The sequence below is a fragment of the Microcebus murinus genome, chromosome 14 (genome assembly GCF_040939455.1).
Source record: "Microcebus murinus isolate Inina chromosome 14, M.murinus_Inina_mat1.0, whole genome shotgun sequence".
Lineage (NCBI taxonomy): Eukaryota > Metazoa > Chordata > Mammalia > Primates > Cheirogaleidae > Microcebus > Microcebus murinus.
The window spans coordinates 80,935,337-81,057,047 of record NC_134117.1 but is presented as its reverse complement, the minus strand read 5'-3'; the positions used below and the strand labels follow the sequence as shown (position 1 = coordinate 81,057,047).

Genomic DNA, 121,711 nt, shown 5'->3' with positions numbered 1-121,711 from the left:
ACTCACTCACACAAGATGCGCCTCCACGGCTGGACTCGCCAAGGTGGAGCCCTCCCAGCCCCCCTCGTCTCCTCGCCAGGCCTCCTTCACCTACCCGCTGCCCACCCCCAGCGCGTTGCTGCCGCTGACTGCGCACGCGCGGGACGCTCGCCCTTTGACCCCAGCCAGGGGCCGCCCTCCCCCACAACCCCTTTCAGCTGCGCCCCCCCCCTCGCCCTGTGGGTGGGCTGCCGCCTATTCCCCCGGGCCAGGGCTGGGGCACAGCCAGTGTATGGGGCGTCTCTCTCTGGGGATGTGTCCCATGGGTGGGGTGGGGTGGCGTGGTTTGGGGGGCGCTGAAGAAATCAGTCCCCTCCATCTCCTACCTCTGGAAAACGCCCAAGCCCGTGGAGAACTGCCGGCACCGCTTCGTGGGGGCCGGGACCCTCCTCAGTGTCCTCCTGTGGCCCAGTCTAAGGGGCCTGGGCCTGGCCGGGGCTGCATTGGACCCCGACCACCCTGGCGTGTGGACTCGCTAAAAATCGGCCATTAGATATTGGATTCCAGCTTCCTTGAGGTCATTTCACTAATGAGTGCACCGGAAAGAGTTTCCTAATCCATCTGTGAGGGTGGCAGCTGAAAGAGAATTTGAAAGCTGACAGAATAGGCGAGGGAAGGCATAGGAGATTTCCACACCCAGCAAGGAAGACTTTCCCGAAATGGAAGAAAGAAACGAGCAAACAGAGACACCGGTAGCCCGCCCGGAAAAGAGTCTGCCCCTGAGAGAAAGCACCCTGACCAGGTTCACCCGTGGCTGGGTGGCGAGCTAGCGGCATTCAGAAGAGCGAGGCCCGCAGTCTGTGCGGAAGACACCTGCATTCGGGTGTGTGTGGCAGCGCGATTCACAAGCAGCTCTAGATGTTAAACCAAGGAGAAGCCAGGGAGTTCCCAACGCCCCAGGTGTCCTCAGCCCACGACTGGCTGCTGTGGGAATGCGAAGCCCGGCTCCTTGTCTCAGAGCGGGGTTCCCAGGAGGATCAGGCTGAAGCTGGGACTTGGCCTCAAAGTGTCCCCTCGCATGGCCACCCCCTTCCCCTTCCTGCTCCTCTACTCTTGGTGCCCCTCCATCCAGGGGCCAGACCTTAAAGAGTCACCGCAAGAGAATCCTGGTCCCAAAGGAGCCTTCTGGGGGACCGGTGCTGAGAGAGGTTGTGGGCATGGCCCGCTGGGGCTCTGCCCGACCCAGGGCTGAGAGATGCCACCTCCCAGCTCTGGGTCCCTGCAGGAAGTGTTGGCAAGCACAGGGCCGGTCCTCCAAAGACCCAGGTGCAGGGAGCCCAGGCCAAGCAGCCTGTGGAAGAAGCCACTTGCCGTGCCACCCCGGGAACAGGACTGCAGGCCCCGGCCCTTCCCACCTCCTCCTCCTCCTCCTCCTCCTCCCCCCCGCCCCGCCCCCACAGGGCACAGGGCTCAGAGACACCTCAGACTCTTGCTACCCAAAGTGCAAAGGGCATCAGTTGCTCCTCCAACCCCCCCCCCAGCAGACCACGTTGTCCAGCCACCCCCTGGCCTCCCTGGGGTGCCCAGCAGAAAAGTGCAGACACCCACCGGACCCTCAGTCTCAGTTTTCGGAGGTTTTTGCCACTCTAAGGACCCGCAGGCCAGCTGGGCCTTCGGGCAGGACAGAGAGCCCCGGAATCCGACGTGGAGAGCTGCGTGTACGTCCCCATCAGGAGGCGGTCCCCACCTCCGCGGCTCTCCCCTTGCGGGGAGCGGCAGCCCAGCCGGCAGCCGCAGGGCCTCAGGGAAGACACCAGGCTGGGCCCCCGCGGCACAGCGGGGGCACGTCCCCCGCACTCACGCGACTTAGGGACGGCTGCTGGAGACTGCTGCGGCCACCCTGCTGCCGGGTTTCTGGAGGGCTTCCTGGAAGCAGCATCCACACCAAGCCCTTGGAAGGCCCAGGCGACGGAGGAGCCGGTCAGGCAGGGGCCGAGGACGGTGAGAGGCCGGGCGGGAAGGAGCGTGTCAGGCAGGGGCAGAGGACGGTGACCGGCCGGGCGGGGAGGAGCCGGTCAGGCGGGGGCCCAGGACAGTGACGGGCCTGGCCGGGGAGGAGTGCAGTCAGGCAGGGGCAGAGGAGACGGGCTGGGTAAGGGTTAGGGTTACAGTTAGGGCACAATTCACAATCCCAAATACGTGGAAGCGACCCGAGTGCCCATCCTTCCAGGAGTGCATCAATAACACGTGGCGCGTGGACACCACGGAGTGCCATTCGGCTGTGAGGAGCAGCGGTGAGAGGGCGCCTCTCGTGTTCTCCTGGCCAGAGCTGGAACCCGTTCCAGTAAGCCAGGTATCCCAAGAATGGACACACGAGCACCACGTGAGCGCGCTCACCAGCAAATTGGTACGAACGGATGGACGCCTAAGTGGACAGAGAGGAATCACCTTCATCGGGTGGGTGTCGGGCGGGCGGGTGGGGGGAGGGGAGGGGCATACACATCCATTAGGCATGGGGTGGGTGCGCACCGACTGGGGGATGGGCGCACTTGAAGCTCTGACCCGAGGGGGGAGGCTTGGAGAGGGCAAGGCACCCGACCTTAACATTGGTACCCCCACAATACGCTGGAACAACATGAGAGGTGTATGAATAAGAACACAGGGGGGGCCGGGCGCGGTGGCTCACGCCTGTAATCCTAGCTCTCTGGGAGGCCGAGGCGGGCGGATTGCTCCAGGTCAGGAGTTCGAAACCAGCCTGAGCAAGAGCGAGACCCCGTCTCTACTAAAAATAGAAAGAAATTAATTGGCCAACTAATATATATAGAAAAACACAGCCGGGCGTGGTGGTGCATGCCTGTAGTCCCAACTACTCGGGAGGCTGAGGCAGCAGGATTGCTTGAGCCCGGAGATTGAGGTTGCTGTGAGCTAGGCTGACGCCATGGCACTCACTCTAGCCTGGGCAGCAAAACGAGACTCTGTCTCAAAAAAAAAAAAAAAAAAAGAACACAGGGGGGAGGGCGGCACGGGCAACACATGTCACCTGAATACTTGTACTCCCATCATCTGCTTGAAAAGAGAGAGAAAAGAAAATGCAATCCTAGAGGTAAGAGACACTTTTTAAAAATAATGAATCCGAAGAGAAAAGTAAAAGGAGGCCTGTGGAGCAGGTCTGGGTGTGACTCCGGATCCCCCAACATCAGGTGCCACCACCAAAGATTCCTGCGTGTAGCCCATAGAACCCCAAAAGCAACGGGACGAGTTCTGGTCACATACTCCCTCAAAATGACATCCTGGCCTTCTTCTGGAACTCCCTCCCCTCTCAGACTCTCAAGGTTTCCTCCAGCGTGTCGGTTCCCACAGAGCAGACCTTTGGTCTGAGACCTGACAGTCCAGATGCCACGCATGCTGCCGCGTGGCGGCGGTGTCGCGGCTTGGGACAAGAGGAGGCCCCACGGTGCGGGCTGGGGCGCCAGGCACCGCGCGGGCGCTGAGGGTGGGGGTGACCCCCACCCCGGGCCGCCGCCGCGCTCCCAGAAAGGGGACAGAACAAGAGGCAAAAAAAAAAAAAAAAGCAGCAGCCTGTGGCACCCGGTATTCCCAGGCGGTCTCCCATCCAAGTACTAACCAGGCCCGACCCTGCTTAGCTTCCGAGACCAGACGAGATCGGGGGCGTTCAGGGTGGTGTGGCCCTAGACGGCGGCGGAGGGCGCCCCTGCCCCGCTCGAGAAGCCGAGCCTCTCTGGGCTTCCCCGCCGCCGCCTCCCGCCCCAGGCCCCGCGCCGGGCCGGGCCGGTTGAGTTCGCCGGCCGGGTCCCGCGGGCTCCCAGGGACGGGGGTGATGGGCGGGGCGGGGCGGGGTGGGGGGCTGTCTCTCTATACACACACACACACACTCACACTCACTCACACAAGATGCGCCTCCACGGCTGGACTCGCCAAGGTGGAGCCCTCCCAGCCCCCCTCGTCTCCTCGCCAGGCCTCCTTCACCTACCCGCTGCCCACCCCCAGCGCGTTGCTGCCGCTGACTGCGCACGCGCGGGACGCTCGCCCTTTGACCCCAGCCAGGGGCCGCCCTCCCCCACAACCCCTTTCAGCTGCGCCCCCCCCTCGCCCTGTGGGTGGGCTGCCGCCTATTCCCCCGGGCCAGGGCTGGGGCACAGCCAGTGTATGGGGCGTCTCTCTCTGGGGATGTGTCCCATGGGTGGGGTGGGGTGGCGTGGTTTGGGGGGCGCTGAAGAAATCAGTCCCCTCCATCTCCTACCTCTGGAAAACGCCCAAGCCCGTGGAGAACTGCCGGCACCGCTTCGTGGGGGCCGGGACCCTCCTCAGTGTCCTCCTGTGGCCCAGTCTAAGGGGCCTGGGCCTGGCCGGGGCTGCATTGGACCCCGACCACCCTGGCGTGTGGACTCGCTAAAAATCGGCCATTAGATATTGGATTCCAGCTTCCTTGAGGTCATTTCACTAATGAGTGCACCGGAAAGAGTTTCCTAATCCATCTGTGAGGGTGGCAACTGAAAGAGAATTTGAAAGCTGACAGAATAGGCGAGGGAAGGCATAGGAGATTTCCACACCCAGCAAGGAAGACTTTCCCGAAATGGAAGAAAGAAACGAGCAAACAGAGACACCGGTAGCCCGCCCGGAAAAGAGTCTGCCCCTGAGAGAAAGCACCCTGACCAGGTTCACCCGTGGCTGGGTGGCGAGCTAGCGGCATTCAGAAGAGCGAGGCCCGCAGTCTGTGCGGAAGACACCTGCGCTCGGGTGTGTGTGGCAGCGCGATTCACAAGCAGCTCTAGATGTTAAACCAAGGAGAAGCCAGGGAGTTCCCAACGCCCCAGGTGTCCTCAGCCCACGACTGGCTGCTGTGGGAATGCGAAGCCCGGCTCCTTGTCTCAGAGCGGGGTTCCCAGGAGGATCAGGCTGAAGCTGGGACTTGGCCTCAAAGTGTCCCCTCGCATGGCCACCCCCTTCCCCTTCCTGCTCCTCTACTCTTGGTGCCCCTCCATCCAGGGGCCAGACCTTAAAGAGTCACCGCAAGAGAATCCTGGTCCCAAAGGAGCCTTCTGGGGGACCGGTGCTGAGAGAGGTTGTGGGCATGGCCCGCTGGGGCTCTGCCCGACCCAGGGCTGAGAGATGCCACCTCCCAGCTCTGGGTCCCTGCAGGAAGTGTTGGCAAGCACAGGGCCGGTCCTCCAAAGACCCAGGTGCAGGGAGCCCAGGCCAAGCAGCCTGTGGAAGAAGCCACTTGCCGTGCCACCCCGGGAACAGGACTGCAGGCCCCGGCCCTTCCCACCTCCTCCTCCTCCTCCTCCTCCTCCCCCCCGCCCCGCCCCCACAGGGCACAGGGCTCAGAGACACCTCAGACTCTTGCTACCCAAAGTGCAAAGGGCATCAGTTGCTCCTCCAACCCCCCCCCCAGCAGACCACGTTGTCCAGCCACCCCCTGGCCTCCCTGGGGTGCCCAGCAGAAAAGTGCAGACACCCACCGGACCCTCAGTCTCAGTTTTCGGAGGTTTTTGCCACTCTAAGGACCCGCAGGCCCGCTGGGCCTTCGGGCAGGACAGAGAGCCCCGGAATCCGACGTGGAGAGCTGCGTGTACGTCCCCATCAGGAGGCGGTCCCCACCTCCGCGGCTCTCCCCTTGCGGGGAGCGGCAGCCCAGCCGGCAGCCGCAGGGCCTCAGGGAAGACACCAGGCTGGGCCCCCGCGGCACAGCAGGGGCACGTCCCCCGCACTCACGCGACTTAGGGACGGCTGCTGGAGACTGCTGCGGCCACCCTGCTGCCGGGTTTCTGGAGGGCTTCCTGGAAGCAGCATCCACACCAAGCCCTTGGAAGGCCCAGGCGACGGAGGAGCCGGTCAGGCAGGGGCCGAGGACGGTGAGAGGCCGGGCGGGAAGGAGCGTGTCAGGCAGGGGCAGAGGACGGTGACCGGCCGGGCGGGGAGGAGCCGGTCAGGCGGGGGCCCAGGACAGTGACGGGCCTGGCCGGGGAGGAGTGCAGTCAGGCAGGGGCAGAGGAGACGGGCTGGGTAAGGGTTAGGGTTACAGTTAGGGCACAATTCACAATCCCAAATACGTGGAAGCGACCCGAGTGCCCATCCTTCCAGGAGTGCATCAATAACACGTGGCGCGTGGACACCACGGAGTGCCATTCGGCTGTGAGGAGCAGCGGTGAGAGGGCGCCTCTCGTGTTCTCCTGGCCAGAGCTGGAACCCGTTCCAGTAAGCCAGGTATCCCAAGAATGGACACACGAGCACCACGTGAGCGCGCTCACCAGCAAATTGGTACGAACGGATGGACGCCTAAGTGGACAGAGAGGAATCACCTTCATCGGGTGGGTGTCGGGCGGGCGGGTGGGGGGAGGGGAGGGGCATACACATCCATTAGGCATGGGGTGGGTGCGCACCGACTGGGGGATGGGCGCACTTGAAGCTCTGACCCGAGGGGGGAGGCTTGGAGAGGGCAAGGCACCCGACCTTAACATTGGTACCCCCACAATACGCTGGAACAACATGAGAGGTGTATGAATAAGAACACAGGGGGGGCCGGGCGCGGTGGCTCACGCCTGTAATCCTAGCTCTCTGGGAGGCCGAGGCGGGCGGATTGCTCCAGGTCAGGAGTTCGAAACCAGCCTGAGCAAGAGCGAGACCCCGTCTCTACTAAAAATAGAAAGAAATTAATTGGCCAACTAATATATATAGAAAAACACAGCCGGGCGTGGTGGTGCATGCCTGTAGTCCCAACTACTCGGGAGGCTGAGGCAGCAGGATTGCTTGAGCCCGGAGATTGAGGTTGCTGTGAGCTAGGCTGACGCCATGGCACTCACTCTAGCCTGGGCAGCAAAACGAGACTCTGTCTCAAAAAAAAAAAAAAAAAAAGAACACAGGGGGGAGGGCGGCACGGGCAACACATGTCACCTGAATACTTGTACTCCCATCATCTGCTTGAAAAGAGAGAGAAAAGAAAATGCAATCCTAGAGGTAAGAGACACTTTTTAAAAATAATGAATCCGAAGAGAAAAGTAAAAGGAGGCCTGTGGAGCAGGTCTGGGTGTGACTCCGGATCCCCCAACATCAGGTGCCACCACCAAAGATTCCTGCGTGTAGCCCATAGAACCCCAAAAGCAACGGGACGAGTTCTGGTCACATACTCCCTCAAAATGACATCCTGGCCTTCTTCTGGAACTCCCTCCCCTCTCAGACTCTCAAGGTTTCCTCCAGCGTGTCGGTTCCCACAGAGCAGACCTTTGGTCTGAGACCTGACAGTCCAGATGCCACGCATGCTGCCGCGTGGCGGCGGTGTCGCGGCTTGGGACAAGAGGAGGCCCCACGGTGCGGGCTGGGGCGCCAGGCACCGCGCGGGCGCTGAGGGTGGGGGTGACCCCCACCCCGGGCCGCCGCCGCGCTCCCAGAAAGGGGACAGAACAAGAGGCAAAAAAAAAAAAAAAAGCAGCAGCCTGTGGCACCCGGTATTCCCAGGCGGTCTCCCATCCAAGTACTAACCAGGCCCGACCCTGCTTAGCTTCCGAGACCAGACGAGATCGGGGGCGTTCAGGGTGGTGTGGCCCTAGACGGCGGCGGAGGGCGCCCCTGCCCCGCTCGAGAAGCCGAGCCTCTCTGGGCTTCCCCGCCGCCGCCTCCCGCCCCAGGCCCCGCGCCGGGCCGGGCCGGTTGAGTTCGCCGGCCGGGTCCCGCGGGCTCCCAGGGACGGGGGTGATGGGCGGGGCGGGGCGGGGTGGGGGGCTGTCTCTCTATACACACACACACACACTCACACTCACTCACACAAGATGCGCCTCCACGGCTGGACTCGCCAAGGTGGAGCCCTCCCAGCCCCCCTCGTCTCCTCGCCAGGCCTCCTTCACCTACCCGCTGCCCACCCCCAGCGCGTTGCTGCCGCTGACTGCGCACGCGCGGGACGCTCGCCCTTTGACCCCAGCCAGGGGCCGCCCTCCCCCACAACCCCTTTCAGCTGCGCCCCCCCCTCGCCCTGTGGGTGGGCTGCCGCCTATTCCCCCGGGCCAGGGCTGGGGCACAGCCAGTGTATGGGGCGTCTCTCTCTGGGGATGTGTCCCATGGGTGGGGTGGGGTGGCGTGGTTTGGGGGGCGCTGAAGAAATCAGTCCCCTCCATCTCCTACCTCTGGAAAACGCCCAAGCCCGTGGAGAACTGCCGGCACCGCTTCGTGGGGGCCGGGACCCTCCTCAGTGTCCTCCTGTGGCCCAGTCTAAGGGGCCTGGGCCTGGCCGGGGCTGCATTGGACCCCGACCACCCTGGCGTGTGGACTCGCTAAAAATCGGCCATTAGATATTGGATTCCAGCTTCCTTGAGGTCATTTCACTAATGAGTGCACCGGAAAGAGTTTCCTAATCCATCTGTGAGGGTGGCAACTGAAAGAGAATTTGAAAGCTGACAGAATAGGCGAGGGAAGGCATAGGAGATTTCCACACCCAGCAAGGAAGACTTTCCCGAAATGGAAGAAAGAAACGAGCAAACAGAGACACCGGTAGCCCGCCCGGAAAAGAGTCTGCCCCTGAGAGAAAGCACCCTGACCAGGTTCACCCGTGGCTGGGTGGCGAGCTAGCGGCATTCAGAAGAGAGAGGCCCGCAGTCTGTGCGGAAGACACCTGCGCTCGGGTGTGTGTGGCAGCGCGATTCACAAGCAGCTCTAGATGTTAAACCAAGGAGAAGCCAGGGAGTTCCCAACGCCCCAGGTGTCCTCAGCCCACGACTGGCTGCTGTGGGAATGCGAAGCCCGGCTCCTTGTCTCAGAGCGGGGTTCCCAGGAGGATCAGGCTGAAGCTGGGACTTGGCCTCAAAGTGTCCCCTCGCATGGCCACCCCCTTCCCCTTCCTGCTCCTCTACTCTTGGTGCCCCTCCATCCAGGGGCCAGACCTTAAAGAGTCACCGCAAGAGAATCCTGGTCCCAAAGGAGCCTTCTGGGGGACCGGTGCTGAGAGAGGTTGTGGGCATGGCCCGCTGGGGCTCTGCCCGACCCAGGGCTGAGAGATGCCACCTCCCAGCTCTGGGTCCCTGCAGGAAGTGTTGGCAAGCACAGGGCCGGTCCTCCAAAGACCCAGGTGCAGGGAGCCCAGGCCAAGCAGCCTGTGGAAGAAGCCACTTGCCGTGCCACCCCGGGAACAGGACTGCAGGCCCCGGCCCTTCCCACCTCCTCCTCCTCCTCCTCCTCCTCCCCCCCGCCCCGCCCCCACAGGGCACAGGGCTCAGAGACACCTCAGACTCTTGCTACCCAAAGTGCAAACGGCATCAGTTGCTCCTCCAACCCCCCCCCCAGCAGACCACGTTGTCCAGCCACCCCCTGGCCTCCCTGGGGTGCCCAGCAGAAAAGTGCAGACACCCACCGGACCCTCAGTCTCAGTTTTCGGAGGTTTTTGCCACTCTAAGGACCCGCAGGCCCGCTGGGCCTTCGGGCAGGACAGAGAGCCCCGGAATCCGACGTGGAGAGCTGCGTGTACGTCCCCATCAGGAGGCGGTCCCCACCTCCGCGGCTCTCCCCTTGCGGGGAGCGGCAGCCCAGCCGGCAGCCGCAGGGCCTCAGGGAAGACACCAGGCTGGGCCCCCGCGGCACAGCAGGGGCACGTCCCCCGCACTCACGCGACTTAGGGACGGCTGCTGGAGACTGCTGCGGCCACCCTGCTGCCGGGTTTCTGGAGGGCTTCCTGGAAGCAGCATCCACACCAAGCCCTTGGAAGGCCCAGGCGACGGAGGAGCCGGTCAGGCAGGGGCCGAGGACGGTGAGAGGCCGGGCGGGAAGGAGCGTGTCAGGCAGGGGCAGAGGACGGTGACCGGCCGGGCGGGGAGGAGCCGGTCAGGCGGGGGCCCAGGACAGTGACGGGCCTGGCCGGGGAGGAGTGCAGTCAGGCAGGGGCAGAGGAGACGGGCTGGGTAAGGGTTAGGGTTACAGTTAGGGCACAATTCACAATCCCAAATACGTGGAAGCGACCCGAGTGCCCATCCTTCCAGGAGTGCATCAATAACACGTGGCGCGTGGACACCACGGAGTGCCATTCGGCTGTGAGGAGCAGCGGTGAGAGGGCGCCTCTCGTGTTCTCCTGGCCAGAGCTGGAACCCGTTCCAGTAAGCCAGGTATCCCAAGAATGGACACACGAGCACCACGTGAGCGCGCTCACCAGCAAATTGGTACGAACGGATGGACGCCTAAGTGGACAGAGAGGAATCACCTTCATCGGGTGGGTGTCGGGCGGGCGGGTGGGGGGAGGGGAGGGGCATACACATCCATTAGGCATGGGGTGGGTGCGCACCGACTGGGGGATGGGCGCACTTGAAGCTCTGACCCGAGGGGGGAGGCTTGGAGAGGGCAAGGCACCCGACCTTAACATTGGTACCCCCACAATACGCTGGAACAACATGAGAGGTGTATGAATAAGAACACAGGGGGGGCCGGGCGCGGTGGCTCACGCCTGTAATCCTAGCTCTCTGGGAGGCCGAGGCGGGCGGATTGCTCCAGGTCAGGAGTTCGAAACCAGCCTGAGCAAGAGCGAGACCCCGTCTCTACTAAAAATAGAAAGAAATTAATTGGCCAACTAATATATATAGAAAAACACAGCCGGGCGTGGTGGTGCATGCCTGTAGTCCCAACTACTCGGGAGGCTGAGGCAGCAGGATTGCTTGAGCCCGGAGATTGAGGTTGCTGTGAGCTAGGCTGACGCCATGGCACTCACTCTAGCCTGGGCAGCAAAACGAGACTCTGTCTCAAAAAAAAAAAAAAAAAAAAAGAACACAGGGGGGAGGGCGGCACGGGCAACACATGTCACCTGAATACTTGTACTCCCATCATCTGCTTGAAAAGAGAGAGAAAAGAAAATGCAATCCTAGAGGTAAGAGACACTTTTTAAAAATAATGAATCCGAAGAGAAAAGTAAAAGGAGGCCTGTGGAGCAGGTCTGGGTGTGACTCCGGATCCCCCAACATCAGGTGCCACCACCAAAGATTCCTGCGTGTAGCCCATAGAACCCCAAAAGCAACGGGACGAGTTCTGGTCACATACTCCCTCAAAATGACATCCTGGCCTTCTTCTGGAACTCCCTCCCCTCTCAGACTCTCAAGGTTTCCTCCAGCGTGTCGGTTCCCACAGAGCAGACCTTTGGTCTGAGACCTGACAGTCCAGATGCCACGCATGCTGCCGCGTGGCGGCGGTGTCGCGGCTTGGGACAAGAGGAGGCCCCACGGTGCGGGCTGGGGCGCCAGGCACCGCGCGGGCGCTGAGGGTGGGGGTGACCCCCACCCCGGGCCGCCGCCACGCTCCCAGAAAGGGGACAGAACAAGAGGCAAAAAAAAAAAAAAAAGCAGCAGCCTGTGGCACCCGGTATTCCCAGGCGGTCTCCCATCCAAGTACTAACCAGGCCCGACCCTGCTTAGCTTCCGAGACCAGACGAGATCGGGGGCGTTCAGGGTGGTGTGGCCCTAGACGGCGGCGGAGGGCGCCCCTGCCCCGCTCGAGAAGCCGAGCCTCTCTGGGCTTCCCCGCCGCCGCCTCCCGCCCCAGGCCCCGCGCCGGGCCGGGCCGGTTGAGTTCGCCGGCCGGGTCCCGCGGGCTCCCAGGGACGGGGGTGATGGGCGGGGCGGGGCGGGGTGGGGGGCTGTCTCTCTATACACACACACACACACTCACACTCACTCACACAAGATGCGCCTCCACGGCTGGACTCGCCAAGGTGGAGCCCTCCCAGCCCCCCTCGTCTCCTCGCCAGGCCTCCTTCACCTACCCGCTGCCCACCCCCAGCGCGTTGCTGCCGCTGACTGCGCACGCGCGGGACGCTCGCCCTTTGACCCCAGCCAGGGGCCGCCCTCCCCCACAACCCCTTTCAGCTGCGCCCCCCCCCTCGCCCTGTGGGTGGGCTGCCGCCTATTCCCCCGGGCCAGGGCTGGGGCACAGCCAGTGTATGGGGCGTCTCTCTCTGGGGATGTGTCCCATGGGTGGGGTGGGGTGGCGTGGTTTGGGGGGCGCTGAAGAAATCAGTCCCCTCCATCTCCTACCTCTGGAAAACGCCCAAGCCCGTGGAGAACTGCCGGCACCGCTTCGTGGGGGCCGGGACCCTCCTCAGTGTCCTCCTGTGGCCCAGTCTAAGGGGCCTGGGCCTGGCCGGGGCTGCATTGGACCCCGACCACCCTGGCGTGTGGACTCGCTAAAAATCGGCCATTAGATATTGGATTCCAGCTTCCTTGAGGTCATTTCACTAATGAGTGCACCGGAAAGAGTTTCCTAATCCATCTGTGAGGGTGGCAACTGAAAGAGAATTTGAAAGCTGACAGAATAGGCGAGGGAAGGCATAGGAGATTTCCACACCCAGCAAGGAAGACTTTCCCGAAATGGAAGAAAGAAACGAGCAAACAGAGACACCGGTAGCCCGCCCGGAAAAGAGTCTGCCCCTGAGAGAAAGCACCCTGACCAGGTTCACCCGTGGGTGGGTGGCGAGCTAGCGGCATTCAGAAGAGCGAGGCCCGCAGTCTGTGCGGAAGACACCTGCGCCTGGGTGTGTGTGGCGGCGCGATTCACAAGCAGCTCTAGATGTTAAACCAAGGAGAAGCCAGGGAGTTCCCAACGCCCCAGGTGTCCTCAGCCCACGACTGGCTGCTGTGGGAATGCGAAGCCCGGCTCCTTGTCTCAGAGCGGGGTTCCCAGGAGGATCAGGCTGAAGCTGGGACTTGGCCTCAAAGTGTCCCCTCGCATGGCCACCCCCTTCCCCTTCCTGCTCCTCTACTCCTGGTGCCCCTCCATCCAGGGGCCAGACCTTAAAGAGTCACCGCAAGAGAATCCTGGTCCCAAAGGAGCCTTCTGGGGGACCGGTGCTGAGAGAGGTTGTGGGCATGGCCCGCTGGGGCTCTGCCCGACCCAGGGCTGAGAGATGCCACCTCCCAGCTCTGGGTCCCTGCAGGAAGTGTTGGCAAGCACAGGGCCGGTCCTCCAAAGGCCCAGGTGCAGGGAGCCCAGGCCAAGCAGCCTGTGGAAGAAGCCACTTGCCGTGCCACCCCGGGAACAGGACTGCAGGCCCCGGCCCTTCCCACCTCCTCCTCCTCCTCCTCCTCCTCCCCCCCGCCCCGCCCCCACAGGGCACAGGGCTCAGAGACACCTCAGACTCTTGCTACCCAAAGTGCAAAGGGCATCAGTTGCTCCTCCAACCCCCCCCCCAGCAGACCACGTTGTCCAGCCACCCCCTGGCCTCCCTGGGGTGCCCAGCAGAAAAGTGCAGACACCCACCGGACCCTCAGTCTCAGTTTTCGGAGGTTTTTGCCACTCTAAGGACCCGCAGGCCAGCTGGGCCTTCGGGCAGGACAGAGAGCCCCGGAATCCGACGTGGAGAGCTGCGTGTACGTCCCCATCAGGAGGCGGTCCCCACCTCCGCGGCTCTCCCCTTGCGGGGAGCGGCAGCCCAGCCGGCAGCCGCAGGGCCTCAGGGAAGACACCAGGCTGGGCCCCCGCGGCACAGCAGGGGCACGTCCCCCGCACTCACGCGACTTAGGGACGGCTGCTGGAGACTGCTGCGGCCACCCTGCTGCCGGGTTTCTGGAGGGCTTCCTGGAAGCAGCATCCACACCAAGCCCTTGGAAGGCCCAGGCGACGGAGGAGCCGGTCAGGCAGGGGCCGAGGACGGTGAGAGGCCGGGCGGGAAGGAGCGTGTCAGGCAGGGGCAGAGGACGGTGACCGGCCGGGCGGGGAGGAGCCGGTCAGGCGGGGGCCCAGGACAGTGACGGGCCTGGCCGGGGAGGAGTGCAGTCAGGCAGGGGCAGAGGAGACGGGCTGGGTAAGGGTTAGGGTTACAGTTAGGGCACAATTCACAATCCCAAATACGTGGAAGCGACCCGAGTGCCCATCCTTCCAGGAGTGCATCAATAACACGTGGCGCGTGGACACCACGGAGTGCCATTCGGCTGTGAGGAGCAGCGGTGAGAGGGCGCCTCTCGTGTTCTCCTGGCCAGAGCTGGAACCCGTTCCAGTAAGCCAGGTATCCCAAGAATGGACACACGAGCACCACGTGAGCGCGCTCACCAGCAAATTGGTACGAACGGATGGACGCCTAAGTGGACAGAGAGGAATCACCTTCATCGGGTGGGTGTCGGGCGGGCGGGTGGGGGGAGGGGAGGGGCATACACATCCATTAGGCATGGGGTGGGTGCGCACCGACTGGGGGATGGGCGCACTTGAAGCTCTGACCCGAGGGGGGAGGCTTGGAGAGGGCAAGGCACCCGACCTTAACATTGGTACCCCCACAATACGCTGGAACAACATGAGAGGTGTATGAATAAGAACACAGGGGGGGCCGGGCGCGGTGGCTCACGCCTGTAATCCTAGCTCTCTGGGAGGCCGAGGCGGGCGGATTGCTCCAGGTCAGGAGTTCGAAACCAGCCTGAGCAAGAGCGAGACCCCGTCTCTACTAAAAATAGAAAGAAATTAATTGGCCAACTAATATATATAGAAAAACACAGCCGGGCGTGGTGGTGCATGCCTGTAGTCCCAACTACTCGGGAGGCTGAGGCAGCAGGATTGCTTGAGCCCGGAGATTGAGGTTGCTGTGAGCTAGGCTGACGCCATGGCACTCACTCTAGCCTGGGCAGCAAAACGAGACTCTGTCTCAAAAAAAAAAAAAAAAAAGAACACAGGGGGGAGGGCGGCACGGGCAACACATGTCACCTGAATACTTGTACTCCCATCATCTGCTTGAAAAGAGAGAGAAAAGAAAATGCAATCCTAGAGGTAAGAGACACTTTTTAAAAATAATGAATCCGAAGAGAAAAGTAAAAGGAGGCCTGTGGAGCAGGTCTGGGTGTGACTCCGGATCCCCCAACATCAGGTGCCACCACCAAAGATTCCTGCGTGTAGCCCATAGAACCCCAAAAGCAACGGGACGAGTTCTGGTCACATACTCCCTCAAAATGACATCCTGGCCTTCTTCTGGAACTCCCTCCCCTCTCAGACTCTCAAGGTTTCCTCCAGCGTGTCGGTTCCCACAGAGCAGACCTTTGGTCTGAGACCTGACAGTCCAGATGCCACGCATGCTGCCGCGTGGCGGCGGTGTCGCGGCTTGGGACAAGAGGAGGCCCCACGGTGCGGGCTGGGGCGCCAGGCACCGCGCGGGCGCTGAGGGTGGGGGTGACCCCCACCCCGGGCCGCCGCCACGCTCCCAGAAAGGGGACAGAACAAGAGGCAAAAAAAAAAAAAAAAGCAGCAGCCTGTGGCACCCGGTATTCCCAGGCGGTCTCCCATCCAAGTACTAACCAGGCCCGACCCTGCTTAGCTTCCGAGACCAGACGAGATCGGGGGCGTTCAGGGTGGTGTGGCCCTAGACGGCGGCGGAGGGCGCCCCTGCCCCGCTCGAGAAGCCGAGCCTCTCTGGGCTTCCCCGCCGCCGCCTCCCGCCCCAGGCCCCGCGCCGGGCCGGGCCGGTTGAGTTCGCCGGCCGGGTCCCGCGGGCTCCCAGGGACGGGGGTGATGGGCGGGGCGGGGCGGGGTGGGGGGCTGTCTCTCTATACACACACACACACACTCACACTCACTCACACAAGATGCGCCTCCACGGCTGGACTCGCCAAGGTGGAGCCCTCCCAGCCCCCCTCGTCTCCTCGCCAGGCCTCCTTCACCTACCCGCTGCCCACCCCCAGCGCGTTGCTGCCGCTGACTGCGCACGCGCGGGACGCTCGCCCTTTGACCCCAGCCAGGGGCCGCCCTCCCCCACAACCCCTTTCAGCTGCGCCCCCCCCCTCGCCCTGTGGGTGGGCTGCCGCCTATTCCCCCGGGCCAGGGCTGGGGCACAGCCAGTGTATGGGGCGTCTCTCTCTGGGGATGTGTCCCATGGGTGGGGTGGGGTGGCGTGGTTTGGGGGGCGCTGAAGAAATCAGTCCCCTCCATCTCCTACCTCTGGAAAACGCCCAAGCCCGTGGAGAACTGCCGGCACCGCTTCGTGGGGGCCGGGACCCTCCTCAGTGTCCTCCTGTGGCCCAGTCTAAGGGGCCTGGGCCTGGCCGGGGCTGCATTGGACCCCGACCACCCTGGCGTGTGGACTCGCTAAAAATCGGCCATTAGATATTGGATTCCAGCTTCCTTGAGGTCATTTCACTAATGAGTGCACCGGAAAGAGTTTCCTAATCCATCTGTGAGGGTGGCAACTGAAAGAGAATTTGAAAGCTGACAGAATAGGCGAGGGAAGGCATAGGAGATTTCCACACCCAGCAAGGAAGACTTTCCCGAAATGGAAGAAAGAAACGAGCAAACAGAGACACCGGTAGCCCGCCCGGAAAAGAGTCTGCCCCTGAGAGAAAGCACCCTGACCAGGTTCACCCGTGGGTGGGTGGCGAGCTAGCGGCATTCAGAAGAGCGAGGCCCGCAGTCTGTGCGGAAGACACCTGCGCCTGGGTGTGTGTGGCGGCGCGATTCACAAGCAGCTCTAGATGTTAAACCAAGGAGAAGCCAGGGAGTTCCCAACGCCCCAGGTGTCCTCAGCCCACGACTGGCTGCTGTGGGAATGCGAAGCCCGGCTCCTTGTCTCAGAGCGGGGTTCCCAGGAGGATCAGGCTGAAGCTGGGACTTGGCCTCAAAGTGTCCCCTCGCATGGCCACCCCCTTCCCCTTCCTGCTCCTCTACTCCTGGTGCCCCTCCATCCAGGGGCCAGACCTTAAAGAGTCACCGCAAGAGAATCCTGGTCCCAAAGGAGCCTTCTGGGGGACCGGTGCTGAGAGAGGTTGTGGGCATGGCCCGCTGGGGCTCTGCCCGACCCAGGGCTGAGAGATGCCACCTCCCAGCTCTGGGTCCCTGCAGGAAGTGTTGGCAAGCACAGGGCCGGTCCTCCAAAGGCCCAGGTGCAGGGAGCCCAGGCCAAGCAGCCTGTGGAAGAAGCCACTTGCCGTGCCACCCCGGGAACAGGACTGCAGGCCCCGGCCCTTCCCACCTCCTCCTCCTCCTCCTCCTCCTCCCCCCCGCCCCGCCCCCACAGGGCACAGGGCTCAGAGACACCTCAGACTCTTGCTACCCAAAGTGCAAAGGGCATCAGTTGCTCCTCCAACCCCCCCCCAGGAGACCACGTTGTCCAGCCACCCCCTGGCCTCCATGGGGTGCCCAGCAGAAAAGTGCAGACACCCACCGGACCCTCAGTCTCAGTTTTCGGAGGTTTTTGCCACTCTAAGGACCCGCAGGCCAGCTGGGCCTTCGGGCAGGACAGAGAGCCCCGGAATCCGACGTGGAGAGCTGCGTGTACGTCCCCATCAGGAGGCGGTCCCCACCTCCGCGGCTCTCCCCTTGCGGGGAGCGGCAGCCCAGCCGGCAGCCGCAGGGCCTCAGGGAAGACACCAGGCTGGGCCCCCGCGGCACAGCGGGGGCACGTCCCCCGCACTCACGCGACTTAGGGACGGCTGCTGGAGACTGCTGCGGCCACCCTGCTGCCGGGTTTCTGGAGGGCTTCCTGGAAGCAGCATCCACACCAAGCCCTTGGAAGGCCCAGGCGACGGAGGAGCCGGTCAGGCAGGGGCCGAGGACGGTGAGAGGCCGGGCGGGAAGGAGCGTGTCAGGCAGGGGCAGAGGACGGTGACCGGCCGGGCGGGCAGGAGCCGGTCAGGCGGGGGCCCAGGACAGTGACGGGCCTGGCCGGGGAGGAGTGCGTCAGGCAGGGGCAGAGGAGACGGGCTGGGTAAGGGTTAGGGTTACAGTTAGGGCACAATTCACAATCCCAAATACGTGGAAGCGACCCGAGTGCCCATCCTTCCAGGAGTGCATCAATAACACGTGGCGCGTGGACACCACGGAGTGCCATTCGGCTGTGAGGAGCAGCGGTGAGAGGGCGCCTCTCGTGTTCTCCTGGCCAGAGCTGGAACCCGTTCCAGTAAGCCAGGTATCCCAAGAATGGACACACGAGCACCACGTGAGCGCGCTCACCAGCAAATTGGTACGAACGGATGGACGCCTAAGTGGACAGAGAGGAATCACCTTCATCGGGTGGGTGTCGGGCGGGCGGGTGGGGGGAGGGGAGGGGCATACACATCCATTAGGCATGGGGTGGGTGCGCACCGACTGGGGGATGGGCGCACTTGAAGCTCTGACCCGAGGGGGGAGGCTTGGAGAGGGCAAGGCACCCGACCTTAACATTGGTACCCCCACAATACGCTGGAACAACATGAGAGGTGTATGAATAAGAACACAGGGGGGGCCGGGCGCGGTGGCTCACGCCTGTAATCCTAGCTCTCTGGGAGGCCGAGGCGGGCGGATTGCTCCAGGTCAGGAGTTCGAAACCAGCCTGAGCAAGAGCGAGACCCCGTCTCTACTAAAAATAGAAAGAAATTAATTGGCCAACTAATATATATAGAAAAACACAGCCGGGCGTGGTGGTGCATGCCTGTAGTCCCAACTACTCGGGAGGCTGAGGCAGCAGGATTGCTTGAGCCCGGAGATTGAGGTTGCTGTGAGCTAGGCTGACGCCATGGCACTCACTCTAGCCTGGGCAGCAAAACGAGACTCTGTCTCAAAAAAAAAAAAAAAAAAAAGAACACAGGGGGGAGGGCGGCACGGGCAACACATGTCACCTGAATACTTGTACTCCCATCATCTGCTTGAAAAGAGAGAGAAAAGAAAATGCAATCCTAGAGGTAAGAGACACTTTTTAAAAATAATGAATCCGAAGAGAAAAGTAAAAGGAGGCCTGTGGAGCAGGTCTGGGTGTGACTCCGGATCCCCCAACATCAGGTGCCACCACCAAAGATTCCTGCGTGTAGCCCATAGAACCCCAAAAGCAACGGGACGAGTTCTGGTCACATACTCCCTCAAAATGACATCCTGGCCTTCTTCTGGAACTCCCTCCCCTCTCAGACTCTCAAGGTTTCCTCCAGCGTGTCGGTTCCCACAGAGCAGACCTTTGGTCTGAGACCTGACAGTCCAGATGCCACGCATGCTGCCGCGTGGCGGCGGTGTCGCGGCTTGGGACAAGAGGAGGCCCCACGGTGCGGGCTGGGGCGCCAGGCACCGCGCGGGCGCTGAGGGTGGGGGTGACCCCCACCCCGGGCCGCCGCCGCGCTCCCAGAAAGGGGACAGAACAAGAGGCAAAAAAAAAAAAAAAAGCAGCAGCCTGTGGCACCCGGTATTCCCAGGCGGTCTCCCATCCAAGTACTAACCAGGCCCGACCCTGCTTAGCTTCCGAGACCAGACGAGATCGGGGGCGTTCAGGGTGGTGTGGCCCTAGACGGCGGCGGAGGGCGCCCCTGCCCCGCTCGAGAAGCCGAGCCTCTCTGGGCTTCCCCGCCGCCGCCTCCCGCCCCAGGCCCCGCGCCGGGCCGGGCCGGTTGAGTTCGCCGGCCGGGTCCCGCGGGCTCCCAGGGACGGGGGTGATGGGCGGGGCGGGGCGGGGTGGGGGGCTGTCTCTCTATACACACACACACACACTCACACTCACTCACACAAGATGCGCCTCCACGGCTGGACTCGCCAAGGTGGAGCCCTCCCAGCCCCCCTCGTCTCCTCGCCAGGCCTCCTTCACCTACCCGCTGCCCACCCCCAGCGCGTTGCTGCCGCTGACTGCGCACGCGCGGGACGCTCGCCCTTTGACCCCAGCCAGGGGCCGCCCTCCCCCACAACCCCTTTCAGCTGCGCCCCCCCCCTCGCCCTGTGGGTGGGCTGCCGCCTATTCCCCCGGGCCAGGGCTGGGGCACAGCCAGTGTATGGGGCGTCTCTCTCTGGGGATGTGTCCCATGGGTGGGGTGGGGTGGCGTGGTTTGGGGGGCGCTGAAGAAATCAGTCCCCTCCATCTCCTACCTCTGGAAAACGCCCAAGCCCGTGGAGAACTGCCGGCACCGCTTCGTGGGGGCCGGGACCCTCCTCAGTGTCCTCCTGTGGCCCAGTCTAAGGGGCCTGGGCCTGGCCGGGGCTGCATTGGACCCCGACCACCCTGGCGTGTGGACTCGCTAAAAATCGGCCATTAGATATTGGATTCCAGCTTCCTTGAGGTCATTTCACTAATGAGTGCACCGGAAAGAGTTTCCTAATCCATCTGTGAGGGTGGCAACTGAAAGAGAATTTGAAAGCTGACAGAATAGGCGAGGGAAGGCATAGGAGATTTCCACACCCAGCAAGGAAGACTTTCCCGAAATGGAAGAAAGAAACGAGCAAACAGAGACACCGGTAGCCCGCCCGGAAAAGAGTCTGCCCCTGAGAGAAAGCACCCTGACCAGGTTCACCCGTGGGTGGGTGGCGAGCTAGCGGCATTCAGAAGAGCGAGGCCCGCAGTCTGTGCGGAAGACACCTGCGCCTGGGTGTGTGTGGCGGCGCGATTCACAAGCAGCTCTAGATGTTAAACCAAGGAGAAGCCAGGGAGTTCCCAACGCCCCAGGTGTCCTCAGCCCACGACTGGCTGCTGTGGGAATGCGAAGCCCGGCTCCTTGTCTCAGAGCGGGGTTCCCAGGAGGATCAGGCTGAAGCTGGGACTTGGCCTCAAAGTGTCCCCTCGCATGGCCACCCCCTTCCCCTTCCTGCTCCTCTACTCCTGGTGCCCCTCCATCCAGGGGCCAGACCTTAAAGAGTCACCGCAAGAGAATCCTGGTCCCAAAGGAGCCTTCTGGGGGACCGGTGCTGAGAGAGGTTGTGGGCATGGCCCGCTGGGGCTCTGCCCGACCCAGGGCTGAGAGATGCCACCTCCCAGCTCTGGGTCCCTGCAGGAAGTGTTGGCAAGCACAGGGCCGGTCCTCCAAAGGCCCAGGTGCAGGGAGCCCAGGCCAAGCAGCCTGTGGAAGAAGCCACTTGCCGTGCCACCCCGGGAACAGGACTGCAGGCCCCGGCCCTTCCCACCTCCTCCTCCTCCTCCTCCTCCTCCCCCCCGCCCCGCCCCCACAGGGCACAGGGCTCAGAGACACCTCAGACTCTTGCTACCCAAAGTGCAAAGGGCATCAGTTGCTCCTCCAACCCCCCCCCCAGCAGACCACGTTGTCCAGCCACCCCCTGGCCTCCCTGGGGTGCCCAGCAGAAAAGTGCAGACACCCACCGGACCCTCAGTCTCAGTTTTCGGAGGTTTTTGCCACTCTAAGGACCCGCAGGCCAGCTGGGCCTTCGGGCAGGACAGAGAGCCCCGGAATCCGACGTGGAGAGCTGCGTGTACGTCCCCATCAGGAGGCGGTCCCCACCTCCGCGGCTCTCCCCTTGCGGGGAGCGGCAGCCCAGCCGGCAGCCACAGGGCCTCAGGGAAGACACCAGGCTGGGCCCCCGCGGCACAGCAGGGGCACGTCCCCCGCACTCACGCGACTTAGGGACGGCTGCTGGAGACTGCTGCGGCCACCCTGCTGCCGGGTTTCTGGAGGGCTTCCTGGAAGCAGCATCCACACCAAGCCCTTGGAAGGCCCAGGCGACGGAGGAGCCGGTCAGGCAGGGGCCGAGGACGGTGAGAGGCCGGGCGGGAAGGAGCGTGTCAGGCAGGGGCAGAGGACGGTGACCGGCCGGGCGGGGAGGAGCCGGTCAGGCGGGGGCCCAGGACAGTGACGGGCCTGGCCGGGGAGGAGTGCAGTCAGGCAGGGGCAGAGGAGACGGGCTGGGTAAGGGTTAGGGTTACAGTTAGGGCACAATTCACAATCCCAAATACGTGGAAGCGACCCGAGTGCCCATCCTTCCAGGAGTGCATCAATAACACGTGGCGCGTGGACACCACGGAGTGCCATTCGGCTGTGAGGAGCAGCGGTGAGAGGGCGCCTCTCGTGTTCTCCTGGCCAGAGCTGGAACCCGTTCCAGTAAGCCAGGTATCCCAAGAATGGACACACGAGCACCACGTGAGCGCGCTCACCAGCAAATTGGTACGAACGGATGGACGCCTAAGTGGACAGAGAGGAATCACCTTCATCGGGTGGGTGTCGGGCGGGCGGGTGGGGGGAGGGGAGGGGCATACACATCCATTAGGCATGGGGTGGGTGCGCACCGACTGGGGGATGGGCGCACTTGAAGCTCTGACCCGAGGGGGGAGGCTTGGAGAGGGCAAGGCACCCGACCTTAACATTGGTACCCCCACAATACGCTGGAACAACATGAGAGGTGTATGAATAAGAACACAGGGGGGGCCGGGCGCGGTGGCTCACGCCTGTAATCCTAGCTCTCTGGGAGGCCGAGGCGGGCGGATTGCTCCAGGTCAGGAGTTCGAAACCAGCCTGAGCAAGAGCGAGACCCCGTCTCTACTAAAAATAGAAAGAAATTAATTGGCCAACTAATATATATAGAAAAACACAGCCGGGCGTGGTGGTGCATGCCTGTAGTCCCAACTACTCGGGAGGCTGAGGCAGCAGGATTGCTTGAGCCCGGAGATTGAGGTTGCTGTGAGCTAGGCTGACGCCATGGCACTCACTCTAGCCTGGGCAGCAAAACGAGACTCTGTCTCAAAAAAAAAAAAAAAAAAAAGAACACAGGGGGGAGGGCGGCACGGGCAACACATGTCACCTGAATACTTGTACTCCCATCATCTGCTTGAAAAGAGAGAGAAAAGAAAATGCAATCCTAGAGGTAAGAGACACTTTTTAAAAATAATGAATCCGAAGAGAAAAGTAAAAGGAGGCCTGTGGAGCAGGTCTGGGTGTGACTCCGGATCCCCCAACATCAGGTGCCACCACCAAAGATTCCTGCGTGTAGCCCATAGAACCCCAAAAGCAACGGGACGAGTTCTGGTCACATACTCCCTCAAAATGACATCCTGGCCTTCTTCTGGAACTCCCTCCCCTCTCAGACTCTCAAGGTTTCCTCCAGCGTGTCGGTTCCCACAGAGCAGACCTTTGGTCTGAGACCTGACAGTCCAGATGCCACGCATGCTGCCGCGTGGCGGCGGTGTCGCGGCTTGGGACAAGAGGAGGCCCCACGGTGCGGGCTGGGGCGCCAGGCACCGCGCGGGCGCTGAGGGTGGGGGTGACCCCCACCCCGGGCCGCCGCCACGCTCCCAGAAAGGGGACAGAACAAGAGGCAAAAAAAAAAAAAAAAGCAGCAGCCTGTGGCACCCGGTATTCCCAGGCGGTCTCCCATCCAAGTACTAACCAGGCCCGACCCTGCTTAGCTTCCGAGACCAGACGAGATCGGGGGCGTTCAGGGTGGTGTGGCCCTAGACGGCGGCGGAGGGCGCCCCTGCCCCGCTCGAGAAGCCGAGCCTCTCTGGGCTTCCCCGCCGCCGCCTCCCGCCCCAGGCCCCGCGCCGGGCCGGGCCGGTTGAGTTCGCCGGCCGGGTCCCGCGGGCTCCCAGGGACGGGGGTGATGGGCGGGGCGGGGCGGGGTGGGGGGCTGTCTCTCTATACACACACACACACACTCACACTCACTCACACAAGATGCGCCTCCACGGCTGGACTCGCCAAGGTGGAGCCCTCCCAGCCCCCCTCGTCTCCTCGCCAGGCCTCCTTCACCTACCCGCTGCCCACCCCCAGCGCGTTGCTGCCGCTGACTGCGCACGCGCGGGACGCTCGCCCTTTGACCCCAGCCAGGGGCCGCCCTCCCCCACAACCCCTTTCAGCTGCGCCCCCCCCCTCGCCCTGTGGGTGGGCTGCCGCCTATTCCCCCGGGCCAGGGCTGGGGCACAGCCAGTGTATGGGGCGTCTCTCTCTGGGGATGTGTCCCATGGGTGGGGTGGGGTGGCGTGGTTTGGGGGGCGCTGAAGAAATCAGTCCCCTCCATCTCCTACCTCTGGAAAACGCCCAAGCCCGTGGAGAACTGCCGGCACCGCTTCGTGGGGGCCGGGACCCTCCTCAGTGTCCTCCTGTGGCCCAGTCTAAGGGGCCTGGGCCTGGCCGGGGCTGCATTGGACCCCGACCACCCTGGCGTGTGGACTCGCTAAAAATCGGCCATTAGATATTGGATTCCAGCTTCCTTGAGGTCATTTCACTAATGAGTGCACCGGAAAGAGTTTCCTAATCCATCTGTGAGGGTGGCAACTGAAAGAGAATTTGAAAGCTGACAGAATAGGCGAGGGAAGGCATAGGAGATTTCCACACCCAGCAAGGAAGACTTTCCCGAAATGGAAGAAAGAAACGAGCAAACAGAGACACCGGTAGCCCGCCCGGAAAAGAGTCTGCCCCTGAGAGAAAGCACCCTGACCAGGTTCACCCGTGGGTGGGTGGCGAGCTAGCGGCATTCAGAAGAGCGAGGCCCGCAGTCTGTGCGGAAGACACCTGCGCCTGGGTGTGTGTGGCGGCGCGATTCACAAGCAGCTCTAGATGTTAAACCAAGGAGAAGCCAGGGAGTTCCCAACGCCCCAGGTGTCCTCAGCCCACGACTGGCTGCTGTGGGAATGCGAAGCCCGGCTCCTTGTCTCAGAGCGGGGTTCCCAGGAGGATCAGGCTGAAGCTGGGACTTGGCCTCAAAGTGTCCCCTCGCATGGCCACCCCCTTCCCCTTCCTGCTCCTCTACTCCTGGTGCCCCTCCATCCAGGGGCCAGACCTTAAAGAGTCACCGCAAGAGAATCCTGGTCCCAAAGGAGCCTTCTGGGGGACCGGTGCTGAGAGAGGTTGTGGGCATGGCCCGCTGGGGCTCTGCCCGACCCAGGGCTGAGAGATGCCACCTCCCAGCTCTGGGTCCCTGCAGGAAGTGTTGGCAAGCACAGGGCCGGTCCTCCAAAGGCCCAGGTGCAGGGAGCCCAGGCCAAGCAGCCTGTGGAAGAAGCCACTTGCCGTGCCACCCCGGGAACAGGACTGCAGGCCCCGGCCCTTCCCACCTCCTCCTCCTCCTCCTCCTCCTCCCCCCCGCCCCGCCCCCACAGGGCACAGGGCTCAGAGACACCTCAGACTCTTGCTACCCAAAGTGCAAAGGGCATCAGTTGCTCCTCCAACCCCCCCCCAGGAGACCACGTTGTCCAGCCACCCCCTGGCCTCCCTGGGGTGCCCAGCAGAAAAGTGCAGACACCCACCGGACCCTCAGTCTCAGTTTTCGGAGGTTTTTGCCACTCTAAGGACCCGCAGGCCAGCTGGGCCTTCGGGCAGGACAGAGAGCCCCGGAATCCGACGTGGAGAGCTGCGTGTACGTCCCCATCAGGAGGCGGTCCCCACCTCCGCGGCTCTCCCCTTGCGGGGAGCGGCAGCCCAGCCGGCAGCCGCAGGGCCTCAGGGAAGACACCAGGCTGGGCCCCCGCGGCACAGCAGGGGCACGTCCCCCGCACTCACGCGACTTAGGGACGGCTGCTGGAGACTGCTGCGGCCACCCTGCTGCCGGGTTTCTGGAGGGCTTCCTGGAAGCAGCATCCACACCAAGCCCTTGGAAGGCCCAGGCGACGGAGGAGCCGGTCAGGCAGGGGCCGAGGACGGTGAGAGGCCGGGCGGGAAGGAGCGTGTCAGGCAGGGGCAGAGGACGGTGACCGGCCGGGCGGGGAGGAGCCGGTCAGGCGGGGGCCCAGGACAGTGACGGGCCTGGCCGGGGAGGAGTGCAGTCAGGCAGGGGCAGAGGAGACGGGCTGGGTAAGGGTTAGGGTTACAGTTAGGGCACAATTCACAATCCCAAATACGTGGAAGCGACCCGAGTGCCCATCCTTCCAGGAGTGCATCAATAACACGTGGCGCGTGGACACCACGGAGTGCCATTCGGCTGTGAGGAGCAGCGGTGAGAGGGCGCCTCTCGTGTTCTCCTGGCCAGAGCTGGAACCCGTTCCAGTAAGCCAGGTATCCCAAGAATGGACACACGAGCACCACGTGAGCGCGCTCACCAGCAAATTGGTACGAACGGATGGACGCCTAAGTGGACAGAGAGGAATCACCTTCATCGGGTGGGTGTCGGGCGGGCGGGTGGGGGGAGGGGAGGGGCATACACATCCATTAGGCATGGGGTGGGTGCGCACCGACTGGGGGATGGGCGCACTTGAAGCTCTGACCCGAGGGGGGAGGCTTGGAGAGGGCAAGGCACCCGACCTTAACATTGGTACCCCCACAATACACTGGAACAACATGAGAGGTGTATGAATAAGAACACAGGGGGGGCCGGGCGCGGTGGCTCACGCCTGTAATCCTAGCTCTCTGGGAGGCCGAGGCGGGCGGATTGCTCCAGGTCAGGAGTTCGAAACCAGCCTGAGCAAGAGCGAGACCCCGTCTCTACTAAAAATAGAAAGAAATTAATTGGCCAACTAATATATATAGAAAAACACAGCCGGGCGTGGTGGTGCATGCCTGTAGTCCCAACTACTCGGGAGGCTGAGGCAGCAGGATTGCTTGAGCCCGGAGATTGAGGTTGCTGTGAGCTAGGCTGACGCCATGGCACTCACTCTAGCCTGGGCAGCAAAACGAGACTCTGTCTCAAAAAAAAAAAAAAAAAAGAACACAGGGGGGAGGGCGGCACGGGCAACACATGTCACCTGAATACTTGTACTCCCATCATCTGCTTGAAAAGAGAGAGAAAAGAAAATGCAATCCTAGAGGTAAGAGACACTTTTTAAAAATAATGAATCCGAAGAGAAAAGTAAAAGGAGGCCTGTGGAGCAGGTCTGGGTGTGACTCCGGATCCCCCAACATCAGGTGCCACCACCAAAGATTCCTGCGTGTAGCCCATAGAACCCCAAAAGCAACGGGACGAGTTCTGGTCACATACTCCCTCAAAATGACATCCTGGCCTTCTTCTGGAACTCCCTCCCCTCTCAGACTCTCAAGGTTTCCTCCAGCGTGTCGGTTCCCACAGAGCAGACCTTTGGTCTGAGACCTGACAGTCCAGATGCCACGCATGCTGCCGCGTGGCGGCGGTGTCGCGGCTTGGGACAAGAGGAGGCCCCACGGTGCGGGCTGGGGCGCCAGGCACCGCGCGGGCGCTGAGGGTGGGGGTGACCCCCACCCCGGGCCGCCGCCGCGCTCCCAGAAAGGGGACAGAACAAGAGGCAAAAAAAAAAAAAAAAGCAGCAGCCTGTGGCACCCGGTATTCCCAGGCGGTCTCCCATCCAAGTACTAACCAGGCCCGACCCTGCTTAGCTTCCGAGACCAGACGAGATCGGGGGCGTTCAGGGTGGTGTGGCCCTAGACGGCGGCGGAGGGCGCCCCTGCCCCGCTCGAGAAGCCGAGCCTCTCTGGGCTTCCCCGCCGCCGCCTCCCGCCCCAGGCCCCGCGCCGGGCCGGGCCGGTTGAGTTCGCCGGCCGGGTCCCGCGGGCTCCCAGGGACGGGGGTGATGGGCGGGGCGGGGCGGGGTGGGGGGCTGTCTCTCTATACACACACACACACACTCACACTCACTCACACAAGATGCGCCTCCACGGCTGGACTCGCCAAGGTGGAGCCCTCCCAGCCCCCCTCGTCTCCTCGCCCGGCCTCCTTCACCTACCCGCTGCCCACCCCCAGCGCGTTGCTGCCGCTGACTGCGCACGCGCGGGACGCTCGCCCTTTGACCCCAGCCAGGGGCCGCCCTCCCCCACAACCCCTTTCAGCTGCGCCCCCCCCCTCGCCCTGTGGGTGGGCTGCCGCCTATTCCCCCGGGCCAGGGCTGGGGCACAGCCAGTGTATGGGGCGTCTCTCTCTGGGGATGTGTCCCATGGGTGGGGTGGGGTGGCGTGGTTTGGGGGGCGCTGAAGAAATCAGTCCCCTCCATCTCCTACCTCTGGAAAACGCCCAAGCCCGTGGAGAACTGCCGGCACCGCTTCGTGGGGGCCGGGACCCTCCTCAGTGTCCTCCTGTGGCCCAGTCTAAGGGGCCTGGGCCTGGCCGGGGCTGCATTGGACCCCGACCACCCTGGCGTGTGGACTCGCTAAAAATCGGCCATTAGATATTGGATTCCAGCTTCCTTGAGGTCATTTCACTAATGAGTGCACCGGAAAGAGTTTCCTAATCCATCTGTGAGGGTGGCAACTGAAAGAGAATTTGAAAGCTGACAGAATAGGCGAGGGAAGGCATAGGAGATTTCCACACCCAGCAAGGAAGACTTTCCCGAAATGGAAGAAAGAAACGAGCAAACAGAGACACCGGTAGCCCGCCCGGAAAAGAGTCTGCCCCTGAGAGAAAGCACCCTGACCAGGTTCACCCGTGGGTGGGTGGCGAGCTAGCGGCATTCAGAAGAGCGAGGCCCGCAGTCTGTGCGGAAGACACCTGCGCCTGGGTGTGTGTGGCGGCGCGATTCACAAGCAGCTCTAGATGTTAAACCAAGGAGAAGCCAGGGAGTTCCCAACGCCCCAGGTGTCCTCAGCCCACGACTGGCTGCTGTGGGAATGCGAAGCCCGGCTCCTTGTCTCAGAGCGGGGTTCCCAGGAGGATCAGGCTGAAGCTGGGACTTGGCCTCAAAGTGTCCCCTCGCATGGCCACCCCCTTCCCCTTCCTGCTCCTCTACTCCTGGTGCCCCTCCATCCAGGGGCCAGACCTTAAAGAGTCACCGCAAGAGAATCCTGGTCCCAAAGGAGCCTTCTGGGGGACCGGTGCTGAGAGAGGTTGTGGGCATGGCCCGCTGGGGCTCTGCCCGACCCAGGGCTGAGAGATGCCACCTCCCAGCTCTGGGTCCCTGCAGGAAGTGTTGGCAAGCACAGGGCCGGTCCTCCAAAGGCCCAGGTGCAGGGAGCCCAGGCCAAGCAGCCTGTGGAAGAAGCCACTTGCCGTGCCACCCCGGGAACAGGACTGCAGGCCCCGGCCCTTCCCACCTCCTCCTCCTCCTCCTCCTCCTCCCCCCCGCCCCGCCCCCACAGGGCACAGGGCTCAGAGACACCTCAGACTCTTGCTACCCAAAGTGCAAAGGGCATCAGTTGCTCCTCCAACCCCCCCCCCAGCAGACCACGTTGTCCAGCCACCCCCTGGCCTCCCTGGGGTGCCCAGCAGAAAAGTGCAGACACCCACCGGACCCTCAGTCTCAGTTTTCGGAGGTTTTTGCCACTCTAAGGACCCGCAGGCCAGCTGGGCCTTCGGGCAGGACAGAGAGCCCCGGAATCCGACGTGGAGAGCTGCGTGTACGTCCCCATCAGGAGGCGGTCCCCACCTCCGCGGCTCTCCCCTTGCGGGGAGCGGCAGCCCAGCCGGCAGCCGCAGGGCCTCAGGGAAGACACCAGGCTGGGCCCCCGCGGCACAGCGGGGGCACGTCCCCCGCACTCATGCGACTTAGGGACGGCTGCTGGAGACTGCTGCGGCCACCCTGCTGCCGGGTTTCTGGAGGGCTTCCTGGAAGCAGCATCCACACCAAGCCCTTGGAAGGCCCAGGCGACGGAGGAGCCGGTCAGGCAGGGGCCGAGGACGGTGAGAGGCCGGGCGGGAAGGAGCGTGTCAGGCAGGGGCAGAGGACGGTGACCGGCCGGGCGGGGAGGAGCCGGTCAGGCGGGGGCCCAGGACAGTGACGGGCCTGGCCGGGGAGGAGTGCGTCAGGCAGGGGCAGAGGAGACGGGCTGGGTAAGGGTTAGGGTTACAGTTAGGGCACAATTCACAATCCCAAATACGTGGAAGCGACCCGAGTGCCCATCCTTCCAGGAGTGCATCAATAACACGTGGCGCGTGGACACCACGGAGTGCCATTCGGCTGTGAGGAGCAGCGGTGAGAGGGCGCCTCTCGTGTTCTCCTGGCCAGAGCTGGAACCCGTTCCAGTAAGCCAGGTATCCCAAGAATGGACACACGAGCACCACGTGAGCGCGCTCACCAGCAAATTGGTACGAACGGATGGACGCCTAAGTGGACAGAGAGGAATCACCTTCATCGGGTGGGTGTCGGGCGGGCGGGTGGGGGGAGGGGAGGGGCATACACATCCATTAGGCATGGGGTGGGTGCGCACCGACTGGGGGATGGGCGCACTTGAAGCTCTGACCCGAGGGGGGAGGCTTGGAGAGGGCAAGGCACCCGACCTTAACATTGGTACCCCCACAATACGCTGGAACAACATGAGAGGTGTATGAATAAGAACACAGGGGGGGCCGGGCGCGGTGGCTCACGCCTGTAATCCTAGCTCTCTGGGAGGCCGAGGCGGGCGGATTGCTCCAGGTCAGGAGTTCGAAACCAGCCTGAGCAAGAGCGAGACCCCGTCTCTACTAAAAATAGAAAGAAATTAATTGGCCAACTAATATATATAGAAAAACACAGCCGGGCGTGGTGGTGCATGCCTGTAGTCCCAACTACTCGGGAGGCTGAGGCAGCAGGATTGCTTGAGCCCGGAGATTGAGGTTGCTGTGAGCTAGGCTGACGCCATGGCACTCACTCTAGCCTGGGCAGCAAAACGAGACTCTGTCTCAAAAAAAAAAAAAAAAAAAAGAACACAGGGGGGAGGGCGGCACGGGCAACACATGTCACCTGAATACTTGTACTCCCATCATCTGCTTGAAAAGAGAGAGAAAAGAAAATGCAATCCTAGAGGTAAGAGACACTTTTTAAAAATAATGAATCCGAAGAGAAAAGTAAAAGGAGGCCTGTGGAGCAGGTCTGGGTGTGACTCCGGATCCCCCAACATCAGGTGCCACCACCAAAGATTCCTGCGTGTAGCCCATAGAACCCCAAAAGCAACGGGACGAGTTCTGGTCACATACTCCCTCAAAATGACATCCTGGCCTTCTTCTGGAACTCCCTCCCCTCTCAGACTCTCAAGGTTTCCTCCAGCGTGTCGGTTCCCACAGAGCAGACCTTTGGTCTGAGACCTGACAGTCCAGATGCCACGCATGCTGCCGCGTGGCGGCGGTGTCGCGGCTTGGGACAAGAGGAGGCCCCACGGTGCGGGCTGGGGCGCCAGGCACCGCGCGGGCGCTGAGGGTGGGGGTGACCCCCACCCCGGGCCGCCGCCGCGCTCCCAGAAAGGGGACAGAACAAGAGGCAAAAAAAAAAAAAAAAAGCAGCAGCCTGTGGCACCCGGTATTCCCAGGCGGTCTCCCATCCAAGTACTAACCAGGCCCGACCCTGCTTAGCTTCCGAGACCAGACGAGATCGGGGGCGTTCAGGGTGGTGTGGCCCTAGACGGCGGCGGAGGGCGCCCCTGCCCCGCTCGAGAAGCCGAGCCTCTCTGGGCTTCCCCGCCGCCGCCTCCCGCCCCAGGCCCCGCGCCGGGCCGGGCCGGTTGAGTTCGCCGGCCGGGTCCCGCGGGCTCCCAGGGACGGGGGTGATGGGCGGGGCGGGGCGGGGTGGGGGGCTGTCTCTCTATACACACACACACACACTCACACTCACTCACACAAGATGCGCCTCCACGGCTGGACTCGCCAAGGTGGAGCCCTCCCAGCCCCCCTCGTCTCCTCGCCAGGCCTCCTTCACCTACCCGCTGCCCACCCCCAGCGCGTTGCTGCCGCTGACTGCGCACGCGCGGGACGCTCGCCCTTTGACCCCAGCCAGGGGCCGCCCTCCCCCACAACCCCTTTCAGCTGCGCCCCCCCCCTCGCCCTGTGGGTGGGCTGCCGCCTATTCCCCCGGGCCAGGGCTGGGGCACAGCCAGTGTATGGGGCGTCTCTCTCTGGGGATGTGTCCCATGGGTGGGGTGGGGTGGCGTGGTTTGGGGGGCGCTGAAGAAATCAGTCCCCTCCATCTCCTACCTCTGGAAAACGCCCAAGCCCGTGGAGAACTGCCGGCACCGCTTCGTGGGGGCCGGGACCCTCCTCAGTGTCCTCCTGTGGCCCAGTCTAAGGGGCCTGGGCCTGGCCGGGGCTGCATTGGACCCCGACCACCCTGGCGTGTGGACTCGCTAAAAATCGGCCATTAGATATTGGATTCCAGCTTCCTTGAGGTCATTTCACTAATGAGTGCACCGGAAAGAGTTTCCTAATCCATCTGTGAGGGTGGCAACTGAAAGAGAATTTGAAAGCTGACAGAATAGGCGAGGGAAGGCATAGGAGATTTCCACACCCAGCAAGGAAGACTTTCCCGAAATGGAAGAAAGAAACGAGCAAACAGAGACACCGGTAGCCCGCCCGGAAAAGAGTCTGCCCCTGAGAGAAAGCACCCTGACCAGGTTCACCCGTGGGTGGGTGGCGAGCTAGCGGCATTCAGAAGAGCGAGGCCCGCAGTCTGTGCGGAAGACACCTGCGCCTGGGTGTGTGTGGCGGCGCGATTCACAAGCAGCTCTAGATGTTAAACCAAGGAGAAGCCAGGGAGTTCCCAACGCCCCAGGTGTCCTCAGCCCACGACTGGCTGCTGTGGGAATGCGAAGCCCGGCTCCTTGTCTCAGAGCGGGGTTCCCAGGAGGATCAGGCTGAAGCTGGGACTTGGCCTCAAAGTGTCCCCTCGCATGGCCACCCCCTTCCCCTTCCTGCTCCTCTACTCCTGGTGCCCCTCCATCCAGGGGCCAGACCTTAAAGAGTCACCGCAAGAGAATCCTGGTCCCAAAGGAGCCTTCTGGGGGACCGGTGCTGAGAGAGGTTGTGGGCATGGCCCGCTGGGGCTCTGCCCGACCCAGGGCTGAGAGATGCCACCTCCCAGCTCTGGGTCCCTGCAGGAAGTGTTGGCAAGCACAGGGCCGGTCCTCCAAAGGCCCAGGTGCAGGGAGCCCAGGCCAAGCAGCCTGTGGAAGAAGCCACTTGCCGTGCCACCCCGGGAACAGGACTGCAGGCCCCGGCCCTTCCCACCTCCTCCTCCTCCTCCTCCTCCTCCCCCCCGCCCCGCCCCCACAGGGCACAGGGCTCAGAGACACCTCAGACTCTTGCTACCCAAAGTGCAAAGGGCATCAGTTGCTCCTCCAACCCCCCCCCAGCAGACCACGTTGTCCAGCCACCCCCTGGCCTCCCTGGGGTGCCCAGCAGAAAAGTGCAGACACCCACCGGACCCTCAGTCTCAGTTTTCGGAGGTTTTTGCCACTCTAAGGACCCGCAGGCCAGCTGGGCCTTCGGGCAGGACAGAGAGCCCCGGAATCCGACGTGGAGAGCTGCGTGTACGTCCCCATCAGGAGGCGGTCCCCACCTCCGCGGCTCTCCCCTTGCGGGGAGCGGCAGCCCAGCCGGCAGCCGCAGGGCCTCAGGGAAGACACCAGGCTGGGCCCCCGCGGCACAGCGGGGGCACGTCCCCCGCACTCACGCGACTTAGGGACGGCTGCTGGAGACTGCTGCGGCCACCCTGCTGCCGGGTTTCTGGAGGGCTTCCTGGAAGCAGCATCCACACCAAGCCCTTGGAAGGCCCAGGCGACGGAGGAGCCGGTCAGGCAGGGGCCGAGGACGGTGAGAGGCCGGGCGGGAAGGAGCGTGTCAGGCAGGGGCAGAGGACGGTGACCGGCCGGGCGGGGAGGAGCCGGTCAGGCGGGGGCCCAGGACAGTGACGGGCCTGGCCGGGGAGGAGTGCGTCAGGCAGGGGCAGAGGAGACGGGCTGGGTAAGGGTTAGGGTTACAGTTAGGGCACAATTCACAATCCCAAATACGTGGAAGCGACCCGAGTGCCCATCCTTCCAGGAGTGCATCAATAACACGTGGCGCGTGGACACCACGGAGTGCCATTCGGCTGTGAGGAGCAGCGGTGAGAGGGCGCCTCTCGTGTTCTCCTGGCCAGAGCTGGAACCCGTTCCAGTAAGCCAGGTATCCCAAGAATGGACACACGAGCACCACGTGAGCGCGCTCACCAGCAAATTGGTACGAACGGATGGACGCCTAAGTGGACAGAGAGGAATCACCTTCATCGGGTGGGTGTCGGGCGGGCGGGTGGGGGGAGGGGAGGGGCATACACATCCATTAGGCATGGGGTGGGTGCGCACCGACTGGGGGATGGGCGCACTTGAAGCTCTGACCCGAGGGGGGAGGCTTGGAGAGGGCAAGGCACCCGACCTTAACATTGGTACCCCCACAATACGCTGGAACAACATGAGAGGTGTATGAATAAGAACACAGGGGGGGCCGGGCGCGGTGGCTCACGCCTGTAATCCTAGCTCTCTGGGAGGCCGAGGCGGGCGGATTGCTCCAGGTCAGGAGTTCGAAACCAGCCTGAGCAAGAGCGAGACCCCGTCTCTACTAAAAATAGAAAGAAATTAATTGGCCAACTAATATATATAGAAAAACACAGCCGGGCGTGGTGGTGCATGCCTGTAGTCCCAACTACTCGGGAGGCTGAGGCAGCAGGATTGCTTGAGCCCGGAGATTGAGGTTGCTGTGAGCTAGGCTGACGCCATGGCACTCACTCTAGCCTGGGCAGCAAAACGAGACTCTGTCTCAAAAAAAAAAAAAAAAAGAACACAGGGGGGAGGGCGGCACGGGCAACACATGTCACCTGAATACTTGTACTCCCATCATCTGCTTGAAAAGAGAGAGAAAAGAAAATGCAATCCTAGAGGTAAGAGACACTTTTTAAAAATAATGAATCCGAAGAGAAAAGTAAAAGGAGGCCTGTGGAGCAGGTCTGGGTGTGACTCCGGATCCCCCAACATCAGGTGCCACCACCAAAGATTCCTGCGTGTAGCCCATAGAACCCCAAAAGCAACGGGACGAGTTCTGGTCACATACTCCCTCAAAATGACATCCTGGCCTTCTTCTGGAACTCCCTCCCCTCTCAGACTCTCAAGGTTTCCTCCAGCGTGTCGGTTCCCACAGAGCAGACCTTTGGTCTGAGACCTGACAGTCCAGATGCCACGCATGCTGCCGCGTGGCGGCGGTGTCGCGGCTTGGGACAAGAGGAGGCCCCACGGTGCGGGCTGGGGCGCCAGGCACCGCGCGGGCGCTGAGGGTGGGGGTGACCCCCACCCCGGGCCGCCGCCGCGCTCCCAGAAAGGGGACAGAACAAGAGGCAAAAAAAAAAATAAAGCAGCAGCCTGTGGCACCCGGTATTCCCAGGCGGTCTCCCATCCAAGTACTAACCAGGCCCGACCCTGCTTAGCTTCCGAGACCAGACGAGATCGGGGGCGTTCAGGGTGGTGTGGCCCTAGACGGCGGCGGAGGGCGCCCCTGCCCCGCTCGAGAAGCCGAGCCTCTCTGGGCTTCCCCGCCGCCGCCTCCCGCCCCAGGCCCCGCGCCGGGCCGGGCCGGTTGAGTTCGCCGGCCGGGTCCCGCGGGCTCCCAGGGACGGGGGTTATGGGCGGGGCGGGGCGGGGTGGGGGGCTGTCTCTCTATACACACACACACACACTCACACTCACTCACACAAGATGCGCCTCCACGGCTGGACTCGCCAAGGTGGAGCCCTCCCAGCCCCCCTCGTCTCCTCGCCCGGCCTCCTTCACCTACCCGCTGCCCACCCCCAGCGCGTTGCTGCTGCTGACTGCGCACGCGCGGGATGCTCGCCCTTTGACCCCAGCCAGGGGCCGCCCTCCCCCACAACCCCTTTCAGCTGCGCCCCCCCCCTCGCCCTGTGGGTGGGCTGCCGCCTATTCCCCCGGGCCAGGGCTGGGGCACAGCCAGTGTATGGGGCGTCTCTCTCTGGGGATGTGTCCCATGGGTGGGGTGGGGTGGCGTGGTTTGGGGGGCGCTGAAGAAATCAGTCCCCTCCATCTCCTACCTCTGGAAAACGCCCAAGCCCGTGGAGAACTGCCGGCACCGCTTCGTGGGGGCCGGGACCCTCCTCAGTGTCCTCCTGTGGCCCAGTCTAAGGGGCCTGGGCCTGGCTGGGGCTGCATTGGACCCCGACCACCCTGGCGTGTGGACTCGCTAAAAATCGGCCATTAGATATTGGATTCCAGCTTCCTTGAGGTCATTTCACTAATGAGTGCACCGGAAAGAGTTTCCTAATCCATCTGTGAGGGTGGCAACTGAAAGAGAATTTGAAAGCTGACAGAATAGGCGAGGGAAGGCATAGGAGATTTCCACACCCAGCAAGGAAGACTTTCCCGAAATGGAAGAAAGAAACGAGCAAACAGAGACACCGGTAGCCCGCCCGGAAAAGAGTCTGCCCCTGAGAGAAAGCACCCTGACCAGGTTCACCCGTGGGTGGGTGGCGAGCTAGCGGCATTCAGAAGAGCGAGGCCCGCAGTCTGTGCGGAAGACACCTGCGCCTGGGTGTGTGTGGCGGCGCGATTCACAAGCAGCTCTAGATGTTAAACCAAGGAGAAGCCAGGGAGTTCCCAACGCCCCAGGTGTCCTCAGCCCACGACTGGCTGCTGTGGGAATGCGAAGCCCGGCTCCTTGTCTCAGAGCGGGGTTCCCAGGAGGATCAGGCTGAAGCTGGGACTTGGCCTCAAAGTGTCCCCTCGCATGGCCACCCCCTTCCCCTTCCTGCTCCTCTACTCCTGGTGCCCCTCCATCCAGGGGCCAGACCTTAAAGAGTCACCGCAAGAGAATCCTGGTCCCAAAGGAGCCTTCTGGGGGACCGGTGCTGAGAGAGGTTGTGGGCATGGCCCGCTGGGGCTCTGCCCGACCCAGGGCTGAGAGATGCCACCTCCCAGCTCTGGGTCCCTGCAGGAAGTGTTGGCAAGCACAGGGCCGGTCCTCCAAAGGCCCAGGTGCAGGGAGCCCAGGCCAAGCAGCCTGTGGAAGAAGCCACTTGCCGTGCCACCCCGGGAACAGGACTGCAGGCCCCGGCCCTTCCCACCTCCTCCTCCTCCTCCTCCTCCTCCCCCCCGCCCCGCCCCCACAGGGCACAGGGCTCAGAGACACCTCAGACTCTTGCTACCCAAAGTGCAAAGGGCATCAGTTGCTCCTCCAACCCCCCCCCCAGGAGACCACGTTGTCCAGCCACCCCCTGGCCTCCCTGGGGTGCCCAGCAGAAAAGTGCAGACACCCACCGGACCCTCAGTCTCAGTTTTCGGAGGTTTTTGCCACTCTAAGGACCCGCAGGCCAGCTGGGCCTTCGGGCAGGACAGAGAGCCCCGGAATCCGACGTGGAGAGCTGCGTGTACGTCCCCATCAGGAGGCGGTCCCCACCTCCGCGGCTCTCCCCTTGCGGGGAGCGGCAGCCCAGCCGGCAGCCGCAGGGCCTCAGGGAAGACACCAGGCTGGGCCCCCGCGGCACAGCGGGGGCACGTCCCCCGCACTCACGCGACTTAGGGACGGCTGCTGGAGACTGCTGCGGCCACCCTGCTGCCGGGTTTCTGGAGGGCTTCCTGGAAGCAGCATCCACACCAAGCCCTTGGAAGGCCCAGGCGACGGAGGAGCCGGTCAGGCAGGGGCCGAGGACGGTGAGAGGCCGGGCGGGAAGGAGCGTGTCAGGCAGGGGCAGAGGACGGTGACCGGCCGGGCAGGCAGGAGCCGGTCAGGCGGGGGCCCAGGACAGTGACGGGCCTGGCCGGGGACGAGTGCGTCAGGCAGGGGCAGAGGAGACGGGCTGGGTAAGGGTTAGGGTTACAGTTAGGGCACAATTCACAATCCCAAATACGTGGAAGCGACCCGAGTGCCCATCCTTCCAGGAGTGCATCAATAACACGTGGCGCGTGGACACCACGGAGTGCCATTCGGCTGTGAGGAGCAGCGGTGAGAGGGCGCCTCTCGTGTTCTCCTGGCCAGAGCTGGAACCCGTTCCAGTAAGCCAGGTATCCCAAGAATGGACACACGAGCACCACGTGAGCGCGCTCACCAGCAAATTGGTACGAACGGATGGACGCCTAAGTGGACAGAGAGGAATCACCTTCATCGGGTGGGTGTCGGGCGGGCGGGTGGGGGGAGGGGAGGGGCATACACATCCATTAGGCATGGGGTGGGTGCGCACCGACTGGGGGATGGGCGCACTTGAAGCTCTGACCCGAGGGGGGAGGCTTGGAGAGGGCAAGGCACCCGACCTTAACATTGGTACCCCCACAATACGCTGGAACAACATGAGAGGTGTATGAATAAGAACACAGGGGGGGCCGGGCGCGGTGGCTCACGCCTGTAATCCTAGCTCTCTGGGAGGCCGAGGCGGGCGGATTGCTCCAGGTCAGGAGTTCGAAACCAGCCTGAGCAAGAGCGAGACCCCGTCTCTACTAAAAATAGAAAGAAATTAATTGGCCAACTAATATATATAGAAAAACACAGCCGGGCGTGGTGGTGCATGCCTGTAGTCCCAACTACTCGGGAGGCTGAGGCAGCAGGATTGCTTGAGCCCGGAGATTGAGGTTGCTGTGAGCTAGGCTGACGCCATGGCACTCACTCTAGCCTGGGCAGCAAAACGAGACTCTGTCTCAAAAAAAAAAAAAAAAAAAGAACACAGGGGGGAGGGCGGCACGGGCAACACATGTCACCTGAATACTTGTACTCCCATCATCTGCTTGAAAAGAGAGAGAAAAGAAAATGCAATCCTAGAGGTAAGAGACACTTTTTAAAAATAATGAATCCGAAGAGAAAAGTAAAAGGAGGCCTGTGGAGCAGGTCTGGGTGTGACTCCGGATCCCCCAACATCAGGTGCCACCACCAAAGATTCCTGCGTGTAGCCCATAGAACCCCAAAAGCAACGGGACGAGTTCTGGTCACATACTCCCTCAAAATGACATCCTGGCCTTCTTCTGGAACTCCCTCCCCTCTCAGACTCTCAAGGTTTCCTCCAGCGTGTCGGTTCCCACAGAGCAGACCTTTGGTCTGAGACCTGACAGTCCAGATGCCACGCATGCTGCCGCGTGGCGGCGGTGTCGCGGCTTGGGACAAGAGGAGGCCCCACGGTGCGGGCTGGGGCGCCAGGCACCGCGCGGGCGCTGAGGGTGGGGGTGACCCCCACCCCGGGCCGCCGCCGCGCTCCCAGAAAGGGGACAGAACAAGAGGCAAAAAAAAAAAAAAAAGCAGCAGCCTGTGGCACCCGGTATTCCCAGGCGGTCTCCCATCCAAGTACTAACCAGGCCCGACCCTGCTTAGCTTCCGAGACCAGACGAGATCGGGGGCGTTCAGGGTGGTGTGGCCCTAGACGGCGGCGGAGGGCGCCCCTGCCCCGCTCGAGAAGCCGAGCCTCTCTGGGCTTCCCCGCCGCCGCCTCCCGCCCCAGGCCCCGCGCCGGGCCGGGCCGGTTGAGTTCGCCGGCCGGGTCCCGCGGGCTCCCAGGGACGGGGGTGATGGGCGGGGCGGGGCGGGGTGGGGGGCTGTCTCTCTATACACACACACACACACTCACACTCACTCACACAAGATGCGCCTCCACGGCTGGACTCGCCAAGGTGGAGCCCTCCCAGCCCCCCTCGTCTCCTCGCCAGGCCTCCTTCACCTACCCGCTGCCCACCCCCAGCGCGTTGCTGCCGCTGACTGCGCACGCGCGGGACGCTCGCCCTTTGACCCCAGCCAGGGGCCGCCCTCCCCCACAACCCCTTTCAGCTGCGCCCCCCCCCTCGCCCTGTGGGTGGGCTGCCGCCTATTCCCCCGGGCCAGGGCTGGGGCACAGCCAGTGTATGGGGCGTCTCTCTCTGGGGATGTGTCCCATGGGTGGGGTGGGGTGGCGTGGTTTGGGGGGCGCTGAAGAAATCAGTCCCCTCCATCTCCTACCTCTGGAAAACGCCCAAGCCCGTGGAGAACTGCCGGCACCGCTTCGTGGGGGCCGGGACCCTCCTCAGTGTCCTCCTGTGGCCCAGTCTAAGGGGCCTGGGCCTGGCCGGGGCTGCATTGGACCCCGACCACCCTGGCGTGTGGACTCGCTAAAAATCGGCCATTAGATATTGGATTCCAGCTTCCTTGAGGTCATTTCACTAATGAGTGCACCGGAAAGAGTTTCCTAATCCATCTGTGAGGGTGGCAACTGAAAGAGAATTTGAAAGCTGACAGAATAGGCGAGGGAAGGCATAGGAGATTTCCACACCCAGCAAGGAAGACTTTCCCGAAATGGAAGAAAGAAACGAGCAAACAGAGACACCGGTAGCCCGCCCGGAAAAGAGTCTGCCCCTGAGAGAAAGCACCCTGACCAGGTTCACCCGTGGGTGGGTGGCGAGCTAGCGGCATTCAGAAGAGCGAGGCCCGCAGTCTGTGCGGAAGACACCTGCGCCTGGGTGTGTGTGGCGGCGCGATTCACAAGCAGCTCTAGATGTTAAACCAAGGAGAAGCCAGGGAGTTCCCAACGCCCCAGGTGTCCTCAGCCCACGACTGGCTGCTGTGGGAATGCGAAGCCCGGCTCCTTGTCTCAGAGCGGGGTTCCCAGGAGGATCAGGCTGAAGCTGGGACTTGGCCTCAAAGTGTCCCCTCGCATGGCCACCCCCTTCCCCTTCCTGCTCCTCTACTCCTGGTGCCCCTCCATCCAGGGGCCAGACCTTAAAGAGTCACCGCAAGAGAATCCTGGTCCCAAAGGAGCCTTCTGGGGGACCGGTGCTGAGAGAGGTTGTGGGCATGGCCCGCTGGGGCTCTGCCCGACCCAGGGCTGAGAGATGCCACCTCCCAGCTCTGGGTCCCTGCAGGAAGTGTTGGCAAGCACAGGGCCGGTCCTCCAAAGGCCCAGGTGCAGGGAGCCCAGGCCAAGCAGCCTGTGGAAGAAGCCACTTGCCGTGCCACCCCGGGAACAGGACTGCAGGCCCCGGCCCTTCCCACCTCCTCCTCCTCCTCCTCCTCCTCCCCCCCGCCCCGCCCCCACAGGGCACAGGGCTCAGAGACACCTCAGACTCTTGCTACCCAAAGTGCAAAGGGCATCAGTTGCTCCTCCAACCCCCCCCCCAGGAGACCACGTTGTCCAGCCACCCCCTGGCCTCCCTGGGGTGCCCAGCAGAAAAGTGCAGACACCCACCGGACCCTCAGTCTCAGTTTTCGGAGGTTTTTGCCACTCTAAGGACCCGCAGGCCAGCTGGGCCTTCGGGCAGGACAGAGAGCCCCGGAATCCGACGTGGAGAGCTGCGTGTACGTCCCCATCAGGAGGCGGTCCCCACCTCCGCGGCTCTCCCCTTGCGGGGAGCGGCAGCCCAGCCGGCAGCCGCAGGGCCTCAGGGAAGACACCAGGCTGGGCCCCCGCGGCACAGCGGGGGCACGTCCCCCGCACTCACGCGACTTAGGGACGGCTGCTGGAGACTGCTGCGGCCACCCTGCTGCCGGGTTTCTGGAGGGCTTCCTGGAAGCAGCATCCACACCAAGCCCTTGGAAGGCCCAGGCGACGGAGGAGCCGGTCAGGCAGGGGCCGAGGACGGTGAGAGGCCGGGCGGGAAGGAGCGTGTCAGGCAGGGGCAGAGGACGGTGACCGGCCGGGCGGGCAGGAGCCGGTCAGGCGGGGGCCCAGGACAGTGACGGGCCTGGCCGGGGAGGAGTGCGTCAGGCAGGGGCAGAGGAGACGGGCTGGGTAAGGGTTAGGGTTACAGTTAGGGCACAATTCACAATCCCAAATACGTGGAAGCGACCCGAGTGCCCATCCTTCCAGGAGTGCATCAATAACACGTGGCGCGTGGACACCACGGAGTGCCATTCGGCTGTGAGGAGCAGCGGTGAGAGGGCGCCTCTCGTGTTCTCCTGGCCAGAGCTGGAACCCGTTCCAGTAAGCCAGGTATCCCAAGAATGGACACACGAGCACCACGTGAGCGCGCTCACCAGCAAATTGGTACGAACGGATGGACGCCTAAGTGGACAGAGAGGAATCACCTTCATCGGGTGGGTGTCGGGCGGGCGGGTGGGGGGAGGGGAGGGGCATACACATCCATTAGGCATGGGGTGGGTGCGCACCGACTGGGGGATGGGCGCACTTGAAGCTCTGACCCGAGGGGGGAGGCTTGGAGAGGGCAAGGCACCCGACCTTAACATTGGTACCCCCACAATACGCTGGAACAACATGAGAGGTGTATGAATAAGAACACAGGGGGGGCCGGGCGCGGTGGCTCACGCCTGTAATCCTAGCTCTCTGGGAGGCCAAGGCGGGCGGATTGCTCCAGGTCAGGAGTTCGAAACCAGCCTGAGCAAGAGCGAGACCCCGTCTCTACTAAAAATAGAAAGAAATTAATTGGCCAACTAATATATATAGAAAAACACAGCCGGGCGTGGTGGTGCATGCCTGTAGTCCCAACTACTCGGGAGGCTGAGGCAGCAGGATTGCTTGAGCCCGGAGATTGAGGTTGCTGTGAGCTAGGCTGACGCCATGGCACTCACTCTAGCCTGGGCAGCAAAACGAGACTCTGTCTCAAAAAAAAAAAAAAAAAAAGAACACAGGGGGGAGGGCGGCACGGGCAACACATGTCACCTGAATACTTGTACTCCCATCATCTGCTTGAAAAGAGAGAGAAAAGAAAATGCAATCCTAGAGGTAAGAGACACTTTTTAAAAATAATGAATCCGAAGAGAAAAGTAAAAGGAGGCCTGTGGAGCAGGTCTGGGTGTGACTCCGGATCCCCCAACATCAGGTGCCACCACCAAAGATTCCTGCGTGTAGCCCATAGAACCCCAAAAGCAACGGGACGAGTTCTGGTCACATACTCCCTCAAAATGACATCCTGGCCTTCTTCTGGAACTCCCTCCCCTCTCAGACTCTCAAGGTTTCCTCCAGCGTGTCGGTTCCCACAGAGCAGACCTTTGGTCTGAGACCTGACAGTCCAGATGCCACGCATGCTGCCGCGTGGCGGCGGTGTCGCGGCTTGGGACAAGAGGAGGCCCCACGGTGCGGGCTGGGGCGCCAGGCACCGCGCGGGCGCTGAGGGTGGGGGTGACCCCCACCCCGGGCCGCCGCCGCGCTCCCAGAAAGGGGACAGAACAAGAGGCAAAAAAAAAAAAAAAAGCAGCAGCCTGTGGCACCCGGTATTCCCAGGCGGTCTCCCATCCAAGTACTAACCAGGCCCGACCCTGCTTAGCTTCCGAGACCAGACGAGATCGGGGGCGTTCAGGGTGGTGTGGCCCTAGACGGCGGCGGAGGGCGCCCCTGCCCCGCTCGAGAAGCCGAGCCTCTCTGGGCTTCCCCGCCGCCGCCTCCCGCCCCAGGCCCCGCGCCGGGCCGGGCCGGTTGAGTTCGCCGGCCGGGTCCCGCGGGCTCCCAGGGACGGGGGTGATGGGCGGGGCGGGGCGGGGTGGGGGGCTGTCTCTCTATACACACACACACACACTCACACTCACTCACACAAGATGCGCCTCCACGGCTGGACTCGCCAAGGTGGAGCCCTCCCAGCCCCCCTCGTCTCCTCGCCAGGCCTCCTTCACCTACCCGCTGCCCACCCCCAGCGCGTTGCTGCCGCTGACTGCGCACGCGCGGGACGCTCGCCCTTTGACCCCAGCCAGGGGCCGCCCTCCCCCACAACCCCTTTCAGCTGCGCCCCCCCCCTCGCCCTGTGGGTGGGCTGCCGCCTATTCCCCCGGGCCAGGGCTGGGGCACAGCCAGTGTATGGGGCGTCTCTCTCTGGGGATGTGTCCCATGGGTGGGGTGGGGTGGCGTGGTTTGGGGGGCGCTGAAGAAATCAGTCCCCTCCATCTCCTACCTCTGGAAAACGCCCAAGCCCGTGGAGAACTGCCGGCACCGCTTCGTGGGGGCCGGGACCCTCCTCAGTGTCCTCCTGTGGCCCAGTCTAAGGGGCCTGGGCCTGGCCGGGGCTGCATTGGACCCCGACCACCCTGGCGTGTGGACTCGCTAAAAATCGGCCATTAGATATTGGATTCCAGCTTCCTTGAGGTCATTTCACTAATGAGTGCACCGGAAAGAGTTTCCTAATCCATCTGTGAGGGTGGCAACTGAAAGAGAATTTGAAAGCTGACAGAATAGGCGAGGGAAGGCATAGGAGATTTCCACACCCAGCAAGGAAGACTTTCCCGAAATGGAAGAAAGAAACGAGCAAACAGAGACACCGGTAGCCCGCCCGGAAAAGAGTCTGCCCCTGAGAGAAAGCACCCTGACCAGGTTCACCCGTGGGTGGGTGGCGAGCTAGCGGCATTCAGAAGAGCGAGGCCCGCAGTCTGTGCGGAAGACACCTGCGCCTGGGTGTGTGTGGCGGCGCGATTCACAAGCAGCTCTAGATGTTAAACCAAGGAGAAGCCAGGGAGTTCCCAACGCCCCAGGTGTCCTCAGCCCACGACTGGCTGCTGTGGGAATGCGAAGCCCGGCTCCTTGTCTCAGAGCGGGGTTCCCAGGAGGATCAGGCTGAAGCTGGGACTTGGCCTCAAAGTGTCCCCTCGCATGGCCACCCCCTTCCCCTTCCTGCTCCTCTACTCCTGGTGCCCCTCCATCCAGGGGCCAGACCTTAAAGAGTCACCGCAAGAGAATCCTGGTCCCAAAGGAGCCTTCTGGGGGACCGGTGCTGAGAGAGGTTGTGGGCATGGCCCGCTGGGGCTCTGCCCGACCCAGGGCTGAGAGATGCCACCTCCCAGCTCTGGGTCCCTGCAGGAAGTGTTGGCAAGCACAGGGCCGGTCCTCCAAAGGCCCAGGTGCAGGGAGCCCAGGCCAAGCAGCCTGTGGAAGAAGCCACTTGCCGTGCCACCCCGGGAACAGGACTGCAGGCCCCGGCCCTTCCCACCTCCTCCTCCTCCTCCTCCTCCTCCCCCCCGCCCCGCCCCCACAGGGCACAGGGCTCAGAGACACCTCAGACTCTTGCTACCCAAAGTGCAAAGGGCATCAGTTGCTCCTCCAACCCCCCCCCCAGCAGACCACGTTGTCCAGCCACCCCCTGGCCTCCCTGGGGTGCCCAGCAGAAAAGTGCAGACACCCACCGGACCCTCAGTCTCAGTTTTCGGAGGTTTTTGCCACTCTAAGGACCCGCAGGCCAGCTGGGCCTTCGGGCAGGACAGAGAGCCCCGGAATCCGACGTGGAGAGCTGCGTGTACGTCCCCATCAGGAGGCGGTCCCCACCTCCGCGGCTCTCCCCTTGCGGGGAGCGGCAGCCCAGCCGGCAGCCGCAGGGCCTCAGGGAAGACACCAGGCTGGGCCCCCGCGGCACAGCGGGGGCACGTCCCCCGCACTCACGCGACTTAGGGACGGCTGCTGGAGACTGCTGCGGCCACCCTGCTGCCGGGTTTCTGGAGGGCTTCCTGGAAGCAGCATCCACACCAAGCCCTTGGAAGGCCCAGGCGACGGAGGAGCCGGTCAGGCAGGGGCCGAGGACGGTGAGAGGCCGGGCGGGAAGGAGCGTGTCAGGCAGGGGCAGAGGACGGTGACCGGCCGGGCGGGCAGGAGCCGGTCAGGCGGGGGCCCAGGACAGTGACGGGCCTGGCCGGGGAGGAGTGCGTCAGGCAGGGGCAGAGGAGACGGGCTGGGTAAGGGTTAGGGTTACAGTTAGGGCACAATTCACAATCCCAAATACGTGGAAGCGACCCGAGTGCCCATCCTTCCAGGAGTGCATCAATAACACGTGGCGCGTGGACACCACGGAGTGCCATTCGGCTGTGAGGAGCAGCGGTGAGAGGGCGCCTCTCGTGTTCTCCTGGCCAGAGCTGGAACCCGTTCCAGTAAGCCAGGTATCCCAAGAATGGACACACGAGCACCACGTGAGCGCGCTCACCAGCAAATTGGTACGAACGGATGGACGCCTAAGTGGACAGAGAGGAATCACCTTCATCGGGTGGGTGTCGGGCGGGCGGGTGGGGGGAGGGGAGGGGCATACACATCCATTAGGCATGGGGTGGGTGCGCACCGACTGGGGGATGGGCGCACTTGAAGCTCTGACCCGAGGGGGGAGGCTTGGAGAGGGCAAGGCACCCGACCTTAACATTGGTACCCCCACAATACGCTGGAACAACATGAGAGGTGTATGAATAAGAACACAGGGGGGGCCGGGCGCGGTGGCTCACGCCTGTAATCCTAGCTCTCTGGGAGGCCGAGGCGGGCGGATTGCTCCAGGTCAGGAGTTCGAAACCAGCCTGAGCAAGAGCGAGACCCCGTCTCTACTAAAAATAGAAAGAAATTAATTGGCCAACTAATATATATAGAAAAACACAGCCGGGCGTGGTGGTGCATGCCTGTAGTCCCAACTACTCGGGAGGCTGAGGCAGCAGGATTGCTTGAGCCCGGAGATTGAGGTTGCTGTGAGCTAGGCTGACGCCATGGCACTCACTCTAGCCTGGGCAGCAAAACGAGACTCTGTCTCAAAAAAAAAAAAAAAAAGAACACAGGGGGGAGGGCGGCACGGGCAACACATGTCACCTGAATACTTGTACTCCCATCATCTGCTTGAAAAGAGAGAGAAAAGAAAATGCAATCCTAGAGGTAAGAGACACTTTTTAAAAATAATGAATCCGAAGAGAAAAGTAAAAGGAGGCCTGTGGAGCAGGTCTGGGTGTGACTCCGGATCCCCCAACATCAGGTGCCACCACCAAAGATTCCTGCGTGTAGCCCATAGAACCCCAAAAGCAACGGGACGAGTTCTGGTCACATACTCCCTCAAAATGACATCCTGGCCTTCTTCTGGAACTCCCTCCCCTCTCAGACTCTCAAGGTTTCCTCCAGCGTGTCGGTTCCCACAGAGCAGACCTTTGGTCTGAGACCTGACAGTCCAGATGCCACGCATGCTGCCGCGTGGCGGCGGTGTCGCGGCTTGGGACAAGAGGAGGCCCCACGGTGCGGGCTGGGGCGCCAGGCACCGCGCGGGCGCTGAGGGTGGGGGTGACCCCCACCCCGGGCCGCCGCCGCGCTCCCAGAAAGGGGACAGAACAAGAGGCAAAAAAAAAAATAAAGCAGCAGCCTGTGGCACCCGGTATTCCCAGGCGGTCTCCCATCCAAGTACTAACCAGGCCCGACCCTGCTTAGCTTCCGAGACCAGACGAGATCGGGGGCGTTCAGGGTGGTGTGGCCCTAGACGGCGGCGGAGGGCGCCCCTGCCCCGCTCGAGAAGCCGAGCCTCTCTGGGCTTCCCCGCCGCCGCCTCCCGCCCCAGGCCCCGCGCCGGGCCGGGCCGGTTGAGTTCGCCGGCCGGGTCCCGCGGGCTCCCAGGGACGGGGGTGATGGGCGGGGCGGGGCGGGGTGGGGGGCTGTCTCTCTATACACACACACACACACTCACACTCACTCACACAAGATGCGCCTCCACGGCTGGACTCGCCAAGGTGGAGCCCTCCCAGCCCCCCTCGTCTCCTCGCCCGGCCTCCTTCACCTACCCGCTGCCCACCCCCAGCGCGTTGCTGCTGCTGACTGCGCACGCGCGGGATGCTCGCCCTTTGACCCCAGCCAGGGGCCGCCCTCCCCCACAACCCCTTTCAGCTGCGCCCCCCCCCTCGCCCTGTGGGTGGGCTGCCGCCTATTCCCCCGGGCCAGGGCTGGGGCACAGCCAGTGTATGGGGCGTCTCTCTCTGGGGATGTGTCCCATGGGTGGGGTGGGGTGGCGTGGTTTGGGGGGCGCTGAAGAAATCAGTCCCCTCCATCTCCTACCTCTGGAAAACGCCCAAGCCCGTGGAGAACTGCCGGCACCGCTTCGTGGGGGCCGGGACCCTCCTCAGTGTCCTCCTGTGGCCCAGTCTAAGGGGCCTGGGCCTGGCCGGGGCTGCATTGGACCCCGACCACCCTGGCGTGTGGACTCGCTAAAAATCGGCCATTAGATATTGGATTCCAGCTTCCTTGAGGTCATTTCACTAATGAGTGCACCGGAAAGAGTTTCCTAATCCATCTGTGAGGGTGGCAACTGAAAGAGAATTTGAAAGCTGACAGAATAGGCGAGGGAAGGCATAGGAGATTTCCACACCCAGCAAGGAAGACTTTCCCGAAATGGAAGAAAGAAACGAGCAAACAGATACACCGGTAGCCCGCCCGGAAAAGAGTCTGCCCCTGAGAGAAAGCACCCTGACCAGGTTCACCCGTGGGTGGGTGGCGAGCTAGCGGCATTCAGAAGAGCGAGGCCCGCAGTCTGTGCGGAAGACACCTGCGCCTGGGTGTGTGTGGCGGCGCGATTCACAAGCAGCTCTAGATGTTAAACCAAGGAGAAGCCAGGGAGTTCCCAACGCCCCAGGTGTCCTCAGCCCACGACTGGCTGCTGTGGGAATGCGAAGCCCGGCTCCTTGTCTCAGAGCGGGGTTCCCAGGAGGATCAGGCTGAAGCTGGGACTTGGCCTCAAAGTGTCCCCTCGCATGGCCACCCCCTTCCCCTTCCTGCTCCTCTACTCCTGGTGCCCCTCCATCCAGGGGCCAGACCTTAAAGAGTCACCGCAAGAGAATCCTGGTCCCAAAGGAGCCTTCTGGGGGACCGGTGCTGAGAGAGGTTGTGGGCATGGCCCGCTGGGGCTCTGCCCGACCCAGGGCTGAGAGATGCCACCTCCCAGCTCTGGGTCCCTGCAGGAAGTGTTGGCAAGCACAGGGCCGGTCCTCCAAAGGCCCAGGTGCAGGGAGCCCAGGCCAAGCAGCCTGTGGAAGAAGCCACTTGCCGTGCCACCCCGGGAACAGGACTGCAGGCCCCGGCCCTTCCCACCTCCTCCTCCTCCTCCTCCTCCTCCCCCCCGCCCCGCCCCCACAGGGCACAGGGCTCAGAGACACCTCAGACTCTTGCTACCCAAAGTGCAAAGGGCATCAGTTGCTCCTCCAACCCCCCCCCCAGGAGACCACGTTGTCCAGCCACCCCCTGGCCTCCCTGGGGTGCCCAGCAGAAAAGTGCAGACACCCACCGGACCCTCAGTCTCAGTTTTCGGAGGTTTTTGCCACTCTAAGGACCCGCAGGCCAGCTGGGCCTTCGGGCAGGACAGAGAGCCCCGGAATCCGACGTGGAGAGCTGCGTGTACGTCCCCATCAGGAGGCGGTCCCCACCTCCGCGGCTCTCCCCTTGCGGGGAGCGGCAGCCCAGCCGGCAGCCACAGGGCCTCAGGGAAGACACCAGGCTGGGCCCCCGCGGCACAGCGGGGGCACGTCCCCCGCACTCACGCGACTTAGGGACGGCTGCTGGAGACTGCTGCGGCCACCCTGCTGCCGGGTTTCTGGAGGGCTTCCTGGAAGCAGCATCCACACCAAGCCCTTGGAAGGCCCAGGCGACGGAGGAGCCGGTCAGGCAGGGGCCGAGGACGGTGAGAGGCCGGGCGGGAAGGAGCGTGTCAGGCAGGGGCAGAGGACGGTGACCGGCCGGGCGGGCAGGAGCCGGTCAGGCGGGGGCCCAGGACAGTGACGGGCCTGGCCGGGGAGGAGTGCGTCAGGCAGGGGCAGAGGAGACGGGCTGGGTAAGGGTTAGGGTTACAGTTAGGGCACAATTCACAATCCCAAATACGTGGAAGCGACCCGAGTGCCCATCCTTCCAGGAGTGCATCAATAACACGTGGCGCGTGGACACCACGGAGTGCCATTCGGCTGTGAGGAGCAGCGGTGAGAGGGCGCCTCTCGTGTTCTCCTGGCCAGAGCTGGAACCCGTTCCAGTAAGCCAGGTATCCCAAGAATGGACACACGAGCACCACGTGAGCGCGCTCACCAGCAAATTGGTACGAACGGATGGACGCCTAAGTGGACAGAGAGGAATCACCTTCATCGGGTGGGTGTCGGGCGGGCGGGTGGGGGGAGGGGAGGGGCATACACATCCATTAGGCATGGGGTGGGTGCGCACCGACTGGGGGATGGGCGCACTTGAAGCTCTGACCCGAGGGGGGAGGCTTGGAGAGGGCAAGGCACCCGACCTTAACATTGGTACCCCCACAATACGCTGGAACAACATGAGAGGTGTATGAATAAGAACACAGGGGGGGCCGGGCGCGGTGGCTCACGCCTGTAATCCTAGCTCTCTGGGAGGCCGAGGCGGGCGGATTGCTCCAGGTCAGGAGTTCGAAACCAGCCTGAGCAAGAGCGAGACCCCGTCTCTACTAAAAATAGAAAGAAATTAATTGGCCAACTAATATATATAGAAAAACACAGCCGGGCGTGGTGGTGCATGCCTGTAGTCCCAACTACTCGGGAGGCTGAGGCAGCAGGATTGCTTGAGCCCGGAGATTGAGGTTGCTGTGAGCTAGGCTGACGCCATGGCACTCACTCTAGCCTGGGCAGCAAAACGAGACTCTGTCTCAAAAAAAAAAAAAAAAAAGAACACAGGGGGGAGGGCGGCACGGGCAACACATGTCACCTGAATACTTGTACTCCCATCATCTGCTTGAAAAGAGAGAGAAAAGAAAATGCAATCCTAGAGGTAAGAGACACTTTTTAAAAATAATGAATCCGAAGAGAAAAGTAAAAGGAGGCCTGTGGAGCAGGTCTGGGTGTGACTCCGGATCCCCCAACATCAGGTGCCACCACCAAAGATTCCTGCGTGTAGCCCATAGAACCCCAAAAGCAACGGGACGAGTTCTGGTCACATACTCCCTCAAAATGACATCCTGGCCTTCTTCTGGAACTCCCTCCCCTCTCAGACTCTCAAGGTTTCCTCCAGCGTGTCGGTTCCCACAGAGCAGACCTTTGGTCTGAGACCTGACAGTCCAGATGCCACGCATGCTGCCGCGTGGCGGCGGTGTCGCGGCTTGGGACAAGAGGAGGCCCCACGGTGCGGGCTGGGGCGCCAGGCACCGCGCGGGCGCTGAGGGTGGGGGTGACCCCCACCCCGGGCCGCCGCCGCGCTCCCAGAAAGGGGACAGAACAAGAGGCAAAAAAAAAAAAAAAAGCAGCAGCCTGTGGCACCCGGTATTCCCAGGCGGTCTCCCATCCAAGTACTAACCAGGCCCGACCCTGCTTAGCTTCCGAGACCAGACGAGATCGGGGGCGTTCAGGGTGGTGTGGCCCTAGACGGCGGCGGAGGGCGCCCCTGCCCCGCTCGAGAAGCCGAGCCTCTCTGGGCTTCCCCGCCGCCGCCTCCCGCCCCAGGCCCCGCGCCGGGCCGGGCCGGTTGAGTTCGCCGGCCGGGTCCCGCGGGCTCCCAGGGACGGGGGTGATGGGCGGGGCGGGGCGGGGTGGGGGGCTGTCTCTCTATACACACACACACACACTCACACTCACTCACACAAGATGCGCCTCCACGGCTGGACTCGCCAAGGTGGAGCCCTCCCAGCCCCCCTCGTCTCCTCGCCCGGCCTCCTTCACCTACCCGCTGCCCACCCCCAGCGCGTTGCTGCCGCTGACTGCGCACGCGCGGGACGCTCGCCCTTTGACCCCAGCCAGGGGCCGCCCTCCCCCACAACCCCTTTCAGCTGCGCCCCCCCCCTCGCCCTGTGGGTGGGCTGCCGCCTATTCCCCCGGGCCAGGGCTGGGGCACAGCCAGTGTATGGGGCGTCTCTCTCTGGGGATGTGTCCCATGGGTGGGGTGGGGTGGCGTGGTTTGGGGGGCGCTGAAGAAATCAGTCCCCTCCATCTCCTACCTCTGGAAAACGCCCAAGCCCGTGGAGAACTGCCGGCACCGCTTCGTGGGGGCCGGGACCCTCCTCAGTGTCCTCCTGTGGCCCAGTCTAAGGGGCCTGGGCCTGGCCGGGGCTGCATTGGACCCCGACCACCCTGGCGTGTGGACTCGCTAAAAATCGGCCATTAGATATTGGATTCCAGCTTCCTTGAGGTCATTTCACTAATGAGTGCACCGGAAAGAGTTTCCTAATCCATCTGTGAGGGTGGCAACTGAAAGAGAATTTGAAAGCTGACAGAATAGGCGAGGGAAGGCATAGGAGATTTCCACACCCAGCAAGGAAGACTTTCCCGAAATGGAAGAAAGAAACGAGCAAACAGAGACACCGGTAGCCCGCCCGGAAAAGAGTCTGCCCCTGAGAGAAAGCACCCTGACCAGGTTCACCCGTGGGTGGGTGGCGAGCTAGCGGCATTCAGAAGAGCGAGGCCCGCAGTCTGTGCGGAAGACACCTGCGCCTGGGTGTGTGTGGCGGCGCGATTCACAAGCAGCTCTAGATGTTAAACCAAGGAGAAGCCAGGGAGTTCCCAACGCCCCAGGTGTCCTCAGCCCACGACTGGCTGCTGTGGGAATGCGAAGCCCGGCTCCTTGTCTCAGAGCGGGGTTCCCAGGAGGATCAGGCTGAAGCTGGGACTTGGCCTCAAAGTGTCCCCTCGCATGGCCACCCCCTTCCCCTTCCTGCTCCTCTACTCCTGGTGCCCCTCCATCCAGGGGCCAGACCTTAAAGAGTCACCGCAAGAGAATCCTGGTCCCAAAGGAGCCTTCTGGGGGACCGGTGCTGAGAGAGGTTGTGGGCATGGCCCGCTGGGGCTCTGCCCGACCCAGGGCTGAGAGATGCCACCTCCCAGCTCTGGGTCCCTGCAGGAAGTGTTGGCAAGCACAGGGCCGGTCCTCCAAAGGCCCAGGTGCAGGGAGCCCAGGCCAAGCAGCCTGTGGAAGAAGCCACTTGCCGTGCCACCCCGGGAACAGGACTGCAGGCCCCGGCCCTTCCCACCTCCTCCTCCTCCTCCTCCTCCTCCCCCCCGCCCCGCCCCCACAGGGCACAGGGCTCAGAGACACCTCAGACTCTTGCTACCCAAAGTGCAAAGGGCATCAGTTGCTCCTCCAACCCCCCCCCCAGCAGACCACGTTGTCCAGCCACCCCCTGGCCTCCCTGGGGTGCCCAGCAGAAAAGTGCAGACACCCACCGGACCCTCAGTCTCAGTTTTCGGAGGTTTTTGCCACTCTAAGGACCCGCAGGCCAGCTGGGCCTTCGGGCAGGACAGAGAGCCCCGGAATCCGACGTGGAGAGCTGCGTGTACGTCCCCATCAGGAGGCGGTCCCCACCTCCGCGGCTCTCCCCTTGCGGGGAGCGGCAGCCCAGCCGGCAGCCGCAGGGCCTCAGGGAAGACACCAGGCTGGGCCCCCGCGGCACAGCGGGGGCACGTCCCCCGCACTCATGCGACTTAGGGACGGCTGCTGGAGACTGCTGCGGCCACCCTGCTGCCGGGTTTCTGGAGGGCTTCCTGGAAGCAGCATCCACACCAAGCCCTTGGAAGGCCCAGGCGACGGAGGAGCCGGTCAGGCAGGGGCCGAGGACGGTGAGAGGCCGGGCGGGAAGGAGCGTGTCAGGCAGGGGCAGAGGACGGTGACCGGCCGGGCGGGGAGGAGCCGGTCAGGCGGGGGCCCAGGACAGTGACGGGCCTGGCCGGGGAGGAGTGCGTCAGGCAGGGGCAGAGGAGACGGGCTGGGTAAGGGTTAGGGTTACAGTTAGGGCACAATTCACAATCCCAAATACGTGGAAGCGACCCGAGTGCCCATCCTTCCAGGAGTGCATCAATAACACGTGGCGCGTGGACACCACGGAGTGCCATTCGGCTGTGAGGAGCAGCGGTGAGAGGGCGCCTCTCGTGTTCTCCTGGCCAGAGCTGGAACCCGTTCCAGTAAGCCAGGTATCCCAAGAATGGACACACGAGCACCACGTGAGCGCGCTCACCAGCAAATTGGTACGAACGGATGGACGCCTAAGTGGACAGAGAGGAATCACCTTCATCGGGTGGGTGTCGGGCGGGCGGGTGGGGGGAGGGGAGGGGCATACACATCCATTAGGCATGGGGTGGGTGCGCACCGACTGGGGGATGGGCGCACTTGAAGCTCTGACCCGAGGGGGGAGGCTTGGAGAGGGCAAGGCACCCGACCTTAACATTGGTACCCCCACAATACGCTGGAACAACATGAGAGGTGTATGAATAAGAACACAGGGGGGGCCGGGCGCGGTGGCTCACGCCTGTAATCCTAGCTCTCTGGGAGGCCGAGGCGGGCGGATTGCTCCAGGTCAGGAGTTCGAAACCAGCCTGAGCAAGAGCGAGACCCCGTCTCTACTAAAAATAGAAAGAAATTAATTGGCCAACTAATATATATAGAAAAACACAGCCGGGCGTGGTGGTGCATGCCTGTAGTCCCAACTACTCGGGAGGCTGAGGCAGCAGGATTGCTTGAGCCCGGAGATTGAGGTTGCTGTGAGCTAGGCTGACGCCATGGCACTCACTCTAGCCTGGGCAGCAAAACGAGACTCTGTCTCAAAAAAAAAAAAAAAAAAAAGAACACAGGGGGGAGGGCGGCACGGGCAACACATGTCACCTGAATACTTGTACTCCCATCATCTGCTTGAAAAGAGAGAGAAAAGAAAATGCAATCCTAGAGGTAAGAGACACTTTTTAAAAATAATGAATCCGAAGAGAAAAGTAAAAGGAGGCCTGTGGAGCAGGTCTGGGTGTGACTCCGGATCCCCCAACATCAGGTGCCACCACCAAAGATTCCTGCGTGTAGCCCATAGAACCCCAAAAGCAACGGGACGAGTTCTGGTCACATACTCCCTCAAAATGACATCCTGGCCTTCTTCTGGAACTCCCTCCCCTCTCAGACTCTCAAGGTTTCCTCCAGCGTGTCGGTTCCCACAGAGCAGACCTTTGGTCTGAGACCTGACAGTCCAGATGCCACGCATGCTGCCGCGTGGCGGCGGTGTCGCGGCTTGGGACAAGAGGAGGCCCCACGGTGCGGGCTGGGGCGCCAGGCACCGCGCGGGCGCTGAGGGTGGGGGTGACCCCCACCCCGGGCCGCCGCCGCGCTCCCAGAAAGGGGACAGAACAAGAGGCAAAAAAAAAAAAAAAAAGCAGCAGCCTGTGGCACCCGGTATTCCCAGGCGGTCTCCCATCCAAGTACTAACCAGGCCCGACCCTGCTTAGCTTCCGAGACCAGACGAGATCGGGGGCGTTCAGGGTGGTGTGGCCCTAGACGGCGGCGGAGGGCGCCCCTGCCCCGCTCGAGAAGCCGAGCCTCTCTGGGCTTCCCCGCCGCCGCCTCCCGCCCCAGGCCCCGCGCCGGGCCGGGCCGGTTGAGTTCGCCGGCCGGGTCCCGCGGGCTCCCAGGGACGGGGGTGATGGGCGGGGCGGGGCGGGGTGGGGGGCTGTCTCTCTATACACACACACACACACTCACACTCACTCACACAAGATGCGCCTCCACGGCTGGACTCGCCAAGGTGGAGCCCTCCCAGCCCCCCTCGTCTCCTCGCCAGGCCTCCTTCACCTACCCGCTGCCCACCCCCAGCGCGTTGCTGCCGCTGACTGCGCACGCGCGGGACGCTCGCCCTTTGACCCCAGCCAGGGGCCGCCCTCCCCCACAACCCCTTTCAGCTGCGCCCCCCCCCTCGCCCTGTGGGTGGGCTGCCGCCTATTCCCCCGGGCCAGGGCTGGGGCACAGCCAGTGTATGGGGCGTCTCTCTCTGGGGATGTGTCCCATGGGTGGGGTGGGGTGGTGTGGTTTGGGGGGCGCTGAAGAAATCAGTCCCCTCCATCTCCTACCTCTGGAAAACGCCCAAGCCCGTGGAGAACTGCCGGCACCGCTTCGTGGGGGCCGGGACCCTCCTCAGTGTCCTCCTGTGGCCCAGTCTAAGGGGCCTGGGCCTGGCCGGGGCTGCATTGGACCCCGACCACCCTGGCGTGTGGACTCGCTAAAAATCGGCCATTAGATATTGGATTCCAGCTTCCTTGAGGTCATTTCACTAATGAGTGCACCGGAAAGAGTTTCCTAATCCATCTGTGAGGGTGGCAACTGAAAGAGAATTTGAAAGCTGACAGAATAGGCGAGGGAAGGCATAGGAGATTTCCACACCCAGCAAGGAAGACTTTCCCGAAATGGAAGAAAGAAACGAGCAAACAGAGACACCGGTAGCCCGCCCGGAAAAGAGTCTGCCCCTGAGAGAAAGCACCCTGACCAGGTTCACCCGTGGGTGGGTGGCGAGCTAGCGGCATTCAGAAGAGCGAGGCCCGCAGTCTGTGCGGAAGACACCTGCGCCTGGGTGTGTGTGGCGGCGCGATTCACAAGCAGCTCTAGATGTTAAACCAAGGAGAAGCCAGGGAGTTCCCAACGCCCCAGGTGTCCTCAGCCCACGACTGGCTGCTGTGGGAATGCGAAGCCCGGCTCCTTGTCTCAGAGCGGGGTTCCCAGGAGGATCAGGCTGAAGCTGGGACTTGGCCTCAAAGTGTCCCCTCGCATGGCCACCCCCTTCCCCTTCCTGCTCCTCTACTCCTGGTGCCCCTCCATCCAGGGGCCAGACCTTAAAGAGTCACCGCAAGAGAATCCTGGTCCCAAAGGAGCCTTCTGGGGGACCGGTGCTGAGAGAGGTTGTGGGCATGGCCCGCTGGGGCTCTGCCCGACCCAGGGCTGAGAGATGCCACCTCCCAGCTCTGGGTCCCTGCAGGAAGTGTTGGCAAGCACAGGGCCGGTCCTCCAAAGGCCCAGGTGCAGGGAGCCCAGGCCAAGCAGCCTGTGGAAGAAGCCACTTGCCGTGCCACCCCGGGAACAGGACTGCAGGCCCCGGCCCTTCCCACCTCCTCCTCCTCCTCCTCCTCCTCCCCCCCGCCCCGCCCCCACAGGGCACAGGGCTCAGAGACACCTCAGACTCTTGCTACCCAAAGTGCAAAGGGCATCAGTTGCTCCTCCAACCCCCCCCCAGCAGACCACGTTGTCCAGCCACCCCCTGGCCTCCCTGGGGTGCCCAGCAGAAAAGTGCAGACACCCACCGGACCCTCAGTCTCAGTTTTCGGAGGTTTTTGCCACTCTAAGGACCCGCAGGCCAGCTGGGCCTTCGGGCAGGACAGAGAGCCCCGGAATCCGACGTGGAGAGCTGCGTGTACGTCCCCATCAGGAGGCGGTCCCCACCTCCGCGGCTCTCCCCTTGCGGGGAGCGGCAGCCCAGCCGGCAGCCGCAGGGCCTCAGGGAAGACACCAGGCTGGGCCCCCGCGGCACAGCGGGGGCACGTCCCCCGCACTCACGCGACTTAGGGACGGCTGCTGGAGACTGCTGCGGCCACCCTGCTGCCGGGTTTCTGGAGGGCTTCCTGGAAGCAGCATCCACACCAAGCCCTTGGAAGGCCCAGGCGACGGAGGAGCCGGTCAGGCAGGGGCCGAGGACGGTGAGAGGCCGGGCGGGAAGGAGCGTGTCAGGCAGGGGCAGAGGACGGTGACCGGCCGGGCGGGGAGGAGCCGGTCAGGCGGGGGCCCAGGACAGTGACGGGCCTGGCCGGGGAGGAGTGCGTCAGGCAGGGGCAGAGGAGACGGGCTGGGTAAGGGTTAGGGTTACAGTTAGGGCACAATTCACAATCCCAAATACGTGGAAGCGACCCGAGTGCCCATCCTTCCAGGAGTGCATCAATAACACGTGGCGCGTGGACACCACGGAGTGCCATTCGGCTGTGAGGAGCAGCGGTGAGAGGGCGCCTCTCGTGTTCTCCTGGCCAGAGCTGGAACCCGTTCCAGTAAGCCAGGTATCCCAAGAATGGACACACGAGCACCACGTGAGCGCGCTCACCAGCAAATTGGTACGAACGGATGGACGCCTAAGTGGACAGAGAGGAATCACCTTCATCGGGTGGGTGTCGGGCGGGCGGGTGGGGGGAGGGGAGGGGCATACACATCCATTAGGCATGGGGTGGGTGCGCACCGACTGGGGGATGGGCGCACTTGAAGCTCTGACCCGAGGGGGGAGGCTTGGAGAGGGCAAGGCACCCGACCTTAACATTGGTACCCCCACAATACGCTGGAACAACATGAGAGGTGTATGAATAAGAACACAGGGGGGGCCGGGCGCGGTGGCTCACGCCTGTAATCCTAGCTCTCTGGGAGGCCGAGGCGGGCGGATTGCTCCAGGTCAGGAGTTCGAAACCAGCCTGAGCAAGAGCGAGACCCCGTCTCTACTAAAAATAGAAAGAAATTAATTGGCCAACTAATATATATAGAAAAACACAGCCGGGCGTGGTGGTGCATGCCTGTAGTCCCAACTACTCGGGAGGCTGAGGCAGCAGGATTGCTTGAGCCCGGAGATTGAGGTTGCTGTGAGCTAGGCTGACGCCATGGCACTCACTCTAGCCTGGGCAGCAAAACGAGACTCTGTCTCAAAAAAAAAAAAAAAAAGAACACAGGGGGGAGGGCGGCACGGGCAACACATGTCACCTGAATACTTGTACTCCCATCATCTGCTTGAAAAGAGAGAGAAAAGAAAATGCAATCCTAGAGGTAAGAGACACTTTTTAAAAATAATGAATCCGAAGAGAAAAGTAAAAGGAGGCCTGTGGAGCAGGTCTGGGTGTGACTCCGGATCCCCCAACATCAGGTGCCACCACCAAAGATTCCTGCGTGTAGCCCATAGAACCCCAAAAGCAACGGGACGAGTTCTGGTCACATACTCCCTCAAAATGACATCCTGGCCTTCTTCTGGAACTCCCTCCCCTCTCAGACTCTCAAGGTTTCCTCCAGCGTGTCGGTTCCCACAGAGCAGACCTTTGGTCTGAGACCTGACAGTCCAGATGCCACGCATGCTGCCGCGTGGCGGCGGTGTCGCGGCTTGGGACAAGAGGAGGCCCCACGGTGCGGGCTGGGGCGCCAGGCACCGCGCGGGCGCTGAGGGTGGGGGTGACCCCCACCCCGGGCCGCCGCCGCGCTCCCAGAAAGGGGACAGAACAAGAGGCAAAAAAAAAAATAAAGCAGCAGCCTGTGGCACCCGGTATTCCCAGGCGGTCTCCCATCCAAGTACTAACCAGGCCCGACCCTGCTTAGCTTCCGAGACCAGACGAGATCGGGGGCGTTCAGGGTGGTGTGGCCCTAGACGGCGGCGGAGGGCGCCCCTGCCCCGCTCGAGAAGCCGAGCCTCTCTGGGCTTCCCCGCCGCCGCCTCCCGCCCCAGGCCCCGCGCCGGGCCGGGCCGGTTGAGTTCGCCGGCCGGGTCCCGCGGGCTCCCAGGGACGGGGGTTATGGGCGGGGCGGGGCGGGGTGGGGGGCTGTCTCTCTATACACACACACACACACTCACACTCACTCACACAAGATGCGCCTCCACGGCTGGACTCGCCAAGGTGGAGCCCTCCCAGCCCCCCTCGTCTCCTCGCCCGGCCTCCTTCACCTACCCGCTGCCCACCCCCAGCGCGTTGCTGCTGCTGACTGCGCACGCGCGGGATGCTCGCCCTTTGACCCCAGCCAGGGGCCGCCCTCCCCCACAACCCCTTTCAGCTGCGCCCCCCCCCTCGCCCTGTGGGTGGGCTGCCGCCTATTCCCCCGGGCCAGGGCTGGGGCACAGCCAGTGTATGGGGCGTCTCTCTCTGGGGATGTGTCCCATGGGTGGGGTGGGGTGGCGTGGTTTGGGGGGCGCTGAAGAAATCAGTCCCCTCCATCTCCTACCTCTGGAAAACGCCCAAGCCCGTGGAGAACTGCCGGCACCGCTTCGTGGGGGCCGGGACCCTCCTCAGTGTCCTCCTGTGGCCCAGTCTAAGGGGCCTGGGCCTGGCTGGGGCTGCATTGGACCCCGACCACCCTGGCGTGTGGACTCGCTAAAAATCGGCCATTAGATATTGGATTCCAGCTTCCTTGAGGTCATTTCACTAATGAGTGCACCGGAAAGAGTTTCCTAATCCATCTGTGAGGGTGGCAACTGAAAGAGAATTTGAAAGCTGACAGAATAGGCGAGGGAAGGCATAGGAGATTTCCACACCCAGCAAGGAAGACTTTCCCGAAATGGAAGAAAGAAACGAGCAAACAGAGACACCGGTAGCCCGCCCGGAAAAGAGTCTGCCCCTGAGAGAAAGCACCCTGACCAGGTTCACCCGTGGGTGGGTGGCGAGCTAGCGGCATTCAGAAGAGCGAGGCCCGCAGTCTGTGCGGAAGACACCTGCGCCTGGGTGTGTGTGGCGGCGCGATTCACAAGCAGCTCTAGATGTTAAACCAAGGAGAAGCCAGGGAGTTCCCAACGCCCCAGGTGTCCTCAGCCCACGACTGGCTGCTGTGGGAATGCGAAGCCCGGCTCCTTGTCTCAGAGCGGGGTTCCCAGGAGGATCAGGCTGAAGCTGGGACTTGGCCTCAAAGTGTCCCCTCGCATGGCCACCCCCTTCCCCTTCCTGCTCCTCTACTCCTGGTGCCCCTCCATCCAGGGGCCAGACCTTAAAGAGTCACCGCAAGAGAATCCTGGTCCCAAAGGAGCCTTCTGGGGGACCGGTGCTGAGAGAGGTTGTGGGCATGGCCCGCTGGGGCTCTGCCCGACCCAGGGCTGAGAGATGCCACCTCCCAGCTCTGGGTCCCTGCAGGAAGTGTTGGCAAGCACAGGGCCGGTCCTCCAAAGGCCCAGGTGCAGGGAGCCCAGGCCAAGCAGCCTGTGGAAGAAGCCACTTGCCGTGCCACCCCGGGAACAGGACTGCAGGCCCCGGCCCTTCCCACCTCCTCCTCCTCCTCCTCCTCCTCCCCCCCGCCCCGCCCCCACAGGGCACAGGGCTCAGAGACACCTCAGACTCTTGCTACCCAAAGTGCAAAGGGCATCAGTTGCTCCTCCAACCCCCCCCCCAGGAGACCACGTTGTCCAGCCACCCCCTGGCCTCCCTGGGGTGCCCAGCAGAAAAGTGCAGACACCCACCGGACCCTCAGTCTCAGTTTTCGGAGGTTTTTGCCACTCTAAGGACCCGCAGGCCAGCTGGGCCTTCGGGCAGGACAGAGAGCCCCGGAATCCGACGTGGAGAGCTGCGTGTACGTCCCCATCAGGAGGCGGTCCCCACCTCCGCGGCTCTCCCCTTGCGGGGAGCGGCAGCCCAGCCGGCAGCCGCAGGGCCTCAGGGAAGACACCAGGCTGGGCCCCCGCGGCACAGCGGGGGCACGTCCCCCGCACTCACGCGACTTAGGGACGGCTGCTGGAGACTGCTGCGGCCACCCTGCTGCCGGGTTTCTGGAGGGCTTCCTGGAAGCAGCATCCACACCAAGCCCTTGGAAGGCCCAGGCGACGGAGGAGCCGGTCAGGCAGGGGCCGAGGACGGTGAGAGGCCGGGCGGGAAGGAGCGTGTCAGGCAGGGGCAGAGGACGGTGACCGGCCGGGCAGGCAGGAGCCGGTCAGGCGGGGGCCCAGGACAGTGACGGGCCTGGCCGGGGACGAGTGCGTCAGGCAGGGGCAGAGGAGACGGGCTGGGTAAGGGTTAGGGTTACAGTTAGGGCACAATTCACAATCCCAAATACGTGGAAGCGACCCGAGTGCCCATCCTTCCAGGAGTGCATCAATAACACGTGGCGCGTGGACACCACGGAGTGCCATTCGGCTGTGAGGAGCAGCGGTGAGAGGGCGCCTCTCGTGTTCTCCTGGCCAGAGCTGGAACCCGTTCCAGTAAGCCAGGTATCCCAAGAATGGACACACGAGCACCACGTGAGCGCGCTCACCAGCAAATTGGTACGAACGGATGGACGCCTAAGTGGACAGAGAGGAATCACCTTCATCGGGTGGGTGTCGGGCGGGCGGGTGGGGGGAGGGGAGGGGCATACACATCCATTAGGCATGGGGTGGGTGCGCACCGACTGGGGGATGGGCGCACTTGAAGCTCTGACCCGAGGGGGGAGGCTTGGAGAGGGCAAGGCACCCGACCTTAACATTGGTACCCCCACAATACGCTGGAACAACATGAGAGGTGTATGAATAAGAACACAGGGGGGGCCGGGCGCGGTGGCTCACGCCTGTAATCCTAGCTCTCTGGGAGGCCGAGGCGGGCGGATTGCTCCAGGTCAGGAGTTCGAAACCAGCCTGAGCAAGAGCGAGACCCCGTCTCTACTAAAAATAGAAAGAAATTAATTGGCCAACTAATATATATAGAAAAACACAGCCGGGCGTGGTGGTGCATGCCTGTAGTCCCAACTACTCGGGAGGCTGAGGCAGCAGGATTGCTTGAGCCCGGAGATTGAGGTTGCTGTGAGCTAGGCTGACGCCATGGCACTCACTCTAGCCTGGGCAGCAAAACGAGACTCTGTCTCAAAAAAAAAAAAAAAAAAAGAACACAGGGGGGAGGGCGGCACGGGCAACACATGTCACCTGAATACTTGTACTCCCATCATCTGCTTGAAAAGAGAGAGAAAAGAAAATGCAATCCTAGAGGTAAGAGACACTTTTTAAAAATAATGAATCCGAAGAGAAAAGTAAAAGGAGGCCTGTGGAGCAGGTCTGGGTGTGACTCCGGATCCCCCAACATCAGGTGCCACCACCAAAGATTCCTGCGTGTAGCCCATAGAACCCCAAAAGCAACGGGACGAGTTCTGGTCACATACTCCCTCAAAATGACATCCTGGCCTTCTTCTGGAACTCCCTCCCCTCTCAGACTCTCAAGGTTTCCTCCAGCGTGTCGGTTCCCACAGAGCAGACCTTTGGTCTGAGACCTGACAGTCCAGATGCCACGCATGCTGCCGCGTGGCGGCGGTGTCGCGGCTTGGGACAAGAGGAGGCCCCACGGTGCGGGCTGGGGCGCCAGGCACCGCGCGGGCGCTGAGGGTGGGGGTGACCCCCACCCCGGGCCGCCGCCGCGCTCCCAGAAAGGGGACAGAACAAGAGGCAAAAAAAAAAAAAAAAGCAGCAGCCTGTGGCACCCGGTATTCCCAGGCGGTCTCCCATCCAAGTACTAACCAGGCCCGACCCTGCTTAGCTTCCGAGACCAGACGAGATCGGGGGCGTTCAGGGTGGTGTGGCCCTAGACGGCGGCGGAGGGCGCCCCTGCCCCGCTCGAGAAGCCGAGCCTCTCTGGGCTTCCCCGCCGCCGCCTCCCGCCCCAGGCCCCGCGCCGGGCCGGGCCGGTTGAGTTCGCCGGCCGGGTCCCGCGGGCTCCCAGGGACGGGGGTGATGGGCGGGGCGGGGCGGGGTGGGGGGCTGTCTCTCTATACACACACACACACACTCACACTCACTCACACAAGATGCGCCTCCACGGCTGGACTCGCCAAGGTGGAGCCCTCCCAGCCCCCCTCGTCTCCTCGCCAGGCCTCCTTCACCTACCCGCTGCCCACCCCCAGCGCGTTGCTGCCGCTGACTGCGCACGCGCGGGACGCTCGCCCTTTGACCCCAGCCAGGGGCCGCCCTCCCCCACAACCCCTTTCAGCTGCGCCCCCCCCCTCGCCCTGTGGGTGGGCTGCCGCCTATTCCCCCGGGCCAGGGCTGGGGCACAGCCAGTGTATGGGGCGTCTCTCTCTGGGGATGTGTCCCATGGGTGGGGTGGGGTGGCGTGGTTTGGGGGGCGCTGAAGAAATCAGTCCCCTCCATCTCCTACCTCTGGAAAACGCCCAAGCCCGTGGAGAACTGCCGGCACCGCTTCGTGGGGGCCGGGACCCTCCTCAGTGTCCTCCTGTGGCCCAGTCTAAGGGGCCTGGGCCTGGCCGGGGCTGCATTGGACCCCGACCACCCTGGCGTGTGGACTCGCTAAAAATCGGCCATTAGATATTGGATTCCAGCTTCCTTGAGGTCATTTCACTAATGAGTGCACCGGAAAGAGTTTCCTAATCCATCTGTGAGGGTGGCAACTGAAAGAGAATTTGAAAGCTGACAGAATAGGCGAGGGAAGGCATAGGAGATTTCCACACCCAGCAAGGAAGACTTTCCCGAAATGGAAGAAAGAAACGAGCAAACAGAGACACCGGTAGCCCGCCCGGAAAAGAGTCTGCCCCTGAGAGAAAGCACCCTGACCAGGTTCACCCGTGGGTGGGTGGCGAGCTAGCGGCATTCAGAAGAGCGAGGCCCGCAGTCTGTGCGGAAGACACCTGCGCCTGGGTGTGTGTGGCGGCGCGATTCACAAGCAGCTCTAGATGTTAAACCAAGGAGAAGCCAGGGAGTTCCCAACGCCCCAGGTGTCCTCAGCCCACGACTGGCTGCTGTGGGAATGCGAAGCCCGGCTCCTTGTCTCAGAGCGGGGTTCCCAGGAGGATCAGGCTGAAGCTGGGACTTGGCCTCAAAGTGTCCCCTCGCATGGCCACCCCCTTCCCCTTCCTGCTCCTCTACTCCTGGTGCCCCTCCATCCAGGGGCCAGACCTTAAAGAGTCACCGCAAGAGAATCCTGGTCCCAAAGGAGCCTTCTGGGGGACCGGTGCTGAGAGAGGTTGTGGGCATGGCCCGCTGGGGCTCTGCCCGACCCAGGGCTGAGAGATGCCACCTCCCAGCTCTGGGTCCCTGCAGGAAGTGTTGGCAAGCACAGGGCCGGTCCTCCAAAGGCCCAGGTGCAGGGAGCCCAGGCCAAGCAGCCTGTGGAAGAAGCCACTTGCCGTGCCACCCCGGGAACAGGACTGCAGGCCCCGGCCCTTCCCACCTCCTCCTCCTCCTCCTCCTCCTCCCCCCCGCCCCGCCCCCACAGGGCACAGGGCTCAGAGACACCTCAGACTCTTGCTACCCAAAGTGCAAAGGGCATCAGTTGCTCCTCCAACCCCCCCCCCAGGAGACCACGTTGTCCAGCCACCCCCTGGCCTCCCTGGGGTGCCCAGCAGAAAAGTGCAGACACCCACCGGACCCTCAGTCTCAGTTTTCGGAGGTTTTTGCCACTCTAAGGACCCGCAGGCCAGCTGGGCCTTCGGGCAGGACAGAGAGCCCCGGAATCCGACGTGGAGAGCTGCGTGTACGTCCCCATCAGGAGGCGGTCCCCACCTCCGCGGCTCTCCCCTTGCGGGGAGCGGCAGCCCAGCCGGCAGCCGCAGGGCCTCAGGGAAGACACCAGGCTGGGCCCCCGCGGCACAGCGGGGGCACGTCCCCCGCACTCACGCGACTTAGGGACGGCTGCTGGAGACTGCTGCGGCCACCCTGCTGCCGGGTTTCTGGAGGGCTTCCTGGAAGCAGCATCCACACCAAGCCCTTGGAAGGCCCAGGCGACGGAGGAGCCGGTCAGGCAGGGGCCGAGGACGGTGAGAGGCCGGGCGGGAAGGAGCGTGTCAGGCAGGGGCAGAGGACGGTGACCGGCCGGGCGGGCAGGAGCCGGTCAGGCGGGGGCCCAGGACAGTGACGGGCCTGGCCGGGGAGGAGTGCGTCAGGCAGGGGCAGAGGAGACGGGCTGGGTAAGGGTTAGGGTTACAGTTAGGGCACAATTCACAATCCCAAATACGTGGAAGCGACCCGAGTGCCCATCCTTCCAGGAGTGCATCAATAACACGTGGCGCGTGGACACCACGGAGTGCCATTCGGCTGTGAGGAGCAGCGGTGAGAGGGCGCCTCTCGTGTTCTCCTGGCCAGAGCTGGAACCCGTTCCAGTAAGCCAGGTATCCCAAGAATGGACACACGAGCACCACGTGAGCGCGCTCACCAGCAAATTGGTACGAACGGATGGACGCCTAAGTGGACAGAGAGGAATCACCTTCATCGGGTGGGTGTCGGGCGGGCGGGTGGGGGGAGGGGAGGGGCATACACATCCATTAGGCATGGGGTGGGTGCGCACCGACTGGGGGATGGGCGCACTTGAAGCTCTGACCCGAGGGGGGAGGCTTGGAGAGGGCAAGGCACCCGACCTTAACATTGGTACCCCCACAATACGCTGGAACAACATGAGAGGTGTATGAATAAGAACACAGGGGGGGCCGGGCGCGGTGGCTCACGCCTGTAATCCTAGCTCTCTGGGAGGCCAAGGCGGGCGGATTGCTCCAGGTCAGGAGTTCGAAACCAGCCTGAGCAAGAGCGAGACCCCGTCTCTACTAAAAATAGAAAGAAATTAATTGGCCAACTAATATATATAGAAAAACACAGCCGGGCGTGGTGGTGCATGCCTGTAGTCCCAACTACTCGGGAGGCTGAGGCAGCAGGATTGCTTGAGCCCGGAGATTGAGGTTGCTGTGAGCTAGGCTGACGCCATGGCACTCACTCTAGCCTGGGCAGCAAAACGAGACTCTGTCTCAAAAAAAAAAAAAAAAAAAGAACACAGGGGGGAGGGCGGCACGGGCAACACATGTCACCTGAATACTTGTACTCCCATCATCTGCTTGAAAAGAGAGAGAAAAGAAAATGCAATCCTAGAGGTAAGAGACACTTTTTAAAAATAATGAATCCGAAGAGAAAAGTAAAAGGAGGCCTGTGGAGCAGGTCTGGGTGTGACTCCGGATCCCCCAACATCAGGTGCCACCACCAAAGATTCCTGCGTGTAGCCCATAGAACCCCAAAAGCAACGGGACGAGTTCTGGTCACATACTCCCTCAAAATGACATCCTGGCCTTCTTCTGGAACTCCCTCCCCTCTCAGACTCTCAAGGTTTCCTCCAGCGTGTCGGTTCCCACAGAGCAGACCTTTGGTCTGAGACCTGACAGTCCAGATGCCACGCATGCTGCCGCGTGGCGGCGGTGTCGCGGCTTGGGACAAGAGGAGGCCCCACGGTGCGGGCTGGGGCGCCAGGCACCGCGCGGGCGCTGAGGGTGGGGGTGACCCCCACCCCGGGCCGCCGCCGCGCTCCCAGAAAGGGGACAGAACAAGAGGCAAAAAAAAAAAAAAAAGCAGCAGCCTGTGGCACCCGGTATTCCCAGGCGGTCTCCCATCCAAGTACTAACCAGGCCCGACCCTGCTTAGCTTCCGAGACCAGACGAGATCGGGGGCGTTCAGGGTGGTGTGGCCCTAGACGGCGGCGGAGGGCGCCCCTGCCCCGCTCGAGAAGCCGAGCCTCTCTGGGCTTCCCCGCCGCCGCCTCCCGCCCCAGGCCCCGCGCCGGGCCGGGCCGGTTGAGTTCGCCGGCCGGGTCCCGCGGGCTCCCAGGGACGGGGGTGATGGGCGGGGCGGGGCGGGGTGGGGGGCTGTCTCTCTATACACACACACACACACTCACACTCACTCACACAAGATGCGCCTCCACGGCTGGACTCGCCAAGGTGGAGCCCTCCCAGCCCCCCTCGTCTCCTCGCCAGGCCTCCTTCACCTACCCGCTGCCCACCCCCAGCGCGTTGCTGCCGCTGACTGCGCACGCGCGGGACGCTCGCCCTTTGACCCCAGCCAGGGGCCGCCCTCCCCCACAACCCCTTTCAGCTGCGCCCCCCCCCTCGCCCTGTGGGTGGGCTGCCGCCTATTCCCCCGGGCCAGGGCTGGGGCACAGCCAGTGTATGGGGCGTCTCTCTCTGGGGATGTGTCCCATGGGTGGGGTGGGGTGGCGTGGTTTGGGGGGCGCTGAAGAAATCAGTCCCCTCCATCTCCTACCTCTGGAAAACGCCCAAGCCCGTGGAGAACTGCCGGCACCGCTTCGTGGGGGCCGGGACCCTCCTCAGTGTCCTCCTGTGGCCCAGTCTAAGGGGCCTGGGCCTGGCCGGGGCTGCATTGGACCCCGACCACCCTGGCGTGTGGACTCGCTAAAAATCGGCCATTAGATATTGGATTCCAGCTTCCTTGAGGTCATTTCACTAATGAGTGCACCGGAAAGAGTTTCCTAATCCATCTGTGAGGGTGGCAACTGAAAGAGAATTTGAAAGCTGACAGAATAGGCGAGGGAAGGCATAGGAGATTTCCACACCCAGCAAGGAAGACTTTCCCGAAATGGAAGAAAGAAACGAGCAAACAGAGACACCGGTAGCCCGCCCGGAAAAGAGTCTGCCCCTGAGAGAAAGCACCCTGACCAGGTTCACCCGTGGGTGGGTGGCGAGCTAGCGGCATTCAGAAGAGCGAGGCCCGCAGTCTGTGCGGAAGACACCTGCGCCTGGGTGTGTGTGGCGGCGCGATTCACAAGCAGCTCTAGATGTTAAACCAAGGAGAAGCCAGGGAGTTCCCAACGCCCCAGGTGTCCTCAGCCCACGACTGGCTGCTGTGGGAATGCGAAGCCCGGCTCCTTGTCTCAGAGCGGGGTTCCCAGGAGGATCAGGCTGAAGCTGGGACTTGGCCTCAAAGTGTCCCCTCGCATGGCCACCCCCTTCCCCTTCCTGCTCCTCTACTCCTGGTGCCCCTCCATCCAGGGGCCAGACCTTAAAGAGTCACCGCAAGAGAATCCTGGTCCCAAAGGAGCCTTCTGGGGGACCGGTGCTGAGAGAGGTTGTGGGCATGGCCCGCTGGGGCTCTGCCCGACCCAGGGCTGAGAGATGCCACCTCCCAGCTCTGGGTCCCTGCAGGAAGTGTTGGCAAGCACAGGGCCGGTCCTCCAAAGGCCCAGGTGCAGGGAGCCCAGGCCAAGCAGCCTGTGGAAGAAGCCACTTGCCGTGCCACCCCGGGAACAGGACTGCAGGCCCCGGCCCTTCCCACCTCCTCCTCCTCCTCCTCCTCCTCCCCCCCGCCCCGCCCCCACAGGGCACAGGGCTCAGAGACACCTCAGACTCTTGCTACCCAAAGTGCAAAGGGCATCAGTTGCTCCTCCAACCCCCCCCCCAGCAGACCACGTTGTCCAGCCACCCCCTGGCCTCCCTGGGGTGCCCAGCAGAAAAGTGCAGACACCCACCGGACCCTCAGTCTCAGTTTTCGGAGGTTTTTGCCACTCTAAGGACCCGCAGGCCAGCTGGGCCTTCGGGCAGGACAGAGAGCCCCGGAATCCGACGTGGAGAGCTGCGTGTACGTCCCCATCAGGAGGCGGTCCCCACCTCCGCGGCTCTCCCCTTGCGGGGAGCGGCAGCCCAGCCGGCAGCCGCAGGGCCTCAGGGAAGACACCAGGCTGGGCCCCCGCGGCACAGCGGGGGCACGTCCCCCGCACTCACGCGACTTAGGGACGGCTGCTGGAGACTGCTGCGGCCACCCTGCTGCCGGGTTTCTGGAGGGCTTCCTGGAAGCAGCATCCACACCAAGCCCTTGGAAGGCCCAGGCGACGGAGGAGCCGGTCAGGCAGGGGCCGAGGACGGTGAGAGGCCGGGCGGGAAGGAGCGTGTCAGGCAGGGGCAGAGGACGGTGACCGGCCGGGCGGGCAGGAGCCGGTCAGGCGGGGGCCCAGGACAGTGACGGGCCTGGCCGGGGAGGAGTGCGTCAGGCAGGGGCAGAGGAGACGGGCTGGGTAAGGGTTAGGGTTACAGTTAGGGCACAATTCACAATCCCAAATACGTGGAAGCGACCCGAGTGCCCATCCTTCCAGGAGTGCATCAATAACACGTGGCGCGTGGACACCACGGAGTGCCATTCGGCTGTGAGGAGCAGCGGTGAGAGGGCGCCTCTCGTGTTCTCCTGGCCAGAGCTGGAACCCGTTCCAGTAAGCCAGGTATCCCAAGAATGGACACACGAGCACCACGTGAGCGCGCTCACCAGCAAATTGGTACGAACGGATGGACGCCTAAGTGGACAGAGAGGAATCACCTTCATCGGGTGGGTGTCGGGCGGGCGGGTGGGGGGAGGGGAGGGGCATACACATCCATTAGGCATGGGGTGGGTGCGCACCGACTGGGGGATGGGCGCACTTGAAGCTCTGACCCGAGGGGGGAGGCTTGGAGAGGGCAAGGCACCCGACCTTAACATTGGTACCCCCACAATACGCTGGAACAACATGAGAGGTGTATGAATAAGAACACAGGGGGGGCCGGGCGCGGTGGCTCACGCCTGTAATCCTAGCTCTCTGGGAGGCCGAGGCGGGCGGATTGCTCCAGGTCAGGAGTTCGAAACCAGCCTGAGCAAGAGCGAGACCCCGTCTCTACTAAAAATAGAAAGAAATTAATTGGCCAACTAATATATATAGAAAAACACAGCCGGGCGTGGTGGTGCATGCCTGTAGTCCCAACTACTCGGGAGGCTGAGGCAGCAGGATTGCTTGAGCCCGGAGATTGAGGTTGCTGTGAGCTAGGCTGACGCCATGGCACTCACTCTAGCCTGGGCAGCAAAACGAGACTCTGTCTCAAAAAAAAAAAAAAAAAGAACACAGGGGGGAGGGCGGCACGGGCAACACATGTCACCTGAATACTTGTACTCCCATCATCTGCTTGAAAAGAGAGAGAAAAGAAAATGCAATCCTAGAGGTAAGAGACACTTTTTAAAAATAATGAATCCGAAGAGAAAAGTAAAAGGAGGCCTGTGGAGCAGGTCTGGGTGTGACTCCGGATCCCCCAACATCAGGTGCCACCACCAAAGATTCCTGCGTGTAGCCCATAGAACCCCAAAAGCAACGGGACGAGTTCTGGTCACATACTCCCTCAAAATGACATCCTGGCCTTCTTCTGGAACTCCCTCCCCTCTCAGACTCTCAAGGTTTCCTCCAGCGTGTCGGTTCCCACAGAGCAGACCTTTGGTCTGAGACCTGACAGTCCAGATGCCACGCATGCTGCCGCGTGGCGGCGGTGTCGCGGCTTGGGACAAGAGGAGGCCCCACGGTGCGGGCTGGGGCGCCAGGCACCGCGCGGGCGCTGAGGGTGGGGGTGACCCCCACCCCGGGCCGCCGCCGCGCTCCCAGAAAGGGGACAGAACAAGAGGCAAAAAAAAAAATAAAGCAGCAGCCTGTGGCACCCGGTATTCCCAGGCGGTCTCCCATCCAAGTACTAACCAGGCCCGACCCTGCTTAGCTTCCGAGACCAGACGAGATCGGGGGCGTTCAGGGTGGTGTGGCCCTAGACGGCGGCGGAGGGCGCCCCTGCCCCGCTCGAGAAGCCGAGCCTCTCTGGGCTTCCCCGCCGCCGCCTCCCGCCCCAGGCCCCGCGCCGGGCCGGGCCGGTTGAGTTCGCCGGCCGGGTCCCGCGGGCTCCCAGGGACGGGGGTGATGGGCGGGGCGGGGCGGGGTGGGGGGCTGTCTCTCTATACACACACACACACACTCACACTCACTCACACAAGATGCGCCTCCACGGCTGGACTCGCCAAGGTGGAGCCCTCCCAGCCCCCCTCGTCTCCTCGCCCGGCCTCCTTCACCTACCCGCTGCCCACCCCCAGCGCGTTGCTGCTGCTGACTGCGCACGCGCGGGATGCTCGCCCTTTGACCCCAGCCAGGGGCCGCCCTCCCCCACAACCCCTTTCAGCTGCGCCCCCCCCCTCGCCCTGTGGGTGGGCTGCCGCCTATTCCCCCGGGCCAGGGCTGGGGCACAGCCAGTGTATGGGGCGTCTCTCTCTGGGGATGTGTCCCATGGGTGGGGTGGGGTGGCGTGGTTTGGGGGGCGCTGAAGAAATCAGTCCCCTCCATCTCCTACCTCTGGAAAACGCCCAAGCCCGTGGAGAACTGCCGGCACCGCTTCGTGGGGGCCGGGACCCTCCTCAGTGTCCTCCTGTGGCCCAGTCTAAGGGGCCTGGGCCTGGCCGGGGCTGCATTGGACCCCGACCACCCTGGCGTGTGGACTCGCTAAAAATCGGCCATTAGATATTGGATTCCAGCTTCCTTGAGGTCATTTCACTAATGAGTGCACCGGAAAGAGTTTCCTAATCCATCTGTGAGGGTGGCAACTGAAAGAGAATTTGAAAGCTGACAGAATAGGCGAGGGAAGGCATAGGAGATTTCCACACCCAGCAAGGAAGACTTTCCCGAAATGGAAGAAAGAAACGAGCAAACAGATACACCGGTAGCCCGCCCGGAAAAGAGTCTGCCCCTGAGAGAAAGCACCCTGACCAGGTTCACCCGTGGGTGGGTGGCGAGCTAGCGGCATTCAGAAGAGCGAGGCCCGCAGTCTGTGCGGAAGACACCTGCGCCTGGGTGTGTGTGGCGGCGCGATTCACAAGCAGCTCTAGATGTTAAACCAAGGAGAAGCCAGGGAGTTCCCAACGCCCCAGGTGTCCTCAGCCCACGACTGGCTGCTGTGGGAATGCGAAGCCCGGCTCCTTGTCTCAGAGCGGGGTTCCCAGGAGGATCAGGCTGAAGCTGGGACTTGGCCTCAAAGTGTCCCCTCGCATGGCCACCCCCTTCCCCTTCCTGCTCCTCTACTCCTGGTGCCCCTCCATCCAGGGGCCAGACCTTAAAGAGTCACCGCAAGAGAATCCTGGTCCCAAAGGAGCCTTCTGGGGGACCGGTGCTGAGAGAGGTTGTGGGCATGGCCCGCTGGGGCTCTGCCCGACCCAGGGCTGAGAGATGCCACCTCCCAGCTCTGGGTCCCTGCAGGAAGTGTTGGCAAGCACAGGGCCGGTCCTCCAAAGGCCCAGGTGCAGGGAGCCCAGGCCAAGCAGCCTGTGGAAGAAGCCACTTGCCGTGCCACCCCGGGAACAGGACTGCAGGCCCCGGCCCTTCCCACCTCCTCCTCCTCCTCCTCCTCCTCCCCCCCGCCCCGCCCCCACAGGGCACAGGGCTCAGAGACACCTCAGACTCTTGCTACCCAAAGTGCAAAGGGCATCAGTTGCTCCTCCAACCCCCCCCCCAGGAGACCACGTTGTCCAGCCACCCCCTGGCCTCCCTGGGGTGCCCAGCAGAAAAGTGCAGACACCCACCGGACCCTCAGTCTCAGTTTTCGGAGGTTTTTGCCACTCTAAGGACCCGCAGGCCAGCTGGGCCTTCGGGCAGGACAGAGAGCCCCGGAATCCGACGTGGAGAGCTGCGTGTACGTCCCCATCAGGAGGCGGTCCCCACCTCCGCGGCTCTCCCCTTGCGGGGAGCGGCAGCCCAGCCGGCAGCCACAGGGCCTCAGGGAAGACACCAGGCTGGGCCCCCGCGGCACAGCGGGGGCACGTCCCCCGCACTCACGCGACTTAGGGACGGCTGCTGGAGACTGCTGCGGCCACCCTGCTGCCGGGTTTCTGGAGGGCTTCCTGGAAGCAGCATCCACACCAAGCCCTTGGAAGGCCCAGGCGACGGAGGAGCCGGTCAGGCAGGGGCCGAGGACGGTGAGAGGCCGGGCGGGAAGGAGCGTGTCAGGCAGGGGCAGAGGACGGTGACCGGCCGGGCGGGCAGGAGCCGGTCAGGCGGGGGCCCAGGACAGTGACGGGCCTGGCCGGGGAGGAGTGCGTCAGGCAGGGGCAGAGGAGACGGGCTGGGTAAGGGTTAGGGTTACAGTTAGGGCACAATTCACAATCCCAAATACGTGGAAGCGACCCGAGTGCCCATCCTTCCAGGAGTGCATCAATAACACGTGGCGCGTGGACACCACGGAGTGCCATTCGGCTGTGAGGAGCAGCGGTGAGAGGGCGCCTCTCGTGTTCTCCTGGCCAGAGCTGGAACCCGTTCCAGTAAGCCAGGTATCCCAAGAATGGACACACGAGCACCACGTGAGCGCGCTCACCAGCAAATTGGTACGAACGGATGGACGCCTAAGTGGACAGAGAGGAATCACCTTCATCGGGTGGGTGTCGGGCGGGCGGGTGGGGGGAGGGGAGGGGCATACACATCCATTAGGCATGGGGTGGGTGCGCACCGACTGGGGGATGGGCGCACTTGAAGCTCTGACCCGAGGGGGGAGGCTTGGAGAGGGCAAGGCACCCGACCTTAACATTGGTACCCCCACAATACGCTGGAACAACATGAGAGGTGTATGAATAAGAACACAGGGGGGGCCGGGCGCGGTGGCTCACGCCTGTAATCCTAGCTCTCTGGGAGGCCGAGGCGGGCGGATTGCTCCAGGTCAGGAGTTCGAAACCAGCCTGAGCAAGAGCGAGACCCCGTCTCTACTAAAAATAGAAAGAAATTAATTGGCCAACTAATATATATAGAAAAACACAGCCGGGCGTGGTGGTGCATGCCTGTAGTCCCAACTACTCGGGAGGCTGAGGCAGCAGGATTGCTTGAGCCCGGAGATTGAGGTTGCTGTGAGCTAGGCTGACGCCATGGCACTCACTCTAGCCTGGGCAGCAAAACGAGACTCTGTCTCAAAAAAAAAAAAAAAAAAGAACACAGGGGGGAGGGCGGCACGGGCAACACATGTCACCTGAATACTTGTACTCCCATCATCTGCTTGAAAAGAGAGAGAAAAGAAAATGCAATCCTAGAGGTAAGAGACACTTTTTAAAAATAATGAATCCGAAGAGAAAAGTAAAAGGAGGCCTGTGGAGCAGGTCTGGGTGTGACTCCGGATCCCCCAACATCAGGTGCCACCACCAAAGATTCCTGCGTGTAGCCCATAGAACCCCAAAAGCAACGGGACGAGTTCTGGTCACATACTCCCTCAAAATGACATCCTGGCCTTCTTCTGGAACTCCCTCCCCTCTCAGACTCTCAAGGTTTCCTCCAGCGTGTCGGTTCCCACAGAGCAGACCTTTGGTCTGAGACCTGACAGTCCAGATGCCACGCATGCTGCCGCGTGGCGGCGGTGTCGCGGCTTGGGACAAGAGGAGGCCCCACGGTGCGGGCTGGGGCGCCAGGCACCGCGCGGGCGCTGAGGGTGGGGGTGACCCCCACCCCGGGCCGCCGCCGCGCTCCCAGAAAGGGGACAGAACAAGAGGCAAAAAAAAAAAAAAAAAGCAGCAGCCTGTGGCACCCGGTATTCCCAGGCGGTCTCCCATCCAAGTACTAACCAGGCCCGACCCTGCTTAGCTTCCGAGACCAGACGAGATCGGGGGCGTTCAGGGTGGTGTGGCCCTAGACGGCGGCGGAGGGCGCCCCTGCCCCGCTCGAGAAGCCGAGCCTCTCTGGGCTTCCCCGCCGCCGCCTCCCGCCCCAGGCCCCGCGCCGGGCCGGGCCGGTTGAGTTCGCCGGCCGGGTCCCGCGGGCTCCCAGGGACGGGGGTGATGGGCGGGGCGGGGCGGGGTGGGGGGCTGTCTCTCTATACACACACACACACACTCACACTCACTCACACAAGATGCGCCTCCACGGCTGGACTCGCCAAGGTGGAGCCCTCCCAGCCCCCCTCGTCTCCTCGCCAGGCCTCCTTCACCTACCCGCTGCCCACCCCCAGCGCGTTGCTGCCGCTGACTGCGCACGCGCGGGACGCTCGCCCTTTGACCCCAGCCAGGGGCCGCCCTCCCCCACAACCCCTTTCAGCTGCGCCCCCCCCCTCGCCCTGTGGGTGGGCTGCCGCCTATTCCCCCGGGCCAGGGCTGGGGCACAGCCAGTGTATGGGGCGTCTCTCTCTGGGGATGTGTCCCATGGGTGGGGTGGGGTGGCGTGGTTTGGGGGGCGCTGAAGAAATCAGTCCCCTCCATCTCCTACCTCTGGAAAACGCCCAAGCCCGTGGAGAACTGCCGGCACCGCTTCGTGGGGGCCGGGACCCTCCTCAGTGTCCTCCTGTGGCCCAGTCTAAGGGGCCTGGGCCTGGCCGGGGCTGCATTGGACCCCGACCACCCTGGCGTGTGGACTCGCTAAAAATCGGCCATTAGATATTGGATTCCAGCTTCCTTGAGGTCATTTCACTAATGAGTGCACCGGAAAGAGTTTCCTAATCCATCTGTGAGGGTGGCAACTGAAAGAGAATTTGAAAGCTGACAGAATAGGCGAGGGAAGGCATAGGAGATTTCCACACCCAGCAAGGAAGACTTTCCCGAAATGGAAGAAAGAAACGAGCAAACAGAGACACCGGTAGCCCGCCCGGAAAAGAGTCTGCCCCTGAGAGAAAGCACCCTGACCAGGTTCACCCGTGGGTGGGTGGCGAGCTAGCGGCATTCAGAAGAGCGAGGCCCGCAGTCTGTGCGGAAGACACCTGCGCTCGGGTGTGTGTGGCGGCGCGATTCACAAGCAGCTCTAGATGTTAAACCAAGGAGAAGCCAGGGAGTTCCCAACGCCCCAGGTGTCCTCAGCCCACGACTGGCTGCTGTGGGAATGCGAAGCCCGGCTCCTTGTCTCAGAGCGGGGTTCCCAGGAGGATCAGGCTGAAGCTGGGACTTGGCCTCAAAGTGTCCCCTCGCATGGCCACCCCCTTCCCCTTCCTGCTCCTCTACTCCTGGTGCCCCTCCATCCAGGGGCCAGACCTTAAAGAGTCACCGCAAGAGAATCCTGGTCCCAAAGGAGCCTTCTGGGGGACCGGTGCTGAGAGAGGTTGTGGGCATGGCCCGCTGGGGCTCTGCCCGACCCAGGGCTGAGAGATGCCACCTCCCAGCTCTGGGTCCCTGCAGGAAGTGTTGGCAAGCACAGGGCCGGTCCTCCAAAGGCCCAGGTGCAGGGAGCCCAGGCCAAGCAGCCTGTGGAAGAAGCCACTTGCCGTGCCACCCCGGGAACAGGACTGCAGGCCCCGGCCCTTCCCACCTCCTCCTCCTCCTCCTCCTCCTCCCCCCCGCCCCGCCCCCACAGGGCACAGGGCTCAGAGACACCTCAGACTCTTGCTACCCAAAGTGCAAAGGGCATCAGTTGCTCCTCCAACCCCCCCCCCCCCGCCCAGCAGACGACGTTGTCCAGCCAGCCCCCTGGCCTCCCTGGGGTGCCCAGCAGAAAAGTGCAGACACCCACCGGACCCTCAGTCTCAGTTTTCGGAGGTTTTTGCCACTCTAAGGACCCGCAGGCCAGCTGGGCCTTCGGGCAGGACAGAGAGCCCCGGAATCCGACGTGGAGAGCTGCGTGTACGTCCCCATCAGGAGGCGGTCCCCACTTCCGCGGCTCTCCCCTTGCGGGGAGCGGCAGCGCAGCCCAGCCGGCAGCCGCAGGGCCTCAGGGAAGACACCAGGCTGGGCCCCCGCGGCACAGCGGGGGCACGTCCCCCGCACTCACGCGACTTAGGGACGGCTGCTGGAGACTGCTGCGGCCACCCTGCTGCCGGGTTTCTGGAGGGCTTCCTGGAAGCAGCATCCACACCAAGCCCTTGGAAGGCCCAGGCGACGGAGGAGCCGGTCAGGCAGGGGCCGAGGACGGTGAGAGGCCGGGCGGGAAGGAGCGTGTCAGGCAGGGGCAGAGGACGGTGACCGGCCGGGCGGGGAGGAGCCGGTCAGGCGGGGGCCCAGGACAGTGACGGGCCTGGCCGGGGAGGAGTGCGTCAGGCAGGGGCAGAGGAGACGGGCTGGGTAAGGGTTAGGGTTACAGTTAGGGCACAATTCACAATCCCAAATACGTGGAAGCGACCCGAGTGCCCATCCTTCCAGGAGTGCATCAATAACACGTGGCGCGTGGACACCACGGAGTGCCATTCGGCTGTGAGGAGCAGCGGTGAGAGGGCGCCTCTCGTGTTCTCCTGGCCAGAGCTGGAACCCGTTCCAGTAAGCCAGGTATCCCAAGAATGGACACACGAGCACCACGTGAGCGCGCTCACCAGCAAATTGGTACGAACGGATGGACGCCTAAGTGGACAGAGAGGAATCACCTTCATCGGGTGGGTGTCGGGCGGGCGGGTGGGGGGAGGGGAGGGGCATACACATCCATTAGGCATGGGGTGGGTGCGCACCGACTGGGGGATGGGCGCACTTGAAGCTCTGACCCGAGGGGGGAGGCTTGGAGAGGGCAAGGCACCCGACCTTAACATTGGTACCCCCACAATACGCTGGAACAACATGAGAGGTGTATGAACAAGAACACAGGGGGGGCCGGGCGCGGTGGCTCACGCCTGTAATCCTAGCTCTCTGGGAGGCCGAGGCGGGCGGATTGCTCCAGGTCAGGAGTTCGAAACCAGCCTGAGCAAGAGCGAGACCCCGTCTCTACTAAAAATAGAAAGAAATTAATTGGCCAACTAATATATATAGAAAAACACAGCCGGGCGTGGTGGTGCATGCCTGTAGTCCCAACTACTCGGGAGGCTGAGGCAGCAGGATTGCTTGAGCCCGGAGATTGAGGTTGCTGTGAGCTAGGCTGACGCCATGGCACTCACTCTAGCCTGGGCAGCAAAAGGAGACTCTGTCTCAAAAAAAAAAAAAAAAAAAAGAACACAGGGGGGAGGGCGGCACGGGCAACACATGTCACCTGAATACTTGTACTCCCATCATCTGCTTGAAAAGAGAGAGAAAAGAAAATGCAATCCTAGAGGTAAGAGACACTTTTTAAAAATAATGAATCCGAAGAGAAAAGTAAAAGGAGGCCTGTGGAGCAGGTCTGGGTGTGACTCCGGATCCCCCAACATCAGGTGCCACCACCAAAGATTCCTGCGTGTAGCCCATAGAACCCCAAAAGCAACGGGACGAGTTCTGGTCACATACTCCCTCAAAATGACATCCTGGCCTTCTTCTGGAACTCCCTCCCCTCTCAGACTCTCAAGGTTTCCTCCAGCGTGTCGGTTCCCACAGAGCAGACCTTTGGTCTGAGACCTGACAGTCCAGATGCCACGCATGCTGCCGCGTGGCGGCGGTGTCGCGGCTTGGGACAAGAGGAGGCCCCACGGTGCGGGCTGGGGCGCCAGGCACCGCGCGGGCGCTGAGGGTGGGGGTGACCCCCACCCCGGGCCGCCGCCGCGCTCCCAGAAAGGGGACAGAACAAGAGGCAAAAAAAAAAAAAAAAGCAGCAGCCTGTGGCACCCGGTATTCCCAGGCGGTCTCCCATCCAAGTACTAACCAGGCCCGACCCTGCTTAGCTTCCGAGACCAGACGAGATCGGGGGCGTTCAGGGTGGTGTGGCCCTAGACGGCGGCGGAGGGCGCCCCTGCCCCGCTCGAGAAGCCGAGCCTCTCTGGGCTTCCCCGCCGCCGCCTCCCGCCCCAGGCCCCGCGCCGGGCCGGGCCGGTTGAGTTCGCCGGCCGGGTCCCGCGGGCTCCCAGGGACGGGGGTGATGGGCGGGGCGGGGCGGGGTGGGGGGCTGTCTCTCTATACACACACACACACACTCACACTCACTCACACAAGATGCGCCTCCACGGCTGGACTCGCCAAGGTGGAGCCCTCCCAGCCCCCCTCGTCTCCTCGCCAGGCCTCCTTCACCTACCCGCTGCCCACCCCCAGCGCGTTGCTGCCGCTGACTGCGCACGCGCGGGACGCTCGCCCTTTGACCCCAGCCAGGGGCCGCCCTCCCCCACAACCCCTTTCAGCTGCGCCCCCCCCCTCGCCCTGTGGGTGGGCTGCCGCCTATTCCCCCGGGCCAGGGCTGGGGCACAGCCAGTGTATGGGGCGTCTCTCTCTGGGGATGTGTCCCATGGGTGGGGTGGGGTGGCGTGGTTTGGGGGGCGCTGAAGAAATCAGTCCCCTCCATCTCCTACCTCTGGAAAACGCCCAAGCCCGTGGAGAACTGCCGGCACCGCTTCGTGGGGGCCGGGACCCTCCTCAGTGTCCTCCTGTGGCCCAGTCTAAGGGGCCTGGGCCTGGCCGGGGCTGCATTGGACCCCGACCACCCTGGCGTGTGGACTCGCTAAAAATCGGCCATTAGATATTGGATTCCAGCTTCCTTGAGGTCATTTCACTAATGAGTGCACCGGAAAGAGTTTCCTAATCCATCTGTGAGGGTGGCAACTGAAAGAGAATTTGAAAGCTGACAGAATAGGCGAGGGAAGGCATAGGAGATTTCCACACCCAGCAAGGAAGACTTTCCCGAAATGGAAGAAAGAAACGAGCAAACAGAGACACCGGTAGCCCGCCCGGAAAAGAGTCTGCCCCTGAGAGAAAGCACCCTGACCAGGTTCACCCGTGGGTGGGTGGCGAGCTAGCGGCATTCAGAAGAGCGAGGCCCGCAGTCTGTGCGGAAGACACCTGCGCCTGGGTGTGTGTGGCGGCGCGATTCACAAGCAGCTCTAGATGTTAAACCAAGGAGAAGCCAGGGAGTTCCCAACGCCCCAGGTGTCCTCAGCCCACGACTGGCTGCTGTGGGAATGCGAAGCCCGGCTCCTTGTCTCAGAGCGGGGTTCCCAGGAGGATCAGGCTGAAGCTGGGACTTGGCCTCAAAGTGTCCCCTCGCATGGCCACCCCCTTCCCCTTCCTGCTCCTCTACTCCTGGTGCCCCTCCATCCAGGGGCCAGACCTTAAAGAGTCACCGCAAGAGAATCCTGGTCCCAAAGGAGCCTTCTGGGGGACCGGTGCTGAGAGAGGTTGTGGGCATGGCCCGCTGGGGCTCTGCCCGACCCAGGGCTGAGAGATGCCACCTCCCAGCTCTGGGTCCCTGCAGGAAGTGTTGGCAAGCACAGGGCCGGTCCTCCAAAGGCCCAGGTGCAGGGAGCCCAGGCCAAGCAGCCTGTGGAAGAAGCCACTTGCCGTGCCACCCCGGGAACAGGACTGCAGGCCCCGGCCCTTCCCACCTCCTCCTCCTCCTCCTCCTCCTCCCCCCCGCCCCGCCCCCACAGGGCACAGGGCTCAGAGACACCTCAGACTCTTGCTACCCAAAGTGCAAAGGGCATCAGTTGCTCCTCCAACCCCCCCCCCAGCAGACCACGTTGTCCAGCCACCCCCTGGCCTCCCTGGGGTGCCCAGCAGAAAAGTGCAGACACCCACCGGACCCTCAGTCTCAGTTTTCGGAGGTTTTTGCCACTCTAAGGACCCGCAGGCCAGCTGGGCCTTCGGGCAGGACAGAGAGCCCCGGAATCCGACGTGGAGAGCTGCGTGTACGTCCCCATCAGGAGGCGGTCCCCACCTCCGCGGCTCTCCCCTTGCGGGGAGCGGCAGCCCAGCCGGCAGCCGCAGGGCCTCAGGGAAGACACCAGGCTGGGCCCCCGCGGCACAGCGGGGGCACGTCCCCCGCACTCACGCGACTTAGGGACGGCTGCTGGAGACTGCTGCGGCCACCCTGCTGCCGGGTTTCTGGAGGGCTTCCTGGAAGCAGCATCCACACCAAGCCCTTGGAAGGCCCAGGCGACGGAGGAGCCGGTCAGGCAGGGGCCGAGGACGGTGAGAGGCCGGGCGGGAAGGAGCGTGTCAGGCAGGGGCAGAGGACGGTGACCGGCCGGGCGGGCAGGAGCCGGTCAGGCGGGGGCCCAGGACAGTGACGGGCCTGGCCGGGGAGGAGTGCGTCAGGCAGGGGCAGAGGAGACGGGCTGGGTAAGGGTTAGGGTTACAGTTAGGGCACAATTCACAATCCCAAATACGTGGAAGCGACCCGAGTGCCCATCCTTCCAGGAGTGCATCAATAACACGTGGCGCGTGGACACCACGGAGTGCCATTCGGCTGTGAGGAGCAGCGGTGAGAGGGCGCCTCTCGTGTTCTCCTGGCCAGAGCTGGAACCCGTTCCAGTAAGCCAGGTATCCCAAGAATGGACACACGAGCACCACGTGAGCGCGCTCACCAGCAAATTGGTACGAACGGATGGACGCCTAAGTGGACAGAGAGGAATCACCTTCATCGGGTGGGTGTCGGGCGGGCGGGTGGGGGGAGGGGAGGGGCATACACATCCATTAGGCATGGGGTGGGTGCGCACCGACTGGGGGATGGGCGCACTTGAAGCTCTGACCCGAGGGGGGAGGCTTGGAGAGGGCAAGGCACCCGACCTTAACATTGGTACCCCCACAATACGCTGGAACAACATGAGAGGTGTATGAATAAGAACACAGGGGGGGCCGGGCGCGGTGGCTCACGCCTGTAATCCTAGCTCTCTGGGAGGCCGAGGCGGGCGGATTGCTCCAGGTCAGGAGTTCGAAACCAGCCTGAGCAAGAGCGAGACCCCGTCTCTACTAAAAATAGAAAGAAATTAATTGGCCAACTAATATATATAGAAAAACACAGCCGGGCGTGGTGGTGCATGCCTGTAGTCCCAACTACTCGGGAGGCTGAGGCAGCAGGATTGCTTGAGCCCGGAGATTGAGGTTGCTGTGAGCTAGGCTGACGCCATGGCACTCACTCTAGCCTGGGCAGCAAAACGAGACTCTGTCTCAAAAAAAAAAAAAAAAAAAGAACACAGGGGGGAGGGCGGCACGGGCAACACATGTCACCTGAATACTTGTACTCCCATCATCTGCTTGAAAAGAGAGAGAAAAGAAAATGCAATCCTAGAGGTAAGAGACACTTTTTAAAAATAATGAATCCGAAGAGAAAAGTAAAAGGAGGCCTGTGGAGCAGGTCTGGGTGTGACTCCGGATCCCCCAACATCAGGTGCCACCACCAAAGATTCCTGCGTGTAGCCCATAGAACCCCAAAAGCAACGGGACGAGTTCTGGTCACATACTCCCTCAAAATGACATCCTGGCCTTCTTCTGGAACTCCCTCCCCTCTCAGACTCTCAAGGTTTCCTCCAGCGTGTCGGTTCCCACAGAGCAGACCTTTGGTCTGAGACCTGACAGTCCAGATGCCACGCATGCTGCCGCGTGGCGGCGGTGTCGCGGCTTGGGACAAGAGGAGGCCCCACGGTGCGGGCTGGGGCGCCAGGCACCGCGCGGGCGCTGAGGGTGGGGGTGACCCCCACCCCGGGCCGCCGCCGCGCTCCCAGAAAGGGGACAGAACAAGAGGCAAAAAAAAAAAAAAAAGCAGCAGCCTGTGGCACCCGGTATTCCCAGGCGGTCTCCCATCCAAGTACTAACCAGGCCCGACCCTGCTTAGCTTCCGAGACCAGACGAGATCGGGGGCGTTCAGGGTGGTGTGGCCCTAGACGGCGGCGGAGGGCGCCCCTGCCCCGCTCGAGAAGCCGAGCCTCTCTGGGCTTCCCCGCCGCCGCCTCCCGCCCCAGGCCCCGCGCCGGGCCGGGCCGGTTGAGTTCGCCGGCCGGGTCCCGCGGGCTCCCAGGGACGGGGGTGATGGGCGGGGCGGGGCGGGGTGGGGGGCTGTCTCTCTATACACACACACACACACTCACACTCACTCACACAAGATGCGCCTCCACGGCTGGACTCGCCAAGGTGGAGCCCTCCCAGCCCCCCTCGTCTCCTCGCCAGGCCTCCTTCACCTACCCGCTGCCCACCCCCAGCGCGTTGCTGCCGCTGACTGCGCACGCGCGGGACGCTCGCCCTTTGACCCCAGCCAGGGGCCGCCCTCCCCCACAACCCCTTTCAGCTGCGCCCCCCCCCTCGCCCTGTGGGTGGGCTGCCGCCTATTCCCCCGGGCCAGGGCTGGGGCACAGCCAGTGTATGGGGCGTCTCTCTCTGGGGATGTGTCCCATGGGTGGGGTGGGGTGGCGTGGTTTGGGGGGCGCTGAAGAAATCAGTCCCCTCCATCTCCTACCTCTGGAAAACGCCCAAGCCCGTGGAGAACTGCCGGCACCGCTTCGTGGGGGCCGGGACCCTCCTCAGTGTCCTCCTGTGGCCCAGTCTAAGGGGCCTGGGCCTGGCCGGGGCTGCATTGGACCCCGACCACCCTGGCGTGTGGACTCGCTAAAAATCGGCCATTAGATATTGGATTCCAGCTTCCTTGAGGTCATTTCACTAATGAGTGCACCGGAAAGAGTTTCCTAATCCATCTGTGAGGGTGGCAACTGAAAGAGAATTTGAAAGCTGACAGAATAGGCGAGGGAAGGCATAGGAGATTTCCACACCCAGCAAGGAAGACTTTCCCGAAATGGAAGAAAGAAACGAGCAAACAGAGACACCGGTAGCCCGCCCGGAAAAGAGTCTGCCCCTGAGAGAAAGCACCCTGACCAGGTTCACCCGTGGGTGGGTGGGTGGCGAGCTAGCGGCATTCAGAAGAGCGAGGCCCGCAGTCTGTGCGGAAGACACCTGCGCCTGGGTGTGTGTGGCGGCGCGATTCACAAGCAGCTCTAGATGTTAAACCAAGGAGAAGCCAGGGAGTTCCCAACGCCCCAGGTGTCCTCAGCCCACGACTGGCTGCTGTGGGAATGCGAAGCCCGGCTCCTTGTCTCAGAGCGGGGTTCCCAGGAGGATCAGGCTGAAGCTGGGACTTGGCCTCAAAGTGTCCCCTCGCATGGCCACCCCCTTCCCCTTCCTGCTCCTCTACTCCTGGTGCCCCTCCATCCAGGGGCCAGACCTTAAAGAGTCACCGCAAGAGAATCCTGGTCCCAAAGGAGCCTTCTGGGGGACCGGTGCTGAGAGAGGTTGTGGGCATGGCCCGCTGGGGCTCTGCCCGACCCAGGGCTGAGAGATGCCACCTCCCAGCTCTGGGTCCCTGCAGGAAGTGTTGGCAAGCACAGGGCCGGTCCTCCAAAGGCCCAGGTGCAGGGAGCCCAGGCCAAGCAGCCTGTGGAAGAAGCCACTTGCCGTGCCACCCCGGGAACAGGACTGCAGGCCCCGGCCCTTCCCACCTCCTCCTCCTCCTCCTCCTCCTCCCCCCCGCCCCGCCCCCACAGGGCACAGGGCTCAGAGACACCTCAGACTCTTGCTACCCAAAGTGCAAAGGGCATCAGTTGCTCCTCCAACCCCCCCCCCCAGCAGACCACGTTGTCCAGCCACCCCCTGGCCTCCCTGGGGTGCCCAGCAGAAAAGTGCAGACACCCACCGGACCCTCAGTCTCAGTTTTCGGAGGTTTTTGCCACTCTAAGGACCCGCAGGCCAGCTGGGCCTTCGGGCAGGACAGAGAGCCCCGGAATCCGACGTGGAGAGCTGCGTGTACGTCCCCATCAGGAGGCGGTCCCCACCTCCGCGGCTCTCCCCTTGCGGGGAGCGGCAGCCCAGCCGGCAGCCGCAGGGCCTCAGGGAAGACACCAGGCTGGGCCCCCGCGGCACAGCGGGGGCACGTCCCCCGCACTCACGCGACTTAGGGACGGCTGCTGGAGACTGCTGCGGCCACCCTGCTGCCGGGTTTCTGGAGGGCTTCCTGGAAGCAGCATCCACACCAAGCCCTTGGAAGGCCCAGGCGACGGAGGAGCCGGTCAGGCAGGGGCCGAGGACGGTGAGAGGCCGGGCGGGAAGGAGCGTGTCAGGCAGGGGCAGAGGACGGTGACCGGCCGGGCGGGGAGGAGCCGGTCAGGCGGGGGCCCAGGACAGTGACGGGCCTGGCCGGGGAGGAGTGCGTCAGGCAGGGGCAGAGGAGACGGGCTGGGTAAGGGTTAGGGTTACAGTTAGGGCACAATTCACAATCCCAAATACGTGGAAGCGACCCGAGTGCCCATCCTTCCAGGAGTGCATCAATAACACGTGGCGCGTGGACACCACGGAGTGCCATTCGGCTGTGAGGAGCAGCGGTGAGAGGGCGCCTCTCGTGTTCTCCTGGCCAGAGCTGGAACCCGTTCCAGTAAGCCAGGTATCCCAAGAATGGACACACGAGCACCACGTGAGCGCGCTCACCAGCAAATTGGTACGAACGGATGGACGCCTAAGTGGACAGAGAGGAATCACCTTCATCGGGTGGGTGTCGGGCGGGCGGGTGGGGGGAGGGGAGGGGCATACACATCCATTAGGCATGGGGTGGGTGCGCACCGACTGGGGGATGGGCGCACTTGAAGCTCTGACCCGAGGGGGGAGGCTTGGAGAGGGCAAGGCACCCGACCTTAACATTGGTACCCCCACAATACGCTGGAACAACATGAGAGGTGTATGAATAAGAACACAGGGGGGGCCGGGCGCGGTGGCTCACGCCTGTAATCCTAGCTCTCTGGGAGGCCGAGGCGGGCGGATTGCTCCAGGTCAGGAGTTCGAAACCAGCCTGAGCAAGAGCGAGACCCCGTCTCTACTAAAAATAGAAAGAAATTAATTGGCCAACTAATATATATAGAAAAACACAGCCGGGCGTGGTGGTGCATGCCTGTAGTCCCAACTACTCGGGAGGCTGAGGCAGCAGGATTGCTTGAGCCCGGAGATTGAGGTTGCTGTGAGCTAGGCTGACGCCATGGCACTCACTCTAGCCTGGGCAGCAAAAGGAGACTCTGTCTCAAAAAAAAAAAAAAAAAAAAGAACACAGGGGGGAGGGCGGCACGGGCAACACATGTCACCTGAATACTTGTACTCCCATCATCTGCTTGAAAAGAGAGAGAAAAGAAAATGCAATCCTAGAGGTAAGAGACACTTTTTAAAAATAATGAATCCGAAGAGAAAAGTAAAAGGAGGCCTGTGGAGCAGGTCTGGGTGTGACTCCGGATCCCCCAACATCAGGTGCCACCACCAAAGATTCCTGCGTGTAGCCCATAGAACCCCAAAAGCAACGGGACGAGTTCTGGTCACATACTCCCTCAAAATGACATCCTGGCCTTCTTCTGGAACTCCCTCCCCTCTCAGACTCTCAAGGTTTCCTCCAGCGTGTCGGTTCCCACAGAGCAGACCTTTGGTCTGAGACCTGACAGTCCAGATGCCACGCATGCTGCCGCGTGGCGGCGGTGTCGCGGCTTGGGACAAGAGGAGGCCCCACGGTGCGGGCTGGGGCGCCAGGCACCGCGCGGGCGCTGAGGGTGGGGGTGACCCCCACCCCGGGCCGCCGCCGCGCTCCCAGAAAGGGGACAGAACAAGAGGCAAAAAAAAAAAAAAAAGCAGCAGCCTGTGGCACCCGGTATTCCCAGGCGGTCTCCCATCCAAGTACTAACCAGGCCCGACCCTGCTTAGCTTCCGAGACCAGACGAGATCGGGGGCGTTCAGGGTGGTGTGGCCCTAGACGGCGGCGGAGGGCGCCCCTGCCCCGCTCGAGAAGCCGAGCCTCTCTGGGCTTCCCCGCCGCCGCCTCCCGCCCCAGGCCCCGCGCCGGGCCGGGCCGGTTGAGTTCGCCGGCCGGGTCCCGCGGGCTCCCAGGGACGGGGGTGATGGGCGGGGCGGGGCGGGGTGGGGGGCTGTCTCTCTATACACACACACACACACTCACACTCACTCACACAAGATGCGCCTCCACGGCTGGACTCGCCAAGGTGGAGCCCTCCCAGCCCCCCTCGTCTCCTCGCCAGGCCTCCTTCACCTACCCGCTGCCCACCCCCAGCGCGTTGCTGCCGCTGACTGCGCACGCGCGGGACGCTCGCCCTTTGACCCCAGCCAGGGGCCGCCCTCCCCCACAACCCCTTTCAGCTGCGCCCCCCCCCTCGCCCTGTGGGTGGGCTGCCGCCTATTCCCCCGGGCCAGGGCTGGGGCACAGCCAGTGTATGGGGCGTCTCTCTCTGGGGATGTGTCCCATGGGTGGGGTGGGGTGGCGTGGTTTGGGGGGCGCTGAAGAAATCAGTCCCCTCCATCTCCTACCTCTGGAAAACGCCCAAGCCCGTGGAGAACTGCCGGCACCGCTTCGTGGGGGCCGGGACCCTCCTCAGTGTCCTCCTGTGGCCCAGTCTAAGGGGCCTGGGCCTGGCCGGGGCTGCATTGGACCCCGACCACCCTGGCGTGTGGACTCGCTAAAAATCGGCCATTAGATATTGGATTCCAGCTTCCTTGAGGTCATTTCACTAATGAGTGCACCGGAAAGAGTTTCCTAATCCATCTGTGAGGGTGGCAACTGAAAGAGAATTTGAAAGCTGACAGAATAGGCGAGGGAAGGCATAGGAGATTTCCACACCCAGCAAGGAAGACTTTCCCGAAATGGAAGAAAGAAACGAGCAAACAGAGACACCGGTAGCCCGCCCGGAAAAGAGTCTGCCCCTGAGAGAAAGCACCCTGACCAGGTTCACCCGTGGGTGGGTGGCGAGCTAGCGGCATTCAGAAGAGCGAGGCCCGCAGTCTGTGCGGAAGACACCTGCGCCTGGGTGTGTGTGGCGGCGCGATTCACAAGCAGCTCTAGATGTTAAACCAAGGAGAAGCCAGGGAGTTCCCAACGCCCCAGGTGTCCTCAGCCCACGACTGGCTGCTGTGGGAATGCGAAGCCCGGCTCCTTGTCTCAGAGCGGGGTTCCCAGGAGGATCAGGCTGAAGCTGGGACTTGGCCTCAAAGTGTCCCCTCGCATGGCCACCCCCTTCCCCTTCCTGCTCCTCTACTCCTGGTGCCCCTCCATCCAGGGGCCAGACCTTAAAGAGTCACCGCAAGAGAATCCTGGTCCCAAAGGAGCCTTCTGGGGGACCGGTGCTGAGAGAGGTTGTGGGCATGGCCCGCTGGGGCTCTGCCCGACCCAGGGCTGAGAGATGCCACCTCCCAGCTCTGGGTCCCTGCAGGAAGTGTTGGCAAGCACAGGGCCGGTCCTCCAAAGGCCCAGGTGCAGGGAGCCCAGGCCAAGCAGCCTGTGGAAGAAGCCACTTGCCGTGCCACCCCGGGAACAGGACTGCAGGCCCCGGCCCTTCCCACCTCCTCCTCCTCCTCCTCCTCCTCCCCCCCGCCCCGCCCCCACAGGGCACAGGGCTCAGAGACACCTCAGACTCTTGCTACCCAAAGTGCAAAGGGCATCAGTTGCTCCTCCAACCCCCCCCCCAGCAGACCACGTTGTCCAGCCACCCCCTGGCCTCCCTGGGGTGCCCAGCAGAAAAGTGCAGACACCCACCGGACCCTCAGTCTCAGTTTTCGGAGGTTTTTGCCACTCTAAGGACCCGCAGGCCAGCTGGGCCTTCGGGCAGGACAGAGAGCCCCGGAATCCGACGTGGAGAGCTGCGTGTACGTCCCCATCAGGAGGCGGTCCCCACCTCCGCGGCTCTCCCCTTGCGGGGAGCGGCAGCGCAGCCCAGCCGGCAGCCGCAGGGCCTCAGGGAAGACACCAGGCTGGGCCCCCGCGGCACAGCGGGGGCACGTCCCCCGCACTCACGCGACTTAGGGACGGCTGCTGGAGACTGCTGCGGCCACCCTGCTGCCGGGTTTCTGGAGGGCTTCCTGGAAGCAGCATCCACACCAAGCCCTTGGAAGGCCCAGGCGACGGAGGAGCCGGTCAGGCAGGGGCCGAGGACGGTGAGAGGCCGGGCGGGAAGGAGCGTGTCAGGCAGGGGCAGAGGACGGTGACCGGCCGGGCGGGCAGGAGCCGGTCAGGCGGGGGCCCAGGACAGTGACGGGCCTGGCCGGGGAGGAGTGCGTCAGGCAGGGGCAGAGGAGACGGGCTGGGTAAGGGTTAGGGTTACAGTTAGGGCACAATTCACAATCCCAAATACGTGGAAGCGACCCGAGTGCCCATCCTTCCAGGAGTGCATCAATAACACGTGGCGCGTGGACACCACGGAGTGCCATTCGGCTGTGAGGAGCAGCGGTGAGAGGGCGCCTCTCGTGTTCTCCTGGCCAGAGCTGGAACCCGTTCCAGTAAGCCAGGTATCCCAAGAATGGACACACGAGCACCACGTGAGCGCGCTCACCAGCAAATTGGTACGAACGGATGGACGCCTAAGTGGACAGAGAGGAATCACCTTCATCGGGTGGGTGTCGGGCGGGCGGGTGGGGGGAGGGGAGGGGCATACACATCCATTAGGCATGGGGTGGGTGCGCACCGACTGGGGGATGGGCGCACTTGAAGCTCTGACCCGAGGGGGGAGGCTTGGAGAGGGCAAGGCACCCGACCTTAACATTGGTACCCCCACAATACGCTGGAACAACATGAGAGGTGTATGAATAAGAACACAGGGGGGGCCGGGCGCGGTGGCTCACGCCTGTAATCCTAGCTCTCTGGGAGGCCGAGGCGGGCGGATTGCTCCAGGTCAGGAGTTCGAAACCAGCCTGAGCAAGAGCGAGACCCCGTCTCTACTAAAAATAGAAAGAAATTAATTGGCCAACTAATATATATAGAAAAACACAGCCGGGCGTGGTGGTGCATGCCTGTAGTCCCAACTACTCGGGAGGCTGAGGCAGCAGGATTGCTTGAGCCCGGAGATTGAGGTTGCTGTGAGCTAGGCTGACGCCATGGCACTCACTCTAGCCTGGGCAGCAAAACGAGACTCTGTCTCAAAAAAAAAAAAAAAAAAAAGAACACAGGGGGGAGGGCGGCACGGGCAACACATGTCACCTGAATACTTGTACTCCCATCATCTGCTTGAAAAGAGAGAGAAAAGAAAATGCAATCCTAGAGGTAAGAGACACTTTTTAAAAATAATGAATCCGAAGAGAAAAGTAAAAGGAGGCCTGTGGAGCAGGTCTGGGTGTGACTCCGGATCCCCCAACATCAGGTGCCACCACCAAAGATTCCTGCGTGTAGCCCATAGAACCCCAAAAGCAACGGGACGAGTTCTGGTCACATACTCCCTCAAAATGACATCCTGGCCTTCTTCTGGAACTCCCTCCCCTCTCAGACTCTCAAGGTTTCCTCCAGCGTGTCGGTTCCCACAGAGCAGACCTTTGGTCTGAGACCTGACAGTCCAGATGCCACGCATGCTGCCGCGTGGCGGCGGTGTCGCGGCTTGGGACAAGAGGAGGCCCCACGGTGCGGGCTGGGGCGCCAGGCACCGCGCGGGCGCTGAGGGTGGGGGTGACCCCCACCCCGGGCCGCCGCCGCGCTCCCAGAAAGGGGACAGAACAAGAGGCAAAAAAAAAAAAAAAAGCAGCAGCCTGTGGCACCCGGTATTCCCAGGCGGTCTCCCATCCAAGTACTAACCAGGCCCGACCCTGCTTAGCTTCCGAGACCAGACGAGATCGGGGGCGTTCAGGGTGGTGTGGCCCTAGACGGCGGCGGAGGGCGCCCCTGCCCCGCTCGAGAAGCCGAGCCTCTCTGGGCTTCCCCGCCGCCGCCTCCCGCCCCAGGCCCCGCGCCGGGCCGGGCCGGTTGAGTTCGCCGGCCGGGTCCCGCGGGCTCCCAGGGACGGGGGTGATGGGCGGGGCGGGGCGGGGTGGGGGGCTGTCTCTCTATACACACACACACACACTCACACTCACTCACACAAGATGCGCCTCCACGGCTGGACTCGCCAAGGTGGAGCCCTCCCAGCCCCCCTCGTCTCCTCGCCAGGCCTCCTTCACCTACCCGCTGCCCACCCCCAGCGCGTTGCTGCCGCTGACTGCGCACGCGCGGGACGCTCGCCCTTTGACCCCAGCCAGGGGCCGCCCTCCCCCACAACCCCTTTCAGCTGCGCCCCCCCCTCGCCCTGTGGGTGGGCTGCCGCCTATTCCCCCGGGCCAGGGCTGGGGCACAGCCAGTGTATGGGGCGTCTCTCTCTGGGGATGTGTCCCATGGGTGGGGTGGGGTGGCGTGGTTTGGGGGGCGCTGAAGAAATCAGTCCCCTCCATCTCCTACCTCTGGAAAACGCCCAAGCCCGTGGAGAACTGCCGGCACCGCTTCCTGGGGGCCGGGACCCTCCTCAGTGTCCTCCTGTGGCCCAGTCTAAGGGGCCTGGGCCTGGCCGGGGCTGCATTGGACCCCGACCACCCTGGCGTGTGGACTCGCTAAAAATCGGCCATTAGATATTGGATTCCAGCTTCCTTGAGGTCATTTCACTAATGAGTGCACCGGAAAGAGTTTCCTAATCCATCTGTGAGGGTGGCAACTGAAAGAGAATTTGAAAGCTGACAGAATAGGCGAGGGAAGGCATAGGAGATTTCCACACCCAGCAAGGAAGCCTTTCCCGAAATGGAAGAAAGAAACGAGCAAACAGAGACACCGGTAGCCCGCCCGGATGAGAGTCTGCCCCTGAGAGAAAGTACCCTGACCAGGCTCACCCGTGGGTGGGTGGCGAGCTAGCGGCATTCAGAAGAGCGAGGCCCGCAGTCTGTGCGGAAGACACCTGCGCTCGGGTGTGTGTGGCGGCACGATTCCCAAGCAGCTCCAGATGTTAAACCAAGGAGAAGCCAGGGAGTTCCCAACGCCCCAGGTGTCCTCAGCCCACGACTGGCTGCTGTGGGAATGCGAAGCCCGGCTCCTTGTCTCAGAGCGGGGTTCCCAGGAGGATCAGGCTGAAGCTGGGACTTGGCCTCAAAGTGTCCCCTCGCATGGCCACCCCCTTCCCCTTCCTGCTCCTCTACTCCTGGTGCCCCTCCATCCAGGGGCCAGACCTTAAAGAGTCACCGCAAGAGAATCCTGGTCCCAAGGGAGCCTTCTGGGGGACCGGTGCTGAGAGAGGTTGTGGGCATGGCCCGCTGGGGCTCTGCCCGACCCAGGGCTGAGAGATGCAACCTCCCAGCTCTGGGTCCCTGCAGGAAGTGTTGGCAAACACAGGGCCGGTCCTCCAAAGGCCCAGGTGCAGGGAGCCCAGGCCAAGCAGCCTGTGGAAGAAGCCACTTGCCGTGCCACCCCGGGAACACGACTGCAGGCCCCGGCCCTTCCCACCTCCTCCTCCTCCTCCTCCCACCCGCACCCCCCCCGACATGGCACAGGGCTCGGAGACACCTCAGACTCTTGCTACCCAAAGTGCAAAGGGCATCAGTTGCTCCTCCAAACCCCCCGCCCAGCAGACCACGTTGTCCAGCCAGCCCCCGGGCCTCCCTGGGGTGCCCAGCACAAAAGTGCAGACACCCACCGGACCCTCAGTCTCAGTTTTCGGAGGTTTTTGCCACTCTAAGGACCCGCAGGCCAGCTGGGCCTTCGGGCAGGACAGAGAGCCCCGGGATCCCATCAGGAGGCGGTCCCCACCTCCGCGGCTCTCCCCTTGCGGGGGGCGGCAGCCGGCAGCCGCAGGGCCTCAGGGAAGACACCAGGCTGGGCCCCCCCCGCGGCACAGCCGGGGCACGTCCCCCGCACGCGACTTAGGGACCGCTGCTGGAGACTGCTGCGGCCACCCTGCTGCCGGGTTTCTGGAGGGCTTCCTGGAAGCAGCGTCCACACCAAGCCCTTGGAAGGCCCAGGCGACGGAGGAGCCGGTCAGGCAGGGGCCGAGGACGGTGAGAGGCCCGGCGGGAAGGAGCATGTCAGGCAGGGGCAGAGGACGGTGACAGGCCGGGCGGGAAGGAGCCGGTCAGGCGGGGGCCCAGGACAGTGACGGGCCTGGCCGGGGAGGAGTGCGTCAGGCAGGGGCAGAGGAGACGGGCTGGGTAAGGGTTAGGGTTACAGTTAGGGCACAATTCACAATCGCAAAGATGTGGAAGCGACCCGAGTGCCCATCCATCCAGGAGTGCATTAATAAAATGTGGCGCGTGGACACCACGGAGTGCCATTCGGCTGTGAGGAGCAGCGGTGAGAGGGCGCCTCTCGTGTTCTCCTGGCCAGAGCTGGAACCCGTTCCAGTAGGCCAGGTATCCCAAGAATGGACACACGAGCACCACGTGAGCGCGCTCACCGGCAAATTGGTACGAACGGATGGACACCTAAGTGGACGGAGAGGAATCACCTTCATCGGGTGGGTGTCGGGCGGGTGGGGGGAGGGGATGGGCATACACATCCATTGGGAATGGGGTGGGTGCGCACCGACTGGGGGATGGGCGCACGTGAAGCTCTGACCCCAGGGGGGAGGCTTGGAGAGGGCAACGTACCCGACCTTAACATTGGTACCCCCACGATACGCTGGAGCAACATGAGAGGTATATGAATAAGAACACAGCGGGGAGGGGGGCACGGGCAACACATGTCACCTGAATACTTGGACTCCCATCATCTGCTTGAAAAGAGAGAGAAAAGAAAATGCAATAATAGAGGTAAGGGACACTTTTTAAAAATAATGAATCCGAAGAGAAAAGTAAAAGGAAGCCTGTGGAGCAGGTCTGGGTGTGACTCCGGATCCCCCAACATCAGGTGCCACCACCAAAGATTCCTACGTGTAGCCCATAGAACCCCAAAAGCAACGGGACGAGTTCTGGTCACACACTCCCTCAAAATGACATCCTGGCCTTCTTCTGGAACTCCCTCCCCTCTCAGACTCTCAAGGTTTCCTCCAGCGTGTCGGTTCCCACAGAGCAGACCTTTGGTCTGAGACCTGACAGTCCAGATGCCACGCGTGCTGCCGCGTGGCGGCGGTGTCGCGGCTCGGGACAAGAGGAGGCCCCACGGTGCGGGCTGGGGCGCCAGGCACCGCGGCGGGCGCTGAGGGTGGGGGTCACCCCCACCCCGGGCCGCCGCCGCGCTCCCAGAAAGGGGACAGAACAAGAGGCCAAAAAAAAACAAAAACAAAAAAGAAGCAGCCTGTGGCACCCGGTATTCCCAGGCGGTCTCCCATCCAAGTACTAACGAGGCCCGACCCTGCTTAGCTTCCGAGACCAGACGAGATCGGGCGCGTTCAGGGTGGTGTGGCCGTGGACGGCGGAGGGCGCCCCTGCCCCGCTCAAGAAGCCGAGCCTCTCTGAGCTAACCCCGCCGCCTCCTCCCGCCCCACGCACGCCCCGCGCCGGGCCGGGCCTGTTGAGTTCGCCGCCGGGTCCAGCGGGCTCCGGGTCCAGCGGGCTCCGAGGGACGGGGGTGATGGGCGGGGCGGGGCGGGGGGCTGTCTCTCTACACACACACACACACACACACACTCACACTCACTCACACTCACACAAGATGCGCCTCCACGGCTGGACTCGTCAAGTTGGAGCCCTTCCAGCCCCCCTCGTCTCCTCCCCCAGCCTCGGCCTCCTTCACCTACCCGCTGCCCACCCCCAGCGCGTCGCCACCGCTGACTGCGCACGCGCGCGCGGGGCGCTCGCCCTTTGACCCCAGCCAGGGGCCGCCCTCCCCCACAACCCCTTTCAGCTGCGCCCCCCCTCGCCCTGTTGCTGGGCGGCGGCCTATTCCCCCGGGCCAGGGCTGGGGCACAGCGCAAGGGGGAGGGGAGCCAGTGTATGGGGCGTCTCTCTCTGGGGATGTGTCCCATGGGTGGGGTGGGGTGGCGTGGTTTGTGGGGCGCTGAAGAAATCAGTCCCCTCCATCTCCTACCTCTGGAAAACGCCCAAGCCCGTGGAGAACTGCCGGCACCGCTTCGTGGGGGCCGGGACCCTCCTCTGTGTCCTCCTGTGGCCCAGTCTAAGGGGCCTGGGCCTGGCCGGGGCTGCATTGGACCCCGACCACCCTGGCGTGTGGACTCGCTAAAAATCGGCCATTAGATATTGGATTCCAGCTTCCTTGAGGTCATTTCACTAATGAGTGCACCGGAAAGAGTTTCCTAATCCATCTGTGAGGGTGGCAACTGAAAGAGAATTTGAAAGCTGACAGAATAGGCGAGGGAAGGCATAGGAGATTTCCACACCCAGCAAGGAAGACTTTCCCGAAATGGAAGAAAGAAACGAGCAAACAGAGACACCGGTAGCCCGCCCGGAAAAGAGTCTGCCCCTGAGAGAAAGCACCCTGACCAGGTTCACCCGTGGGTGGGTGGCGAGCTAGCGGCATTCAGAAGAGCGAGGCCCGCAGTCTGTGCGGAAGACACCTGCGCTCGGGTGTGTGTGGCGGCGCGATTCACAAGCAGCTCTAGATGTTAAACCAAGGAGAAGCCAGGGAGTTCCCAACGCCCCAGGTGTCCTCAGCCCACGACTGGCTGCTGTGGGAATGCGAAGCCCGGCTCCTTGTCTCAGAGCGGGGTTCCCAGGAGGATCAGGCTGAAGCTGGGACTTGGCCTCAAAGTGTCCCCTCGCATGGCCACCCCCTTCCCCTTCCTGCTCCTCTACTCCTGGTGCCCCTCCATCCAGGGGCCAGACCTTAAAGAGTCACCGCAAGAGAATCCTGGTCCCAAAGGAGCCTTCTGGGGGACCGGTGCTGAGAGAGGTTGTGGGCATGGCCCGCTGGGGCTCTGCCCGACCCAGGGCTGAGAGATGCCACCTCCCAGCTCTGGGTCCCTGCAGGAAGTGTTGGCAAGCACAGGGCCGGTCCTCCAAAGGCCCAGGTGCAGGGAGCCCAGGCCAAGCAGCCTGTGGAAGAAGCCACTTGCCGTGCCACCCCGGGAACAGGACTGCAGGCCCCGGCCCTTCCCACCTCCTCCTCCTCCTCCTCCTCCTCCCCCCCGCCCCGCCCCCACAGGGCACAGGGCTCAGAGACACCTCAGACTCTTGCTACCCAAAGTGCAAAGGGCATCAGTTGCTCCTCCAACCCCCCCCCCCCGCCCAGCAGACGACGTTGTCCAGCCAGCCCCCTGGCCTCCCTGGGGTGCCCAGCAGAAAAGTGCAGACACCCACCGGACCCTCAGTCTCAGTTTTCGGAGGTTTTTGCCACTCTAAGGACCCGCAGGCCAGCTGGGCCTTCGGGCAGGACAGAGAGCCCCGGAATCCGACGTGGAGAGCTGCGTGTACGTCCCCATCAGGAGGCGGTCCCCACTTCCGCGGCTCTCCCCTTGCGGGGAGCGGCAGCGCAGCCCAGCCGGCAGCCGCAGGGCCTCAGGGAAGACACCAGGCTGGGCCCCCGCGGCACAGCGGGGGCACGTCCCCCGCACTCACGCGACTTAGGGACGGCTGCTGGAGACTGCTGCGGCCACCCTGCTGCCGGGTTTCTGGAGGGCTTCCTGGAAGCAGCATCCACACCAAGCCCTTGGAAGGCCCAGGCGACGGAGGAGCCGGTCAGGCAGGGGCCGAGGACGGTGAGAGGCCGGGCGGGAAGGAGCGTGTCAGGCAGGGGCAGAGGACGGTGACCGGCCGGGCGGGGAGGAGCCGGTCAGGCGGGGGCCCAGGACAGTGACGGGCCTGGCCGGGGAGGAGTGCGTCAGGCAGGGGCAGAGGAGACGGGCTGGGTAAGGGTTAGGGTTACAGTTAGGGCACAATTCACAATCCCAAATACGTGGAAGCGACCCGAGTGCCCATCCATCCAGGAGTGCATCAATAACACGTGGCGCGTGGACACCACGGAGTGCCATTCGGCTGTGAGGAGCAGCGGTGAGAGGGCGCCTCTCGTGTTCTCCTGGCCAGAGCTGGAACCCGTTCCAGTAAGCCAGGTATCCCAAGAATGGACACACGAGCACCACGTGAGCGCGCTCACCAGCAAATTGGTACGAACGGATGGACGCCTAAGTGGACAGAGAGGAATCACCTTCATCGGGTGGGTGTCGGGCGGGCGGGTGGGGGGAGGGGAGGGGCATACACATCCATTAGGCATGGGGTGGGTGCGCACCGACTGGGGGATGGGCGCACTTGAAGCTCTGACCTGAGGGGGGAGGCTTGGAGAGGGCAAGGCACCCGACCTTAACATTGGTACCCCCACAATACGCTGGAACAACATGAGAGGTGTATGAATAAGAACACAGGGGGGGCCGGGCGCGGTGGCTCACGCCTGTAATCCTAGCTCTCTGGGAGGCCGAGGCGGGCGGATTGCTCCAGGTCAGGAGTTCGAAACCAGCCTGAGCAAGAGCGAGACCCCGTCTCTACTAAAAATAGAAAGAAATTAATTGGCCAACTAATATATATAGAAAAACACAGCCGGGCGTGGTGGTGCATGCCTGTAGTCCCAACTACTCGGGAGGCTGAGGCAGCAGGATTGCTTGAGCCCGGAGATTGAGGTTGCTGTGAGCTAGGCTGACGCCATGGCACTCACTCTAGCCTGGGCAGCAAAACGAGACTCTGTCTCAAAAAAAAAAAAAAAAAAAAGAACACAGGGGGGAGGGCGGCACGGGCAACACATGTCACCTGAATACTTGTACTCCCATCATCTGCTTGAAAAGAGAGAGAAAAGAAAATGCAATCCTAGAGGTAAGAGACACTTTTTAAAAATAATGAATCCGAAGAGAAAAGTAAAAGGAGGCCTGTGGAGCAGGTCTGGGTGTGACTCCGGATCCCCCAACATCAGGTGCCACCACCAAAGATTCCTGCGTGTAGCCCATAGAACCCCAAAAGCAACGGGACGAGTTCTGGTCACATACTCCCTCAAAATGACATCCTGGCCTTCTTCTGGAACTCCCTCCCCTCTCAGACTCTCAAGGTTTCCTCCAGCGTGTCGGTTCCCACAGAGCAGACCTTTGGTCTGAGACCTGACAGTCCAGATGCCACGCATGCTGCCGCGTGGCGGCGGTGTCGCGGCTTGGGACAAGAGGAGGCCCCACGGTGCGGGCTGGGGCGCCAGGCACCGCGCGGGCGCTGAGGGTGGGGGTGACCCCCACCCCGGGCCGCCGCCGCGCTCCCAGAAAGGGGACAGAACAAGAGGCAAAAAAAAAATAAAAAGCAGCAGCCTGTGGCACCCGGTATTCCCAGGCGGTCTCCCATCCAAGTACTAACCAGGCCCGACCCTGCTTAGCTTCCGAGACCAGACGAGATCGGGGGCGTTCAGGGTGGTGTGGCCCTAGACGGCGGCGGAGGGCGCCCCTGCCCCGCTCGAGAAGCCGAGCCTCTCTGGGCTTCCCCGCCGCCGCCTCCCGCCCCAGGCCCCGCGCCGGGCCGGGCCGGTTGAGTTCGCCGGCCGGGTCCCGCGGGCTCCCAGGGACGGGGGTGATGGGCGGGGCGGGGCGGGGTGGGGGGCTGTCTCTCTATACACACACACACACACTCACACTCACTCACACAAGATGCGCCTCCACGGCTGGACTCGCCAAGGTGGAGCCCTCCCAGCCCCCCTCGTCTCCTCGCCAGGCCTCCTTCACCTACCCGCTGCCCACCCCCAGCGCGTTGCTGCCGCTGACTGCGCACGCGCGGGACGCTCGCCCTTTGACCCCAGCCAGGGGCCGCCCTCCCCCACAACCCCTTTCAGCTGCGCCCCCCCCCTCGCCCTGTGGGTGGGCTGCCGCCTATTCCCCCGGGCCAGGGCTGGGGCACAGCCAGTGTATGGGGCGTCTCTCTCTGGGGATGTGTCCCATGGGTGGGGTGGGGTGGCGTGGTTTGGGGGGCGCTGAAGAAATCAGTCCCCTCCATCTCCTACCTCTGGAAAACGCCCAAGCCCGTGGAGAACTGCCGGCACCGCTTCGTGGGGGCCGGGACCCTCCTCAGTGTCCTCCTGTGGCCCAGTCTAAGGGGCCTGGGCCTGGCCGGGGCTGCATTGGACCCCGACCACCCTGGCGTGTGGACTCGCTAAAAATCGGCCATTAGATATTGGATTCCAGCTTCCTTGAGGTCATTTCACTAATGAGTGCACCGGAAAGAGTTTCCTAATCCATCTGTGAGGGTGGCAACTGAAAGAGAATTTGAAAGCTGACAGAATAGGCGAGGGAAGGCATAGGAGATTTCCACACCCAGCAAGGAAGCCTTTCCCGAAATGGAAGAAAGAAACGAGCAAACAGAGACACCGGTAGCCCGCCCGGATGAGAGTCTGCCCCTGAGAGAAAGTACCCTGACCAGGCTCACCCGTGGGTGGGTGGCGAGCTAGCGGCATTCAGAAGAGCGAGGCCCGCAGTCTGTGCGGAAGACACCTGCGCTCGGGTGTGTGTGGCGGCACGATTCCCAAGCAGCTCCAGATGTTAAACCAAGGAGAAGCCAGGGAGTTCCCAACGCCCCAGGTGTCCTCAGCCCACGACTGGCTGCTGTGGGAATGCGAAGCCCGGCTCCTTGTCTCAGAGCGGGGTTCCCAGGAGGATCAGGCTGAAGCTGGGACTTGGCCTCAAAGTGTCCCCTCGCATGGCCACCCCCTTCCCCTTCCTGCTCCTCTACTCCTGGTGCCCCTCCATCCAGGGGCCAGACCTTAAAGAGTCACCGCAAGAGAATCCTGGTCCCAAGGGAGCCTTCTGGGGGACCGGTGCTGAGAGAGGTTGTGGGCATGGCCCGCTGGGGCTCTGCCCGACCCAGGGCTGAGAGATGCAACCTCCCAGCTCTGGGTCCCTGCAGGAAGTGTTGGCAAACACAGGGCCGGTCCTCCAAAGGCCCAGGTGCAGGGAGCCCAGGCCAAGCAGCCTGTGGAAGAAGCCACTTGCCGTGCCACCCCGGGAACACGACTGCAGGCCCCGGCCCTTCCCACCTCCTCCTCCTCCTCCTCCCACCCGCACCCCCCCCGACATGGCACAGGGCTCGGAGACACCTCAGACTCTTGCTACCCAAAGTGCAAAGGGCATCAGTTGCTCCTCCAAACCCCCCGCCCAGCAGACCACGTTGTCCAGCCAGCCCCCGGGCCTCCCTGGGGTGCCCAGCACAAAAGTGCAGACACCCACCGGACCCTCAGTCTCAGTTTTCGGAGGTTTTTGCCACTCTAAGGACCCGCAGGCCAGCTGGGCCTTCGGGCAGGACAGAGAGCCCCGGGATCCCATCAGGAGGCGGTCCCCACCTCCGCGGCTCTCCCCTTGCGGGGGGCGGCAGCCGGCAGCCGCAGGGCCTCAGGGAAGACACCAGGCTGGGCCCCCCCCGCGGCACAGCCGGGGCACGTCCCCCGCACGCGACTTAGGGACCGCTGCTGGAGACTGCTGCGGCCACCCTGCTGCCGGGTTTCTGGAGGGCTTCCTGGAAGCAGCGTCCACACCAAGCCCTTGGAAGGCCCAGGCGACGGAGGAGCCGGTCAGGCAGGGGCCGAGGACGGTGAGAGGCCCGGCGGGAAGGAGCATGTCAGGCAGGGGCAGAGGACGGTGACAGGCCGGGCGGGAAGGAGCCGGTCAGGCGGGGGCCCAGGACAGTGACGGGCCTGGCCGGGGAGGAGTGCGTCAGGCAGGGGCAGAGGAGACGGGCTGGGTAAGGGTTAGGGTTACAGTTAGGGCACAATTCACAATCGCAAAGATGTGGAAGCGACCCGAGTGCCCATCCATCCAGGAGTGCATTAATAAAATGTGGCGCGTGGACACCACGGAGTGCCATTCGGCTGTGAGGAGCAGCGGTGAGAGGGCGCCTCTCGTGTTCTCCTGGCCAGAGCTGGAACCCGTTCCAGTAGGCCAGGTATCCCAAGAATGGACACACGAGCACCACGTGAGCGCGCTCACCGGCAAATTGGTACGAACGGATGGACACCTAAGTGGACGGAGAGGAATCACCTTCATCGGGTGGGTGTCGGGCGGGTGGGGGGAGGGGATGGGCATACACATCTATTGGGAATGGGGTGGGTGCGCACCGACTGGGGGATGGGCGCACGTGAAGCTCTGACCCGAGGGGGGAGGCTTGGAGAGGGCAACGTACCCGACCTTAACATTGGTACCCCCACGATACGCTGGAGCAACATGAGAGGTATATGAATAAGAACACAGCGGGGAGGGGGGCACGGGCAACACATGTCACCTGAATACTTGGACTCCCATCATCTGCTTGAAAAGAGAGAGAAAAGAAAATGCAATAATAGAGGTAAGGGACACTTTTTAAAAATAATGAATCCGAAGAGAAAAGTAAAAGGAAGCCTGTGGAGCAGGTCTGGGTGTGACTCCGGATCCCCCAACATCAGGTGCCACCACCAAAGATTCCTACGTGTAGCCCATAGAACCCCAAAAGCAACGGGACGAGTTCTGGTCACACACTCCCTCAAAATGACATCCTGGCCTTCTTCTGGAACTCCCTCCCCTCTCAGACTCTCAAGGTTTCCTCCAGCGTGTCGGTTCCCACAGAGCAGACCTTTGGTCTGAGACCTGACAGTCCAGATGCCACGCGTGCTGCCGCGTGGCGGCGGTGTCGCGGCTCGGGACAAGAGGAGGCCCCACGGTGCGGGCTGGGGCGCCAGGCACCGCGGCGGGCGCTGAGGGTGGGGGTCACCCCCACCCCGGGCCGCCGCCGCGCTCCCAGAAAGGGGACAGAACAAGAGGCCAAAAAAAAACAAAAACAAAAAAGAAGCAGCCTGTGGCACCCGGTATTCCCAGGCGGTCTCCCATCCAAGTACTAACGAGGCCCGACCCTGCTTAGCTTCCGAGACCAGACGAGATCGGGCGCGTTCAGGGTGGTGTGGCCGTGGACGGCGGAGGGCGCCCCTGCCCCGCTCAAGAAGCCGAGCCTCTCTGAGCTAACCCCGCCGCCTCCTCCCGCCCCACGCACGCCCCGCGCCGGGCCGGGCCTGTTGAGTTCGCCGCCGGGTCCAGCGGGCTCCGAGGGACGGGGGTGATGGGCGGGGCGGGGCGGGGGGCTGTCTCTCTACACACACACACACACACACACACTCACACTCACTCACACTCACACAAGATGCGCCTCCACGGCTGGACTCGTCAAGTTGGAGCCCTTCCAGCCCCCCTCGTCTCCTCCCCCAGCCTCGGCCTCCTTCACCTACCCGCTGCCCACCCCCAGCGCGTCGCCACCGCTGACTGCGCACGCGCGCGCGGGGCGCTCGCCCTTTGACCCCAGCCAGGGGCCGCCCTCCCCCACAACCCCTTTCAGCTGCGCCCCCCCTCGCCCTGTTGCTGGGCGGCCGCCTATTCCCCCGGGCCAGGGCTGGGGCACAGCGCAAGGGGGAGGGGAGCCAGTGTATGGGGCGTCTCTCTCTGGGGATGTGTCCCATGGGTGGGGTGGGGTGGCGTGGTTTGTGGGGCGCTGAAGAAATCAGTCCCCTCCATCTCCTACCTCTGGAAAACGCCCAAGCCCGTGGAGAACTGCCGGCACCGCTTCGTGGGGGCCGGGACCCTCCTCTGTGTCCTCCTGTGGCCCAGTCTAAGGGGCCTGGGCCTGGCCGGGGCTGCATTGGACCCCGACCACCCTGGCGTGTGGACTCGCTAAAAATCGGCCATTAGATATTGGATTCCAGCTTCCTTGAGGTCATTTCACTAATGAGTGCACCGGAAAGAGTTTCCTAATCCATCTGTGAGGGTGGCAACTGAAAGAGAATTTGAAAGCTGACAGAATAGGCGAGGGAAGGCATAGGAGATTTCCACACCCAGCAAGGAAGACTTTCCCGAAATGGAAGAAAGAAACGAGCAAACAGAGACACCGGTAGCCCGCCCGGAAAAGAGTCTGCCCCTGAGAGAAAGCACCCTGACCAGGTTCACCCGTGGGTGGGTGGCGAGCTAGCGGCATTCAGAAGAGCGAGGCCCGCAGTCTGTGCGGAAGACACCTGCGCTCGGGTGTGTGTGGCGGCGCGATTCACAAGCAGCTCTAGATGTTAAACCAAGGAGAAGCCAGGGAGTTCCCAACGCCCCAGGTGTCCTCAGCCCACGACTGGCTGCTGTGGGAATGCGAAGCCCGGCTCCTTGTCTCAGAGCGGGGTTCCCAGGAGGATCAGGCTGAAGCTGGGACTTGGCCTCAAAGTGTCCCCTCGCATGGCCACCCCCTTCCCCTTCCTGCTCCTCTACTCCTGGTGCCCCTCCATCCAGGGGCCAGACCTTAAAGAGTCACCGCAAGAGAATCCTGGTCCCAAAGGAGCCTTCTGGGGGACCGGTGCTGAGAGAGGTTGTGGGCATGGCCCGCTGGGGCTCTGCCCGACCCAGGGCTGAGAGATGCCACCTCCCAGCTCTGGGTCCCTGCAGGAAGTGTTGGCAAGCACAGGGCCGGTCCTCCAAAGGCCCAGGTGCAGGGAGCCCAGGCCAAGCAGCCTGTGGAAGAAGCCACTTGCCGTGCCACCCCGGGAACAGGACTGCAGGCCCCGGCCCTTCCCACCTCCTCCTCCTCCTCCTCCTCCTCCCCCCCGCCCCGCCCCCACAGGGCACAGGGCTCAGAGACACCTCAGACTCTTGCTACCCAAAGTGCAAAGGGCATCAGTTGCTCCTCCAACCCCCCCCCCCCCGCCCAGCAGACGACGTTGTCCAGCCAGCCCCCTGGCCTCCCTGGGGTGCCCAGCAGAAAAGTGCAGACACCCACCGGACCCTCAGTCTCAGTTTTCGGAGGTTTTTGCCACTCTAAGGACCCGCAGGCCAGCTGGGCCTTCGGGCAGGACAGAGAGCCCCGGAATCCGACGTGGAGAGCTGCGTGTACGTCCCCATCAGGAGGCGGTCCCCACTTCCGCGGCTCTCCCCTTGCGGGGAGCGGCAGCGCAGCCCAGCCGGCAGCCGCAGGGCCTCAGGGAAGACACCAGGCTGGGCCCCCGCGGCACAGCGGGGGCACGTCCCCCGCACTCACGCGACTTAGGGACGGCTGCTGGAGACTGCTGCGGCCACCCTGCTGCCGGGTTTCTGGAGGGCTTCCTGGAAGCAGCATCCACACCAAGCCCTTGGAAGGCCCAGGCGACGGAGGAGCCGGTCAGGCAGGGGCCGAGGACGGTGAGAGGCCGGGCGGGAAGGAGCGTGTCAGGCAGGGGCAGAGGACGGTGACCGGCCGGGCGGGGAGGAGCCGGTCAGGCGGGGGCCCAGGACAGTGACGGGCCTGGCCGGGGAGGAGTGCGTCAGGCAGGGGCAGAGGAGACGGGCTGGGTAAGGGTTAGGGTTACAGTTAGGGCACAATTCACAATCCCAAATACGTGGAAGCGACCCGAGTGCCCATCCATCCAGGAGTGCATCAATAACACGTGGCGCGTGGACACCACGGAGTGCCATTCGGCTGTGAGGAGCAGCGGTGAGAGGGCGCCTCTCGTGTTCTCCTGGCCAGAGCTGGAACCCGTTCCAGTAAGCCAGGTATCCCAAGAATGGACACACGAGCACCACGTGAGCGCGCTCACCAGCAAATTGGTACGAACGGATGGACGCCTAAGTGGACAGAGAGGAATCACCTTCATCGGGTGGGTGTCGGGCGGGCGGGTGGGGGGAGGGGAGGGGCATACACATCCATTAGGCATGGGGTGGGTGCGCACCGACTGGGGGATGGGCGCACTTGAAGCTCTGACCCGAGGGGGGAGGCTTGGAGAGGGCAAGGCACCCGACCTTAACATTGGTACCCCCACAATACGCTGGAACAACATGAGAGGTGTATGAATAAGAACACAGGGGGGGCCGGGCGCGGTGGCTCACGCCTGTAATCCTAGCTCTCTGGGAGGCCGAGGCGGGCGGATTGCTCCAGGTCAGGAGTTCGAAACCAGCCTGAGCAAGAGCGAGACCCCGTCTCTACTAAAAATAGAAAGAAATTAATTGGCCAACTAATATATATAGAAAAACACAGCCGGGCGTGGTGGTGCATGCCTGTAGTCCCAACTACTCGGGAGGCTGAGGCAGCAGGATTGCTTGAGCCCGGAGATTGAGGTTGCTGTGAGCTAGGCTGACGCCATGGCACTCACTCTAGCCTGGGCAGCAAAACGAGACTCTGTCTCAAAAAAAAAAAAAAAAAAAGAACACAGGGGGGAGGGCGGCACGGGCAACACATGTCACCTGAATACTTGTACTCCCATCATCTGCTTGAAAAGAGAGAGAAAAGAAAATGCAATCCTAGAGGTAAGAGACACTTTTTAAAAATAATGAATCCGAAGAGAAAAGTAAAAGGAGGCCTGTGGAGCAGGTCTGGGTGTGACTCCGGATCCCCCAACATCAGGTGCCACCACCAAAGATTCCTGCGTGTAGCCCATAGAACCCCAAAAGCAACGGGACGAGTTCTGGTCACATACTCCCTCAAAATGACATCCTGGCCTTCTTCTGGAACTCCCTCCCCTCTCAGACTCTCAAGGTTTCCTCCAGCGTGTCGGTTCCCACAGAGCAGACCTTTGGTCTGAGACCTGACAGTCCAGATGCCACGCATGCTGCCGCGTGGCGGCGGTGTCGCGGCTTGGGACAAGAGGAGGCCCCACGGTGCGGGCTGGGGCGCCAGGCACCGCGCGGGCGCTGAGGGTGGGGGTGACCCCCACCCCGGGCCGCCGCCGCGCTCCCAGAAAGGGGACAGAACAAGAGGCAAAAAAAAAATAAAAAGCAGCAGCCTGTGGCACCCGGTATTCCCAGGCGGTCTCCCATCCAAGTACTAACCAGGCCCGACCCTGCTTAGCTTCCGAGACCAGACGAGATCGGGGGCGTTCAGGGTGGTGTGGCCCTAGACGGCGGCGGAGGGCGCCCCTGCCCCGCTCGAGAAGCCGAGCCTCTCTGGGCTTCCCCGCCGCCGCCTCCCGCCCCAGGCCCCGCGCCGGGCCGGGCCGGTTGAGTTCGCCGGCCGGGTCCCGCGGGCTCCCAGGGACGGGGGTGATGGGCGGGGCGGGGCGGGGTGGGGGGCTGTCTCTCTATACACACACACACACACTCACACTCACTCACACAAGATGCGCCTCCACGGCTGGACTCGCCAAGGTGGAGCCCTCCCAGCCCCCCTCGTCTCCTCGCCAGGCCTCCTTCACCTACCCGCTGCCCACCCCCAGCGCGTTGCTGCCGCTGACTGCGCACGCGCGGGACGCTCGCCCTTTGACCCCAGCCAGGGGCCGCCCTCCCCCACAACCCCTTTCAGCTGCGCCCCCCCCCTCGCCCTGTGGGTGGGCTGCCGCCTATTCCCCCGGGCCAGGGCTGGGGCACAGCCAGTGTATGGGGCGTCTCTCTCTGGGGATGTGTCCCATGGGTGGGGTGGGGTGGCGTGGTTTGGGGGGCGCTGAAGAAATCAGTCCCCTCCATCTCCTACCTCTGGAAAACGCCCAAGCCCGTGGAGAACTGCCGGCACCGCTTCGTGGGGGCCGGGACCCTCCTCAGTGTCCTCCTGTGGCCCAGTCTAAGGGGCCTGGGCCTGGCCGGGGCTGCATTGGACCCCGACCACCCTGGCGTGTGGACTCGCTAAAAATCGGCCATTAGATATTGGATTCCAGCTTCCTTGAGGTCATTTCACTAATGAGTGCACCGGAAAGAGTTTCCTAATCCATCTGTGAGGGTGGCAACTGAAAGAGAATTTGAAAGCTGACAGAATAGGCGAGGGAAGGCATAGGAGATTTCCACACCCAGCAAGGAAGCCTTTCCCGAAATGGAAGAAAGAAACGAGCAAACAGAGACACCGGTAGCCCGCCCGGATGAGAGTCTGCCCCTGAGAGAAAGTACCCTGACCAGGCTCACCCGTGGGTGGGTGGCGAGCTAGCGGCATTCAGAAGAGCGAGGCCCGCAGTCTGTGCGGAAGACACCTGCGCTCGGGTGTGTGTGGCGGCACGATTCCCAAGCAGCTCCAGATGTTAAACCAAGGAGAAGCCAGGGAGTTCCCAACGCCCCAGGTGTCCTCAGCCCACGACTGGCTGCTGTGGGAATGCGAAGCCCGGCTCCTTGTCTCAGAGCGGGGTTCCCAGGAGGATCAGGCTGAAGCTGGGACTTGGCCTCAAAGTGTCCCCTCGCATGGCCACCCCCTTCCCCTTCCTGCTCCTCTACTCCTGGTGCCCCTCCATCCAGGGGCCAGACCTTAAAGAGTCACCGCAAGAGAATCCTGGTCCCAAGGGAGCCTTCTGGGGGACCGGTGCTGAGAGAGGTTGTGGGCATGGCCCGCTGGGGCTCTGCCCGACCCAGGGCTGAGAGATGCAACCTCCCAGCTCTGGGTCCCTGCAGGAAGTGTTGGCAAACACAGGGCCGGTCCTCCAAAGGCCCAGGTGCAGGGAGCCCAGGCCAAGCAGCCTGTGGAAGAAGCCACTTGCCGTGCCACCCCGGGAACACGACTGCAGGCCCCGGCCCTTCCCACCTCCTCCTCCTCCTCCTCCCACCCGCACCCCCCCCGACATGGCACAGGGCTCGGAGACACCTCAGACTCTTGCTACCCAAAGTGCAAAGGGCATCAGTTGCTCCTCCAAACCCCCCGCCCAGCAGACCACGTTGTCCAGCCAGCCCCCGGGCCTCCCTGGGGTGCCCAGCACAAAAGTGCAGACACCCACCGGACCCTCAGTCTCAGTTTTCGGAGGTTTTTGCCACTCTAAGGACCCGCAGGCCAGCTGGGCCTTCGGGCAGGACAGAGAGCCCCGGGATCCCATCAGGAGGCGGTCCCCACCTCCGCGGCTCTCCCCTTGCGGGGGGCGGCAGCCGGCAGCCGCAGGGCCTCAGGGAAGACACCAGGCTGGGCCCCCCCCGCGGCACAGCCGGGGCACGTCCCCCGCACGCGACTTAGGGACCGCTGCTGGAGACTGCTGCGGCCACCCTGCTGCCGGGTTTCTGGAGGGCTTCCTGGAAGCAGCGTCCACACCAAGCCCTTGGAAGGCCCAGGCGACGGAGGAGCCGGTCAGGCAGGGGCCGAGGACGGTGAGAGGCCCGGCGGGAAGGAGCATGTCAGGCAGGGGCAGAGGACGGTGACAGGCCGGGCGGGAAGGAGCCGGTCAGGCGGGGGCCCAGGACAGTGACGGGCCTGGCCGGGGAGGAGTGCGTCAGGCAGGGGCAGAGGAGACGGGCTGGGTAAGGGTTAGGGTTACAGTTAGGGCACAATTCACAATCGCAAAGATGTGGAAGCGACCCGAGTGCCCATCCATCCAGGAGTGCATTAATAAAATGTGGCGCGTGGACACCACGGAGTGCCATTCGGCTGTGAGGAGCAGCGGTGAGAGGGCGCCTCTCGTGTTCTCCTGGCCAGAGCTGGAACCCGTTCCAGTAGGCCAGGTATCCCAAGAATGGACACACGAGCACCACGTGAGCGCGCTCACCGGCAAATTGGTACGAACGGATGGACACCTAAGTGGACGGAGAGGAATCACCTTCATCGGGTGGGTGTCGGGCGGGTGGGGGGAGGGGATGGGCATACACATCTATTGGGAATGGGGTGGGTGCGCACCGACTGGGGGATGGGCGCACGTGAAGCTCTGACCCGAGGGGGGAGGCTTGGAGAGGGCAACGTACCCGACCTTAACATTGGTACCCCCACGATACGCTGGAGCAACATGAGAGGTATATGAATAAGAACACAGCGGGGAGGGGGGCACGGGCAACACATGTCACCTGAATACTTGGACTCCCATCATCTGCTTGAAAAGAGAGAGAAAAGAAAATGCAATAATAGAGGTAAGGGACACTTTTTAAAAATAATGAATCCGAAGAGAAAAGTAAAAGGAAGCCTGTGGAGCAGGTCTGGGTGTGACTCCGGATCCCCCAACATCAGGTGCCACCACCAAAGATTCCTACGTGTAGCCCATAGAACCCCAAAAGCAACGGGACGAGTTCTGGTCACACACTCCCTCAAAATGACATCCTGGCCTTCTTCTGGAACTCCCTCCCCTCTCAGACTCTCAAGGTTTCCTCCAGCGTGTCGGTTCCCACAGAGCAGACCTTTGGTCTGAGACCTGACAGTCCAGATGCCACGCGTGCTGCCGCGTGGCGGCGGTGTCGCGGCTCGGGACAAGAGGAGGCCCCACGGTGCGGGCTGGGGCGCCAGGCACCGCGGCGGGCGCTGAGGGTGGGGGTCACCCCCACCCCGGGCCGCCGCCGCGCTCCCAGAAAGGGGACAGAACAAGAGGCCAAAAAAAAACAAAAACAAAAAAGAAGCAGCCTGTGGCACCCGGTATTCCCAGGCGGTCTCCCATCCAAGTACTAACGAGGCCCGACCCTGCTTAGCTTCCGAGACCAGACGAGATCGGGCGCGTTCAGGGTGGTGTGGCCGTGGACGGCGGAGGGCGCCCCTGCCCCGCTCAAGAAGCCGAGCCTCTCTGAGCTAACCCCGCCGCCTCCTCCCGCCCCACGCACGCCCCGCGCCGGGCCGGGCCTGTTGAGTTCGCCGCCGGGTCCAGCGGGCTCCGGGTCCAGCGGGCTCCGAGGGACGGGGGTGATGGGCGGGGCGGGGCGGGGGGCTGTCTCTCTACACACACACACACACACACACACTCACACTCACTCACACTCACACAAGATGCGCCTCCACGGCTGGACTCGTCAAGTTGGAGCCCTTCCAGCCCCCCTCGTCTCCTCCCCCAGCCTCGGCCTCCTTCACCTACCCGCTGCCCACCCCCAGCGCGTCGCCACCGCTGACTGCGCACGCGCGCGCGGGGCGCTCGCCCTTTGACCCCAGCCAGGGGCCGCCCTCCCCCACAACCCCTTTCAGCTGCGCCCCCCCTCGCCCTGTTGCTGGGCGGCCGCCTATTCCCCCGGGCCAGGGCTGGGGCACAGCGCAAGGGGGAGGGGAGCCAGTGTATGGGGCGTCTCTCTCTGGGGATGTGTCCCATGGGTGGGGTGGGGTGGCGTGGTTTGTGGGGCGCTGAAGAAATCAGTCCCCTCCATCTCCTACCTCTGGAAAACGCCCAAGCCCGTGGAGAACTGCCGGCACCGCTTCGTGGGGGCCGGGACCCTCCTCTGTGTCCTCCTGTGGCCCAGTCTAAGGGGCCTGGGCCTGGCCGGGGCTGCATTGGACCCCGACCACCCTGGCGTGTGGACTCGCTAAAAATCGGCCATTAGATATTGGATTCCAGCTTCCTTGAGGTCATTTCACTAATGAGTGCACCGGAAAGAGTTTCCTAATCCATCTGTGAGGGTGGCAACTGAAAGAGAATTTGAAAGCTGACAGAATAGGCGAGGGAAGGCATAGGAGATTTCCACACCCAGCAAGGAAGACTTTCCCGAAATGGAAGAAAGAAACGAGCAAACAGAGACACCGGTAGCCCGCCCGGAAAAGAGTCTGCCCCTGAGAGAAAGCACCCTGACCAGGTTCACCCGTGGGTGGGTGGCGAGCTAGCGGCATTCAGAAGAGCGAGGCCCGCAGTCTGTGCGGAAGACACCTGCGCTCGGGTGTGTGTGGCGGCGCGATTCACAAGCAGCTCTAGATGTTAAACCAAGGAGAAGCCAGGGAGTTCCCAACGCCCCAGGTGTCCTCAGCCCACGACTGGCTGCTGTGGGAATGCGAAGCCCGGCTCCTTGTCTCAGAGCGGGGTTCCCAGGAGGATCAGGCTGAAGCTGGGACTTGGCCTCAAAGTGTCCCCTCGCATGGCCACCCCCTTCCCCTTCCTGCTCCTCTACTCCTGGTGCCCCTCCATCCAGGGGCCAGACCTTAAAGAGTCACCGCAAGAGAATCCTGGTCCCAAAGGAGCCTTCTGGGGGACCGGTGCTGAGAGAGGTTGTGGGCATGGCCCGCTGGGGCTCTGCCCGACCCAGGGCTGAGAGATGCCACCTCCCAGCTCTGGGTCCCTGCAGGAAGTGTTGGCAAGCACAGGGCCGGTCCTCCAAAGGCCCAGGTGCAGGGAGCCCAGGCCAAGCAGCCTGTGGAAGAAGCCACTTGCCGTGCCACCCCGGGAACAGGACTGCAGGCCCCGGCCCTTCCCACCTCCTCCTCCTCCTCCTCCTCCTCCCCCCCGCCCCGCCCCCACAGGGCACAGGGCTCAGAGACACCTCAGACTCTTGCTACCCAAAGTGCAAAGGGCATCAGTTGCTCCTCCAACCCCCCCCCCCCCGCCCAGCAGACGACGTTGTCCAGCCAGCCCCCTGGCCTCCCTGGGGTGCCCAGCAGAAAAGTGCAGACACCCACCGGACCCTCAGTCTCAGTTTTCGGAGGTTTTTGCCACTCTAAGGACCCGCAGGCCAGCTGGGCCTTCGGGCAGGACAGAGAGCCCCGGAATCCGACGTGGAGAGCTGCGTGTACGTCCCCATCAGGAGGCGGTCCCCACTTCCGCGGCTCTCCCCTTGCGGGGAGCGGCAGCGCAGCCCAGCCGGCAGCCGCAGGGCCTCAGGGAAGACACCAGGCTGGGCCCCCGCGGCACAGCGGGGGCACGTCCCCCGCACTCACGCGACTTAGGGACGGCTGCTGGAGACTGCTGCGGCCACCCTGCTGCCGGGTTTCTGGAGGGCTTCCTGGAAGCAGCATCCACACCAAGCCCTTGGAAGGCCCAGGCGACGGAGGAGCCGGTCAGGCAGGGGCCGAGGACGGTGAGAGGCCGGGCGGGAAGGAGCGTGTCAGGCAGGGGCAGAGGACGGTGACCGGCCGGGCGGGGAGGAGCCGGTCAGGCGGGGGCCCAGGACAGTGACGGGCCTGGCCGGGGAGGAGTGCGTCAGGCAGGGGCAGAGGAGACGGGCTGGGTAAGGGTTAGGGTTACAGTTAGGGCACAATTCACAATCCCAAATACGTGGAAGCGACCCGAGTGCCCATCCATCCAGGAGTGCATCAATAACACGTGGCGCGTGGACACCACGGAGTGCCATTCGGCTGTGAGGAGCAGCGGTGAGAGGGCGCCTCTCGTGTTCTCCTGGCCAGAGCTGGAACCCGTTCCAGTAAGCCAGGTATCCCAAGAATGGACACACGAGCACCACGTGAGCGCGCTCACCAGCAAATTGGTACGAACGGATGGACGCCTAAGTGGACAGAGAGGAATCACCTTCATCGGGTGGGTGTCGGGCGGGCGGGTGGGGGGAGGGGAGGGGCATACACATCCATTAGGCATGGGGTGGGTGCGCACCGACTGGGGGATGGGCGCACTTGAAGCTCTGACCTGAGGGGGGAGGCTTGGAGAGGGCAAGGCACCCGACCTTAACATTGGTACCCCCACAATACGCTGGAACAACATGAGAGGTGTATGAATAAGAACACAGGGGGGGCCGGGCGCGGTGGCTCACGCCTGTAATCCTAGCTCTCTGGGAGGCCGAGGCGGGCGGATTGCTCCAGGTCAGGAGTTCGAAACCAGCCTGAGCAAGAGCGAGACCCCGTCTCTACTAAAAATAGAAAGAAATTAATTGGCCAACTAATATATATAGAAAAACACAGCCGGGCGTGGTGGTGCATGCCTGTAGTCCCAACTACTCGGGAGGCTGAGGCAGCAGGATTGCTTGAGCCCGGAGATTGAGGTTGCTGTGAGCTAGGCTGACGCCATGGCACTCACTCTAGCCTGGGCAGCAAAACGAGACTCTGTCTCAAAAAAAAAAAAAAAAAAGAACACAGGGGGGAGGGCGGCACGGGCAACACATGTCACCTGAATACTTGTACTCCCATCATCTGCTTGAAAAGAGAGAGAAAAGAAAATGCAATCCTAGAGGTAAGAGACACTTTTTAAAAATAATGAATCCGAAGAGAAAAGTAAAAGGAGGCCTGTGGAGCAGGTCTGGGTGTGACTCCGGATCCCCCAACATCAGGTGCCACCACCAAAGATTCCTGCGTGTAGCCCATAGAACCCCAAAAGCAACGGGACGAGTTCTGGTCACATACTCCCTCAAAATGACATCCTGGCCTTCTTCTGGAACTCCCTCCCCTCTCAGACTCTCAAGGTTTCCTCCAGCGTGTCGGTTCCCACAGAGCAGACCTTTGGTCTGAGACCTGACAGTCCAGATGCCACGCATGCTGCCGCGTGGCGGCGGTGTCGCGGCTTGGGACAAGAGGAGGCCCCACGGTGCGGGCTGGGGCGCCAGGCACCGCGCGGGCGCTGAGGGTGGGGGTGACCCCCACCCCGGGCCGCCGCCGCGCTCCCAGAAAGGGGACAGAACAAGAGGCAAAAAAAAAATAAAAAGCAGCAGCCTGTGGCACCCGGTATTCCCAGGCGGTCTCCCATCCAAGTACTAACCAGGCCCGACCCTGCTTAGCTTCCGAGACCAGACGAGATCGGGGGCGTTCAGGGTGGTGTGGCCCTAGACGGCGGCGGAGGGCGCCCCTGCCCCGCTCGAGAAGCCGAGCCTCTCTGGGCTTCCCCGCCGCCGCCTCCCGCCCCAGGCCCCGCGCCGGGCCGGGCCGGTTGAGTTCGCCGGCCGGGTCCCGCGGGCTCCCAGGGACGGGGGTGATGGGCGGGGCGGGGCGGGGTGGGGGGCTGTCTCTCTATACACACACACACACACTCACACTCACTCACACAAGATGCGCCTCCACGGCTGGACTCGCCAAGGTGGAGCCCTCCCAGCCCCCCTCGTCTCCTCGCCAGGCCTCCTTCACCTACCCGCTGCCCACCCCCAGCGCGTTGCTGCCGCTGACTGCGCACGCGCGGGACGCTCGCCCTTTGACCCCAGCCAGGGGCCGCCCTCCCCCACAACCCCTTTCAGCTGCGCCCCCCCCCTCGCCCTGTGGGTGGGCTGCCGCCTATTCCCCCGGGCCAGGGCTGGGGCACAGCCAGTGTATGGGGCGTCTCTCTCTGGGGATGTGTCCCATGGGTGGGGTGGGGTGGCGTGGTTTGGGGGGCGCTGAAGAAATCAGTCCCCTCCATCTCCTACCTCTGGAAAACGCCCAAGCCCGTGGAGAACTGCCGGCACCGCTTCGTGGGGGCCGGGACCCTCCTCAGTGTCCTCCTGTGGCCCAGTCTAAGGGGCCTGGGCCTGGCCGGGGCTGCATTGGACCCCGACCACCCTGGCGTGTGGACTCGCTAAAAATCGGCCATTAGATATTGGATTCCAGCTTCCTTGAGGTCATTTCACTAATGAGTGCACCGGAAAGAGTTTCCTAATCCATCTGTGAGGGTGGCAACTGAAAGAGAATTTGAAAGCTGACAGAATAGGCGAGGGAAGGCATAGGAGATTTCCACACCCAGCAAGGAAGCCTTTCCCGAAATGGAAGAAAGAAACGAGCAAACAGAGACACCGGTAGCCCGCCCGGATGAGAGTCTGCCCCTGAGAGAAAGTACCCTGACCAGGCTCACCCGTGGGTGGGTGGCGAGCTAGCGGCATTCAGAAGAGCGAGGCCCGCAGTCTGTGCGGAAGACACCTGCGCTCGGGTGTGTGTGGCGGCACGATTCCCAAGCAGCTCCAGATGTTAAACCAAGGAGAAGCCAGGGAGTTCCCAACGCCCCAGGTGTCCTCAGCCCACGACTGGCTGCTGTGGGAATGCGAAGCCCGGCTCCTTGTCTCAGAGCGGGGTTCCCAGGAGGATCAGGCTGAAGCTGGGACTTGGCCTCAAAGTGTCCCCTCGCATGGCCACCCCCTTCCCCTTCCTGCTCCTCTACTCCTGGTGCCCCTCCATCCAGGGGCCAGACCTTAAAGAGTCACCGCAAGAGAATCCTGGTCCCAAGGGAGCCTTCTGGGGGACCGGTGCTGAGAGAGGTTGTGGGCATGGCCCGCTGGGGCTCTGCCCGACCCAGGGCTGAGAGATGCAACCTCCCAGCTCTGGGTCCCTGCAGGAAGTGTTGGCAAACACAGGGCCGGTCCTCCAAAGGCCCAGGTGCAGGGAGCCCAGGCCAAGCAGCCTGTGGAAGAAGCCACTTGCCGTGCCACCCCGGGAACACGACTGCAGGCCCCGGCCCTTCCCACCTCCTCCTCCTCCTCCTCCCACCCGCACCCCCCCCGACATGGCACAGGGCTCGGAGACACCTCAGACTCTTGCTACCCAAAGTGCAAAGGGCATCAGTTGCTCCTCCAAACCCCCCGCCCAGCAGACCACGTTGTCCAGCCAGCCCCCGGGCCTCCCTGGGGTGCCCAGCACAAAAGTGCAGACACCCACCGGACCCTCAGTCTCAGTTTTCGGAGGTTTTTGCCACTCTAAGGACCCGCAGGCCAGCTGGGCCTTCGGGCAGGACAGAGAGCCCCGGGATCCCATCAGGAGGCGGTCCCCACCTCCGCGGCTCTCCCCTTGCGGGGGGCGGCAGCCGGCAGCCGCAGGGCCTCAGGGAAGACACCAGGCTGGGCCCCCCCCGCGGCACAGCCGGGGCACGTCCCCCGCACGCGACTTAGGGACCGCTGCTGGAGACTGCTGCGGCCACCCTGCTGCCGGGTTTCTGGAGGGCTTCCTGGAAGCAGCGTCCACACCAAGCCCTTGGAAGGCCCAGGCGACGGAGGAGCCGGTCAGGCAGGGGCCGAGGACGGTGAGAGGCCCGGCGGGAAGGAGCATGTCAGGCAGGGGCAGAGGACGGTGACAGGCCGGGCGGGAAGGAGCCGGTCAGGCGGGGGCCCAGGACAGTGACGGGCCTGGCCGGGGAGGAGTGCGTCAGGCAGGGGCAGAGGAGACGGGCTGGGTAAGGGTTAGGGTTACAGTTAGGGCACAATTCACAATCGCAAAGATGTGGAAGCGACCCGAGTGCCCATCCATCCAGGAGTGCATTAATAAAATGTGGCGCGTGGACACCACGGAGTGCCATTCGGCTGTGAGGAGCAGCGGTGAGAGGGCGCCTCTCGTGTTCTCCTGGCCAGAGCTGGAACCCGTTCCAGTAGGCCAGGTATCCCAAGAATGGACACACGAGCACCACGTGAGCGCGCTCACCGGCAAATTGGTACGAACGGATGGACACCTAAGTGGACGGAGAGGAATCACCTTCATCGGGTGGGTGTCGGGCGGGTGGGGGGAGGGGATGGGCATACACATCTATTGGGAATGGGGTGGGTGCGCACCGACTGGGGGATGGGCGCACGTGAAGCTCTGACCCGAGGGGGGAGGCTTGGAGAGGGCAACGTACCCGACCTTAACATTGGTACCCCCACGATACGCTGGAGCAACATGAGAGGTATATGAATAAGAACACAGCGGGGAGGGGGGCACGGGCAACACATGTCACCTGAATACTTGGACTCCCATCATCTGCTTGAAAAGAGAGAGAAAAGAAAATGCAATAATAGAGGTAAGGGACACTTTTTAAAAATAATGAATCCGAAGAGAAAAGTAAAAGGAAGCCTGTGGAGCAGGTCTGGGTGTGACTCCGGATCCCCCAACATCAGGTGCCACCACCAAAGATTCCTACGTGTAGCCCATAGAACCCCAAAAGCAACGGGACGAGTTCTGGTCACACACTCCCTCAAAATGACATCCTGGCCTTCTTCTGGAACTCCCTCCCCTCTCAGACTCTCAAGGTTTCCTCCAGCGTGTCGGTTCCCACAGAGCAGACCTTTGGTCTGAGACCTGACAGTCCAGAGGCCACGCGTGCTGCCGCGTGGCGGCGGTGTCGCGGCTCGGGACAAGAGGAGGCCCCACGGTGCGGGCTGGGGCGCCAGGCACCGCGGCGGGCGCTGAGGGTGGGGGTCACCCCCACCCCGGGCCGCCGCCGCGCTCCCAGAAAGGGGACAGAACAAGAGGCCAAAAAAAAACAAAAACAAAAAAGAAGCAGCCTGTGGCACCCGGTATTCCCAGGCGGTCTCCCATCCAAGTACTAACGAGGCCCGACCCTGCTTAGCTTCCGAGACCAGACGAGATCGGGCGCGTTCAGGGTGGTGTGGCCGTGGACGGCGGAGGGCGCCCCTGCCCCGCTCAAGAAGCCGAGCCTCTCTGAGCTAACCCCGCCGCCTCCTCCCGCCCCACGCACGCCCCGCGCCGGGCCGGGCCTGTTGAGTTCGCCGCCGGGTCCAGCGGGCTCCGGGTCCAGCGGGCTCCGAGGGACGGGGGTGATGGGCGGGGCGGGGCGGGGGGCTGTCTCTCTACACACACACACACACACACACACTCACACTCACTCACACTCACACAAGATGCGCCTCCACGGCTGGACTCGTCAAGTTGGAGCCCTTCCAGCCCCCCTCGTCTCCTCCCCCGGCCTCGGCCTCCTTCACCTACCCGCTGCCCACCCCCAGCGCGTCGCCACCGCTGACTGCGCACGCGCGCGCGGGGCGCTCGCCCTTTGACCCCAGCCAGGGGCCGCCCTCCCCCACAACCCCTTTCAGCTGCGCCCCCCCTCGCCCTGTTGCTGGGCGGCCGCCTATTCCCCCGGGCCAGGGCTGGGGCACAGCGCAAGGGGGAGGGGAGCCAGTGTATGGGGCGTCTCTCTCTGGGGATGTGTCCCATGGGTGGGGTGGGGTGGCGTGGTTTGTGGGGCGCTGAAGAAATCAGTCCCCTCCATCTCCTACCTCTGGAAAACGCCCAAGCCCGTGGAGAACTGCCGGCACCGCTTCGTGGGGGCCGGGACCCTCCTCTGTGTCCTCCTGTGGCCCAGTCTAAGGGGCCTGGGCCTGGCCGGGGCTGCATTGGACCCCGACCACCCTGGCGTGTGGACTCGCTAAAAATCGGCCATTAGATATTGGATTCCAGCTTCCTTGAGGTCATTTCACTAATGAGTGCACCGGAAAGAGTTTCCTAATCCATCTGTGAGGGTGGCAACTGAAAGAGAATTTGAAAGCTGACAGAATAGGCGAGGGAAGGCATAGGAGATTTCCACACCCAGCAAGGAAGACTTTCCCGAAATGGAAGAAAGAAACGAGCAAACAGAGACACCGGTAGCCCGCCCGGAAAAGAGTCTGCCCCTGAGAGAAAGCACCCTGACCAGGTTCACCCGTGGGTGGGTGGCGAGCTAGCGGCATTCAGAAGAGCGAGGCCCGCAGTCTGTGCGGAAGACACCTGCGCTCGGGTGTGTGTGGCGGCGCGATTCACAAGCAGCTCTAGATGTTAAACCAAGGAGAAGCCAGGGAGTTCCCAACGCCCCAGGTGTCCTCAGCCCACGACTGGCTGCTGTGGGAATGCGAAGCCCGGCTCCTTGTCTCAGAGCGGGGTTCCCAGGAGGATCAGGCTGAAGCTGGGACTTGGCCTCAAAGTGTCCCCTCGCATGGCCACCCCCTTCCCCTTCCTGCTCCTCTACTCCTGGTGCCCCTCCATCCAGGGGCCAGACCTTAAAGAGTCACCGCAAGAGAATCCTGGTCCCAAAGGAGCCTTCTGGGGGACCGGTGCTGAGAGAGGTTGTGGGCATGGCCCGCTGGGGCTCTGCCCGACCCAGGGCTGAGAGATGCCACCTCCCAGCTCTGGGTCCCTGCAGGAAGTGTTGGCAAGCACAGGGCCGGTCCTCCAAAGGCCCAGGTGCAGGGAGCCCAGGCCAAGCAGCCTGTGGAAGAAGCCACTTGCCGTGCCACCCCGGGAACAGGACTGCAGGCCCCGGCCCTTCCCACCTCCTCCTCCTCCTCCTCCTCCTCCCCCCCGCCCCGCCCCCACAGGGCACAGGGCTCAGAGACACCTCAGACTCTTGCTACCCAAAGTGCAAAGGGCATCAGTTGCTCCTCCAACCCCCCCCCCCCCGCCCAGCAGACGACGTTGTCCAGCCAGCCCCCTGGCCTCCCTGGGGTGCCCAGCAGAAAAGTGCAGACACCCACCGGACCCTCAGTCTCAGTTTTCGGAGGTTTTTGCCACTCTAAGGACCCGCAGGCCAGCTGGGCCTTCGGGCAGGACAGAGAGCCCCGGAATCCGACGTGGAGAGCTGCCTGTACGTCCCCATCAGGAGGCGGTCCCCACCTCCGCGGCTCTCCCCTTGCGGGGAGCGGCAGCCCAGCCGGCAGCCGCAGGGCCTCAGGGAAGACACCAGGCTGGGCCCCCGCGGCACAGCGGGGGCACGTCCCCCGCACTCACGCGACTTAGGGACGGCTGCTGGAGACTGCTGCGGCCACCCTGCTGCCGGGTTTCTGGAGGGCTTCCTGGAAGCAGCATCCACACCAAGCCCTTGGAAGGCCCAGGCGACGGAGGAGCCGGTCAGGCAGGGGCCGAGGACGGTGAGAGGCCGGGCGGGAAGGAGCGTGTCAGGCAGGGGCAGAGGACGGTGACCGGCCGGGCGGGGAGGAGCCGGTCAGGCGGGGGCCCAGGACAGTGACGGGCCTGGCCGGGGAGGAGTGCGTCAGGCAGGGGCAGAGGAGACGGGCTGGGTAAGGGTTAGGGTTACAGTTAGGGCACAATTCACAATCCCAAATACGTGGAAGCGACCCGAGTGCCCATCCATCCAGGAGTGCATCAATAATACGTGGCGCGTGGACACCACGGAGTGCCATTCGGCTGTGAGGAGCAGCGGTGAGAGGGCGCCTCTCGTGTTCTCCTGGCCAGAGCTGGAACCCGTTCCAGTAAGCCAGGTATCCCAAGAATGGACACACGAGCACCACGTGAGCGCGCTCACCAGCAAATTGGTACGAACGGATGGACGCCTAAGTGGACAGAGAGGAATCACCTTCATCGGGTGGGTGTCGGGCGGGCGGGTGGGGGGAGGGGAGGGGCATACACATCCATTAGGCATGGGGTGGGTGCGCACCGACTGGGGGATGGGCGCACTTGAAGCTCTGACCTGAGGGGGGAGGCTTGGAGAGGGCAAGGCACCCGACCTTAACATTGGTACCCCCACAATACGCTGGAACAACATGAGAGGTGTATGAATAAGAACACAGGGGGGGCCGGGCGCGGTGGCTCACGCCTGTAATCCTAGCTCTCTGGGAGGCCGAGGCGGGCGGATTGCTCCAGGTCAGGAGTTCGAAACCAGCCTGAGCAAGAGCGAGACCCCGTCTCTACTAAAAATAGAAAGAAATTAATTGGCCAACTAATATATATAGAAAAACACAGCCGGGCGTGGTGGTGCATGCCTGTAGTCCCAACTACTCGGGAGGCTGAGGCAGCAGGATTGCTTGAGCCCGGAGATTGAGGTTGCTGTGAGCTAGGCTGACGCCATGGCACTCACTCTAGCCTGGGCAGCAAAACGAGACTCTGTCTCAAAAAAAAAAAAAAAAAAAGAACACAGGGGGGAGGGCGGCACGGGCAACACATGTCACCTGAATACTTGTACTCCCATCATCTGCTTGAAAAGAGAGAGAAAAGAAAATGCAATCCTAGAGGTAAGAGACACTTTTTAAAAATAATGAATCCGAAGAGAAAAGTAAAAGGAGGCCTGTGGAGCAGGTCTGGGTGTGACTCCGGATCCCCCAACATCAGGTGCCACCACCAAAGATTCCTGCGTGTAGCCCATAGAACCCCAAAAGCAACGGGACGAGTTCTGGTCACATACTCCCTCAAAATGACATCCTGGCCTTCTTCTGGAACTCCCTCCCCTCTCAGACTCTCAAGGTTTCCTCCAGCGTGTCGGTTCCCACAGAGCAGACCTTTGGTCTGAGACCTGACAGTCCAGATGCCACGCATGCTGCCGCGTGGCGGCGGTGTCGCGGCTTGGGACAAGAGGAGGCCCCACGGTGCGGGCTGGGGCGCCAGGCACCGCGCGGGCGCTGAGGGTGGGGGTGACCCCCACCCCGGGCCGCCGCCGCGCTCCCAGAAAGGGGACAGAACAAGAGGCAAAAAAAAAATAAAAAGCAGCAGCCTGTGGCACCCGGTATTCCCAGGCGGTCTCCCATCCAAGTACTAACCAGGCCCGACCCTGCTTAGCTTCCGAGACCAGACGAGATCGGGGGCGTTCAGGGTGGTGTGGCCCTAGACGGCGGCGGAGGGCGCCCCTGCCCCGCTCGAGAAGCCGAGCCTCTCTGGGCTTCCCCGCCGCCGCCTCCCGCCCCAGGCCCCGCGCCGGGCCGGGCCGGTTGAGTTCGCCGGCCGGGTCCCGCGGGCTCCCAGGGACGGGGGTGATGGGCGGGGCGGGGCGGGGTGGGGGGCTGTCTCTCTATACACACACACACACACTCACACTCACTCACACAAGATGCGCCTCCACGGCTGGACTCGCCAAGGTGGAGCCCTCCCAGCCCCCCTCGTCTCCTCGCCAGGCCTCCTTCACCTACCCGCTGCCCACCCCCAGCGCGTTGCTGCCGCTGACTGCGCACGCGCGGGACGCTCGCCCTTTGACCCCAGCCAGGGGCCGCCCTCCCCCACAACCCCTTTCAGCTGCGCCCCCCCCCTCGCCCTGTGGGTGGGCTGCCGCCTATTCCCCCGGGCCAGGGCTGGGGCACAGCCAGTGTATGGGGCGTCTCTCTCTGGGGATGTGTCCCATGGGTGGGGTGGGGTGGCGTGGTTTGGGGGGCGCTGAAGAAATCAGTCCCCTCCATCTCCTACCTCTGGAAAACGCCCAAGCCCGTGGAGAACTGCCGGCACCGCTTCGTGGGGGCCGGGACCCTCCTCAGTGTCCTCCTGTGGCCCAGTCTAAGGGGCCTGGGCCTGGCCGGGGCTGCATTGGACCCCGACCACCCTGGCGTGTGGACTCGCTAAAAATCGGCCATTAGATATTGGATTCCAGCTTCCTTGAGGTCATTTCACTAATGAGTGCACCGGAAAGAGTTTCCTAATCCATCTGTGAGGGTGGCAACTGAAAGAGAATTTGAAAGCTGACAGAATAGGCGAGGGAAGGCATAGGAGATTTCCACACCCAGCAAGGAAGACTTTCCCGAAATGGAAGAAAGAAACGAGCAAACAGAGACACCGGTAGCCCGCCCGGAAAAGAGTCTGCCCCTGAGAGAAAGCACCCTGACCAGGTTCACCCGTGGGTGGGTGGCGAGCTAGCGGCATTCAGAAGAGCGAGGCCCGCAGTCTGTGCGGAAGACACCTGCGCCTGGGTGTGTGTGGCGGCGCGATTCACAAGCAGCTCTAGATGTTAAACCAAGGAGAAGCCAGGGAGTTCCCAACGCCCCAGGTGTCCTCAGCCCACGACTGGCTGCTGTGGGAATGCGAAGCCCGGCTCCTTGTCTCAGAGCGGGGTTCCCAGGAGGATCAGGCTGAAGCTGGGACTTGGCCTCAAAGTGTCCCCTCGCATGGCCACCCCCTTCCCCTTCCTGCTCCTCTACTCCTGGTGCCCCTCCATCCAGGGGCCAGACCTTAAAGAGTCACCGCAAGAGAATCCTGGTCCCAAAGGAGCCTTCTGGGGGACCGGTGCTGAGAGAGGTTGTGGGCATGGCCCGCTGGGGCTCTGCCCGACCCAGGGCTGAGAGATGCCACCTCCCAGCTCTGGGTCCCTGCAGGAAGTGTTGGCAAGCACAGGGCCGGTCCTCCAAAGGCCCAGGTGCAGGGAGCCCAGGCCAAGCAGCCTGTGGAAGAAGCCACTTGCCGTGCCACCCCGGGAACAGGACTGCAGGCCCCGGCCCTTCCCACCTCCTCCTCCTCCTCCTCCTCCTCCCCCCCGCCCCGCCCCCACAGGGCACAGGGCTCAGAGACACCTCAGACTCTTGCTACCCAAAGTGCAAAGGGCATCAGTTGCTCCTCCAACCCCCCCCCCAGCAGACCACGTTGTCCAGCCACCCCCTGGCCTCCCTGGGGTGCCCAGCAGAAAAGTGCAGACACCCACCGGACCCTCAGTCTCAGTTTTCGGAGGTTTTTGCCACTCTAAGGACCCGCAGGCCAGCTGGGCCTTCGGGCAGGACAGAGAGCCCCGGAATCCGACGTGGAGAGCTGCGTGTACGTCCCCATCAGGAGGCGGTCCCCACCTCCGCGGCTCTCCCCTTGCGGGGAGCGGCAGCCCAGCCGGCAGCCGCAGGGCCTCAGGGAAGACACCAGGCTGGGCCCCCGCGGCACAGCGGGGGCACGTCCCCCGCACTCACGCGACTTAGGGACGGCTGCTGGAGACTGCTGCGGCCACCCTGCTGCCGGGTTTCTGGAGGGCTTCCTGGAAGCAGCATCCACACCAAGCCCTTGGAAGGCCCAGGCGACGGAGGAGCCGGTCAGGCAGGGGCCGAGGACGGTGAGAGGCCGGGCGGGAAGGAGCGTGTCAGGCAGGGGCAGAGGACGGTGACCGGCCGGGCGGGGAGGAGCCGGTCAGGCGGGGGCCCAGGACAGTGACGGGCCTGGCCGGGGAGGAGTGCGTCAGGCAGGGGCAGAGGAGACGGGCTGGGTAAGGGTTAGGGTTACAGTTAGGGCACAATTCACAATCCCAAATACGTGGAAGCGACCCGAGTGCCCATCCTTCCAGGAGTGCATCAATAACACGTGGCGCGTGGACACCACGGAGTGCCATTCGGCTGTGAGGAGCAGCGGTGAGAGGGCGCCTCTCGTGTTCTCCTGGCCAGAGCTGGAACCCGTTCCAGTAAGCCAGGTATCCCAAGAATGGACACACGAGCACCACGTGAGCGCGCTCACCAGCAAATTGGTACGAACGGATGGACGCCTAAGTGGACAGAGAGGAATCACCTTCATCGGGTGGGTGTCGGGCGGGCGGGTGGGGGGAGGGGAGGGGCATACACATCCATTAGGCATGGGGTGGGTGCGCACCGACTGGGGGATGGGCGCACTTGAAGCTCTGACCCGAGGGGGGAGGCTTGGAGAGGGCAAGGCACCCGACCTTAACATTGGTACCCCCACAATACGCTGGAACAACATGAGAGGTGTATGAATAAGAACACAGGGGGGGCCGGGCGCGGTGGCTCACGCCTGTAATCCTAGCTCTCTGGGAGGCCGAGGCGGGCGGATTGCTCCAGGTCAGGAGTTCGAAACCAGCCTGAGCAAGAGCGAGACCCCGTCTCTACTAAAAATAGAAAGAAATTAATTGGCCAACTAATATATATAGAAAAACACAGCCGGGCGTGGTGGTGCATGCCTGTAGTCCCAACTACTCGGGA

The 121,711-nt window shown here is 63.0% G+C and overlaps 27 non-coding genes and 4 pseudogenes across 27 annotated transcripts; all 31 read right to left on the bottom strand.

Moving 5' to 3' along the window:
* Positions 1-3,555: 3,555 nt before the first annotated feature.
* On the bottom strand, positions 3,556-3,674 carry LOC142875845 (5S ribosomal RNA). The gene has a single exon (XR_012923125.1). It is a non-coding gene; the product is annotated as a 5S ribosomal RNA (ribosomal RNA).
* Positions 3,675-7,430: 3,756 nt separating this feature from the next.
* LOC142875844 (5S ribosomal RNA) lies at positions 7,431-7,549 on the bottom strand. The gene has a single exon (XR_012923124.1). It is a non-coding gene; the product is annotated as a 5S ribosomal RNA (ribosomal RNA).
* A 3,758-nt stretch (positions 7,550-11,307) lies between these two features.
* On the bottom strand, positions 11,308-11,426 carry LOC142875843 (5S ribosomal RNA). Its single transcript, XR_012923123.1, has one exon. It is a non-coding gene; the product is annotated as a 5S ribosomal RNA (ribosomal RNA).
* Positions 11,427-15,182: 3,756 nt separating this feature from the next.
* Positions 15,183-15,301, bottom strand: LOC142875842 (5S ribosomal RNA). Its single transcript, XR_012923122.1, has one exon. It is a non-coding gene; the product is annotated as a 5S ribosomal RNA (ribosomal RNA).
* Positions 15,302-19,057: 3,756 nt separating this feature from the next.
* Positions 19,058-19,176, bottom strand: LOC142875841 (5S ribosomal RNA). Its single transcript, XR_012923121.1, has one exon. It is a non-coding gene; the product is annotated as a 5S ribosomal RNA (ribosomal RNA).
* A 3,758-nt stretch (positions 19,177-22,934) lies between these two features.
* Positions 22,935-23,053, bottom strand: LOC142875840 (5S ribosomal RNA). The gene has a single exon (XR_012923120.1). It is a non-coding gene; the product is annotated as a 5S ribosomal RNA (ribosomal RNA).
* Positions 23,054-26,808: 3,755 nt separating this feature from the next.
* LOC142875831 (5S ribosomal RNA) lies at positions 26,809-26,927 on the bottom strand. Its single transcript, XR_012923111.1, has one exon. It is a non-coding gene; the product is annotated as a 5S ribosomal RNA (ribosomal RNA).
* Positions 26,928-30,685: 3,758 nt separating this feature from the next.
* LOC142875819 (5S ribosomal RNA) lies at positions 30,686-30,804 on the bottom strand. The gene has a single exon (XR_012923102.1). It is a non-coding gene; the product is annotated as a 5S ribosomal RNA (ribosomal RNA).
* A 3,752-nt stretch (positions 30,805-34,556) lies between these two features.
* On the bottom strand, positions 34,557-34,675 carry LOC142875808 (5S ribosomal RNA). Its single transcript, XR_012923093.1, has one exon. It is a non-coding gene; the product is annotated as a 5S ribosomal RNA (ribosomal RNA).
* A 3,756-nt stretch (positions 34,676-38,431) lies between these two features.
* On the bottom strand, positions 38,432-38,550 carry LOC142875797 (5S ribosomal RNA). Its single transcript, XR_012923083.1, has one exon. It is a non-coding gene; the product is annotated as a 5S ribosomal RNA (ribosomal RNA).
* A 3,756-nt stretch (positions 38,551-42,306) lies between these two features.
* Positions 42,307-42,425, bottom strand: LOC142875785 (5S ribosomal RNA). The gene has a single exon (XR_012923072.1). It is a non-coding gene; the product is annotated as a 5S ribosomal RNA (ribosomal RNA).
* Positions 42,426-46,178: 3,753 nt separating this feature from the next.
* Positions 46,179-46,297, bottom strand: LOC142875773 (5S ribosomal RNA). The gene has a single exon (XR_012923065.1). It is a non-coding gene; the product is annotated as a 5S ribosomal RNA (ribosomal RNA).
* A 3,755-nt stretch (positions 46,298-50,052) lies between these two features.
* On the bottom strand, positions 50,053-50,171 carry LOC142875762 (5S ribosomal RNA). Its single transcript, XR_012923056.1, has one exon. It is a non-coding gene; the product is annotated as a 5S ribosomal RNA (ribosomal RNA).
* Positions 50,172-53,929: 3,758 nt separating this feature from the next.
* LOC142875751 (5S ribosomal RNA) lies at positions 53,930-54,048 on the bottom strand. Its single transcript, XR_012923046.1, has one exon. It is a non-coding gene; the product is annotated as a 5S ribosomal RNA (ribosomal RNA).
* Positions 54,049-57,800: 3,752 nt separating this feature from the next.
* On the bottom strand, positions 57,801-57,919 carry LOC142875740 (5S ribosomal RNA). The gene has a single exon (XR_012923035.1). It is a non-coding gene; the product is annotated as a 5S ribosomal RNA (ribosomal RNA).
* A 3,756-nt stretch (positions 57,920-61,675) lies between these two features.
* Positions 61,676-61,794, bottom strand: LOC142875729 (5S ribosomal RNA). Its single transcript, XR_012923027.1, has one exon. It is a non-coding gene; the product is annotated as a 5S ribosomal RNA (ribosomal RNA).
* Positions 61,795-65,550: 3,756 nt separating this feature from the next.
* LOC142875722 (5S ribosomal RNA) lies at positions 65,551-65,669 on the bottom strand. The gene has a single exon (XR_012923021.1). It is a non-coding gene; the product is annotated as a 5S ribosomal RNA (ribosomal RNA).
* Positions 65,670-69,422: 3,753 nt separating this feature from the next.
* Positions 69,423-69,541, bottom strand: LOC142875721 (5S ribosomal RNA). Its single transcript, XR_012923020.1, has one exon. It is a non-coding gene; the product is annotated as a 5S ribosomal RNA (ribosomal RNA).
* A 3,756-nt stretch (positions 69,542-73,297) lies between these two features.
* Positions 73,298-73,416, bottom strand: LOC142875720 (5S ribosomal RNA). Its single transcript, XR_012923019.1, has one exon. It is a non-coding gene; the product is annotated as a 5S ribosomal RNA (ribosomal RNA).
* Positions 73,417-77,186: 3,770 nt separating this feature from the next.
* Positions 77,187-77,305, bottom strand: LOC142875719 (5S ribosomal RNA). Its single transcript, XR_012923018.1, has one exon. It is a non-coding gene; the product is annotated as a 5S ribosomal RNA (ribosomal RNA).
* Positions 77,306-81,061: 3,756 nt separating this feature from the next.
* Positions 81,062-81,180, bottom strand: LOC142875717 (5S ribosomal RNA). Its single transcript, XR_012923016.1, has one exon. It is a non-coding gene; the product is annotated as a 5S ribosomal RNA (ribosomal RNA).
* A 3,762-nt stretch (positions 81,181-84,942) lies between these two features.
* LOC142875716 (5S ribosomal RNA) lies at positions 84,943-85,061 on the bottom strand. The gene has a single exon (XR_012923015.1). It is a non-coding gene; the product is annotated as a 5S ribosomal RNA (ribosomal RNA).
* Positions 85,062-88,823: 3,762 nt separating this feature from the next.
* On the bottom strand, positions 88,824-88,942 carry LOC142875715 (5S ribosomal RNA). Its single transcript, XR_012923014.1, has one exon. It is a non-coding gene; the product is annotated as a 5S ribosomal RNA (ribosomal RNA).
* A 3,377-nt stretch (positions 88,943-92,319) lies between these two features.
* Positions 92,320-92,438, bottom strand: LOC142876017 (uncharacterized; annotated as a pseudogene).
* A 3,818-nt stretch (positions 92,439-96,256) lies between these two features.
* Positions 96,257-96,375, bottom strand: LOC142875714 (5S ribosomal RNA). The gene has a single exon (XR_012923013.1). It is a non-coding gene; the product is annotated as a 5S ribosomal RNA (ribosomal RNA).
* Positions 96,376-99,753: 3,378 nt separating this feature from the next.
* On the bottom strand, positions 99,754-99,872 carry LOC142876015 (uncharacterized; annotated as a pseudogene).
* A 3,802-nt stretch (positions 99,873-103,674) lies between these two features.
* LOC142875713 (5S ribosomal RNA) lies at positions 103,675-103,793 on the bottom strand. The gene has a single exon (XR_012923012.1). It is a non-coding gene; the product is annotated as a 5S ribosomal RNA (ribosomal RNA).
* A 3,378-nt stretch (positions 103,794-107,171) lies between these two features.
* Positions 107,172-107,290, bottom strand: LOC142876014 (uncharacterized; annotated as a pseudogene).
* Positions 107,291-111,107: 3,817 nt separating this feature from the next.
* LOC142875712 (5S ribosomal RNA) lies at positions 111,108-111,226 on the bottom strand. The gene has a single exon (XR_012923011.1). It is a non-coding gene; the product is annotated as a 5S ribosomal RNA (ribosomal RNA).
* Positions 111,227-114,604: 3,378 nt separating this feature from the next.
* LOC142876013 (uncharacterized) lies at positions 114,605-114,723 on the bottom strand (annotated as a pseudogene).
* Positions 114,724-118,536: 3,813 nt separating this feature from the next.
* On the bottom strand, positions 118,537-118,655 carry LOC142875711 (5S ribosomal RNA). The gene has a single exon (XR_012923010.1). It is a non-coding gene; the product is annotated as a 5S ribosomal RNA (ribosomal RNA).
* Between the last annotated feature and the right edge of the window lie 3,056 nt (positions 118,656-121,711).